Source organism: Arvicola amphibius, chromosome 6, assembly GCF_903992535.2.
Source record: "Arvicola amphibius chromosome 6, mArvAmp1.2, whole genome shotgun sequence".
In the NCBI taxonomy this organism is placed as follows: Eukaryota; Metazoa; Chordata; class Mammalia; order Rodentia; family Cricetidae; genus Arvicola; species Arvicola amphibius.
This window is the reverse complement of record NC_052052.2, coordinates 17,683,533-17,790,970: the sequence shown is the minus strand read 5'-3', so window position 1 is coordinate 17,790,970 and position 107,438 is coordinate 17,683,533. Positions and strand designations below refer to the sequence as shown.

The 107,438-nt window shown below is 47.5% G+C and overlaps 4 protein-coding genes across 4 annotated transcripts; 3 read left to right on the top strand and 1 right to left on the bottom strand.

The window, feature by feature from the left end:
* The first annotated feature begins 9,096 nt into the window (after positions 1–9,096).
* Rhce (Rh blood group CcEe antigens) lies at positions 9,097–41,292 on the top strand. The gene is made up of 7 exons (XM_038333332.1): positions 9,097–9,238; positions 17,077–17,263; positions 22,368–22,518; positions 28,397–28,559; positions 30,530–30,696; positions 31,943–32,080; positions 41,266–41,292. Exons 1-7 carry the CDS (start codon positions 9,097–9,099, stop codon positions 41,290–41,292), a joined length of 975 nt encoding a protein of 324 aa, XP_038189260.1.
* Positions 41,293–43,039: 1,747 nt separating this feature from the next.
* On the bottom strand, positions 43,040–63,479 carry Tmem50a (transmembrane protein 50A). The gene is made up of 7 exons (XM_038333333.2): positions 63,355–63,479; positions 61,616–61,720; positions 58,407–58,519; positions 51,395–51,462; positions 49,487–49,579; positions 46,085–46,145; positions 43,040–43,470 (listed from the first exon to the last, which is right to left on the bottom strand). The coding sequence occupies exons 2-7, from the start codon at positions 61,706–61,708 to the stop codon at positions 43,425–43,427; spliced, it is 474 nt and encodes a 157-aa protein (XP_038189261.1). The 5' UTR covers positions 61,709–61,720; positions 63,355–63,479; the 3' UTR covers positions 43,040–43,424.
* Positions 63,480–71,453: 7,974 nt separating this feature from the next.
* Rsrp1 (arginine and serine rich protein 1) lies at positions 71,454–75,583 on the top strand. The gene is made up of 5 exons (XM_038333377.2): positions 71,454–71,603; positions 71,716–72,313; positions 73,526–73,668; positions 74,976–75,059; positions 75,187–75,583. Exons 2-5 carry the CDS (start codon positions 71,776–71,778, stop codon positions 75,301–75,303), a joined length of 882 nt encoding a protein of 293 aa, XP_038189305.1. The 5' UTR covers positions 71,454–71,603; positions 71,716–71,775; the 3' UTR covers positions 75,304–75,583.
* A 4,184-nt stretch (positions 75,584–79,767) lies between these two features.
* On the top strand, positions 79,768–85,435 carry Syf2 (SYF2 pre-mRNA splicing factor). The gene is made up of 7 exons (XM_038333843.2): positions 79,768–79,896; positions 80,033–80,137; positions 81,172–81,297; positions 82,186–82,303; positions 82,785–82,875; positions 83,000–83,098; positions 84,743–85,435. The coding sequence occupies exons 1-7, from the start codon at positions 79,873–79,875 to the stop codon at positions 84,906–84,908; spliced, it is 729 nt and encodes a 242-aa protein (XP_038189771.1). The 5' UTR covers positions 79,768–79,872; the 3' UTR covers positions 84,909–85,435.
* Positions 85,436–107,438: the final 22,003 nt, after the last annotated feature.

Genomic DNA, 107,438 nt, shown 5'->3' with positions numbered 1-107,438 from the left:
TCAGTCCTCCCTCACCCCTTTTTTTTTTTGTTTTTTGTTTTTCGAGACACAGTTTCTCTGTGTAAACCTGGCTTCCCAGCTTCTTTTGGTGAGGGTTGTTTTGTTGTTGTTTTGGGTTTTGTTTTGTTTTTTCCCCAGGCAGGGTTTTTTTGTGTAGCCCTGGGTATCCTGAACTCTAGACCAGGCTGGCCTTGAGCTCAGAAGTCTTCCTGCCTCAGCTTCAGAGTACTGGAATTAATGGCATGTGCCACCACCACCCTGCTCCCCTCCACCCAGTTATCTTGTATGGCTGATATTATTACTATTAAATACAATAGAGCTGGCTACGAAGTGGTGGTGCATGTCTTCAATCCTAGCACTCAGAAGACAAAGGCAGGCGAATTTCTGAGTTCGAGGCCAGCCTGGCCAACAAATCGAGTTCTAGAACAGCCAAGGCTACACAGAGAAACCCTGTCTTGAAAAAAAAAAAAAAAAAAAAGCAACAAAAAAAGAGCTTACACTAGACATTTAATTTTGTGCCCTATTTTCCATTTTAGTGTTGTTATAACTCTTTATATGAGTATTTCTTGTAAAGATTGCAAAATGTCCTAGCAAATGGCTTGGCCTCCTTACCCCCTCAGTAACAGTGGGGCCTTTAGTCCTCTAGCATTCTTCCTGTTTTGTATTTTCAGTAATTAGATGCCATCTTGTTTTGCCTTAGGACACCTCTCTTGGTCCTGTGGTCACCCTCTTAGTCAATACCACTCCAGAGCTCTAAGTTCATTCTGGTGCCTTCAGAGACCCCTTGTAGCTGGAAGGGAAAACCCAGTGTTGATGGCTTCCACAGTATTAGCATGGAACTCACTCTGTAGACCAGGCTGGCATCGAACTCACAGACATCCACCTGCCTCTGCCTCCTGAGTGCTAGAATCAAAGGTGTGTGTCACCATACCTGGCATATTTAGTCTGTTTTTAACCCAGCTACAACTTGATCTCCTCTCTTTCTGTTGTCCTCACACCGAGCATCTCTGACATATCTGGGATGGAGCTTGTCTAGCCATCCATCCAGGAAGCTCCTTGGGGCTCAGATCCATACCCTGTGGAGACACAGTTTTGAAAAAAATGGCAAGGATTCCTGCTGTTCAAGACCAAGGTTGAAATTCCAGCTTAGCCACTTACTAGCTTGGGCAAGTTACTGACTCCCTCAGAGCCCGTGATGACACTCCAGTCTGCATTAAGGAGGAAGGATAATGAGCCCTCAGAGCCTGGCATCATGCTGTTGGGGAAGCAAGTAACTGCTCTTTTCTTTCTCTTTTTTCCTTTGAGGGCAGCCTGCCTTGCTTTATTTGTTTGTTCTGTTTGGGGCCTGGGGGTTGCAAAACAAGGTCTCACTGTTGTAACCCAGACTGTCCCTGAACTTGGTACCCCTCATAGAAGCCTCCAAAGGGCCAGTATTATAAGCATGAGCAACCCAGCTCTGCTCTCTGCTTTCTTTTCGGAGACAAGGTCTCGCTATATAACCGGGGCTGGCCTCTGAACCGGTAAGCTCCTGTCTCAGCCTCGAAAGTGCTGGCACTACAGGTGCACACTACCATGCCTAGCCCCAGTAACAGTCTGTACACCTGCTTTACATCTCTCACCTCTAGTCCAGCTTATTGACAAAGTGACACTGGTTGGCCAGGATAAGATACTCCAAGCTTGCCCATCAGTGAGAAAAGAAAGAAACAATGTCTGGAGTAGCCAAGCCTTCAGCTGCAGACTGGCTCACAAAGGAAATCCAGGCACCTGGAGGCTTGAATACACCGGTGAGAACAGACACCTCTGTAGGTCGTGCCTCTAGACAATATGGTCACTTCAAACCCAAACGTCCTTCCTCCCTATAACTAAGAAGTCCTGAGTTTGGGAGCCCAGAAGCTGCACTCCTTTCTGCTCAGCTTGTCTTTGCTAGGATCTCACTGTGGTACACTGCAGATTGGACAGGTGAGCAATTCAGGGGACCTACAACATGGGACTGGGGACACGTGCCTGTTGTCTGTAGCTCCCAGTCCGGTCTGTCACCAGGTTCCCAGCAAGGGCTTTCTGTAAGGTGTCAGAACTGGACAGGGAAATGGGTCCTGTTGCTAGGTGAAGTAGGGGGGCACGGCAAGAGTTACTGTGGAGTTCTCAAATCAAGCAAAAGGAGAGAAACACTCAGGTTGATGGCTGAGAGGCAGCAGTCAGGTGGTCTGGAGGTGTGGACAACCAGCCTGACCTGCATGAGGTTTTTTTTTTTTTTTGTGTGTGTGTGTGTGTGTGTGTGTGTGTGTGTGTGTGTGCTTTTTTTGTTGTTGTTTTGTTTGTTTGTTTTTAGACAGGATTTCTCTGTAGCTTTGAAGCCTGTTCTGGAACTAGCTCTTGTAGACCAGGATGGCCTCGAACCCACAGAAATCAGCCTGTCTCTGCCTCCTGAGTGCTGGGATTAAAGGTGTGCACCACCATTGCCCCGCCTGAATGAGGATTCTAAAGAGATGTTTCCTGCCTTTAGCCATCAGATGACTGGAACAGTGGATCCCAAGAAACTGGAATCTTTTGCTGGGCAATGATGGCAGCACATGCCTTTAAACTCAGAAGACAGAGGCAGGTGGATCTCTGTGACTTCAAAGCCACCCTGGTCTAGAGAACTAGTTCCAGGACAGCCAGGACTACACAGAGAAAAATCTGTCTCAAAAAACAAAAGAGCAGCCGGGCGGTGGTGGCGCACGCCTTTAATCCCAGCACTCGGGAGGCAGAGGCAGGCAGATCTCTGTGTTCGAGGCCAGCCTGGTCTACAAGAGCTAGTTCCAGGACAGGCTCTAGAAACTACAGGGAAACCCTGTCTCGAAAAACCAAAAAAAAAAAAAAAAAAAAAAAAAAAAAAAAAAAAAAAACAAAAAAACAAAAGAGCAATGCCGGGCAATGGTGGCGCACGCCTTTAATCCCAGCACTTGGGAGGCAGAGGCAGGTGGATCTCTGTGAGTTCGAGACCAGCCTGGTCTACAGAGCTAGATCCAGGACAGGCTCCAAAGCCACAGAGAAACCCTAGAAACCCTGTCTCGAAAAAACCAAAAAAAAAAAAAAAAAAAAAAAAAAGAGCAAACAAAAAGAAAGAACTAGAATCCCTCAGGAATATCAGGCTGAGAGAAAAAAAAAAGCCTGAGGCCTGGGGCAGTCAGAGCAGAAACATTTTTTTTTCTTTTTATGTATGTATGTATGTATGTATGTATATAATTTATTTTTAGTACACTGATGTTTTTTGCCTACATGTGTGTCTGTATGAGGGTATCAGGTCCTCTGGAACTGGAGTTATAGACAGTTGTGAACTCCCATGTGGGTCCTGGGAACTGTCCCAGGTCCTCTGGAAGAGCAGCCAATGCTCTTAACTCCTGAGCCATCTCTCCAGCCCCAGAGCGGGAATTTAAAGGAAGTTTTACAACTTCTCAGACCACTTAGCCTGAGAGCTTGCGGCTTGAGGCAGAGACAGTCCTGGGTCAGTGGCAGGTGCGGCCACACCTTGACCCGGACCACTTATGTCTTGCACAGCTCTGGCTCTCTCTGTGGATCTTGCCTTCTTGTTGGGACTGAATTTGAACTTGTGGAGGGGACCACCGGATAGCTTTGTCCCTTTCCTCAGTGTGGCCAGGATAAATAAAGCTTTTTTTCTGATTTTCTCTATTAATATGTGTGCCTAATTGGCTTTTCGAGGACAGGTAGCCCAGCTAGCTTGTTGAGGTTACAAGAACTCGGGCTCTGCACTCCAGTGACACTCCTGACTCAGAGAATGAGTCAGTGTCCTGGAGTCACCTGTCGCTCTGCTAGAATCCACCCTGGAGGCTGCTCAGGTTAACTCCATTTTTTTTTTTTTTTTTGCATTTATTTGTTTGGTTGGTTGGTTGGTTGGTTGGTTTAGTTTTCCAAGACAGGGTTTCTCTGTTGTAGCCCTCGCTGTCCTGGTACTAGCTCTACAGACCAGGCTGACTTTGTACTCATAGATACCTGCCTGCCTCTGCTGGGATTAAAGGCAGGAGCCACCGCCACAGGCCTTGTTAGCTCCATTTTACAGAAGAAAGCATGAGGCTCCTGACCATCTCAGCTCATTGAATAGAGCGGTTAGCTCAGCCCCCCGCCTACAGGGCACAGGCTCCTACCCCTGAGCCTGCCAGGGCTGCTGGCAGCGAGAGTTGGTGCTGCCTGTCTGGAATGAAAAGATAAGAATGGTGTTTTATTATTACAAATTATGTATTGGGGAGGGAGTGGTACACACTCGTGTAGAAGTCAGAGGGCAACTTGGAAGTGGTTCTCTCCTACCATATGAGTTACAGTGACCAAACTCAGGTTGTCAGTCTTGGTGGCAAGGGCCTTTACCCACAGAGCCCTCTTGTCAACCCAAGAGGGTTTTCTTGTCATAAGCCCAGGAATTGGCCAGAAGAGGACTGCCTCTTCTGAGTTTTTCCCTTCGGCCTCTCAGACCAGCAGGCACTGAATCTCTTGGGCTCCAGCCAAGTGTCCCCCTTTTCCCCCAAGCCTTGAGATAGCCCCTGGAGAGCCAGAGGACACAGAAGTAAGCCGACCTCTGGCAGCCTCTTTCCAGAAAACCCACCCCCGCTCCCTTGCTTCACCATGCATCGGGAAGCAGAGGGGATCGGCAGTGGCCCTCTCCTGGGTAATTGACAAAAGGGAAATAGATGAGTTGCTCTCAATCAGAAGGTACAGCGGGTAGAGCGCTTGCCTGGCACAAACCAAGCCCTAGTTCCATCACTACCACCTCATAAACCAGGCGTTCTGGTGTATGCCTATTATTGCAGCTGTAGGTAATGGAAGTAGGATCGGAAGTTCAAGGGCATCCTTAGATACCAGCCTGGGCTACAAGACACTGCCGCCTCGGTGGTTAATCTTGAAGGTCAACTTGATGGGATTTAGAATCAGCATTTGCGGGTAAGGAAGTTTCTAGATTGGGTTAACTGAGATGAAAAGAGCTATCCTGAATGTGGGTGGCACCATCCCATGGGTTGGGTCCTGGGCAGAATAATAGGAGAAAGTGAGCCAGCCAGTGTTCATCTCTCTCTGCCTCTGGACAGTGGATTCAGTATGATCAGCTGCCTCAAACTCCTGATGCCACTTCCTCCTTCCTTCCTCCTTTTTTCCTCCCTCCCTCCTTCTTCCTTTTTCTCTCCCTCCCCCTCTTCCTTCCTCCTTCCCTCCATCTCTCTCTCCTTCCTTCCTTTGGCTGCTTTCGTTAGGTATTTTGTTGCTGCCAGAGCAATCAGAAAAGTAACTAATACACATGTCTAAAACTTAAAACAGGTGCACCAAGCAGTGCCTTTAATCCCAGCAATCAGGAGGCAGAGGCAGGAGGATCTCTGAGTTTGAGGTCAGCCTGGTCTACATAGTGAGTTCCAGGAGAGCCAAGGTTGTTACACAGAGAAACCCTGTTTCCAAAAACCAAGCCAAAACAACAAAATCAAACAAAGAAGAAGAATAAAAAGAAGAGGGTCAAGGCCAGGTGGGAAGTTAGGCCTTTCCCGTGCTTAGGGCTCATCATGATGATGACGATATGGGGATTTGCATCTGGGCTTCAGCTGAGCTCAAAGCAGAACTGGAATGATCCTGTTTCACTAGAAGGAAGAGGCCTCCCCCACCTCCTGCACATCTCCCCCTGCAGCTTCCATTCGGTCAACCTCACTGGTAGCACTGGTCCAGCTGCCTTGAGCCTTGTGTCCAGAGTCCCAGAAGCCCAGATGCTGGGACGGCTGACTTAAATGCCTACTTGTATCCCCAGAGAGCCTATGAAGGAAGTCAGCTCTCCAAGGTGTTCAAAACCAGATAGTGTGGCAAGAATGGTGGGTGGCTCAGGCCTGGAATCCCAGCACTTGGGAGGTGGAGGCAGGAAGAACAGTTCAAGATCATCCTTGATGACAGAGAATTTGAGATCAGTCGGGGTTAGGATGAGATCCTGTCTGTGTGACTGGGAAAGGAACTGAGACTGGCAACAGCCCAGATGTCCCGCAGGGCATAGTGGCTGAATGGACCACCACACATTCCTACCTGGAAGTCTGTGCAGCATGGGGTGTGCTTATACACAGCACTTAGGTTTGCTTATATTTTTTCAATTTTTAAAATCACACGTATTTAATTAAAATTGGGTATTTGTGAACTACACACCCTCCTTCTATAATCGACACCGGGCATGCTTGAGTGCCTTCAGATTCCTAAGAATCCTGGCAGCAGGCAGAGCGGGCCTCCTTATTTGGCTCCTAAAGAAATGGAGACAGTAGTTTGGTAACTTGAGAGGCAGAAATGCAAAGTTCAGGGCACATGTCTGCTGTCAGGTGCCTGGAATTGCCCAGCCCTGCTATTTATTAGCTGTGTGACTTTGGTAGTGACGTCACCTCTCTGAGCAGCAAGCAGTTCCTCATCAGTAAAGCAGAGGCGATGACGTCTGTACTCAGGCGCTTACAGAAAGACTCGGTGCAAATGTGTAAAATGCTCCATCCACAGCAGCACTGCAGAAGTGGCAACTTTAGTCATCCAACACACGTTTTGTCGAGCCTCTACTGGGGACTGAAGACACAGCATGACTGTCCAAGTCCCTGCTCTTGCTGGGCATGGTGGCACATGCTTTAATCCCAGAAGCAGAAGCAGGAGGATATCTGTGAATTCAAGACTAGCCTTGTTTACATAGCCAGTTCCAGGACAGCCTCGGCTACATGTGAACCAAAATAAACCCTTCCTTCATTAGGTTGCTTTTGGGGGCAGGGGGATTAGGTACTTAGTCACAACCACGAGCGAGACAAGTAGCCAAGATAAAAAGCCTCCCAAGTCCCGTGGGGTTCCACTGTGAATTAGGGGTGCTGAGGCAGGTGGACTTCCTTAGAGGCACTGGTACTCTAGTGCAGCCAGAGTCCTATGCTACTCTGCAAGGAGGTGACCAGGAGTAGGGACAGCTCTGGGCTTGAATTGGCTGGAAGAGGACCCTTCCGGATTTTCTGTAGAGCCAACTTCAAGCCTCCTTTCTCTTTCTCCACCTAGCATTAGAATGCTTAGAAAAATTGCTGGGCCATGGTGGTATACATCTTTAATCCCAGCACATGGGAGGCAGAGACAGGCCAGCGTGGTCCACAGAGCAAGTTCCAGGATAACCAGGGCTACACAGAGAAACACTGTTTTGAAAAAAACAAAAACAAAACAAAAAATGCTTAGGAAAGCAAGCATTCCAATGCAGACAGGTTAACTGTGACTTAGCATTTGGAGCTTCGTGGCTCCCATCTGCTTCCCCCAGCGTGCCTAAGCATCCTGCTTTGCTTTCCTCTGCTCATTTAGTGTGTGCCTCATAAGAAGCTCCTAGCTGCCCACTCTGATGTACGGGTAAGGCTTATTCCTCTGTTCATTTGTGTGTGGTATATGTATAAAACATGTGCAGGTACACATACCCGTGTGTACATGTGTGCAGGTCAGAGAAGGATGTCGACTGTCTAGCTCTGTCTCCAGCTCTGTCACTCTTTGCATTGTTCCCTGGAGACAGGGTCACTCAATGAACCTGGGGCTGACTAAGCTCGCCACCAGCAAACCCCAGGGATTCTCCTGGCTCCATTCCCTTTCGCACTGCTAACACCATGCCTGGCTTTCTGTGTGGATGGGGAGGATTTAAATGCTGGTTTCCATGTCTGCAGAGCAAGTGCCTTTACCCACAGAGCCATCTCCCCAACCCACAAAGGGATAAATTTTAAAGATAAGTTTTTCAAATCTAAAGTCACTTCTGAACCTCAGTTTCCCATTTTTGAAAAATCAGAGCATTGATCCATTCCCTTCTGTGATAGCGTTGTCAACTTGACAAAACCTAGAATTGTTTGAGCTCGAATTGTCGGGCCTCCGGGCAGGCCCGGGAGGAGGGGGAGATTGTCTTGATTATGTAACTTGATGCAAGAAGACACAACTGTGGGTGGGCTGGGCTGTGAAGTGAAGAAAGTGAGCTGAACACTAGCCAGCATTCATTGCTCTCTTTTAACTGCAGACATGATGTGACCAGCTGCTTCAAGCTCCCATTGCCTTGGCTTCCCCATCATGGACCGCACCTTGAACTTGGAGCCAAAATTTCCTCTGTCCTCTAAGGTGCTTTTGGCAGAGAACTTTACCATAGCAACAGTAAGCCAAGACGTCTTCTCTTGTCAAAACAGATGCCGCCGGGACCCAAACCCTGGGCCTGCTTCTTGCTCCACCACAGAACTCCGGCATCAGCTCCAGGCAGGCCCTGCCTTTCTTACAGGGTAGACCAAAGGAACAAACACAAAGAACGGGTGAATGTCAAGCAAATTGGTGGCACATCCCTTTAATCCCAGCACTTGGAGGCAGAGGTGGGCGGGCGGATCTCTGTGAGTTCAAGGCCAGCCTGGTATACAGAGTTAGTTCTAAAACAGCCAAGGCTACATACACAAAGAAACCTTGTCCCAAAACAAAACAAACAAAAAAGAATGCTCTCCTTCAAATTACACGCAAAACCAGGCGTGCCTATAATCCTAGCACTCGGGAGGCATAAGCAGGAGGATTTGCTGCAAGTCTGAGATCAGTCTAGTCTACATAGTGCGTTCCTAGCCAGGGTTCTAGAGTGATATTCTGTCTCAGAAAAGATCGATAACATAAAATAAATACGGGGCTGGAGAGATGGCTTAGTGGTTACGAGCACTGACTTCTCTTCCAGAGGTCCAGTTCTCTTCTCAGATCTCTTAGAGTTCAACCTCTTCGAGAGCTTCAAGTGAACCTGGGTTCAGTTCTCAGCTCACAACTATCTGTAACACCAGTTGCAGGTCTGACACCACCACATGCAGGCAAAACATCAATGCATGCAAAATGAAAATAAAGAAGTAATTAAGACAAGATAAACAAGCAAATAAATAAATAAAGCTGAACACAGTAGGAGGTCCCAGCAGGAATCCAGCCAGGACTGTCTGAAGGACCAATTTTGAAGTTCCTCTGCTCTTCTTAGGCCAGCCCAGCCAGTTTTTGCATCCTGAGATAAGACCTTTGGCGGGTGTTTCCCCTATCACTCCTTCAAGTGTGTGTGGGGACCTAGTGCTGTCAGAACCTGGGCATAGCAACAGGCACAAGATGGGCTCTAAGTACCCACGGTCCCTCCGATGCTGCCTGCCCCTGTGGGCCTTTGTGCTGCAGGCGGCTTTCATTATTCTCTTCCTTTTCATCTCCTATGACACCCCCCGAGTGGATCAGAAGTTAATGGAGACCTATCAAGGTGAGGGGCCTGGGGAAGTGGCCAGATGGGCCGGGGGTAGGGCAGGTCTGGCTTCTCCCACGGCACAGGTGCTCCTTTTCACACCTTTCCCAAAGGGGGTTCCAGCTGCACAGAGGTCAGCCAGTGTGGGCTGGGCTTCGTCTCTTTCATGAGCCCCAACTGGATTTGTGAGCACAGAGCAGGGGAGCTCTTTGTCCCTTGTCCTGAATTCTCTATGCAAATGGTCTTTATAATGTTCTACTTTTCTGGGGAGATGGCTCTGTGGGTAAGGGCACTTCTCTCTCTTTTGTGGCAATGACTATCGTGTTGTGTTGTGGGGTGTCTCCCTTACTCGTTTCTTTAAAAGATGTATTTGTATTATTTTTAATTAGGTATATGTGTCTGTGTGGGGGAATGTGCAGATGAATACAGATGTTCATGGGAGCCAGAGACACCGAATGCCCTGGGAACTGGAGTTACAGTAGTTGTGAGCCAGCCAATGTGGGAGTCCTAGGAATTAAACACTGATCCTCTACAAGAAACAGCCCCAGCATTGCCCGTCCAGTGCCCCCCTTGCTGGCTCTTTTCTCGTCTCCATGTCCCCTTTCCTGCCTCCTCTCCAGGGCTGGAAAGCCTGCTTTGGGTGGGAATCCCGAGCCAGGAAGAATGGCTGGAGGAGGAGGATGGTTACTTTCTGTGTTGCTGTGAAAAGAGCAACCATGAACAAGGCACATGTCACAGAGGTGTGTGCCTTGCCTCTGTACAAAACGTCCTGGCATGTCTGAGACCTCTCCAGGGCTGCTCATGGTAAACAGATGGACCTCGTGAAGGGTGTCTCAGACACAGAGCTGCAGCCCAAGTCTGGCAGAGTGCAGGGGGAGGGAGGCTTGGCTTGGATCTCCATGAGTGATGTGAAACTGACCCACTAGCTGAAGCAGAGGAGCGCTTCCAAAGGCTCCCGGTACAGGTCTAATGCCTTCTCATTCATTTCTTTTAAATCCAATCCAGTGTTAGCCGGGCCATGCTGGCTCATGCTTCTAATCCCAGCACTAGGGAGGCAGAGGCAGCTGGATCTCTGTGAGTTCGAGGCCAGCCTGGTCTACAGAATGAGTTCAGGATAGCCAGGGCTCTGTTACTCAGAGAAACCCTGTCTCAAACAAAAACAAAAAAATCCAACCCAATGTTTGTTTTATCTCTGTTCATTCCTGTTTCTCCACTAACTTGTGTGTCACAGACAGTGTAGGGTCTGGACACGTGGAGCACGCAGCTGGTTTTCATTGAGCACTTACCAGACCCTATTCAAACAGCTTCCCATTGGCCCTCACAACAACCCAGGGAGGCAGGCTGCTATGTCCTTCATTTCTCACTGAGGAAATAGGTACTCAGAAGCTAAGTCATTGGCCCAGGGTCACCTAGCAGGCATTGGCACAGCAGGTTGACAGGCATGCTGGTTTTACTTGTGTGTGCCTGACCATTGTATCTCATGACCCCTGTCACGGTAGGACTGAGCCACTTGTCCCCTAATCAGTAGGCGTGGGAGCCACTAAGGCAGACTGATGCCTGCAAGCTGACCTCTGACTTCTATATGTCCCAGATTAAAAAATAAATGAACAAGTGTAATGCTTAAAAGTGCCATAATGAAACAGAAATTTTAAAAAATAAATAAATAGGGCTGGGGAAGATGACAAAGTGGTTAAAGGCCAGAGGCCCCAAGTTCAGTTCCCGCAGTGCATATTTGTAACTCCAGTTCTAGGGCATCCAGTGCCCTCTTTCGGCTTCCTTGTTAACCCACACACAACACACACAACATAGGCACACACGCAGCACCACACAGCGCACACCCACACATAGCACACCCACACAGCACACACACACACACACACACACACACACACACACACTAAATCTTCAAATGAGTAAATAAAAAGAATTGAAAGCAGCACTTGGGAGTCAGAGGCAGTCAGCCTCTGTGAGTTCGAGACCAGCCTGGTCTATAGCGTGAGTTCCAGGACAGCCAGGGCTACCCAGAGAAACCCTGTCTTGAAACACAAAGAAAAAATAACATCTATAGATAGATAAATACTATCAGCTTTTATTACTAACAAGCTTCAATTTCTTATGTTTTAGATAAGAAAAAATAAATAAACTTGGAAGTGTTAATGTTTTCTTCCAGGAAGCTCTAGGGACTCTCTTGGGCACCTTCCACCTTCCAAAGCTCCGTGCTCTGATGGCCATGTCTGGATGACCAGTAATGGAGCCAAATAGGCAAGAGATGAGACAGTAGAAGCAAGAAGTTCAATTGAAGACACATTTAGATGAAAATCACCTTCACTTGGGCGGGGGGGGGCAGGAATACTTCAGACATGCAATTGGACAATAGCTGTGTCCGTTTCTACTGCTTTTCTGTTATTCTGAGGAAACACCACAATGAAGGCAACTTCTAAAAGAGAGCCTTTCATTGGGCTTACTGTTCCAGAGGGTTAGAGTCCATATTGGTGGAATGAAGGTATGGCGGGAGGAACAGCTGAGAGCTCACCTGTCAAAGCAGTAGGCTGAGGGTGTCCTTGGGAGGGCAGGAAGTATTTGAAGCCTCAACCTGACCTTTCTCCAACAAGGCCACAGCCGCTAATTATTCTCGAACAACAGAGTCACCAAGGAAGGAACAATTATTCAAAAATACAAGCATGTGGAGGCTATTCTCATTCAAAACGCCACACTGTGCCAGTTCTTTTTTTTTTTTTTTTTTTTTTTGGTTTTTTCGAGACAGGGTTTCTCTGTGGCTTTGGAGCCTGTCCTGGAACTAGCTCTTGTAGACCAGGCTGTTCTCGAACTCACAGAGATCCGCCTGCCTCTGCCTCCCGAGTGCTGGGATTAAAGGCGTGCGCCACCACCGCCCGGCTGTGCCAGTTCTTAAGAAACACAGATGCCAAGCCAGGCAGTGGTGGCGCCTTTAATCCCAGCACTGGGGAGGCAGAGGCAGGCGGATCTAGGTGAGCTCATGGCCAGCCTGTTCTACAGAGCAAGTTCCAGTTCAGGCTCCAAAGCTTCAGAGAAACCCTGTCTCAAAAAAAAAACAAAAAGAAACACAAATATAGTATAGAGACCATATGCGGTATAAATGCACAATGATACATTATTCATTCTGGGCAAGAGGTCGAGATGTCTATGAAATGCTTAAGCGAAGCAGAATCTGTCAGTCATCCATAGCTGTGTACCAACCATCCCTAACTCCAGTGCCTTCAAATAGCAACCACGTCGTTTACCCACCACCGTGACTCTGTTGCTTCGCCATGGGTATGCGTCAGCTGGCAGTTTCACTTAGGGTCCCTCATTCAAAACCTAGAAATCTTACTGGGGCAAGATGGTTCCACCTGCTCTCATTTCCCCATGGAGGCAATTAGTGTCAGTTGGGAGCAGCAGGCCAGTCCAGACTTCACATGCCTACAGAAGAGTTCCAGCAACAAGTGAGAACGGAGCGGAGGTGTCTGTAAAATGTCTACTGATACCCCATTGTCTAAAGTGAATTACAAGGTCAACTCGTGTGGGAGCAGCCTTCATCCAGAGGCTCCACTGGGGGTCATTACCACAGACAGCCCATCCTAGGGCTGCCAACTGGAGAACTATCTCTTGGGCCTTTTGCTTTACAAACCACTCATCGCCCCCCTGTGTAGCACGATTAGTAAAAACCCAGGGTCAGAAATTGGGGTTCAGCCTGAAGGTCAGAAAAGCAAAATAGCCAGCCACTGGCTCTTACCTCTCTACCCCAGTCCAAAATGGTGATCCTGCCTCCAGGAATCTCAGAATGAGACTGTGTGAGAGCTGTTTCTTCCCCTTTTATATTCCTCTCTAGTAGTGGGATTAAAAGTGTGCACCACTACTGCCTGGTTTCTGTGGCAAACTAGTATGGCTACTGGGATTAGGAGATGTGTGTCACCACTGCCTGGTCTGTAAGGCTGACCAGTGGGGCTGTTTTACTCTCTGATCTTCAGGCAAGCTTTATTTATTAAAATACAAATGAAAGATCACTACACCCCTGCTTTCCTCAGGGGCAGGGAAAGGGGCTGTGGGAAAACAAGAGGGATTTCCCAGGGCCAAGTCCGCTACAGCTTCTCAGGGAAGCTCCGTTTCCCTTCTGAGCCTGCTGGGGCAATGGTGGAATGGGAGGGAGCAGAGGCTGGGGAAGGAGATGGCACAGAGTGCTAAGGTCCCCAAGGCTGTAGAGGTCCTCCCCTGAGTCTTGTTCCCTACCAGGAGGGACAAGAGTGAGTGCATGGGCAGGACTGGAAGGGGAAAGAGAAGGTCTGGGTGAACAAATTCAAGGGCCAACCTGCAGTTATCCAAATGCATGCATAGGCACAAAGACTACATGTCAGGTACGGCAAGCATGGGTGCTCCGGTCACAGCACCAAACCTTGTAGGAGCCAGTGAACAGGTGCTTCTGCTCATTTTACAGATTAGGAAACTGAGACACACAGAACCAGGCCTTAGCCATGACGTGCAAACTCAGAGGTCACACCACACATGTAGGATGAGGCAAGAGGGTGTGGAGTTCGAATCTCTCTGTCTCCATTTACCAGCTGTGTGACCTAAGCTAGGCACAGCAGCCTTCTGGGCCTCTCTTCTTCCATCTGTAAAACAGGAAAGACAGTGGTGATCACAGACGTAAGAGGAGAACGGATCTGGTCATGAGGATGCTAGGGACTGCCTCCCTTGCCTCACTGCTGGCCTCCCAGGTCCCAGAAGGCCAGACTCCAGCAGTGAAATTCCTCTTGCCACCCAGTGCTCTCAACTCCTTATCACACCAAACACCTTGCTGGCCACTAGTTTATCAGCCCTGGGGCAGAACTACACTGAGAACTGACGCCCATGGGGGAGCCCTCTGAGTGCGCCTAGGCCCTGGGGTGGGGGTGGAAAGGGGCAGGAGTGAGCCCTGGGAAGAGTAAGTCTGAGCCTGGATCCTCAGGATGCTGGAGAGGAAATGGGAAACAGGGCAGGCTGGGGTGGAGGGTGGGAAGCCAGATGCTGTAGCTAACAGCTGGAGTGTACAGGTTCCCGGAACAGTGTAACTGGAAATGGCCACACTACATTTCCTCCAGCGTAAGGCACCAGTTCCTTCCTCAGGGACCCTGTGAGGCCTCAGGGAGGAAGGTCAGGGCCCCTATACCTGGAATTGGTGGCAGCTGGGTCAGGAAATGCCTCGCCCCACCCCATCCTCTCATTTTCTAACCTTCAGGCCGGACTCTACCCTCTTCCTCTCTTACCCTCCCCTAACGCCTTCTTTAGAATGCCCCAAGGCTCTAAGAGCACCTAGACTATCCAAACCCAATCTTACGGTTTCCTGAGCGGGGAAACTAAGGCTCAGAAAGAGCAAAAAGTTTGCCTGAGGTGAAAACCAGAGCTAGAGGCAGCCTCCCTGAAAGAAAGGCGCCCTGTACCTGTCAGAGACGAGCTCACTACAGGTAGCACTACAGGTAGTCCTGAGAAAGCTCACTCTGGTGGTCCCTGTACACGTGTGTGCGATAGCCACATTATTACAAGCGGAGGGACAAGTGAGCAGCATCTGATTGCTTTTGGTCCTCAAGCTCTCTCCCTCCTTCCTAGTATGCTAAGGCCTCAGAGTGATTTGGAGTTGGTTTTGGTGATAACTGTGTTGTTTTATTATATATTTTTTTGAAATTTTATGTGTGTGAGTGTTTGCCTTCATATATGTCTGTGTACCACATGCATGCTTAGTGCCTGCAGAGGCCAGAAGAGGACATCCGATCTGCTGAATCTGTCACAGGTGGTTGTGATCCACCATGTGGATGCCGGGAACTAGATCTGGGTTCTCTGCAAGAGCAGAAGATGCTTGCTAAGCCATCTTTCCAGGCCTCCAGCTGTGTCCCAGGCTGGCTTTAAACTTCTGATCCTCCTGCCTCCGGCTCCTCAGCCATCAGTCTGCACCGCCACGGCAGGCAAAATATCTTAAAGTAATAAAAGGGCGTGCGCTGTTTTACGGTAGGGAAAGGAGTGTGCAAGCAACTGTCCACGTGAACTCACACAGACGGAAGGAAGACAGCAAGGCAATGAGTTATGCGTATCTGCTAATAAATCTCACACAGCTGTCAAGGGAGGGGGAACCTTTGCAGGCATCATCCCTGTGGAAAATGGTCCATGTCTGCTGGGAAAACAGCCTCTCCAGGAGCCATCCCATTTTCAACGTAGGAGTCTGATGAGGGGGTGGAATTGTTCCCGGTACACCAGTGAGAACCGGAAGAGAGAGGTGTGGGAGCTGCGGGATGGCTCCACCAATGGTCTGGGGAAAGACCCTACTCTCCGCTCTACTGGAGGCAGGTTACTTAGCTCCTCCTCAAGGAGGGTTCCACATTCATAAACAGCCACTGGAAGGGCAGGAGCAACAGGACAGGAGACAGCTGCATGAAGCAATCCACTTCGGCTGGACTTTCTCATCACTGTGGCTAATACTGGAAGGAACTGTTTAAAGTTGGGAGAGATCACTTTTGAGTTTGTGGGCAGCTAGCTTCCGTTGTTTGCAGTCCATGGTGGGATAGGAACACCATGGGGGAAGGCACAATAGAGCACGGATGCTCACCTCATAGCAGCCAGGAAACCAAGAGGAGCAGCATGGAGGGGCCCGGAGCCAAGGCATTGCTACCTGTGCTGCTGATCTCCTGGGCATCTCTCAGTCCAGTCAAATTGCTGGTCAAGACGTGCCATTGGCTGTTTGCGTGCATTTAGCATGGGTTCCTCTAAAGCTCAGAGAGGCTGAGTTCTAGATCGGACTGCACAGCTAGAGCAGGCCCAGTCTCACCAAACCCTCTGCAGTACACCTGCTAATTAGTTCTGGAAACCAGAATCACATTAAAGTCCCCCCACCCCATTGTTCTGCTGGGGCCTGGGGGAGTATGAGGGGAATTTTTGCATTCTTCTGTCTCAGCTGCTCCTGCTGGGGCCCTGAGGCAGGGAAGGAATTTCCTACTCACCTACCAGGTCCCTGCAAGATTTGGGAAAGAATCTCTCTCTCTCTCTGTCTCTCTGTCTCTCTCTCTCTCTCTCTCTCTCTCTCTCTCCCTTACTTCCTTTTCCTATTTTTTTTAAACTTTCATCATGGGCAGTGGTGGCACATACCTTTAATCCCAGCAATTGGGAGGCAGAGGCCGGCAGATCTCTGTGAGTTCAAGACCAGAAACCCTGTCTTGAGAAAACAAAAACAAAAACAACAACAAAAAAAAAACCTTCATCATTTGCATGTGTGTGCACACGCCCGTGTGAATGCTTTTGTAGATGTGCCCTGTGGAGGTCAGAGGAAAGCCTTCAGGAGTTCATGGACTCCACTGTGGATTCGGGAGATCAGAGTCGGGTCCCTTTTCCACTGATCCGTCTCACCCACCTGCTCCTGAAGATGACTTGGCTTGTGCCACAGGACCTCTGAGGCCACCCCATCTTCTCTTTTTTGTCTCACCAGGACGGCTCAGCTGTTGAGGCTGTGTGTACCACAGTGGCACAGTGGAAGCCCGCCCACAATCCCAGAGCAATTAATTACCTTCACTGAGTGCCGGTGATGGGCCAAGCGGGGACCCTGACGCCACACTGTCTGCATCAGAGTGTTTATTCCTCATAACCGAGGCTCATTTCCTGTGCTCTCCCATCTGCCTGAAGCACTTTACTGACTTTCTCTCCTCTACCCCATCTCAGCCCTGTGTGTGCAGTAGTCATGGCCCCGTTACTCAGATGAGAAAGCTGAGGCCCAAAGGAGCGAAGCAGCTTGACCAAGTTCCTGTAAATGCTCTCAGACATCCCTTCCAGCGGCCATTCTGTCCAATGTCCAATTCTGTCTCACCCACTCCTCCTCTTCACAGTCTTCCAGGATTTGACCCTTATGGCAGCCTTGGGCTTCGGCTTCCTTTCCTCATCTTTCCGGAGACACAGCTGGAGCAGTGTGGCCTTTAACCTCTTCATCTTGGCCCTCGGGGTACAGGGGTCGATCTTGCTGGAGCGCTTCCTGAGCTGGCCTTTCCTACAGGATGTGGCCATCAATCTATTCAGGTAACTGAAAGCAGCTGGGTTGTTTTGGGTGCTTAGAATGCAGCCAGGGAAAGTTCTAGAAGACCAGGGCATCTCTCTCTCTAGCTCTGACATCACAAAATACTTAGGGCAAACTTTTTTCTAGAAGATTTTCATTATTTATACAAAAATCCAATTTAACCGGGCCCTATTGGGCATTTCCAACTCTGTGGTACCCCAGGCCTCCCCGAATTCTCCCTATTTTGTTCTTAATGATTCTGATTGCATAAAGTCATACAAATTGGTAGAAAAAGAAAAAGAGTAGACACAAAACAAAGCAGAAAACAGAACTGTTGTCCAGAAAGACAGCATCTTAAAGAAAAGGAAGGGTGGGCAGGAGGTGCGGCTCCATGGTGAAACAGTTGCATAGCATGTACATCAGTCCTGGGTTCCATGCCCAGCCTGCGAGGAGAAAACAAAAAGAGGAGGAGGAAGAGGCAGAGAGAGAGGGGGGGAGGGGAGATGAAGAAGAGAAGAGAGAGGAGGGAGAAAGGGATGCAAGAAGGAAGGCTCAGTTCTGAGATGCCGGTAGACAGGAAATAACCACACTTTTATTTTCTTTAAACTAGCACGATCCATGTAGGCGTAGCTAAATGAGATGGTACAAACTGGCAAAACTAACCTGTGATACTGGATGTCACTGTAGTGGTTACCTAGGCAACAGGTGCGTATTGATTAGGAAGGAGCGCCACATAACCTGTGGGCTCAGTGACCATTCTCTGTGTTAACCCAGATGATGTTTCTATAGGGGGAAATCAGATTGATAAATGACCGGTGATTAATAATAGAGCTGAGATGATTAACAGATGATTAATAGATACAGATCAGTCAGGGTTCTCTAGAGAAACAGAACCAATAGGATGAATATATGTATATATACATGTATATATTTACACATATATATTTAGATATAAGAATTTATTATTTAAGGTACATTAAAATAATATTAACAGAGCTGGGAGGTGGTATCGCACACCTTTAATCCCAGCACTCGGGAGGGAGGTAGAGGCAGGTAGGTAGATCTCTGGGTTTGATGTCAGCCTGGTCTACAGAGTAAGTTCCAGGACAGCCAGGGCTACACAGAGAAACCCTGTCTTGAAAACAACAACAATAATAGTAATAGTAGTAGTAGAAATAACAGGTATCTCACACCTGAGAGGCAGAGGACACTTGTTGGTGCCCCAGCAAGTTAGTGTGGTCCCACAGTGGCTGTCACACTCCAGCGGTGGACAACCTGGTACTTGCTCAGTCCTGGAGAGCACTGGTCTTTGTCCACAGTGGAAGTCTGGAAATGCAGGTTCTTTCATCAGCAAAAGATCAGCAGCAGCAGGGTGCATCATTCTGCAGCAAGAGGGAAGGCTGGGCAGACAGGAGGCAAACAAACTTCCTCCTGTCCCTTTCTGTCTGGGTTAATACCCGGCAGGCACCTCCCACACTCTTCCCACAGCAACTAGCAATTAAGAAAACGCCCCTCAGGCCAATCTGATGGAGACAGTTCCTCAATTGAGGGTCCCTTCTACAAGATGATTCTAAACACAGATAGGTGGTAGACAGTTCCTGTAGGGCTCTACACTACTTTAAAAAGGCGCTGGATACTTGATAGAAAGAACTAGGAGACATGTTCCTTAAGAATGCTTTCTTGGCTGGATGCGGTGGTACATGACTTTGATCCCAGCTCTCAGGAGGCAGAAGCGGGTGGCTCTCTGAGTTCCAGGCCACCCAAAGCTACATGGCGAGACCATGTCTCAATTCTTCCCTCACCCCAACCCCATAAAAGTAAGTTTTGTTGTCTTGCCCAACCTTGAATTGCTAGGATTCAGAGTCACACCTTGGGAACGTCTCAGGCCCTGTCAAGGCCATCCTGGCTTTCCCTCTGAGGCCCGTGCTAAGGCTTCTGGGATTGTCCATGGACGGTGAGCTTTCTGTGAGCACAAACGCTGTGCTAGACGTGTCATCAATATTCTGTTTAGCCCATCCAGGGTCAAGGTCCAAGCTCATCCACAGGTAAAAGAATGAAGGTTCAGGCCGGGTGGACGCCTTTAATCCCAGCACTCGGGAGGCAGAAGCTGGTGGATCTCTGTGAGTTTGAGGCCAGCCTGGTCTACAAGAGCTAGTTCCAGGACAGGCTCCAAAGCTACAAAGAAACCCTGTCTCCAAAAACAAACAAACAAGAGAGAGAGAGAGAGAGAGAGAGAGAGAGAGAGAGAGAGAGAGAGAGAGAGAGAGAGAGAGAGAGAGAGAGAGGGAGAATGGAGGTTCAGAGAGGGTAAGACACATGGCTGGGGTCATAGGATTCTAACTTCCTTCCAGTCTTCCCAGACACTCAGAGCAGTTGCCATGTAAAATGGTTCGTTCCTTTTTAAATACCGTAGAGGGCTGAGGGAATGCAGCCGAGTTAGCAGAGCTCTTGTTTAACGCACATAAACCCTGGGTTCTACTCCCAACACTGCAAAACAAAACAAAGCCAAAAACTGGTCATTCCGGCACACTCTGTAATCCCAGCGCTTGAGAGGTGGAGGCAGGAAGATCAGGAGTTCAAGGTCACCCTCAGCCAAGTGAGTCTGAGGCCAGCCTGAGCTAGCAGATGTCCAGTCTTTAAAAATACCTTTTAAAATAACTTTTTCAAGGCTTAGAGCACTGCCTGTGCATACCCCCTGCGTTGTGTCAAAGGACACCCTGGGGTTCTCACAGGGCAGCCCCGGGCTGGGGCTTCTGTTTAAAGTTGCATAGGTGTTGCCTTTGGCACACAAATTTGGAACTGGGGGCATTTCAGGCTGCTTCCCCGTAATGGAACCTGTAACAGGGACCTGTTGTCCCTCCCTGCCACCCAGCTGCCATCCTACCAAAAACCATTTGGATCCTCCCGGCTGAGACTCAGCTGGCACTAGCTTTGTAAGACTGAACAGTGGCACCCACCTGCCTGTCAGGCCAGGCTGGGCTAGTGGGCTTTGCCTGCCCTGTCCCCTGCACTAGAGGCATAGACCCTGCTCTCCCCTCACACAGTAAGGACTTGGTAAGTGCTCATTGGGATAAAAATGAAAACAAAAGACCCCTCAGTGAGTGGTTTCCACCCCACTGCACACCTGGTGTCGGGAATCAAACCAGGGCCTTGCAAATGCTAGGCAAGATCTCTGCTCAGCGCTGGCCCCAGCCCCAACAATTGGTGTTTTGTTTTTCCGTGACATGGGCTCATGGAACACTGAGAGGTCTCAAATTCACTATGTATCTGAGGGTGGCCTTGGACTTCTGAACCTCCTGCCTCAACCATCTGAGTCCTGAGATTACAGGTGCGCATGCCTGGTTTATGTGGTGCTGGGATCGGACTCAGGGCTTTGTGCCAACTGAGCAAAACTCCAGGTTCCATGGGTGTGCTTTTTTTTTTTTAAAAAAAAAAAGTATTTATTTACTTGTATTTTATGTACATTTGGTATTTTGTCTGCAACTATCTCAGTTGTGAGGGTATCAGATCCCCTGGAATTGGCATTATGGGCAGTTGTGAGTTGCCATGTGGGTGTTGGGAACTGAACCCTGGTCCTCTGGAAGAGCAGTCAGTGCTCTTAACCACTGAGCCACCTCTTCAGCCCCAACGGCTGTACTTTTAATTGTATACTCTGAGTGGTTCTAGATGATTCGCCCTAGAAGGTCCTGGCAATACCCAGCTTCCTTGTTGCATCTGCCATGTGTTCATGAATTCTGCTTCCTGTGCCCCCAGGTGTTGTTACACGAAGTCACAGAGGCACAGAGTGTGTTCCAGGTCCCACTGTCAGGACGTGGCTGCGTCAAGCCTTTTAACCACCTTATTTCAGGGTCTTGCTGTCACTTGTCCCAAGTCTGAGATCTCATGACTGGCCTAATTTTTGAATTGAGTGGGTCAATGCACTGAACACTTGCCTGTCGAGCATAGCCTGTCTAGACAGTGACACATCAGGTTCCCCAATATACTGTCCTTCCTGGTCCACGTCCCCATGTCCTGCTCTTACTGTCCCTTCACATCCTTGAGCTTCAGGAACAGCAGCAATGCAGACCAGGGAGGCTGCATCCCTTAGATCTAGGGACGCGATGTTAGATCTAGGCCAGCTGGGCTTGAACCGCATCTTTGTTAGCAGGAAGTAGTAGTGGCCACCCTTCTGGTTTCATGTCCTCTTGTACACAATGGGTGGGCGGGGACACACAACATTGTGGTAACCTAGTACCACCCTGATGGAGGACTGACCTTTAACCTCAGGCAATTCACCAGCCTCATCCCAACACAGCTGGGATAATCCCTAGGGAGATGAAGTTTCAGGGGAAGAGGGGAGGCCCAGCTCAGTGCCACTTCCCCCTCCCCCAGGAAGCCCTCCATGATAAGTCCAGTTGGCACAGTTAACCCAGGAAACCCTATATCTCTCCAGGCAGACCAGAAGCACTTTGAAGATTAAAAAGTGGTTTTCTCTGCCCGAATCCCCACATTGAGCCTGCACACTTGTCCAGGGGAGGAAAGATTTGACAGTCTTCATGATGCCTGCCTCTATTCATGAATTCCCTCTTCACGTGCCTACCAGTCTTTGTGTTATATAGATACACGTATACAAAGACTTCCTTCTAACCCCTGCCCCAGCTCGGGCAAACAAACGTGGTCATTCTTATTTTCCAGGTGGATGCTTTATGGGATTAAGTAGCTGCTTGGGTGGTAGAGCTGGGATGGGAAGCCAAGCTTATTCTACTTCCAAACTGCCAAACCCAGGCTCCACACATCCAGGAGAGAAAAAGAGGACCGTGGCGGGCCAGCGGGTGCACAGCGCCCTCTATGGAACATCTGAGAGCGGCGACAGCAGAAAGGAAGTGTGGGGTTGGGAGTAGAACTCAGACAGCAGCGGTGTCCCTGGGGAAGAGGCAGCCACTTTAAATCACGGTGACATTGATAGAAGAGGCTCGGCGCCTCTGAGCATGCCTGTACCACTGGAGTGTGCAAAGACCTCAGGTGCCATCCTGGTGAGGGACAGGACAAGAGAGCCCTGTGCTGTTGCAGAAACCCTCGTGCGCGCGTGCGCGTGTGACCTGCTGAATGAGAGGTACTCTTCCTCACAGGGTCTTTCTCCTCCCTCAGCATCCGGACGGCTACCATGAGCACAATACCTGTGCTCATCTCAGCGGGCGCTGTCCTTGGAAAGGCCAACTTGGTGCAGCTGGCTGTGATGGTGCTGATGGAAGCTGCAGCCTTCAGAGCCGTCAGGCTTGTTGACAAGAAGGTCTTCCACGTGAGTCCCAGGGCTGTGAAGGGACTTGGGAGAGCATAAGGGGTAGGATGCTGCCCCACCTTGATGAAGTTTTGGAGTTTTGAAAATAAAGCTAGACCCCGAGTGGAGCTGAAAGTGCTTAGACGCCACTGAAGGTTAAACACCGCGCGTGGAGGCCTCGAGCGGTGCGAGATTACTATGGGATGCGTACGTAAGATGAATTCCCAGAGCGTATTAGCCACAAAGTGTGTTGTATTTTTCATATATGGTATCTATTAGAGTGGCTTACAGGCTAGTCCAATTATTCCAACAATGACTGTCTCCTGCTAGAAAGCCCAAGGGTCTAGTAGTTTTCCAGCCCCTGAGGCTGATGTTTCACTGGCCTCCAGTATACACTGGGATCCTAAAGAGGTAGGCTCTAATGACGGTGAAGGAATGGACTTGCCAGGGAGACTGAGAGCAAGGGACTGAGAGCTTCCTTCTCCCTTGTCCTTTATAGAGGCTACCATCAGGAGTGGCCTCGATTTAAGACGGATCTTCCCACCTCAAAAGATTGGGACTTAAAGTAGGTCTTCCTACTTCAAATGATTTTTTTTTTCTTTTTGGCTCTTTGAAATCTTTACTCTTGAGGGACCTGCCACCCAGCTCCCAAATAAAACACGCAGACAGAGGCTTATTCTTATTTATGGATGCCTGACCTTAGTTTGACTTGTTTCAAGCCAGCTTTTCTTATCTTATGCCAGCTACCTTTTGCCTCTGGGCTTCTTTTCTTACTTTCACACTTACTCTCTGGCTGGCTGGATGATTGGCCCTTAGTGTCCTCCTCACCTCTCCTTGTTCCCTCTGTGCCTTCCTCTGAGTTCTCCTATTTATCCTGTCTGCCAGCCCCGCCTATCCTTCTCTTGCCTTCCTATTGGCTGTTCAGCTCTTTATTAGACCAATCAGGTGTTTTAGACAGATACAGTAACACAGCTTCACAGAGTTAAACAAATGAAGCATAAACAAAAGCGACACACCTGAAAATAATATTCTACAACACGATTCAGTCAAGAGAAACTGCGCACAGGAGTAGCTAGCCTCTTGGGTTTCAGTTAATTCCATATGTAGTCAAATAAACAACCAAGATTAGCCATTGCATAGTGTCATCATGGCTGTGACCAGCAAGTTCCACGGTAAGTGAACTCAGGAAGTGAAGCAGAGGCCATGGAAGGCTGCTCCTTACTGGCTTGTTCATCTTTCTTTTCTCTATGTAACAGTCCTGGCTGTTCTGGAACTCACTCTGTAAACCAGAGCTCTACCTGCCTCTGCCTCTCATGTGCTGGGATTAAAGGCTGTGTCACCACTGCCTGGCCACTTTGCTTTCTTATATAGCCTAGGGCCACCTGTCCAGATGTGGCACAACCCACTGTGAGCTGACCCTCCCCATCAATTCATGTTACCTGTACCTCCCTATTCACATCTTGACTCCCCCCAACATGGTCCCTTTATACTGCTTTGGCTTCTACAGTTACTCCATGCTGTATACACAGACCTAAAGCTTTGAATCTAGGAATGAAAAATAATACACCATGGTTCTTGCCAATAATTCAAAGACATAAAATATAGCAAAGGGAGATAGGGAATACTACAAAATTCTATTGACTAGCTTTAAATTTTTATTGATTACCCAGAGCAGACTGATATGATATTGTTATTTGTTGCTCAAATCCACAATTCTTTATTCATTGAATCGGCATATTTTTGTCTAGATAGTAACATATTATTAAAAAGATAGAGGAAAGAAGAAGAAAAAATAAAAAAATAAAAAAATAAAAAGATAGAGGAACATAAAAATTATATATCAAATAAAAAAATTCTGAGTGACCCTTCTTTAAAAGAGTTGATGTTGGAAATGTACATTTGTCTGTTTGTCTGCTTTTCAAGACAGGTTTTCTCTATGTAGCCTTGGCTGTCCTAGAACTCGCTCTGTAGACCAGGCTTATTACTAACTAGCTCTTACATTTTATTTTTATTTTTTTTAAATATTTATTTATTATGTATACAGCATTTCTTCCATGTATGTCTGCAGGCCAGAAAAGGGCACCAGACCCCATTACAGATGGTTGTGAGCCACCATATGGTTGCTGGGAATTGAACTCAGGGCCTTTGGAAGAGCAGGCAATGCTCTTAACCTCTGAGCCATCTCTCCAGCCCTAGCTCTTACATTTTAAAACAACTCATATTTCTCATGTACCCTCTGCCATGTGGTGGTAACTTTATTACCACAGCATGTTCATCTCCTTCTCCCTGTTGTTATTCTATTTACTCTAGATTCACACTGGAATGCCAAAATATAGTTTGTTTTTTGTCTCCTCTTTATTCTTTTGACTTCTGGGGGGACCCAGCTCCCAGTTCCCAAATTAATACACGTGGAGTCTTATTATTACTATTAAATGTCTGGCCTTGGCATATTTCTAGCCAGTTTTTCTTAACTTACATTCTCCCATCTTCCTTTGCCTCTGGGCTGTTACCTTTTCTTATTTCTGTGCTGCTTATTTTCCCTCTTACCCCATGGCTGGCTGTGTAGCTGGACGACCCCTGATGTAATCCTTCCTTGTCCTTGTGCTCCTTGATCGTGTCCTCCTTCTTTTTCATCCTCTCTGCCTGCTAGCCCCACCTATCCTTTCTCCTGCCTGCTGACCCGCCATTCAGTGATTTATTAGACCATCAGGTGTTTTAGACAAAGAATCACAGCTTCACAGAGTTAAACAAATGCAGCATAAATAAAAGCAACACATCTTTACATCGTTAAACAAATGTTCCAAGAGCATAAGCAACTGTAACACACCTTAAAATAATATTCTACAACAGCCCCATCTGGGTCTGGTTTGCAAGTCCTCCAAATCCACTCTTCTTCCCCATCCTTAGTTTGGTTTTTCAGCCTAACTTTGTCCTGTCCAGCTATTGGCCAATTGGCTTCTTTATTGGATCAATCACAACGACATATATTCACACAATGTAAAGGAATATTCCACAGCAGGAAGGTGAGGACAAAAGGATCAGCAGTTCAAGGTCATCTGTGACTATATAGTAAGTTTGAGGTTAACCTCAGCTACGAAGACCAAGTCTCAAAAAAACAGCAAGCGGGCTGGAGAGATGGTTCAGAGGTTAAGAGCATTGCCTGCTCTTCCAAAGGTCCTGAGTTCAATTCCCAGCAACCACATGGTAGCTCACAACCATCTGTAATGGGGTCTGGTGCCCTCTTCTGGCCTGCAGGCATACACACAGACAGAATATTGTATACATAATAAATAAATATTTATAAAAAACAGCAAGCAAAATAAACAGCAAACAAATAACAACAACAAAGAACAGGGCTAGGGAGATAGCTCCATGAATAAAGACACTTGTTGTTAAAAACAACAACAACAAACCTGATGGCCTGAGTTTAGTCCCTGGAACCTAAATAAAAAGCCAGATGCTGGGAGGGCTGGCGAGATGGCTCATCCTTTGAGAGCCCTGACTACTCTTCCAGAGGACCCAGGTTCGATTCCCAGCACCCACATGGCAGCTCACAACTGCCTGTAACTCCAGTTCCAGGGGATCTGACACCTTTTTCTGACCTCTTAGGGTGCTCATGTACAAACACAGATAAACACACATATACATAAATTAAGAAAAAGACTACATTTTCTTTTTTTTTTTGTTGTTGTTGTTTTTTGGAAATAGGGTCTCTGTAGATCAGGCTGGCCTCGAACTCACTGAGATCCACCTGCCTCTGCTTCCTGACTGCTGGGATCAAAGTCATGTGCCAACACTGCCTGGCCACCCGATTTATTCTTGAGTGATATCTATAACCTTCTCTTTTTGCTTTTTACTTTTTAATTTTTTTGCTTTTGTTTTTCTTAAACCTATATAAGACTAGGTGTAAGGGTCTAAGAGTCTCGCTCTGAAAGAACAAATGTTCTTAACTGATGGGCACTCTCTCAGCCCCAATGGGTTTCATTCATTCATTTATTTATTTTTGAGGCAGGGTTTCATAGGTAGCTCTGGCTGTGCTAGAACTCACAGAGCTCTGCCTGCTTCTGCCTCCTGAGTGCTGGGATGACAGACAGGTCCCCACACCCAGGGCTCTGTGCAGGCCGCACAAGCTCTTAGCTGAATTAACAATAGATGATCTCCAGTTTTAGGTCTATCCGAGACAGGGTCTTCGTTCTGTAGCCCAGGATGGCCCTGCACTCACAGCATCCTCTTGCCTTAGCCTTCTGTGTGCTGAAGTATGGGCATGTCCTCTATCTGGTCCTCAGGAGGAAGCTGTGTAGGCGTGCATCTTCATGAGTGGGTGAGGGCTCTTTAGCAGCATCTGCCCATTGAGAAGGATTTACCTATCGTGTGCCAGGCACTCTCATGACCATGGGAAAATACAACTGTAGGGAAATTTCTGCTGCGGAAGGAACCATTATCAATTAAAAAAAAATGAAATGGACAAAAGATGTGTCCTGTTCGGCCATGAGAAAAATAAAGCAAAGGAGGGTGGTGCCGAGATGTGAGGGGGTGGGTAAGATACCAGACAGACCGGTAGGAGAGCATCACCAAGCAATTTTGAGGCCAGACCTGGAGGGCGTCTGGCAACAGTGGCCAGCCCTGGCCAGGTGTTTGGTAGATTGCATCTGTCCCAAGGCCCTTGTGTGTCTTGTCCAGACTCCTTACACATCTTGCCCTCGGTGATAATAGAAAGCCTGTTGCTTACCCCCTCAGGCTGACCACTTCCTCCTCCCTGCCCATCCCCCTCTGCCCAGGGAAACAGTATTGCAGACTGTTGAAGGGGCCTGAAGCCCTTTCTCAAGGGCTGGAGGGCTGAGAGTGGAGGGTGGGGAGGGAAGAGGGGTTAGGCTGGAGAAAGAGCGCACCACACAGGGTCTTCCTGCTGGTCGTGGAAAGGATAGTCACTCTGAGTCAGGAGGAAGCCAGCGGAGGATTCTGAGCCTGGAAGTGGAGTGGCAGGGTCTACAGCTGTTAGGAGAATATTCAATAGGGACAAGGGTAGGAACAGGAAATCCAGCTAGGAGGTTATTTTAGAAATCTGGGAGCTGGGCGGTGGTGGCGCACGCCTTTAATACCTTTAATCTGGGAGGCAGAGGCAGGCGGATCTCTGAGTTCAAGGCCAGCCTGGTCTACAAGAGCTAGTTCCAGGACAGGCTCTAGAAACTACAGGGAAACCCTGTCTCGAAAAACCAAAAAAAAAAAAAAAAAATCTGGGGTAACAGCTGGGCTGGTGGTGGCACATGACTTGAATCCCAGCACGCCCGGAGGCAGAGGCAGGTGGATCTCTGTGAGTTCAAGGCCAGACTGGTCTACAAGAGCTAGTTTCAGGTCAGGCTCCAAAGCTACAGAGAGAAACCTTGTTTTGGAAAAAAAAAAAAAAGAAAAAAGAAAAAAAAAAAAAGAAAAAAAGAAAGAGAGAGGGGGAGAGAGAGAGAGAGGGAGGGAGGGAGGGAGGGAGAGAGAGAGAGAGAGAGAGAGAGAGAGAGAAATCTGGGGTATCTGTGAAGGTGACTTTGGTCAAGGCAGCATCAGTGGGGAGTAGGTAAAGAGCTGATCAATTCTGAGAGTTTTTAGAAGACCCTGAAGACAGCCTTTACCCTAAATCCACTAAGAATGAAGCTTAAAGCATATTAAATTTGCTATGCATGGTTAGCATGAACCACGAGTCTACCTGGCTGTAGTGTGGTGTTCCGAGACCACTCGTCACTCGTCACCATGGGAAGGCCAGCTGGGTGGGTTGTATAAGCTCTGAATACCAGGTCAAAGTTCAAGTCATACCTCCCACAGAAAGCACAGGACTTTCTCAGAGGGGCGGCATGGCTGACCTCTTTATGTAGGCCTGGGACACTTACCAGACCACTGTGCTCTGTTGCAGATGGAAGACCACATAATCGCCATGCACGGGCATGTATTTGGGGCCTATTTCGGACTGCTTGTGGCCTGGTGCCTCTCCAGGTCCCTGCCCAGGGGAGTGGGCGAGAAAGCCCAGACAGAGAAGGCTCAGATGGCCACAAGCTCCAGTCTGTTTGCCATGCTGGGTAAGGATGAGAGAGATGGGTAGTCTCCTGTCTGAACAGTTGGGAACAAATCCTGCTGACAAATCTTTCTGACCCTGAGTATCCTGGTCCTGTCCATAAAGGCCCTTTGTTTCTAGTAACATTGTTGAGTTTATATAGCTTTATATATAGTCTGTAGACTATATATATAATAATAATGTTATATATAAACTATATTGCTATATGTGTGAACCATGTTGTTGTATATATAACTATATATCAACTATAAAACATATTTAAACACCATATAGTTTTTATATAATGTTATTGAGTTTATGTAGCTTTGGAGTAAGCCTCTCCTTTTAGGGACTTCTCTTCAATAATATTTTGTGGACCCAGGCAATGGTGGCACAAGCCTTTAATCCTAGCACTCAGAGGCAGAGGCAGTTGAACCTCCTTTTTGAGGCAAGTCTGGTCTACAGAATGAGTTCCAGGACAGCCAGGACTGTTACATAGAGACATCCTGTCTCAAAAAATCAAAATAATAAAATAATTCAGTGGAGACTTGGGTGTGGTGGTATTAACACCCCCCCCCATGGGGAAGTTCAGCCAATCACATTCTGTTTAGGGTGTGTCCCCCTGGGGCCAAGTAAAACAGATAAAAGATCCAGGTGCACTAGCCTCGGTCTCTCTTTGTTCCCTGCCCTCCTGGTTCTCTGGAACCCTGGTTGTGTAAGTTCCCTTTTTTTCCGTTTTATTAAAGCTGAATCTATTATATTAAGCTGGTCTGGTTAATTCTAACTACCGATCGACCATGCCCCTTCACCCCCTCCCCACTATAGTACTTGGGAAGCAGAGACAGGAGGATTGAAAGTTCAGAGAGGCTCTTTACATTAAACTACATTTATTTATTTATTTTGTGTGCATTGGTGCCTTACCATGGAACTGGAATTACAGATAGTTGTGAGCTGCCATGTGGGTGCTGGGAATTGAACCAGGGTCCTCTGGCAGAGCTCTTAACCACTGAGTCACCTCTCTGGCCCCTATATTAGACTTTAAATGAGTTTATCTGATTTTTGTCTCTAACAGCAAGGAAGCATGTGGGAAAGTAAACACTGTGACTAAAAGCAAGAATTAAGATAAAGGAATGGAATGTAGGGAGGAACTGGAGAGGTGAATCAGTGGTTAGAGTACTGGTTGCTCTTGCAGGGAACCTGGGTTCTGCTCCCTGCACATACATGGTGGTTCTCTGGTTCTGATGATCCTATGTTTCTGAAGGCATCAGGCTTGCAAGTGTACACATACATATATGTAGGCAAAACATATATATACATAAAATACACATAAAATAATTTTTAAAAGATAGTACTTTTTTAAAATATAGGGAGTAGGCCAAGCAGTGGTGGTGCATGCCTCTAATCTCAGCACTCAGGAGGTAGAGGTAGGTGGGTCTCTGTGAGTTCGAGGCCAGCCTGGTTGGTCTACAGAGTGAGTTCTAGGATAACCAGGACTACACAGAGAAACCCTGCCTTGAAAAAATTAATTATTTTTTAGATTTGTGTATGACTGTTTTGCCTGTATACATGTTTGTGTACTATGTGTATGCCTTTTGGATCCCCTAGAACTGGGTTTACACATAGTTGTGAGCCACCATGGGTGTTGGGATCCAACCCAGGTCCATTGCAAGAGTAGCCAGTGCTCTAACCACTGGGCCATCTCTCCAGCCTCGGCTTTGCATTTTAAAAGGAAGCATTTGGCCATCGAAGAGCAGAGTGAGGCCTGGCATTTGTAGAGATCTGAACACTCTGGGCCTTATATTCCTCGTCTGGAAAATGTGTTGTCTGCTTCCTACCAAACAGACTTCAGACAGGAGAGGGGAGAGGTGACTGTTAAAACATCACTGGAAGGTGACCAGGCTCGCTTGCTAGCTCCAGGCCTTTCCTCTAATGTCCGGGAAGAGAGTGGTTTCTGAAACCGAGCTCTTCTAGATAATGGCCTTCTCTGCCCTCCAGGCACCCTCCTCTTGTGGATCTTCTGGCCCAGTTTCAACTCTGCTCTGCTGGAATATCCAAATGAGAAGAAGACCGCTGTGCTCAACACCTACTATGCCCTTGCCGTCAGCGCAGTGACAGCCACCTCCATGTCAGCCCTGAGCCACCCCCAGGGGAAGATCAACATGGTGAGGAGGAGGCTCCCTCCTGGGCAACATGTGTCTCTCTGTGCCTAACACACGTGTTGATGGCTCTCCCACAGGGCCAGGCTCTGGATGGGTGGGGGAGCTCCTGTGATAGGCTTGTCTGCCATGTAGAAATACCAGGATACCAGAGACTGGGGGCTGGTGTGTGTGTTTGCGTGTGCGTGTGTGCATGTGTGTTTAAATCATTGTTACTATCACACAGACCTGACTGTAGACCCCATTTCTGCTAGTTGTTGAAGCCAATACACCATGAGCAAGAGCCAGCAGAACAAACTGGGATAAAACTAGTTAACTTTTCCTTCCTTCAAGAAATTTTGCCAGGTGGTGGCGCACACCATTAATCCCAGCATTTGGGAGCTAGAGGCAAGCAGATCTCTGTGTTTGAGGCCAGCCTGGTCTACAGAGCTAGTTCCAGGACAGGCTCCAAACCTACACAGAGAAACCCTATCTATAAAAACCACAAAACAAAACAATAAATAAACAACAAAACGGAAACATGTTTTAAGAATTCAATTTTTGCCGGGCGGTGGTGGCGCACGCCTTTAATCCCAGCACTCGGGAGGCAGAGGCAGGCGGATCTCTGTGAGTTCGAGACCAGCCTGGTCTACAAGAGCTAGTTCCAGGACAGGCTCCAAAGCCACAGAGAAACCCTGTCTCGAAAAACCAAAAAAAAAAAAAAAAAAAAAAAAAAAAAATCTTTGGCCGGGCGGTGGTGGCGCACGCCTTTAATCCCAGCACTTGGGAGGCAGAGGCAGGCGGATCTCTGTGAGTTCGAGGCCAGCCTGGTCTACAAGAGCTAGTTCCAGGACAGGCTCTAAAAAAGCTGCAGAGAAACCCTGTCTCGAAAAAACCAAAAAAAAAAAAAAAAAAAAAAAAAAGAATTCAATTTTTATAATACCACTAGTTAGCTCAAGACTTTGAGTCTTTTTTTTTTTGAGGGGGGGCAGGGGTTGAGACAGCACTGTTAAGTGCTTAACTCTGTTAAGTGCTGAAGGGTGTGTAGTAAGGAGTGGCTAGGATGCCCAGTCAGAAGGGCTACTCCCTGAGCTTGAGGGAGCCTATGGGTGAGCATTACCTGGCCAATGGACAGGAAGGAATGGCTTCATGATCTGTGAGCCAGGGAGGCCATTAGGAGGTGGCCTGCTGAAGGCTAATGTGTTGAAAGACTGTGGGCAAGAGAGCCCTCTCTGAGGCTTACTTTACCTACCTACAAGCTGTTGCTTTGCAGGTTCACATTCACAATGCAGTGCTGGCAGGAGGCGTGGCTGTGGGTGCCCCATGTTTCCTGATCACTTCTCCCTGGATTGCCATGGTGCTGGGCCTCACAGCAGGGTTGATCTCCATTGGGGGAGCCAAGTGCCTGCCGGTAAGGAAGTGGGACTTTATCACTGTGAAGAGACGCCATGACTGCAGGGCCTCTTATAAAGGAAGCATTTAATTAGGGTGGCTCAGTCAGTTTTCAGAGGTTCGGTCCATTCTAACCATGGAGGGGAGCAGGCTGGCACACAGGCAGACATGGTGCTGGAGGGGCAGCTGAGAGTCCTACATGGTGCAGGCAACACTGGGTGGTATCCTGAGTTTGGGAAACCTCAAAGCCCCGCCCCCCCCCACAGTGGCACACTTCCTCCAACAAAGCCACACCTCCCAATAGTGCCACTCCCTTTGGGGGCCATTTTCTTTCAAACCACCATAACTACTAACCTCTACTTTGCCTCAGACCAGTAGTATCTGGGTCATTGGGTGGGTCATATGGGCGCATGAGGCAGGTTGTGACACTTTCCTAAGTCAGGTACAAAGCCCAGATACGTTAATGACTAAGCTAGGTAGGACATTCAGGGAAGACACCTGTGTCAATGCAGGTTCGAAGTCGCCTCTTTTCTCAGATAAAACTTTATCTGACGGGGCTGGAGAGATGGCTCAGAGGTTAAGAGCACTGCCTGCTCTTCCAAAGGTCCTGAGTTCAATTCCCAGCAACCACATGGTGGCTCACAACCATCTGTAATGGGGTCTGGTGCCCTCTTCTGGTGTGCAGGCATACACACAGACAGGATATTGTATACATACATATAAATACATAAATAAATAAATAAATAAATAAATAAATAAAAACTTTATCTGACAAGCAGAGCAGGTCCGGGGGCATTTCTGTCCATCATTTTAATCTTTAAAAAAAATTAAATGGCATTTATTTGTTTGTTTGTTTATTGTGCGTATAGTAGAAGTCAGAGGACAACTCGAGTAAATCTGTTCTCCACTCCTACTATATGGATCCTGGGGATTGACTCAGATCGTCAGGCTTGGCAGCAAGTCCCTTTCCCACTGAGCCCTCTCCCAACCCAGGCAGCAGACTTTTGAAGGCTGAATCTGGATACTCAGCTACAACTCAAGGAAGAATTTGCCAGCAGCTGGATTTGATCCTAGCTAAGCCTCTCTGCTTTTCATCTGCAGAGGGAACACATGTCTCTTATCTCTTTTGGCTTTGAAACCCCGAGATGAAAGCAGTTGTTAGACAGCAAAGAGTGTGTTGGAAGGTGACTTGCTCCCATTGGACTCAAGCCCTATATGAGTGATTCTTTCTATCGCTGTGATAAAACAGCATGACCAAGCAACCTGGGAGAAGGGTTTATTTCATCTTCCAGGTGGTAGGGAGTCCATCATCCAGAGAAGTCAGGGCAGGAATTTGAGGCAGGAGCTGATGCGTAGGCCATGGAGGGGTACTGCTTACTGGCTTGCTCCCCATGGCTTATTTATAGAACTCAGGACCACCCAGGGGTGGCACGAACCTCAGTAAGCTGGACCCTCTCACATCGATCATCAGTCAAGCAAATGGCCTGCAAAGCTTGCCCCAAGCCAGTCTGAGGAGGGGGAGCAATTTCTCACCTGAGGTCCTCTCTTACAAAATGACACCAGCTTGTGTCAGTTGATGTAAAGCTGCCCAGCACAGCCCCTTGATGTCTTGGTGCCTCAGCTCCCTAGACTCTTTTTCTTTTACAGTCAGTTCTCTTTACCTTTGAGCCATCTCTCCAGCCCAAGATTTATTTATTTTATGTGCATTGCATTGCCGTTTTGCCTGCGTGTATATTTGTGTGAGGGTGTCAGATCCTCTGGAACTGGTGTTATAGACAGTTGTGAGCTGCTATATAGGTTCTGGGAATTGAACCCAGGTCCTCTGGAAGAGCAGCCAGTGCTCCCAACCATTGAGCCATCTCTTCAGTCCTTCCTTTGACTCTTTCACCAGGGCAGGGTGGCTCTGCTACTTTGAAGATAACTTATTTGTTTATCAATTCATTCATTCAATCATTCACCAAACATGCTTAAAAGAAAAACATAAAACAACAAAACCCCCCAAAACTTTATTTTTAAATTTTATTTGCATTGGTGTTTTGCCTGCATGTATGTGTGAGGGTGTCAGATCTTAGAAATACAGACAGTTGTGAGCTGCCACCTGGGTGCTGGGAATTGAACCCTAGTCCCCTGAAAGAACAGTCAGTGCTCTTAACTGTTAAGCCATCTCTCCAGTCACCAAATATGCTTTAACCCTTGTTCTACTTCACATGTCAATAAAAAGTAGAAGGGCCCCTAAGCTGGCCTAGGTCTGGTCAGAGTAGAGTCCAATACTTGCAGAGGGAATGACGCCTGAGATCAGCAGAAGACAGTATGTCGGATTAGCTAGGCAAATTCGGAAATGAATCCCAGACAGGGTCGGATTAGCCAGGCAAATACAGAAATGAATCCCAGACACTGTCGGTGCCTTCAAACCCTCAGTGAGAAGAGCATATGACCCAGTCAAGAAACAGAAAGATCATGGCAGAAGGTTTGTGTTCGCCAGGGCTTTGGTGAGATCAGATTGGAGAGGTGGGAAGTGCTGGGCAGAGCTCCTGGGATAACCAGGTGTCTGGATGTTCTCTCCAGAGACGGAAACTGAGGAAGCTCCCTAGGTGTCTCCTCAGGCCTAATGAGGGCAGAAGCGGAGGGACCGTGGGACAGTCTGTGCCACGTGGAGAGATGCCATCTGTCTGATTTCTCGTCTCCTGTTGTGTTGCGGATGGATGGCGTTCATGGGTGACTAGCGACATTCTTGCTCAGCATGCTGCTGGGCTGTGGAAGTTAGAAGCCAGGATGTTGCTCAACACCCTACAGCACAGAGGATGGTCCCCTAGTCCCAACATAGGATTATCAGCCTTAAATGGGAATAGAATCTGTGTCGGGCCCTTTTACTCAGAATGTGATCAGGGAAACGTCAGAAATGGTGTCTACTTTCCTTGGCGCTGTGACCAAATACTGCCAAGAAACTTAGGGGAAGGGTTTATTTGGGCCCCTGGGTTGCCGGGACACTGTCCATCATGGTGGGAAAGCATGGCCACCAGCCCCTCGCTGGCTTCAGGAGCTGGTAGCTGCTGTTTGTTCATGCTTCAGTGGACCACAAAGTTGAAAGTTTGGAAATCAAGGAGGCTTGTAACCCAAAGGTCAAACCCCCAGGAACTTACTTCCTATTATTATTGAAAAAGAGAGAAAGATGCCTTGCAACAGAGCTCACATGGAGGGTTTTTTAAATGGGGGAACGGGAATGGAAAGAGGGGGGAGTAGAGGAGGGTAGACTGGCCTCCGGGCTGGAGCAGCAGAAGAGAGGGGGGAGGAGGGAGGGACAGAGAGGGAGGGAGACAGGAGGTGGGCAAGGCCAAGTTCACTTTTAAAAGTGAACGTAGTGACTGTCCACAGGGGTGCTATTAGTGGCGGCAGCTAAGGACACATCCTGTCAGGACCCCAAGGGCAGGCCAGCACAGATGCCTGAATACAAGCACTTCCACCAGCTATCTCCTCCTAAAAGGTTCTACAATTTCCTAGAACAGGACCATCACGGGAGCGGGTGGGGCGGCAGGTTTTAACCCCAGGAGCTTGTGGGTCCTGTCACATTCCAGCTGTGTCAACATCCCTGGGAAGTTTGTCAGAATTGCAGAATCCCAGTACTCATTCTGCAGCCAGAGTCACTAAATCCTTTACATGTGAGCATGCGTGAGTGCATGTGCCTGCCAGAGGAAGGAAACCAGGCCCTGGCATCTTCTAGGCAAGCATTCTCCGATCAGTCTACATCCGCAGTCTTTCTGAGCATTTTAAAATAAAGGTTTTATTTTTATTCGTATGTGTGTTTTACCTGAATGTACGTTTGTGTACCATGTGCAGCATGCTGAAGCCAGATTCCCTAAATCTGGGATTACAGATGTTGTGAGCCGCCATGTGGGGCCTCAGAACTGAACCCCAAATTCTGAAGGACTGTTAGGAAATATTCCTAAAACAAAAAGAGCCTCTCCGCCGAGGCAAATAATCCCAATCAGACCAAATTAAAAGATATCCAAGTTTAATTGGACGTCTGCGCTTTGGGGTGGCCCAGAGTGGGGGAACAGAAAGCCAACGCGATCACCAAAGTGGAAGAGGGAAAACCACGTGTTTATTCTCTGGGAGGCAGTTTAAATAGCCTGTGGGAGCGGTCTTGACCTTTCCTGGAGAGGGGTCAAGGTTTGGTGGGCTCAGGGGAGGGGGCTTCCAAAGATGGATGCCGGGTGCTGGGATTATATTGACCTCCTCTAAAAGAGTAGCCAGTGCTCCTAACTGCTGAGTCATCTCTTCAGGCCCCTCTTCTTGGCATTTTAAATGTTTCAGGGCGTGGGGGTTTTGGAGGATGTGAATGTACCTTTAGAGCATCTTTAGGTGAGCCTCCACTCTTTGGTGGTCCTGATGTCAAGGACCTGTGTAAGAACTGGGAGGGACTATGGGTCTTATTTTTGTTGTTGTTGCTTGTTTTTCGAGACAGGATTTCTCTGTGTAACAGTCCTAGCTGTCCTAGAAATCGCTCTGTAGACCAGACTGGCCTCGAATTCAGAGATATATGCCTGCCTCTGCCTCCCAAGTGTTGGGATTAAAGGTGTGGGTGCATGCCACCACCGCCCAGCGGGTCTTACGTATAGATGTACTTATAACATCACTTTGTCCCTAGGTGTGTTTGAACCACATGCTACAGATCCAGAAGCACGGTGGGATCCATTATACCTTCGGCTTGCCGGGTCTGCTTGGAGCAATCACCTACATTCTGCTGATACATATGAACAACTACAGTATAGCCCAGTGGGTGCCTTGGCCTCTTCCCTTAACCTTCATCCAACTTGTGAGGAAATGTATCCAGAGCCAATTAATTCAGATATTTTTTTTTAATTATTACATTTAGACAGGGTAAGATAGGCATGGTGATGTAGGTCTTTATTTTATTTATTTATTTATTTTGGTTTTTCAAGACAGGGTTTTTCCATAGCTTTGTAGCCTATCCTGGAACTAGCTCTTGTAGACCAGGCTGGCCTTGAACTCATAGAGATCCGCCTGCCTCTGCCTCCCAAGTGTTGGGATTTAAGGCATGAGCTACCACTGCCCAGCTTGGTGTAGGTTTTTAATCCCAGCACTTGGGAGTCGGAGACAGGCAGATCTCTGTTAGTTACAGGCAGGCTCAGCTGGTAGTGATTTCCATCCTCAAGCACAAAAACTGGGTGTGGTGGCATTCATCAGGAGTCCCAGAATTTGGAAGGTGGAGGCAGGAGGACCAAGAGTTCAAAGTCATCTTCTACCTGGTATAGGTAGTGTGCAGCACATAATGAGATCTGAGGGGGATAAAGCTCGGTTGTTCAACACCTCTGACTGTAGGATCACACCGAAGAGCCAGTGTAGGTCAGGCTTGGGCTGACCCACGGAGTCTGGGGATTTCAATGTGCCTACCCAACTACATCCGCATAGCTCTATAAGAAAGTGTCAGGGACTTGGTGGCATGGTGGCGGGGGAAAGGACACTTGGTTTCTTCACGGCCCTTCTTGGCCGTGTCACCACTGTCATGTTTGTCCTCATACCCGCAGCCTGATTCGTGAGTGGCCTCTCTGCTTTGTCCATTCTAGGGTTACCAACCGGATGATCACAGACTTTGGGGCTCTCAGCTTTGCTCTGGCGGTGGGAATGGTGTCTGGACTCCTAACAGGTCAGTGCAGTACCAGGCTTTCCTCCACTAGAGGGTGACGTGGTACACATGTGCATGCCGGGCCCCTTCCTCAGGAACTCACCCCTTGTAAGGCAGGCTGCTCAAAGGATGAATTTTAAAATTTTATTATGTATACAGCGTTCTGCTGCATGTATGCCTGCAAGCCAGAAGAGGGCACCAGACCTCATTACAGACGGTTGTGAGCCACCATGTGGTTGTTGGGAATTGAACTCAGGACCTCTGGAAGTACAGCCAGTGCTCTTAACTGCTGAGCCATCCCTCCAGACCTTCAAGTACTGCTTTTAAAAATCAAAGAATCAGCTCAGAGTAGTGGGTCATTCCTATAACCTCAGCATTCAGGAGACTGTGGCAGGCAGTCTCCAAATTCAAGGCCAGCCTGGTCTACACAGTGAGTTCAAGGCCAGCCAGAGCTCCACACTGAGGTCCTATCACCACCCTACCCACAACAAAAGACCCAACACAAAATCCAAGAAACATATAATTTCGGAGCTAGGCCTCCAGAGCCACCTGCTGCCAATGAGGCCCAAGAAGGAGGGACCCTCCCTGGAGTTTTCAAGTGGGGAGGTGGCATCCTTGGGCTCAGGGGGAGTCACTGCACCCAGCTTTGCCTGGAAGGCCAAGGGACCCTTTCTGCCCCCAGACCTGCCACTCGTTCCCCAAGGGCATCCTTAAACTACTTTACTCAACAGACGCACATCCGATTTCACCTATGAACCAGTTACTCTGGATAACAGGGAACAGAAGAAATTCTCGAGCTCCCGGAGCAAACACTCTAGTTAGTGAGCACACTGCCCACAATTTGTGGAATTTAGCAAAGGAAGTTCCTTCCCTTGCCTCTCCTCCCATTTTTTTTCTTCACCTTTTTTGAAAAATTTATTTTTATTCTATGTATTAATGTTTTGCATGTATGTATGTCTGTGTGAGGTGCCAGACCTCCTGGAACTGGAGCTACAGTTGTGAGCTGCCATGTGAGCACGGGGAATTGAACCTGGATCCTCTTAAAAGAGCAGCCAATGCTCCTAACGTCTGAGCCATCTCTCCACATGGCTCTTTCTTTTTCTGAGACACTGCTTCTCTCAATAGCCCAGGCAGGTCTTGAACTCTCTTACTCTCCTGCCTTAGTGTCCTAAACGTTGGGAAGACAACTGTCACCATGCCTGGCTTTCTGGGGAACTTTGTGTTGTGTTTTGTTGGAGTCCAAGGAGCACAGAGGGAACGCAGCTCACACCAGTTGGCCTTCCTTTCGCTCCCTCATACCACATCAGGGAACCCAGAGGGCTGGAGAGGCGGCTCAGCAGCCAAGAGCACTGGCTACACCAGGTTTAATTCCCAGCACCGACATGGTGCTCACAGCCTCACAACCATCCCTAACTTCAGGTCCAGGGATCCAACAGCCTCTTCTGACTGCTTTGGACAGCAAGGGCTTCGCTCTCCATGGTGGCTCCTGTGCCACCTCCCTCAGCTGTCCCAGGCCCTTTGAGTCTGTCTTGGGTAAGGTGTCAGAGCCACACCCACTGGGTGTGACCTCTGTCCTGCTGGGAACTCTTGCTCTCATGGTTCCTTAGGAGACACCAATAGGATGAATGGAGCTACCAGGACCCACTGAGCTTCTCTTTGTCTGACGGAGGGGAGATTTAGTGTTTTGTTTTGTTTTTCAAGACAGGGTTTCTCTGTGTAGCCCTGGCTGTCCTGGAACTCACTCTGTAGACCAGGCTAGGCTTGAACTCAGAGATCCACTGGCCTCAGTCTATAGAGTGCTGGCATTAAAGGCGTGTACCACCACCACCCAGCTTGTTTCAGGGATCTTGAGGTAACAATGAGCTCTCTATATTAACACTTGTCATTTGTTTAAGGTTGGCTCCTAAACATCAAAATATGGAGGGCTCCCCACGCCAGCAAGTACTTTGATGATCAGGCCTTCTGGGAGGTAAGATTTTTAGGTTATTAACAGGATAGATTTATTTTATTTATTTATAGTGTGTGTGTTCACATGAGATGTGTGTTCAAGGAGATCAGAGGATAATTCATGGGAGTCCCCTTCAGGTGCCCCAAGATTAAGGATAAGGAAATGGAGGCCCATTGGAGATTAAGTCACTTGTCCAAAATGGCAGAACCCATCAAGGGCATAGAATATGTTGGGCCTCTGCTGGAGAACTGTCTCCAGACACCGAGGCAACCATGTGACCATCTCACTTATTTCCTGTAGGAAAATGGACCAGGAGCTGCCTGTGGCTCCTGAAGTCATATAAGCACCACATAAGTCATATAAACACTAGAAAAAACCAAATGGAATGCGCTATGGCTTCTGTAGTAGTGACTCCCTGCCCCTGGGGTATTACAAAAACAAAAACATGTAAAGAGCTATGTGAAGCTGGCTGTAGTGGCCCAGCCTGTGATCCCAATGGTAAGGAGGTTTAGGAAGGAGGATGGCAGGTTCAGGGACAGGGATAGCTCTGGCTACATAGCCAGACTCTGTCTCAAAATACAAAAAGGGGTTGGAATGGGGAAGAGATTTGCTGCTCTTACAGTGGATCTGACCTCTCCACACACTGCACACATGTAGTGCACAAACAGACAAACACGCACACATGAGTGTACATGAGTGGTTAAGAGCACTGGTGTTCTTCCAGAGGAGCTGGTTTTGATGATCAGAATCTACATGGCGGCTCACAACTGTTGGCAGCCATTTCTAACTCCAGTTCTAGGGATGCGACGGCCACTTATGGCCTCCGCAGGAGCCAGGCAGTGGTGGTGCACCACCTTTAACTGGGAGTCCCAGGATAGTTGGGGCAGTTACACAGAGAAATCCTGTAGACCAGGCTGGCCTCAACTCATAGAGATCCTCCTGCCTCTACCTCCTGAGTGCTGGGATTAAAGGACTGTACCATCACCACCCAAACGATTTTTTTCCCACAAGACGGCGTGGGAGGGACATGGGACACAGACACATGGACACACACACAAACGCAGAACACGGAACCGCTCTGTGACAGAATCACACACAGGATTCGAACTCGGGACCTCACGCACTCACTTGCGTGCGCCTTACACGCTGAGCCACCGCCCGGCTCGCTTCCAAACGATTTTATTTATTTATTTATTTTTTTATTTTTATTTATTTATTTTTTTTTTGGTTTTTCGAGACAGGGTTTCCCTGTAGTTTCTAGAGCCTGTCCTGAACTAGCTCTTGTAGACCAGGCTGGCCTCGAACTCAGGGAGAGATCCGCCTGCCTCTGCCTCCCGAGTGCTGGGATTAAAGGCGTGCGCCACCACCACCCGGCCAAACGATTTTTTTTAAAGAATTAAAAATTAAAAATAATTTAATCACACACACACCAAAAAACAAACAAAAAAACAGAAAGAGAAATATAGATCTAAGATCTCACCTAACTTAAGATTCTGAAAGCGACAGCTGCCTTTAATTCTGGCCTACTCTACATATTGAGTTCCAGGATAGCCAGAGCTAACACAAACTGTCTAAAAACCAACGTAATAAAATGTCTGCTTTGCCTTGACAGTTCCCTCACTTGGCTGTTGGATTTTAAGCAAAAACATCTGAGAATGAGGCTGAGCGTGGAGCTGTCCCTCTCCGTGCGTTCCATTCGTGTTGGTAACATGTGTTACAAGGAAGTCTTCCAAGTGGTGATTTAAGTTTAAACAATATGTCTGGTTTCATGACAGATACCGTCAATACTGTTGGCTGCAGACACCTCATTAAAGTTCTGGTCCATTCTGTCGACAACTGTTTCCTTCTTTTCACACTTAATGAGGCTGCCACCCAGGTGGTTAACTGCTGGCTACAGCAGCACAGAAGTGACGGGCAATACGGAAACTAAGAACCTCACGTCTGGTCACTGCACACAAGCTTTGGACCAAGCAGTTTTACAAGGTCCTCAGAATCCCCCAGCTGGTTATGGGGTGAGGGTGCAAGCTCTCAAGTTCCTAAGTGGACTCAACTCCATCATCTGAGGATTTGTGATGTCATGGAGAATGATACCAAAGCAGTCTTTTGTGTCCTGACAAGCCGACATCATTTGGACCCATGGCCAGTAGGTCCACACATCTAAGACATCTATGACACCGATCATGGCTCTCACTGGGCAACTGCAACAGCCCAATGAAGGCCAAGACTTCACGCTCTGCTCCGAAGAATCTACACCATATTGTGTGAGGTGGGAGCTGGGGGGTGGGGGTGATGTGAGGTCAATAGTTACAGTGAGAGACAGACTATTAGCGTCTCTGACAGCTAGTCCATGTAGTGTAACCAACTCTGGGGTGCGCTGAATTTAGGTTAGCTGTTGAGAGGTAAAATGAAACAGAGAATTCAAGTTATTATCAAAACAAATTGTCAGACAGGTGGTGGTGGCACACACCTTTAATCCCAGTATTTGGGATGCAGAGGAAGGCAGATCTTTGTGAGTTCGAGGCCAGCCTGGTCTACAGAGTTCCAGGACAGCCAAAGCGAGCTAAGGCTCCAGAAAAAATCCTATCTCAAAAAATCAGAAACAAAACAAATTGTCACCTGAGCCAGCGACTGTCAAGTCCTAGAAATTGTCCCCTAAGAGAGTGTCAAGTCTGTCCCCATCAGGACCCTGTTACAGCTGGTCTGTGCTGTTACTCTGCTTCTCCAGTGCTCTCTGGCAGGCCCGCAAGCCCCACTCACGCTGAAACGATTGCCAGTTTCTCCTTTCTTTCCACTTGTATTTATCTCACGCGGAATGTCTGTGCCGCAAGCTTTTGTTTCTTTGGTTTCTTCTGGGCTGTCATTCTCTGTGCGGCCTCCTCTCCTGGCTCCACGAAGTTTTGTCCTTCTCAGCAAGGGGCATCTCCATTGGCCGGGGAGCTGCCGTGCAAGTTAACCACGTAAGTCCAGTGCACCTTGGGTGCTCATTTCTCCCAGAAATCTCGAATGACTGAAGAATCTATGTCCCAACCCTTGAGTTCTTCAGTACTGTTTTTAAGTGAGCACAGTAGAAAGTCTGGGCCACTGACTGGGTCCAGCCCCACACTCCTGGGCACCCCTACCAATTCTTCCATTTTCCGGCCAGGATGGCACATATCACACGTGAAAGGCGCTACCTTTCACATACCCAACCGTCGGCAGCACAGGTGCTCTTAGTGTGAACACAGATCTGACGCTCCTGCACGCTTTGAAGGGTCTTCTGGTTCAAGAGAGTCGTGAACCATTTTCACAGGTCATCTTAATTTACACGATAAGGAAGCTGCAGGATATCCTGGTGGAACTACACAAACCATATCCATGGTACAAAGAGAAAAACTCTGACCACTGAATAGTTTTTAATAACAAGAAAACGTTTATACATTATTCCACATCGGACACAGAAGAGGGCGTGCTCAGTAAACAGACACTTTGGATCCCAGAGCGAATCCTCACCCCAAGGACTCTACCACTTCTCCATAATTGGCTCTTTAGACCATGATAGAAGCTGACAAAGTTACTCACGTCAATAGTTTCCTTTCCCATTGCAAAAGCGGACCGGGTCCCGGCACACCAGACTGCTGCATAGTACATACGAGCTCTCATGATTCTAGCATTATACAATTTTAAGCTGAGATTGTACTCAGAAATAAGTTTAGAAAACAGCGTTACAAAAGACTGAGCGGTGAGGAGAAAACAATCCCAGGCAGGGTGGCCGTGCTGCAGAGGCAGGTGTCTTCACTGCCACAAGTCCTCCGTGCGCCCGAACTTAAAAACCAGCCCTCTGTGGACAGAGCAAGAAGGACAACATGACTGTCTGGGTTGGGAAACTTCTAGAAAGATAGGAAGCATATGACAGACGAATCATCCAAAATGCACACACACCGTCTTAGAGACATGATTTCTTTATAATGCTACACTGCTACTTGCTGTTATTGTCCCCAGACCTGAGCTCTTACTGCTGAGGCTTCTGAAAAGCCAGCCAGTGTTTGGTAGTGATCATTAACTACTTGATCCAACAAGACTTTTTGGGGTGTGAGCGAGGGATGGAACCCAAGGCCTGGGGTGAGTGTGCTAGCGCTGATTTCCAGCCCTACCCATACACCTTCATGGGCTGTCTTGGTGTGCTAGGCCCATACAGATAAGACATACATACAGCCCTTGTCCTCAGCCTCTCAGATCTGATAACACATGGCATGTACTTGAGTGGGTGGCAGGCACAATACCAAACCCCAAGGAAGCCTGAAACATGTAACTCATTCTCCTTGAACAAATTCAATTTTTTGTTTTTGTGAGATGAGGGTCTCGCGGTGTAGTCTTGGCTGGCAAGGAACCTATATATAAACCAGGCTATCCTTGAACTTATGGAAAACCTCCTGCCTCTGCCTTTCAATGCTAAGATTGTAAGCACAAATCACCATGCCTTGCTCTCAGTTTCTGAATTTGTTTGAAAATGGTTCAGACAAAAGCAGGGCAATGGCTCCATGGGTAAAATGTGTGTGAGAGCCTGGCGACCCAAGAGTCCGGAACCTAAGGTCAAGTGTGTGCGAGAGCCTGGCGACCCGAGTGCCCGGAACCTAAGGTCAAGTGTGTGCGAGAGCCTGGCGACCCGAGAGTCCGGAACCTAAGGTCAAGTGTGTGCGAGAGCCTGGCGACCCGAGTGCCCGGAACCTAAGGTCAAGTGTGTGCGAGAGCCTGGCTACCCGAGAGCCCAGAACCTAAGGTCAAGTGTGTGCGAGAGCCTGGCGACCCGAGTGCCCGGAACCTAAGGTCAAGTGTGTGCGAGAGCCTGGCGACCCGAGTGCCCGGAACCTAAGGTCAAGTGTGTGCGAGAGCCTGGCGACCCGAGTGCCTGGAACCTAAGGTCAAGTGTGTGCGAGAGCCTGGCGACCCGAGTGCCCGGAACTTAAGGTCAAATGTGTGCGAGAGCCTGGCGACCCGAGAGCCCGGAACCTAAGGTCAAGTGTGTGTGAGAGCCTGGCGACCTGAGAGCCCGGAACCTACGGAAAGCTGAAAAGAGCGGCGAAACAATCGTGAAGGTGTCCTCTGACTTCCATGTGTGTGATAGCATGTGCACACATGCACACACAATAAGAAGTAACTAAATTAAAAAAAGAGGATCCAAAGGATGGCCACATTTGAAACGGGCTCTGACCGATAAACAGGAGTTCAAATGAGCGGCAGTATGTTGCTACTCTTATGTTAACTTGACACCGCTAAATAAAGTCATCAGAGAGGAGGGAATCTGAGTTTTAAAAAACGCCTTCATGCTGGGCAGTGGTGACACATGCCTTTAATTTCAGCACTCGGGAGGCAGAGGCAGGTGGATCTCTTTGAGTTCGAGGCCAGTTTAGTCTACAGACCAACTTTTAGGACAGGCTCCAAAGCTTTACAGAGAAACCTGTCTTGGAAAACAAAATAATACAAAAATGCCTCCATAAGACTGGGTTGTTAACTGGGCTATGGTGGCACAGGCCTTTAATCCCAGCACTGGGAGGCAGAGGCAGGTGGGTCTCTGTGAGTTCAAGGCCAGCCTGTTCTACAAGGACTAGTTCCAGGACACCTAGTGCTGTTACACAGAGAAACCATGTCTTAAAACAAAACAAAACAAAACAAAAAACCTGGGTTGTTAGGCAAACCTGTAGGGCATTTTCTTAATTAGAGATGGATGGGAGAAGATCTAGTCCATTGTGAGTGGTGCCATCCCTGGGCTGGAGGGAAAAACCCTACTTGTCCTGGAACTCGCTCTGTAGACAGGCTGGCCTCGAACTCACAAAGATCCAACTGCCTCTGCCTCCCGAGTGCTGGGATTAAAGGCGGGCGTGTACTACCGTGGCCTGGCAGTTCTGAGCTCTATAAGAAAGCAGGCTGAGCAAGCCATGAGGAACAAGTCAGCAAGCATCACTCATCCGTGGCCTCTGCATCAGCCCCTGCCCCCAGCCCAGCTTCCTGCCCTGTTTGAGTTCCTGTCCTGACTCCCTTCAAGGACAGTGATGTGGAAGTGTGAGTCAAATAAACCTTTTCTCCCCAGGTTGTTTTTGGTTCTGGTGTTTTCATCACAGCAATGGCAAACCTAACTAGGACGCGGTGGCAGAAATAAGAGCTAGTGGGATAATGAACAAGATACTTTTTGGTGAAGAAATGGCACCTCAGAATTCGAATGCCAAGAAGCCAAGGGGTGAAGGCCGAGGGATGGAGGTCCACGGTAGTGTTAATGCCTGGCATGCATGAAGCAGGGAAAAATCCTGCCTAGTGGTACACACTTGTAGTTCCAGCTACTTATGAAGCTGTGTTCAGTCTAGGTTACAGAGAGGAATTTCTTCCTTTAAAGCGCGCGCGCGCGCGCGCGCACACACACACACACACACACACACAAAAGACTGAAAACCAGGACTTACCCAAAAAAAATGAAGGCATTCTGGAAAAATACAGCAATTCCAGGATATACTACGGACTTTTCTGTAAAAACAATTGTAATATTTAGAGGTTTACAATCTCTGAACAGAGCCAAGTAGTGGTGGTGCATGCCTTTAATCCTAGCATTCGGGAGGTAGAGGCAGGCAGATCTTTGTGAATTCGAGACCAGCCTGGTCTACAGAGTGAGTTCCAGGACAGCCAGGATGCTACACAGTGAAACCCTGTCTTGAAAAACTAAAAACAATCTCTGAACAATTAGTCCAGTTAGACTAGCAAACACCAGCTTTCTCGCCTACCATAACTGATGGCTCCCGCAGCGGTGATGGTAAACTAAATGACACAATACGTAACAGGCAGCATTGGCTCAGTAAATGACAGCTCCCTCTGTTCAGGTAATACTACATCCTGAGGGCACATTATACACAAGGACACCATGAGGATCCTGTAGAACAGAACTGACAATTGTCTGGCCCTCAGGGAGCTGCACCACCTTCCCTTGGAACAACCAGAAGACAGAAGCAACCCAGGAGAGGGAGTGGGACGTGTGGAGACTTTACACCTGGAGGCCAGGAAGATCCCAGGAAGAGCAGACACCAGAGTGAACACAGGGGAGGAGTAGAACAGCAGAGGACAAAGGCCCTGAGGCTGCTGGGTAGGAGAAGTGAGGACAAGGTGAGAGGCCAGGCAATCATGCGGGGGGGGGGGGGGGGGGGGGGGGGGGGGATGTGACTTGGGCCACTGGATCCTAACAGGATCCCTCTGCAGGGAAAGGGAGAGGCAGGAAACCAGATAGGAAGTCCTTTCAGGAAAGCAGGAAGAGACTGTGGTGACAGTCATGGAGATGCCAAGAGGTGGCTGTGAGGTGGGTAGGGTCAGGATACTGCATCCCAGACTGGATGCTCGGCGTGAGAGAAAGGCACCCTTTATGACAGGCCCTGGCTGGGGGCAGCAGTGACAGACCTATACCACTGAAAAGACAGCGTAACCTCAGCTAAGGGGAGACACTGCAAGGCCCTGTGGGGACCCAGAGCCAGGTCTCAGCAACCTTACCCCCAGGCTGTCCGAGCCCAGAGGCACAGACCACTGTCAGCTCTTTCCATCCCAAAACAGCCTCAAGTTTTGTCTAGTTCTCTGCTACTCCCTGTTAACAAACATTATAGCCGGGCAGTGTGCCCTTAATCCCAGCACTCGGGAGGCAGAGGCTGTGGGATCTCTGTGAGTTCGAGGCCAGCCTGGTCTACAAGAGTGTGGAGGCCCAAAGAGGACAAAGGTCAGAGAGTTTGGGACTTGTTTTTAGTTCATTCAAAGTTATTGTGCTTCTAACTCAAAGGTCCCACCTAGTTGTAAATCAGAGTTCTGCTTTCTCAAGGCTATTGTCAACAGCTGTGGCTAGTTGCCAGCTCCCCACCCCCGAAATAGGGAAGTAAAGTAATTGGTTCCCTAAAACAAAAGTCTAAGGATCCAACTAAGTTCCAGTTCCCTTTCTGGAAATAATAACTTGGGATTCCACCCAGGGAGTGGTTTGCCTACAGTGTTTGGTCTAGGGCGTGAGCAACGAAGATAGCCCGTGGCTTTCAATTTGTATGTTAATGCAGTCTTTTGTTTTACTCCTATGTTTTGGGGTCAGGGATTTTAACCAGTTGGAAATTACAAACGAGCAAATTTTCAGTACTCACTGGAATTCCCTCCTGATACTATCCTATATGTTTCTGCATTTTATTATTTTCATTCAGGTCTTTGTGTTCTTTACTATATTTCTAAGTTCCCACGCCTCCACTCTAGAAGAAAGGTATTTTTGTTGAGGCTGGCCCCTGACACAAGAGCTAATTCCAGAAAAAGGCTCCAAAGCTAAAGCGAAACCCTGTCTCGAAAAAACAAAAAAAAACAAAGAAACAACAAAACAAAAAAACATTACCACCTCCAGGTATAGTGGCAAATGTCTTGGGAGGCAGGGGCAGGCAAATCTCTGTGAGGCCAGCCTGGGTCTCCTAACAACAACACTAATAAAACCAACCAGCCAGATCAGGCGAGGCCTGTGCAAGCTCGGCCAGGCAGTCTGTTTCCACTCAGCTAGGTCTGGTCTATTTATCTGGATTACTAAAGATGTTTCCTATTTTCTAGGTCCCTCAAGTGGAATGTCAGCCAGGAACCCAAGGCCTTTTCCATGCCTTAACGGCGCATGCGACTGTTAATCACTTTTCCTATGTAACATCGCATCACCAAGGAGGCATAACCAAATAAATGTCGATTAAATGTGGCAAACACATGTAACCTCAGCCTTGAGGAGGTGGAGAAGGAATCGCTAATTTCAGGCCACCCTGGAACTTACCCTGGGTGTGATGGTGAACATCTATAATTCCAGAATTTGGGAGTCTGAGTGAGGCAGGAGGATAGATGGAAATCTAAGGCCAGGGCTACACATCAAGAGTCTATTTAACTAAAATAAACAAAAACAAACAAAACCAAGAAACCTGAAGGCCATAAATTTGCTCAACGGGAGAGTGCTTGCCTCCAAAGGCTGGGAGCTCCATGAGCACTTTAATGGGATGTTAGAGCTCTGCAGAGATGAAGTGATACTTGTCACTGACAGCTTGATGTAGGGTGACCATGCACACCCAATGACACATCACGAGTGCGCTGACCCAATCAATGAACAAATTCAATCATGGATTCAAATTCTGGGACCAGTGGGAGTGGTAGGCCTGGATAGGCCGGCCTATGGAGGAGGTGGAGTGTGCAGGGGTGGGGCTGGGCAGGTTTGCCCTCCCTGGAGGAGGTGGGGCGTGCGGGGGTAGGGCTGGGCGGGCAGGCCCTCCCTGGAGGAGGTGGGGCGTGCAGGGGTGGGGCTGGGCAGGCAGGCCCTCCCTGGAGGAGGTGGGGCGTGCAGGGGTGGGGCTGGGCGGGCAGGCCCTCCCTGGAAGAGCGGGTCAACAAGCTTTAGAAGACCTGTCTTGGCCCTGGCTATTCCTGCTGGCCCTCTGTGTTTCCTGGCTGCCGTTCCGTGAGCATCTCTGATACACTAAACCATTCGCTCCTACTGCATCAACACCAGGGCCGTAGAACCAGATGCTCCTGAACCGAGCCAAGACAGACCCTCTTTTTTAAAGCTGCTCCTCTCGGGTCACAGGACTTAAGATTCTACTCTAGAGTGGAGAGCAGGGCGTGGAGTTGTATCCCAGTCCTTCCAAGTACCATGTTGGAAGAAAAAAAAAAACATGCAAAGCTATCTATCTATTGATGGGAAGAGAGACATCTCCAGGAAAAATAAATTACAATAGTTGGTTCATCTACATAAAAAACATTGTTTAAAAAAGTTTATCCTAAACTAGACAGTTTGACGATTAATGGAGCCAGCATGAGATTAAAACATAGCATTTTCTTACCCTTGGCAACATAACCTCCAAAGAGAATCCACATGGACGCAATCAGGGAACCGAAGGCCAGCATGAAACCTATGAAGAGCCAGATGCGAGCACCTGCGAAGACAACACGTTAGCATGGCTGCTCTGAGGACAACCAAAGGCCACGATGAATGTGTTTGCATGCCTGCGATTCCAGCAATTAGAGGCAAGAGGGTCTGAAGCTCAAGGCTAGCCTGTGCTACGTAAGACCCTGTGTGTGCATGCCTGCAATCCCAACAGTTAGAGGCAAGAGGGTCTGAAGATCAGGGCTAGATGAGACCGTGCCATAAAAGCAACAAAAGGGCTGAGAAGGGGACCGCAGGTAAAGGAACTTGCTGCTAAGCTGATGCCACAGTTGGCTCCCAGGGATCCAAATGGTAACATGAGATAACTGACTCCAATAAGCTGTCCTCTGACCTCCATACACACACCATGGCATGTGCACCCCACCCTCATTCCTCTCCCATGTATGGGTAGCTGAGATAGAAGGAATGCCAGCCTGAGCTACACAGTGAGGTACAGGCCAGCAAGTACTACAGAGACTCTGTCTCACAAACCAAACAAACAAGAAAACACATACAGCACACATAATCCACACACATGATGTAAATACATACACACAAGAGAAACACACAAATACACACCTGGCGGTGGTGGCACACGCCTTTAGCCCCAGCACTCAGGAGGCAGAGGCAGTGGATCCCTGTGAGTTCAAGGTAAGCCTGGTCTAGAGAGCAAGTTCCAGGATAGGCTCCAAAGCTACACAGAGAAACCCTGTTGTAAAAAACCAAACAAAAAATAGAGAACCTGAGTTCAATTCCCAGCACCCACATGGCAGCTCACAACTGTCTGTAACTCCAGTTCTAGGGGATCGACACCCCTTTTTTTTTTTTTTTGTTTTTTTTTAACATGTTTTTTTTAAAAATATTTATTCATTATGTATACAATATTCTCTCTGTGTGTATGACTGCAGGCCAGAAGAGGGCACCAGACCCCATTACAGATGGTTGTAAGCCACCATGTGGTTGCTGGGAATTGAACTCAGGACCTTTGGAAGAGCAGGTAATGCTCTTAACCTCTGAGCCATCTCTCCAGCCCCGATCAACACCCTTATACAGACATACATGCAGGTAAAACACCAATGCACATAAAAAATAAATAAATTATTAACTTTTTTTAAAAAAAGGTGGCATACACCTGTGACCCACACACTTGGCGGGCTGAGGCAGGAGGATCAGAACTTCAAGGTCATCCTTGGCTACAATGGGGAGTTTGAAGCTAGCCTAGGCTACCTGAGGGGCCAGTGAGATGGTTCAGTGGGTAATGTGCTTGTTATGCAGGTCTGAAGACCCGAATGGCATTCCCTGAACCTTCTTATATAGCTAATGCAGGGCTCAGAGAAGGCTCAGCAGGTAGGAACACTGCTGCTCTTCTGGAGGACCTAGGCTTGGTTCCCAGCATGCACATGGAGATCTAAGGCTCTCTCCTGGCCTCTGCAGTTGTCAGGCACACATGCGGTGCACAGACAAACATGTAGGCAAAGCCTCTGCACACACTTAAAAAAAAATGGTCTAAGGTTATAAACTATTTCAAAAGGCTAATGCAAGCCAGGTAGAGTGATGCACACCTCTAGATCCAGGTCAGCCACGACTACAGAATGAGACCCTGTCTAGAAAGACAAACAAAATGTGCTAATATAACCACATACAGGTAGTTTAATGTGCTGCAGATTCTATGTGGCAAACAGCGCCAGCCCCTTGTTCTCTGCTGCGGCCTGGGGACACCTCCCCATCCTAGGCCAGGACCCAAGCAGCCCGACAAGCACCCTTTCGTGTAGCTGTCTCGCTTTGAGGAAGAAAGATTTGCAGTAAGATGCCGGTACCCACTTACCTGTCTGGCCCAGGCAGCCTTCGCTGTAGCTGTCACCTCTCACTTGTCCATTCGATACTGCGTTAATCCTGTGGGAGGAGAAGCCATCTATAACATCACATTATTAATTGCAATAAGCTAGGGCTGCCGAAGCTCAAGGTGAGGCCTCCTAAGTCTTGAGTCACGAGTCCATGTCACTTAAGTCACCTAAGGGAGTCCCTTCAAGTGAGACACGTCCTGCAGCCATAGTTATGGTCTAGACTGGAGGAATGGTGTTGCTTGAAAGCTTCCGGTCTCACCCTAAACTTATTGAAGCAGAATCTATGGCGTGGAGTCACAAAACCTAGGTTCTAACAAATCTTTCGGGTGATCGAATGCTCGTGAAGAACCGATGGCTTAGCAGTTAAGAGTACTCACTGCACAAGCAGAGGACCTGAGTTCAGATCCTCGCTCACCAACCATCTATAATTGGAGCTCTTGGGGGATCCAAAGCCTCTGACCCCCAAGGGCATGTAACCACATACATAATTTATTTTGTTTTGTTTTGTTTGTTTTTCAAGACAGGGTTTCTCTGTGTAACAGCCCTGGTTGTCCTGGAACTCACTTTGTTAAACCAGGCTGGCCTCAAACTCACAGAGCTCTGTCTACCTCTGCCTCCCAGGTGCTGGAATTAAAAGTTTGCACCACTACTGCCTGGCATTCATATACAAGATTTTTAAAAATTAACCTTAAAAATAATTAAGTAGGGCTGGAGAGATGACTCATATGTTAAGGGCACTGGCTGCTTTTCCAGAGGTCCTAAGTTCAATTCCCAGCAACGACATGGTGGGCTCTGAACCATCTATAATGAGATTTGGTGCCCTCTTCTGGAGTGCAGACATATATGCAGGCAGAACACTGTATACCTAATAAATAAATCTTTAAAAAAATTGAGTACAGCTGGGCACACACCTTTAATCCCAGCACTCGAGAGGCAGAGGCAGGTGGATCTCTCTAAATTCAAGGCCAACCTGGTCTATAAGAGCTAGTTCTAGGACAGACTCCAAATCTAGAAAAACCCTGTCTCGAAAAACAAACAAACAAACAAACAAACAAAAATTGAGTACAACATTCCCAAAAAATTGGCTGGGCGGTAGTGGTGCAATGCACACTTTTAATCCCAGCACCAAGAAGGCAGAGGCAGGTAGATCTCTGAGACTGAGGACAGCTAGGGCTACACAGAGAAACCCTGTCTTAAAAAACCAAGCAAGGGCTGGAGAGATGGCTCAGAGGTTAAAAGCACTGCCTGATTTTCCAAAGGTCCTGAGTTCAATTCCCAGCAACCACATGGTGGCTCACAACCATCTATAATGAGATCTTGTGCCCTCTTCTGGCCTGCAGGTATACGTGCAGACAGAACACTGTATACAAAATAAACAAATAATTTTTTTTAACAAACTAAACAACAACAAAAGAATCTCACAAAGTTGTCTCAGTGCATGGAAAACAGAGGCAGGAGAACTACCTTGAGTTCAAGCCCATCCTGGTGGAGTGGACCCTGCTCAAACACACCAAGACTAGGAATCAAGTGTGCTCCCTGCAGTGAGTCTGTACTCTGGGTGCTCGACCTCCAACACAAACAGTCTCCCTACCCTACCGAGACTTCCACATTTCTGTTCCCACTGCACAGACCTTCACCTTGTCTGGACAAGTGCTGTGATAGACCGCCCTCCTGTGGGGACCCATGTCCCACCCGCCTCAGCCCTGCTTGTGCGCCTGGGGATACCTGCCATCTTTGACTCCACTCCCTGGTCTATCTTCTGGGTTTTTTTTTTTTTTTTTTTTTTTTTTTTTTAAGACAGGGTTTCTCTATTTAACAGTCCTGGCTGTCCTGGAACTGTGTAGATCAGTTGGCCCTAAACTGAGAGATCCACCTGCCTCTGTCTCCTGAGTACTGGGAGGCACCACTACAGCCCAGCATATCTCTTTTTCTTTTTCAGAAAGATCTGAACACTACTTGTAAAATATGTGTGAATGAGAGACAATCAAAGAGAAAGTCTAGAAGGATATGCATCAAAATATTAGTTTGAGTGATGTGGGATGTCCTTCTGCACACTGCGAATATGTGATGTTTTTATTGGCTGATGAATAAAGTTGCTTGGGCCTATGGCAGGACAGAATATAGCTAGGTAGGAAATCTAAGCAGAGATACAGATGAAGAAAGGTGGGGCTGGGGGAGAATCCAGTGAGCACCGGAGCAGCAAGATGGACTAGAAACAGGTCACACCACAAAGTCACATGGTGATATACTGATGATTAGAAATGGGTTCATTTATATGTAAGAGCTAGCCAACAATAGCCCGAGCCATTGACCAAGCAATTATAAGCCTCTGAAAGATTATTCTATAAGCAGCTGCAGGGACTGGCGGGCTGGAGAGAAACCTGTCCAGCGCGACTGGGCAGGACACAGAAAACTTCCAGCTACAGGGCTGGAGAGATGGCTCAGAGGTTAAGAGCACTGCCTGCTCTTCCAGAGGTCCTGAGTTCAATTCCCAGTAACCCACATGGTGGCTCACAACCACCTATAATGAGATCTGGTGCCCTCTTCTGGCCTGCAGCATACATGCAGACAGAATACTGTAAACATGATTAATAAATAAATCTTGAAAAAAAAAGAAGGCAGAGGCAGGCCAATCTCTGAGTCCCAGGCCAGCCTGGTCTACAGAGTGAGTTCCAAGACAACCAGGGCTACACAGGGAAACCCTGTCTCCAAAAAAAAAAAAAAAAAAAAAAAAAAAAAATCCCAAAAAAGGAAAAAAAAAGTTTGGTGGGATACAGGTCTCTTCTCTTCAATTTTTGCTTATTAGTATGCCCTACATTTTAAAGATGGGGGCTGGAAAGATGTGTCATTAGGGTAAGAACACTTGTGCAAGTTCAAGAAACAGGGTTTGAACCCCTAGCGCTCACGTAAGTAAAAGCTAAGCACAGTTGCCAATGCCTTCAACCCCAGCACTGGGAGGCAGATAGGTTGATGCTGGAGTCTCCTGCCCAGTCAGCCTAGGCAAAAAGGAGATCTTTCATTCAGTGAGGGACCCCATCCACCTGAATAAGGTCGGGAGTAGAGGAAGACACTCAATGTCTGGCTGTGCGGTCCTCATGCATCTATCCTCATGAGCACAGACCACACCCACACCTGCCACAAACACACAGAACATTTCCAGGGACAGGAAAAGAGTAAGCTCTTAGTAGCCATCTTTAACTCCTAACCTCCTGAACTGTAATTAAGAGTTTTAACTTGGGGCTGGAGGGTTATTTAGTGGCCGAGCGCCTGCTGCTCTTGCATAGACCTGGGTTAGGTTCCAGGACACACATGGTAGCTCACAGCTTTCTAATTCCACTTCGAGGGGTACGCTGGTACTATAGCCCTCTTCTGGCATCTGCAGGCACTGCACACAGAGTGACATGCAGGCAAAACACGCATACACATAAAAATAAACAAAACTTAAAAACTCATGTTTATAAAACATTTTTTAAGCTTAAAAAGCTGCTAGGTTTCACTGTGACGCTGTCTGACACTATGCTGGAAAGGCAGTTAGCTGAAGCCAGACAGACGGTAAATGCTAATAAATCCAAGGCAGATCTGCTGTCACCAGGTGCTGGAAATGTGCCAGAACCTGGTCAGAGGCTGCCCTGCACAGTCACACGTGCACACTTGTGCATGGCACCTCAGCCCCCACAGGGATGCTACTACTTCACAAGAAGCAAAGTAGAAATGTAAAGATCTGCAACAGAATGGAAGACTAGAGTGCTGTGTACCCGCTGACTGCCAAAGACAAGTGTCCTGGGCTGTGCCATCAGGTGAGCATTGAGAGGTCCCACTGTGTCTCCTCTCTGTACACAGTGATCCTGTGCCTCCCTCAGTCAGGTCTGCTCTCTGTGCACGGTGATCCCACTGTGCATCCCTTAAGGCCTCACAGGCCCCTTAATTTGCTAGGAAAAGACTTTCACACATGTAAGTGGGGGAGGGAGTAAAACATGGGAACTCAGGCCGCTGGACTGGGGAAAGGCCAGAAGAAGGTGTCCACCACCATGTCCAAGAACTCATTTTGAATGGATTTTGGAGGAGAAAAAAGAAAAAACAAAGTAATTTTTCTGGTATTTTAAACTAAAACTAAATAGAATTTTCCTATTTCTCTCAGTGATTATAAAATATAGTATAGTCAAGCCAGGCGGTGGTGGTGCATGCATGTCTTTAATCCCAGTGCTCAGGGAGGCAGAGGCAGGTGGATCTCTGTGAGTTCGAGGCCAGCCTGGTCTACGGAATGAGTTCCAGGACAGCCAGAGCTAAACAGAGAAATCTGGTCTCAAAAACTCCCCTATGGGCTGGAGAGATGGCTCAGCGGTTAAGAGCACTGCCTGCTCTTCCAAAGGTCCTGAGTTCAATTCCCAGCAACCACATGGTGGCTCACAACCATCTGTAATGAGTGCCCTCTTCTGGCCTGCAGGCATACATGCAGACAAAATACTGAGAATACTGTACACATAATAAATAAATAAATCTAAAAAAAAAAAACTCCCCCACTCAGTCTGCGTGGAGAAGCCTCGGTGCAGGGCTGGGAATGGAAGGTTTAGTGAGCAGGGGGTGGGAACAGGGTCATCAGAAGGTCTACGGACATAAGAATCCTCTCCTCATTTAGCCTGCTTTCCCGGCACCTGCAAACTTCCCCTGAATTTGTCTGAATTTCCTTAAAGATCATAGAATGTTTTAGGTCTATGAACGATGAAGCCCCCGTCACACCGTCATAAACAAGGGCCCATAATCACACATGGGGAAAGGATAAGGGCATGGCTATGCCAGAGTGCCTGCTTGGCATGTTCAAGACCCTGGGTTGTCCCAAGCACCACAAGGATGTGCGCACACACACACACAGGCATGCGCACACACACAAGCATGCACACACACACACACACACACACGCACATAGAAAGACAACAACAGCAGGGTGTGGCGGTGTCCCAGTAAAACTTGACCTGCAAACTAGATATGCTCATAATTTGCCAATCCCTCCGGCCTATAGCAGGCCAGGCCACTACTTGTCCTCATAAGCAGGGAATGTTATGGTGAGAATTCCAGCTGCTGAGAGCTCCGATGCCCAGAGGAAAACCCCCTTTCCCGGGTGTTCAGCAGAACAGCAGGCCCTCACCCGCTCATCCCGGGCTGAAGTCCTGATGCAGGACTGGAGCGTTCTCAACCTCCCAGACTCCTCACCTAAGAATGGATGCCAAGGGTTGGCAGATATCTGAGCAAAGGACTGCAGCATGTCAAGGAAAAGCCTGTGTGGGGTGCACATATGTAACCCCATCAACTGGGAGGGTGATGTGTGGGAATTGCCAATCTAGTTACATAGTGGGACCCTGTCTCAAAAATAATTAACGGGTCTCGAGAGAAAGCATTTTAATATAGGAAACATAGAGGTACAGGAACAAGGAAAAGTCCTTGGAATTCATTCAACAGGATGGGAGGGACCCTGAGGTGATCTGGAATGGGGCACAAAGAGATGAGAATCCATGACAACCTGTCAAATACAGAGGGTCAGTCAGAGAGACAGGAAGAGAAACAGAGTTAATATCGTACAGCTAGAAGGCCAAAAGCAAAAGGGAAGTTTCAGACTCTCAGCCACAGCTCCAGTGAACTCTCAGCCACAGCTCCAGTGAGCCTTTCTTTCCTCTCCAACTCCGACCCCTGTCCAGCTCCCTTCCCCACTCCAAGTCCCGACCCTTCTCCAGCCTCCAGACCCTGGTTGGTTTTGTTTTTCCTATCTGCACTTGCAGTCATTTAAGACACTATCACTTGCCAGGGTGGTGGTAGCACACATTTAATCCCAGCACTCGGGAGGCAGAGGCAGGTGATCTCTGTGAGTGCGAGACCAGCCTGGTCTATGAGAGCTAAGAGCTAGTCCCAGGACAGGCTCCAAAGCTACAGAGAAACCTTGTCATGAAAAACCTGTCCACCTCACTCACCTATGGACTGCTCCTGTTTTAGACTCAAGCATTTCTCTCATCCTGAGAGCAGAGGTTGCACTGTGAAACTCAGTCAATACCTGTGGGAGGCTGAAAAACCCCCGAGGCCAAGGGGAAATTTTAAACTATGTTACAACAGTAGTAGACGCAGGAGACTACCGGAGTGGAGAGATGAAAGGGACTGTCACTTCTTCTTACAAGAGTGACTTGCTAGCATTGAACTCACAGCAATCCTCCTGTCTCAACCTACACAAGCTCTAGGATTTTTGTCTTCTTTGTTTTAGATTTGTTTTATGGATGTGTTTTACCTTCATATATATATGAATGAGTGCTTGGTACCAGCACCTGCAGAGGCCGTAAAAGGGCACTGGATTCCCTGGAACTGGAGTTACAGGAGGCTATGAGCTACCATGAGGGTGTTGGGAATCAAACCCAAGTCTTCTGCCAGAGAAATACATGATCTGAAATACCGAGCCACTCCTCAATACCCTTTGTCTTGTTGAGATCAGAGCCTTGGTTGGTATGAGACTTTATAGAAATCTTCAGCAATACTCCTGTCTCTCTGTTTCCTGAATGCTGGGACTGTAAGTTACAAGAGTGTGCCACCGTGCCTGGCTATCTTTCTTACTTACTAGGATTTTATTTCTTTTAAAGATTTATTTACTTAATTATGTATACAGTGTTCTGCCTCCATGTACACCTGCAGGCCAGAAGAGAACTCCAGATCCCATTACAGATGGTTGTGAGCCACCATGTAGTGGCTGGGAATTGAACTCAGGACCTGTAGAAGAGGAGCCAGTGCTCTTAACCGCTGAGTCATCTCTCCAGCCCTTAGAATTTTTTTTTAAAGATTTATTTATTTTACGCATGAGTGCTATCTGCATGTACACCTATACCAGAAGGCATCACATCCCACTAGAGATGGTTGTGAGCCATTTGGTTGCTAGGGATCTCTCCAGCCCCGCCTACTGGAATGTTAAATTGTGTCTAGGATCATTTCGGTTTGTGATGCTCTAGGTAACCCCGCACTTACATGAGGAAGGCTATGGTTGCTATGACGCCACAAGCATGGTATGAGTGGTTGAAATCATCCATCTTGGGATACATAACAGCAGCGTCTATGATGATCCACCATCCTGTGAAGAACTAGACAGACAGGGTAAGGCGACGTCAGCGAGTCACGACAGGCGCAGCACAGGGGCTGCTACAGGGCACTGGAACCAAGAAACCCCTGCAAATGAATTTCCATAGTTCCTCAACCATTCCAGCAGCTTCACACTTGCGATCTGTAGGCTGTTTGCCGGCCAATTAAATATCAGGTACCCTAACCCTGCTTTCACTAGCACGTCTTTATAAACCTGCACCTGATTTGGTGACCTAGAAGGGAGTGACCATGTATCACAGAGAAGGGGGAAAGGAGAAGTCAGGGGAGACTGTCCACGCCTGTAAACTGTAGTGCTGAGGGCTTCAGGACAATCGCACTGAGTCTGCACTGGATCCCGACGGACAGAAGACATGCCCTGCTGCAGTTCTACGATGTGGGGTGTGGTAGCGCACAACCGCCCCAGGGAGGCTGAGGCAGGAGGACTGAGAGCAAAGGCAGCCTGGGCTACACAGCGAGACACCCTCCCTGCCCAAACAAGGAGGTCTGTGGAAAGAACAGTGATCACTGAAAGACTCTTGGCTACATCCTGGTGTCCTGAAACAACAGGCCTGCAATTCTCTTATTCCTTCTGATGACTACAATGTGGTTTCTGATGTGATTTTTAAATTCAATTTGAAAACGAGATTATATATTACCTCAAGTAAATTTTTTCTGGTCATTATTAAAAAATATATAAAATAAAAATAATAAAACTCTACAGTAAAAAAACAAAACAAAATACACACACACACTGGGCCTTGGTGGATCTCTGAGTTTTAAGGCTAGCCTGGTCTATAGAGCAAGTTCCAGGACAGCCAAGGCTACACAAAAACCTTATCTCATAAAAACAAAAAAACCTAGGCTGGAGAGATGGCTCAGCGGTAAGAGCACTAGCTACTCTTCCAGAGGTACTGAGTTCAATTCCCAGCAACCACGTGGTGACTCACAACCATCTGTAATGAAATCTGGTACCCTTTTCTGGCGTCCAAGAATACACGCAGGCAGAAGACTAAATATAATAAATAAATAAATATTTATTTGCCTGGCAGTGGTGATGCACAGTGGCACACCCTTTAACCCCAGCACTCTGGAGGCAGAAACAGATGGATCTCTGAGTTTGAGGACAGGATGGTCTGCAGAATGAGTTCTAGGACAGGCTCCAAAGCTACAGAAAAACCATCTTGAAAACCACCAAATAAACAAACAAACAAACAAACTCACAACAACAAAAACACAACTGAATAAGACTCTACAGAATGGCATTAAGTGTACTGTGGATGTAGCCTGCTAGTTGAACATTGTCTGGTGTGCATGAGGCCCTGGCTTCCATCCTCAGTACCAGAGGTATAAGATGCTAGTAACCAAATTATTGCTATTAACCAATAACTTAGAAAGGTTTGAAAAAGGAGCCTCTTTTCCCACTCTCCCTGCCAACCCAGAGGAATCTTGGGTACCGCCACCCTCTGCTGATTTTTTTTTTTTTTTTTGGTTTTTCGAGACAGGGTTTCTCTGCAGCTTTTTTTTAGAGCCTGTCCTGGACCTAGCTCTTGTAGACCAGGCTGGCCTCGAACTCACAGAGATCCGCCTGCCTCTGCCTCCCGAGTACTGGGATTAAAGGCATGCGCCACCACTGCCCGGCTCCCTCTGCTGATTTTTAAACCATCAAATTGCCTTTTGCAGATTACAGATCCATATGTGCATTCAATATTTTAAAATAATTGTTACGTATCCGATGTTTTTGCCTGCATATATGTCTATCTATGTACCACAAATGTGCCTAGTGTCCATGGAGTTCACGAGAGGTCATCAAGAGTCCATGAAGCTGCATTACAGACGGTTGTAAGCCACCATGAAGGTGCTGTGAACTGAATTTGGGTCCTCTGCAAGGGGAATGAGTCCTCTTAACCCTCAAGCCATCTCTCCAAGCCTTTCATTCAAGGTAGTTTATTCATAGACTAAAATTTAAAACCTTCCAAAATATGAAAGTTTCTAAAATGGTATTAAATGTTATGACTTTGGAAAACCATATGATGATTTCTTTTTAAAAATATGACAGCCAGGTGGTGGTAGTGCACATTTTTAATCCCAGTACTTGGAGAGCAGAGGCAGGCGGATCTCAGTGAGTTTAAGGCCAGCCTGGTCTACAGAGCGAGTTCCAAAAATCAGAGACCAGTTAAAGAGCAGACATTTAAAGTTGGGTTTCTAGTCACTGACTTACAATGCCTACCTTCCAGGCTGGGGCTATAGTCAGAGGCACAGGACTTGCCTTCTCTGTGAGGTTCTGGGTTCAGCGTCTAGGAAAAGTACTTCTCCTCAGAACAGGCATCGGGTAAGATCTTCAGCCATAGTATCAGACTGGATGAGGAATTTGCTATGTAAATAATAATTTTATTTTGCAAATTACCTCTGAGCACTATGTTTTAGGGGTTGAAGTGAAACAGACCTGTAACCCAGCACTTGGGAACTAGGAAGAGGAGGGGCCCAAAGTTATTCTTGGCTAGACTAGAAAGTCTGACACCAACATGAGCTACTTGAGACCTGGTCCAAGAAAAAAAAAAACCACAATCTCGAGCTTCCTACTACTTTTCCCTACTAGATTAAGGGGAATGCAAACTCGGGATAACTGTGAAATGGGGTTATCGCTTCTGACTGGTTCAGACCTGATTGTTTCTCTAGCCCTTTTTCTTTTTTCTTTCTTTCCTTTTTTTGAGACAGTGTCTCACAATTGCTCTGACTGTCCTGGAACTCACTCTGTAGACCAGACTGGCCTCAAACTCACAGAGAACCATCTGCTTCTGTGTCCAGAGTGCTGGGATTACAGGCATGTGCCACACCTGGCCCTCTTCAACCCTTTCTTAAACTTATTGTACTCACTGAGAGGAGGCATAACCCATACAATAAATAAATGCATAAAGTATGTTTTATTCAGCCAACTATTAACAAAGCTACTAATACTAACAAAACTCACAAATAAAACATCACTAAGGAAATTTGGTGATCAATTTTTTTAAGTTTACATTTTAAAGCCCTCGCACACAATCCGACAGGTCTATACAGACAGACCAACATAAGGAGGGCCAAGTCTCAAGGATACTTACGAGAATGCCAGCAGCGACTGAGGCAATGGTGTTCCGCTTCTCCCCCCAGTCCATGCATTCCGAACACCTGGTGCCTTCTAGAAACCCAGACATCTTTTCAGGTCACTAAAACAAAACCAACACAACAAAATAAAGTACTTCCATTTACTTGCTTCAAACCTGGCGGTGGTCCTGAAAATAACAACTCATTTACAATCTAATACACATTACAAACTATTTTTTACTCTGGCTCTATAGATTTCTTCAGAATATCTGATATAGCTTTTGGGGAGAGTGCGGTACTTTGGATCAAACCTGGGGCTTCATACACGTTGGGGAGGCACTCTACAAATAAATTAAGTCCCCAGCCTGTCCCTGCTCCTAGGTTTGGTGTGTGTGTGTGTGTGTGTGTGAGGATCTTTCTAAGGCTGCTCTCAAACTCTAGGTAATCCTCCTGCCTCAGCCTCCCATTGTGCTTGCAATCCTAGCATTTGGTAGGAGGATTGCATTCAGGCAAAGGCCAGCCAGTGAGTTTCAGGCCAGTCTGTCTCAAAAAAAAAAATTAACAAAACCAAAAACCAAGAACACAAAATAGAATGGTTTTAAAGTATTTACATAATATGAATGAAAGTGATTACCAAAAAATGTACTGAGCTCCTTAGGTTTGTCACACTCTGTTATTCCAAGTCCATTAATTCCATTATTAAATTAAGAGTCCTTTAGATAAGTGAGCACAATGATACTTAGTCCTCCCGGACTGTTTCTATAGCTTTAGTTCCATACTAAGGTTAGTATTTGGTTTTGCTGAACAAGAACTCGATAAACTTGGTCCTAAGTTAACAATGTACTTGGATGAAAACTACTTCCCCTAGGAAATTTCACATTTTACCATGTATGTGGGTTTTTCATGCCCAGATTAAGACAGGAAACTATCAATTGCAGGTTTTTATTTCTACCTCACTTTTACAATATTTCTTCCCCAGGTCTGCCCTCGGATGTTATTTCTGTGTAAGGGGCACTCAATTTATTTAATGTCTCTAACTCTGATTCTGATGATGTTTCTACATCCCCCGCAAAAAAAAAAGTTCAGATCTGAAATTAATTTAGACTAAAAATAATGTACTGTCAAATTACCACAGCCAAGTGAAACTGTCTTAACAAATTACATAAAAACCTCCTTCATGCTAAACTGAGTAGACCCGGCCCGAATCATCACGTGATTCTATTTCACAGGATAATGAGAAAACCTGAATTATACACAACTCGCTCACAGTGAATGAACACCCCAAATCCCACATAACTAACTCCCTTAGGAGTGCGATTTCAATTTTAGCTTCCTCTAAACAAGCTAAAGGGAAAAACAGATATACCTTTGTGATGAGTTCGAGTCTGAAAATAAACTCTTTTTATCTAATGCTTGGAAAGAAAAGCAATCCACTATGTCTAATTGTCAGTTCACCCCCAACGGCTCCACCCGAGTCCATTTTTCGCTGCACAATTACTTGACATCCCAAAGGCAGACCCGCCCTGCAGACTCTAGGGGAACAGGGCGCGGCTACGCGTGGGCCGGCCGCGCTGCTCTGTTGTGGGGTCTGCATGTTCAGCTCTGCAGTTCTGGGGCGAGACCCAGCGACAGGAAGCGGCCCGGCGTGTCGCGAGCTCAACCGCGGCGACGACGTCCAAGAGCTGGGGCGCGGCCCGCACCACCGCGAGTTCGAGCCCGACCCGACCTGCTGCTCCGTCCTCCCGTCCATACTCACATCCAAGTCTGGAGCCGGGAGTCGCCGCGCGTTCGGTGGCCTCTCTTTACTGCAGTTCTGCAAGAAAACAAAACAGCCACAGGCAACCAGACTCCCGGATGTCAATGTGCAGACCCCGCCCTCGAACCAGTACGCATGCGGATCGGGGGCGGAGAGCTGGTCCCAGGGCGGGGTCTGTGGGTCACGCCCACCGCGCCGATAAAGTCTGCGCATGCCTGGCCTCCCTCTTCCAGTCCCTCTGGTCACCGTGGGAAATACTAGCGTTGAGCTTGCCTTCTGGGGCCGAGGAAGGGAAGCGGCAATCTACCCTCACTATTTGTTTTACTTTTTTATTACACTTTTATTTATTTTTGTTGTTATTGTGTGGAGGTCAGACAGAAAAACCTGCGGGAGTCGGTTCTCTCCATCCACCTTGTGGGTCCCTGGACTCCAACTTAGGTCATCTGACTTAACAGCAAGTACTTTTACCTGCTGATCCACTTTTTCAGCCCAATGGTGGCTTTAATGAGGCTGGGGTTGGCTTTGATCACAGGTCTATGCATGTGGGTGGCAGGTAGAGTCAGGTGCCTGAGGCACAGAAGGGAGCGGGTGGCTCATTGCCTGACAGAGCTAGGCAGTAGGGACTCTCCAGTCCATTTTTCCCTTTGATGCATTAAATCTATGTAGCTTTAGTTGGGGATGTGACATTAGCTGATTGGTCTATTAAACTATACAGTGTCCTGCTGCCCCCCCCCCCCCAAAGTGCTGGGGCTGGAACCCAGGGCCCTACTCAGCTCTGGTCCTAGCCCCATAACATATTCAGTTTTTAAAATTTCTATATGATGAGTATTTTACCTGCATGAAAGTTTGTGCACCGCTTGTGCGTCTCGTGCTGGCTGATTGGACCTGGAGTTACAGCCATTGTGAACAACCATGTTGGTATTGAATCAAGTTGTCCAAGAGAACAGCCAGTGCTCTCAATCACTAAGACATCTCTCTAGCCCCTCCATGACTTATTTTTAAATGGACATGTTTCTTAACCTTTAAGATAAAGGTTTATTGTGGCTGATTAATGTCTCAAGACTACTCTCTCTGTGTGTATGTGTGTGTGCGCGCATGTGCGTCCTTGCACGTGTGTACATGCGTATGTGTCTATTTCTCTAATTCTATCTATGTCCCTGCTGAGCATGTTACTGCTCTGGGTCTCCACATGCTAAGCTACTCTACCAGAGAGCCATATCCCCAGCTCAAAGAGATCTCTTCGCCTCTGCCTTCTCTGTTTAGCTCTGGCTGTCCTGGAACTCCCTCTTTAGACGAGGCTGTCCTTGAACTCAGAGATCTGCCTGCCACTGCTTTTTGAGTGCTGGGATTAAAGATGTGTGCCACCACCACCTGGTGAAAGACAGATTTTAATGAAACTTTTAAAAGAATTTTTTTTTTACCAACTCTTAATAAAAATTATGAAACCACGGAGCAGAAGGAAGAGCATTAATCCCTTTCCTCTTCGTGTTGTCTCTACTCCTTTTGGCCTTTCTTTACTGGCTGTATTAGTTACTTTGCGGTTGCTATGATAAAATACCATGATCAAAGCAATTTATAGAAGAGAAAGGTTAATTTGGCTTATAGAGAGATGAGTCCATCATGGAAGGTGGGTGACAGTAAGTGGCAGGCGTAGCGACTTGAGCAGGAAGTTGAGAGCTTCCATCTTCAAATTTTCAATCACAAGCCTGAGGCAGAGCTAGCCAACTTGGAATGGGGCAAGGCTCTGTAATCTCACACTCCACCTATAGGGCCCGCGAGTCAGAGCAGAACCATGGCAGGTTTTTGATGGCCCCTGCCAGCCACCAGGCCTTAGTTTTAGTTTACTGGAACTGGCTGAAGCCGAGCAAGCAGTTTTTGGGAATCTGCAACCCAGGGGCAACCAGAGGGCACCCCACAACCTGTGTAAGCTTAAGATAACTGAAGATCGCTTTTTCCACCCTGTAGCTGAAAAGCTCCTGGCCACTGAGCCACCAGTCAATGCTATAGCAACCGTAAACTGTTTGCTTAGAGCCACCAATCAGTCTCCAGACTAATCTCCCCTCCCTGGAATTCCCCTAACCAGGTTTAAAAAGAGCCTATGAGCTGCTCTCAGGGTCGCCGTGTGCCGTGTGCCACCCCAACATGCTGGGGTTAAAGTGTTCTTGCTTATTGCAGACATGACTGCTGGTCTTTTCTTGGGGGCTTCTCTTGGACCCTAACACACCCCCAGTCATATGCTTTCTCCAGCAAGGCTGCCCCACCTAAACACCCAAATAGTGCCACTCACTGGGAACCAAATATTCAAGTGCCCAAGACTGTGGGGGACATTGCTCATTCCATTGTGAGATCACCACCACTGAAAGATTTCAGTCCGTGTGCACGGTGGGACGTGAAGCTCTGAAGGAAGGTGTGGTGGACCGCGCCCAGAAGGAGAGCCGTACTTAGGTCAAGCATCCTACAGGCCTGACTTCTAGGACTGGAGAGCTGGAATGTGGCAGGGGCGTGGCCAAAGAATTCTGGACTATATCTTTAGCCCCCTAAAGAGCCATTTACTGCCATCCCTGTGTTTGACTAGCATTCTTGTGACTAGCAGTTAGAATCCTCTTCGGAGTATTCAAAGACGAGTTTCAGCTCCACCTGGTCACCCCTGCTCTTGAGGTAGCCTATTAGAATTGTCAACCATCTATGTAGTTCTGCCATCCATTTCTCTGTCTGGTTGTCTATCTGAACCCTGGCCTGCCCTTCACCTCCACAGCCTCTGGGGTCTCAACATCCTGCACCTTGCCTGGGGCTCTCCACCTGGCCCTGAGCTCTGCTCAGCTTGGACCCTCAGTGCCAGCAGACCTCCTCTGGGTTTCATTATCTTATCCCCACAGAGATGTTCTCTCTGCCTCCCTATCAGCCTTGTGCTCATCTCTTATTTGACGGCTTTCAAATGCCTTGGACTCAGGACCTCTTTAACCCTCAGTGGGCATTCTGGAGCCTAAATATACACACATATAGATTTACTGTGTGCCGTGTCTCTGAGAGTTAACCTTAGTAGTAAAGACTGGCGTAAAGGAGCCTGTGTTCAGGCCTGGGAAGGTAGCTCAGTTGCTCCTTGGCTTATTGCTGCCAATGAAACTGACACAGCATGTGAACATTATTATTCCACAAGTTCTGACAGTCTGAAAAGGTGTAATGGGGGGGGGCTGGAGAGTTGGCTCAGAGGTTAGGAGGTCCTGAGTTCAAGTCTATATGCTGGTTCAAAACTATCTGTAATGAGATCTGGTACTCTCTTCTAGTGTGCAAACAGAACATTATATATAATATTTTCTTTAAAAAAGAAAAGGTGGAACTGGGTGGCGGTGGCGCACGCCTTTAATCCCAGCACTCGGGAGGCAGAGGCAGGCGGATCTCTGTGAGTTCGAGACCAGCCTGGTCTACAAGAGCTAGTTCCAGGACAGGCTCCAAAGCTGCAGAGAAACCCTGTCTCAAAAAACCAAAAAAAAAAAAAAAAAAAAAAAAAAAAAGAAAAGAAAAGAAAAAGAAAAAGTGGGGCTAGAGAGATGGCTCAGAGGTTATGAGCATTGCCTGTTCTTCCAGAGGTCCTGAGTTCAATTCCCAGCCACCACATGGTAGCTCACAACCATCTGTAATGAGATTTGGTGCCCTCTACTGGTGTATAGGCACAATGAAAAGGTATAACGTCCATTTGAGCTTCTGACACATCAAACTTACATCACAATGGCAAGTGTGTTGCTGTGACTTTGAGACCAGCCTCAACTACATAACTTTCAGAACAGCCCACGCTTCAGCATGAGATTCTCTCCCCCGCCCCCTTTTCTCTCTTTCTAATTAAAAATGTGTGTCTGAGCTAGGTGTGGCGATGCTTTAGTGCTAGCACTCAGGAGGCAGAGGAAGTTGGATTTACTTGAGTTCGAAGCCAGTGGGTTTACAAAGTAAGACAGCCAGGGCCGCACAGAAAAACTCAGTCTTGAAAAACCAAAAAACCAAATAAAAATAAACTAAAAATGTTTGTCTGGTGTCCTCAGAGGTCAGAAGTATCCTCAGATCCCCAGACACTGCAGTTACAGATTGCTCTGAGCCGCTGTGTGGATGCTGGGAACTGAACCTGGGTCCCTTGGAGAAGCAGCAGGTGTTGGGAACTGCTGAGCCGTCTTTGCAGCATCACCCCGCTACTGCATTTGGACTTGGTAAAGTCGCGGTAGTGCACTGCTCCTCTTGGGTGCCTCTTAGCTTTGTCCTGAGCACCTAGCAACTCTAACACTTAAATTTATGTTAAAATCCCTTTAATAGGTGAAGCCTCCCATTCAAATTGGCTCTTTCCTGTAGTAAAGTCAAGGATCCACCTTCATCTTTGTGGAGGTCTCTGAATAGATTTAATCAGTCTGCTCCATCTCTGGCTCTGGATGCCCTGGGGATGACAAGAGTTACATTGGCAGCTTTAACTCTGGTCAATTATCCTGAGCACAAAGACACCAGCATTCTATATGTGGGGGATGGGAGGATCCTGTTTCCCACTACTTCAAGGTTCTGTTGACACCCAGAATTCTTATAGTAATTCTTTCATTTCGTTTGAGACACAATCTAATGACACCCAGCTGGCCTTGAGTTCACTATGACCTTGAACTTCCGATTCTGATTCTCCTATTTCCACCTCCCAAGTGCTGGGATTACCGGAGTGTGCCACCAAGTCTGGGAGTTCTGGTTACCATTTTTTTTTTCAGGTGCACACTTGACATTCTGAATTCTCTGCAAAGTCTCCTACAGCCTCTTTCCAACTCACAAGCAGGAGCCTAGGACTGTAGTAGGAATTCTAATTGTTCTTAATAATAAAAACCTGGAGTCAGATATTAGGCGGTGAAAGCTGAGAGATCAGAGAAACAGTGCAGCCAACCACTACAGTTCTTACCGGTGCTCAGACCAAACAGGTGATCCTGTCCTCAGAATGCAACTGTCTCCACCAAACCTCACACTGCACCAAGCTTCTGTTTCCTCCTGCCTTATAGTCCTTTCTCCATCCAGCCTTCCTAGTGCTGTCTCCACCTTCCTAGTGCTGGGATTAAAGCTGTGAGATCCCAAATGCTGAGATCACCTTTGTGTGAGCTCTGTGTCTCTTTAAAACAGATTCAATCTCGTGTAGCCTGGGGTGGCCTTGAATTAACAGTGATCCATCTGTCTGCCTTTGTCTCCCAGAGTCCTGGGATGGGATTAAAGGTGTATGCCACCACTGCCTGGCCTCTAGTGGCTTGGCTCTGCACTCCTATCTTGAGGCAAGCCTCGTTTGTTGAAACACAAGATCACCCTACGGTTTTGGACCGAATTATAAGCAGTTTCTCTCCATTCCCCACCACACTTCCCCATTTGTAGATTGTGAAATAGGTTTCTGTCTGCCCACACAGCTTCCTGAGAAGAGTCAGCAAAAGCCCCTGGTGAGCAGGTGTCTAAGGAGCACCCAGAGAATCCCACTGCCTCTGCCTCGGCTGGGATTATAGGTGAGGGCCGTCACTACAAGATGAGAAAGAAACATTTCCTAGAAATTGGGTACTGGGATTACAGGAATGCATAACTATTCCACAACCTTAGTAAGGGTTTTAATTTATGGGTTATGGGTGTCTTGTGTTGTGGGGTATCCACCAGAGGAGACTACTCAGACATGGGTTTAAGTCACTAGAAAGTCTTTACAACTGCACTGGGGGCTCGTGGTCCCATTGTAGCCCTGAGCCTTTCCCAGGGTGAGCTTTTAAACACAAAAGCCATGTCCTGGGTTGACACACTTCAGTCAGCAAGAACAGTTAGCCAGAAGCAGAACTGCAGAAGCAAAAAAAAAAAAAAAAAAAAAAAGCAAGATTAGTACATTTAGAGACTTCCCCAGAATTCTGATGGATCAGATCTTTGTTTTTGTTTTGGCAGGTGGTGCTCTCTACATGCTGAATTTTACAGCCGGAATGGTGCTTCCATTTTGGAGTTAGTTGTGCTAAGGTCTGGGGCCCTGTTACATTTTGCCTATATCCATGTCTGTATCGTGTGTGTGTGTGTGTGTGTCTGTGTCGTGTGTGTGTGTGTGTGTTGCGGTAGGGCTCATCCCTGGAGCTGGAATCACAGCTTGATGTGAGTCACCATGTTTTACTATTGTGATGGTTTGTATGGGAGGGCTTTTGCAGGTCAGGGGACAACTTTTAGGTGTCAGTTCTTTCACCTTGGGTGGGATTAAGCTCAAGTTGTATTTTCTTTTTTCTTTTTGGTTTTTCGAGACAGGGTTTCTCTGTAGCTTTGGAGCCTATCCTGGAGCTAGCTCTTGTAGACCAGTCTGGCCTCGAGCTCACAGAGATCCGCCTGCCTCTGCCTCCCATACCACCTTTGCCTGGCTCAAGCCGCCAGCTTTACACCATGAGCACTCTTACTGCTGAGCCATCTTGCTGGTCCCAATAAGGTTTTTATTTCTTCATTTTCTCTGTACATCTGGGAAGTGGGAAGCAGACACGAAAAGAGAGGAGTCTTTGTTTCTTTCATTTCCCTCTAAAAGCCACAGCTTTTGTAAAAATCCTGCTTAATTTCCAAAAGTATCAATTCTCTATATTGAAGAAGTTATTTCATTCAATATTCCTTTTTTTTTTTTTTTTGGTTTTTCGAGACAGGGTTTCTCTGTAGCTTTGGAGCCTATCCTGGAGCTAGCTCTTGTAGACCAGGCTGGTCTCGAACTCACAGAGATCCACCTGCCTCTGCCTCCCGAGTGCTGGGATTAAAGGCGTGCGCCACCGCCGCCCGGCCATTCAATATTCCTTTATCCACAATTTTTCAAGGTCACTGCTATGCTTTATGACAATGAATGTTTGGAATTGACCTGGAAATGTTTAAATGGCCTGTGTTAATCACACTTTTTTTAGTACAGACCTATTAGGCTACAGCAACGACATGCTTGGTGGCCCACAGTTGCCTGGAACTCCGGCTCCAAGTGATCTGACTTCTCTTCTGACCTCTGTGGTTTCCTGCACGCAACGTGTAGCACAAGTACTCAGGCGCACACAAATTACACACACACGATTTATCAACTATTCTTCTTAAAGGACAACCACATTTTTAAAAAGATTTATGCATATGTATGCCCTCACGCACGCCAGAGGAGGGCGCTAGATTCCAGTACAGATGGTTGTGAGCCACCATGTAGTTGCTGAGGATTGAACTCAGGACCTCCGGAAGAGCAGCCAGTGCCCGTGCTCTTAACCACTGAGCCATCTCTCCAGCCCCGTGTCTTGGAATTTCTATCTTGACTTTAATTACCTTTGCTAGCTCAAATACGGAAGTTAAAGCATCCTTTCTATATTAAAACTTCATTTTTGGAAGTTTTTTGGCGCAGGCCTTTAATCCCAGCACTCGGGAGGCAGAGGCAGAGGCAGAGGCAGAGGCAGAGGCAGGCGGATTATTGTGAGTTCGAGGCCAGCCTGGTCTACAGAGTGAGTTCCAGGACAGCGAAGGCTGTGACAGAGAAACCCTGTCTTGAAAAACCAACTGGGGCCTTGTGAATGTCCTCTCCCAAGCTCCTAAGCAAAACGTCAGGCACGACCGTGTCGCTATGAGAGGGTCGCCAGGTTCTTCCGTGTCCTAGATCGAGCTGTTGAACCTCTAAATTGCGACCCCGCCTTTCCCCGAATTTCCCTGTACTTTGGGGAGGATGGAGCAAAAAAGGAAAACAAAGCTGGGTGCGGTGGCAAAGGCGGGTAAATCTAGTACTGGAAAGGCAGGGACAGGAGGATGGCAGTCCGAGGCCTGGCTGCGCTACATAGCTAGCTCCTGTCTCGGAAAAACAAAATTCAGAACCAAACTATCCACCCCACAAACAAACAAAGATCCTGAAAAACAACAAATCCACAAAAATACCCGGATGTCGAAGGCCCGGATGGAGTAGGGTGGAGGTGGGGGGGGGTGGCGTGACGGCCTTAACGCGCTTGCGCGTCTCGAAGGCGTAGCCCGAAGCCACCAGCCGAGCGCGCCTGTCGAGTGGCGATTGGACGAGAGGAGAGCCCGCCCCACCGCGCGGATGTTTGTGCGCATGCTCCGCGCTGGCTTCTAGTATTTTCGACGCTGACGTCGGCACTGGGTTCAGTTCGCGTCCCGATTTCGGAGGTGGAGGTTACTCCGTCTTTAGTCTGTAGAGACGGGAACCCTGCCGCCTTCGGCCCCTGGTCCGAGAGGAAGGTCCCCGCTAAGCTTTTCTCTCGTCTTTGCGAGCGCGTCCCCGGTTTGAGGTGGGTAGCGTGGCCCGGTCGCCGGTGGTCGGCGGGTGACGGGGAGGACAGTCTCGCGCACGCGCACCCCGCGCTCCCGCTTCCGGGAGGTATTGACCCTTGCCCTTTGCAGTCGTTCCTAGACGCCCTTGCGTTTGCGGAAGGAGCCCGATTCCGAGGAAGGAAGTCCGCCATGTCCAAGTACGTGAACGACATGTGGCCCGGGTCCCCGCAGGAGAAAGCCTTGTCCTCCCCCTCGGACTCAGGCCGCTCCAGCCACCTGTCGTCGCGCTCTCGCAGCCGCTCGTCGTCCCGCAGCTCCGGACCCGGCTCCCGCAGCTCCACCCGCTCGTCTTCGCGCAGCCATAGCCAGCCGCGGCGGAGCAGGCGGTCGCGGTCCCGGTCCCGCAGGCGCCACCAGCGCAAGTACAGGCGCTACTCGCGATCGTACTCACGCAGCCGCTCCCGGTCCCGCGGCCGCCACTACTACCGAGACAGCGGTTACGGGCGGCCGCGGAGGCACTACCAATCGCCGTCGCCCTACCGGTCTCGGAGCAGGTCGCACTCCCGCGGGAGGTCCTATCACAGGAGGTACTACGCGATCACGCGCGGGCGGCGCTACTACGGCTTCGGCCGCACGGTGTACCCCGAGGATCGCCCCAGGTGGAGGGAAAGATCCCGAACCCGGTCACGCAGTAGGAGCAGAACCCCCTTCCGCCTGAGTGAGAAAGGTGGGTCTCAGTGTCACTTTTGACGTTTGTGCCCTTGGGTCTTGGGAATTGAAGTCGGGACGCGATCACTCAGCCACCTTCCCCAGCCCTCCCTCCCTGTAGTTTATTTCCACAGTGTGGTGTGAGTCAGCCAGGGAGTCAGGTGGTTGAGCAGTTTAGCTGGGTTTCGTAAGATTATACCCGGAATCTCTTAACATGCTAGGCAGACTGCCCCGCTCCCGGATGCTCTTCCCGCGTGTTACTTTGGTGCCAGAAGGTTGAGATTTCTCGGGAGGGAAAGAATTTATAACTGGTGAATAGTCAACATAATTTCGCACACTTTGAACCTTAAGAGTAAAGTCCAAGCCCTGTGTAGTGGTACAGTAATTGCCTGAATTAAAGTTCACTTAACGTCCCTGCTGCCCCGAAGAGAGGAGTCTCACTTTCTTCCTAGGTGGCTGTTTTATTATGGCCTTTAAAATATTAACTTGACTTAGTTTAAGTTGGGGAAAACTCAAAACTTTTTTCAGACTATAGTCTGAAAAAAGTATTGAGTTTTGTCCACTTTTTTTGTCAGCTGGCTTCTTAATTTAATACAAAATAATAGTTTGAACATGAGTGTTAACACTATTAAGATTAGTTTACTAGTAGAGGTAATAGGACTAAAGTTACCAAAGCCCCAGTTCACAAAAATGCTTGAAGAAGAGACAAAATGGTGCTGTTAGAACAATTAGCTGTAGGCAGTTGAAAGGCAGATCTGTGAGTTTGAGGCCAGCCTGGTCTACAAAGTTCAGAACATCTAGGACTGTTAAAACAGAAACTATCTCGAAAAACCAGTAAGAGGAAAAAAAAAAACCCAACCTAGTTTTTGAGGTTATTTGGGAAGCTAGTTAGGTTTTTTTTTTAAGATTTATTTATTGTGTATACAACATTCTTTCCATGGATGCTTGCATGCCAGAAGAGGGCACCAGATCTCATTACAGATGGCTGTGAGCCACTATGTGGTTGCTGGGAATTGAACTCAGGACCTCTGGATGAGCAGTCAGTGCTCTTAACCTCTGAGCCATCTCTCCAGCCCCCAGGAAGCTAGTTTTTTTTTTCCCCCTCAACAGAAAATTGTGATTTTGTTGTCTGGAAATGTTTTCTTAGAAAACATTGTTTCAGAAAAATGCTTAATTTGTTATTTTGAGCCTTAAGGAACCTTCACAGATAACGATGTCTTAATGCCCTTAGATCGGATGGAGCTGCTAGAAATTGCAAAAGCCAATGCAGCCAAAGCTCTTGGGACAGCAAGCTTTGACTTGCCAGCGAGTCTCCGGACAGTGGCCAAGGGAGCAAGCGGAGCAGCTGTGTCAAGCAGTGGTACGAAGACAGAGGTAGGTGTCTTCAGAAGGCTGCTGCCGATGGACCCCGTTACCTACCCTTGGCTAGTTTACTGTGGACAGCCCTCCTGGGTTGTCTTCTATCATTTGCCCAGAACAAAACCAACCTTAATCCATCACGTGCTAGAAAATCTCACGGGGATCTGAGAGATGAACTTGCTTTTGTTCTGACACTTGTTTTTTCCATAATAGTAAAACCTCTGACTATGTCATTGGTACTGCTTTGTCTTTTTCTTTGTCTAGTCTTTAGAGACTGGAGTGTTCTAGCTTTCATTTACAGCATTATGTCTCCAAAAGTCTGTGCTTAGTATACAGTATAGTTTATCTGCTTTATTTCTGTCTTATAGAAATCATGAATGTGGTCTCCAGAAAGTGATGAAGAAAATCTGTTGGTAATTGATCATGGGTTAAAATGCCAAGAGTAATGTTCAGAGATGAAAGCTTAGCTTTTGTTGAAGGTAGTCCATGTGCATGTTAGAGATTTGGGCTAGGGCACTTGTGTAAGGCAGTTCAGCCTGTCGTTCAGCGGGATGCTCTGTGTACTGGTGGGGCATCTCTGCTCTAGATGTCCCCTTCATAATGTATGCAATATATTGCAGATGTTTTGAGAGATTACAGAAGAAGAGGCCTGCTTCACTTGCAGATAAGTTTCTCCAGAATTATACAGTGCACTGGCACATTGCACTGTCGTTATAAGTTAATTAGTGTGAAATCTAAATCTTAAAATTGAAAATTTGGGGATGTAGTTCAGTTGGTCTAGGGTGCACACAGCACCTGGGGTTAGTTCCCAGCACAATGTAAACTGGCTGTAGTGCCCCATACCTGTGGTCCCAGCACTTGGGAGACAGAGTTGTTCAAGGTCATCCTTGGCTACATAATGAATTAAGAGGCCAGCCAGAGGTCTCAAAAAATTGTTTTATAAAAATTTAAGGTGAAAGTTAATAGTACAGTGAAGATGGTTTGTCTTATTGCTGCGACTGTGGGATCTATTATTTGCTTAGGCGAGTACCCAAGAGGTTCTCCTTGAGATAATTGAGGCACTCTCTGCAGATGCCGCCATTCTTTGACAAAGCATTTCCTATTGCGCTTACTCAAGATGAGTGGTATCCACAGGAGCGTGGCTCCTTCTAAGGCAATCTTGTTAAGTGGAAACAACAGGTTTTTTCTTGTCTAGCTTGTTAACGGTGGCAATAGATGGAATTTGGTTTGTGTCTTTACAGCTGCATTTGTGTGCAATTGGGCTGCTTTTCATACGATGCTCAGAATCTAAGGCTATGTTTAAAAATTCTTTGCCCCTCTAGCATTCAGAAAAGCAAGCTGAAGATGGAACTAGAAATCTCAGTGAGAAATCTTCCGCACACAGAAACATAGCCTTCAGCTCTAATGTGAGTGTACCCCACCAAACATTCATGAAAATTGCATCTACGGTGCTATTTTACTGTGTAGGCGTTTTAATTATTTTTTTCTCTGTTGATCTCGGTGAGAAGTTGACTTTAATTTATTGTCTTACAGAATTCCATAGCAAAGCCACTCCAGAAAACAGCTAAAACTGCTGCTGAAGAGACATCATCAGGATCACCAAAAATAGATAAGAAAAAAAGTCCTTATGGACTGTGGATACCTGTTTAAAGGACAACTAAGGGTTGGGGTTACCTAAAACTGCACTTTACTGAGAGAGTTCCTGTCCTCCAGCATTAGCCTGAAAATCCTGGCAGTAAATGTGATTAAAATCCTTTACAGAAAGACAGTTGGGGTTTCTCTTGAAGATGGACCAGAGAATTACATACAGGAGTCTTATGTATATACTTGTAAGTATTGTATAGTATTACATATATATATGGGTAAATTTTGTAAGACAGTTGAAAACTGTATTTTGTATATTTGTTAATAAACTTTTTATTTGTCTTGATTTAATGAATATTAAATGGCTCTACTGATGTAGAAACCTTCCTAATCCAAAACCGAGTCTGAACAGACAATACAAGATTATGTTCCATGTGATGACTTTGTGTGGTGGGTAGGGGAGGCTGGTCTTTATTTAGTTTAACTGTGCATCCCTGATTATCAAGATTTCTCTTTGTAGATCAGATGGCCCGAATCAAACTAAACCCACTTGTCTCTGCCTCTTGAGTGCTAGGTGTTCCTAAATTTAGTTTGAGGGTAGTAGGAATCTAAGTCTGAGGGTTAAATGGCAAAACATTCCTGTGCCTGAGAGATGTTCAGTGGTTAAATACTGGTCCAGTGGAACCCAGGTTTGATTCTGGGTTACATCCATGTGTAATTCCAGTTCCTGGGAATCTAATATCCTCTTGTTGCATGTGGTACAGTGACTTAATGCATGCAAACCACTCATACACACAACTTTTTTTTGAAATAGGGATTCTCTCTAACAGTCCCGGCTATCCTGGAACTTAATTTGTAGATCAGGCTGGCCTAGAATTCATAGTGGTCCACCTCCACCTGTCTGTCTTTTAAGTGCTGGTATTAAAGGTGTGTGCCACCCATCACCTGGCTATACATACTATTCTAAAAAGAAGTCTAAACTGGGAATGTTCAGCACTCATGAAGCAGGAAAAAGTACAAGTACAGGTAGATCTGCACAGTTCAAGGCCAGCCTGGACTTCCATAGTGAGCTCCAGGGCAGTGAGACCCAATTAAAAACCAAACCAGGAGGTGGTGGTTGAAAGATGAATGCGGGAATGACCCTGGCAGGTCCCACTGTGGGCGGGTGGGGTAGAAACAATAGAGAGCTGGGGAAGTAATGGAGTTACTTAGGTAGAGGGAAGGAGGGAAAGAGAAAAAAGAGACTGGGAGTAGGTGGGGTTTGTCTCTTAAAGGAACAGGGTACTTCCTGAGTTCATCCTGCTAGGTGAGAGGGAAGGCCAACATAATCCTAAAAGTGCTGCCTTTAGTCCCAGCACTCTGGAGGTAGAAGCAGGTAGTCTGCAGAGCAAGTTTCAGGACAGGAATACACAGAAGCCACTGCTGTTTTAAAACAAAAATTAAAAAACCCAGCAGTTAGCAATATCAAGCATAAGATCATGTTTCACAGGTTCAACTTGGCTGTGTGTTGAAAGTTAACCAGGTTAAATTTGCCAATAAAGCTGAACTCGGGATGGGTGGAACTCATAACTTAGGGTTTGAACTAGTAACCAGATAGACAGTGAAGTTGAGAACCAAACTTGCCTGTGGGATTTCATTGCTAGCACTGGGAGGGACACCTAAGAAAGCTAGAAGCGTTGAACTCAACTGATGGAGCTTCTCCATCACAGGCATGATTAAGTCATGGCCCTTGGGTCGTTAACTCATCCCCATCTCTGCCTTCTTTTAGAGGTAGAAAGTTAGAATCTAGTAAGATAGGGTTGATTCATCAGGCGAGAAGACTTCACCCTCCACCCGGAGTTGTGTGTGGAGTTAACTAATACATTCCTACTCCTTGGGCAGAAAAGGTTTCTGTATATTCCCAGGAAGTTGGGGGGTGGGTGGGTGGACAAATGTGTCTCAATCCTCAAATACAGATTAATAAAGCTATGCTGTTTTCAGCCAATAGCTGTGTTAACTGTGGCTGGCAGCTGTCTTCAAAGTACCAATAGTGGGCTAGGATGTAGCTGAGTTGGAAGACTGCTTCTCTAGCATATTCTGCCTCTAGCACACTGCCCTACCCTGAGTTTCTTTGAACCCAGTATCATATAGATAGGTAATGATGGTGTATGCCTATAATCTCAGCACTTCTGGAGTCAAGATTGTGAGTTGAAGGACGACCCAGTTAGCCTGAGTGTATCTTTGTGTCTCTCCCACTACCACCACCAAGGAGTTTTAGACAACTTTTTTTGGGGGGATTGTTTTTGAGAGAGGGTCTACATATCCCTGGGGTATCATGAATCTTAATAGACCAAGCTGGCCTTGAACTCAGAAATCCATTTGCTTTTGCCTCCTTTAAAGGGCTGTGATTAAAGGTGTACACCCCCATGTTTAAGACTTCCTTTGAGAGCTGGGCAGTGGTGGCACACGCCTTTAATCCCAGCACTCGAGAGGCAGGTGATCTCTGTGAGTTCAAGGCCAGCCTGGTCTACAAGAGCTAGTTCCAGGACTGGCCCCAAAGCAACACAGAAACACTAAGTAGACCTTGCTGGCCTGCAACACAGTGCTGTGTAGATCATGCAGGCCTTGAACTCACATCCTTTTCTGCTGGGATTAAAGACCTTGCTATCACACCCTGCTGGACCTCAAGCTGATCCTGAGTGCTGGGGTAACAGGCACTACCGCACCTGCTCTATGCCCTGCTGGACATTTACCTGAACTGCACCTCCAGTTCCTCATTCTTTTCTTGCTTTAAAAACAAAAAGCCAGGCAATGGTGGCACATGGCACACTCCTTTCCCAGCACTGGGGAGGCAGAGGAAAGCAAATCTCTGATTTTGAGGCCAGGCTTGTCTACAGATTGAGTTCCTGGACAACCAGAGCTACACAGAGAAATCCTGTCTACACACACACAAAACCAAATCAACCAACCAACCAACCAACAAAAATACCTATAAAAAGAAAAAAAAAAGTCTCCCTGGATTCTAGTGGAATACATTTCAGACACTTGTTTGAGATACTCCACAATGTTTTCTGATAGTTTTCCAACCAGAAAATGTGATATTTTGTTTTTGCTTCAACAATAAAAGTTTGCCTGACAATGAGAGCAGAGACAGCTACTAGTTAGCCATGGAGTCCAGGCGGTGGGGGCACACAACTTTAATCCCAACACTTGGAGAGACAGAAGCTTGCCAATCTCTTGAGTTCAAGGCCACCCTGGGCTAAGTGAGATTGAATCGCGTTGAGAAACTGAGCCAAACAGTGGCTCACACCTTTAATCCCAGTACTAGGGAGGTGGTAAGGGGGAAGTGATACGGCTGGGCGGAGAGGGATATAAGGCCGGAGGCGACAGAGTTTAGTCTGAGGTTTTGTAGAGATGGCATTAGTCTAAGGTTTTCGTTGCGGTAGGCACTAGTGTCTGGCTGCTCTGCCTCTCTGGTCTTTCAGCTTTCATCCCCTAATATCTGACTCCAGGTTTTTATTAAGATTTAGTAGAAATCGCACTACAACAGGCTATCCCTTATTGTTCAGATTTAAATTTGTGCATTTTTAAAAAATTGATTTCCCTTTTTCTTTTATTCGTTTTTTTTTTTTTTTTTTTTTTTTGAGATCAGGCTGGCCTCGAACTCACAGATCTGTCAGGCTGTCTCCCACGTCCCAGACTGCTTTTATTTTTGAGGCAGTCTCAACGTGTTACCTAGAACTCGCTGGGCCTAGAATAGGCTAGAAAAGACTGCAGTAACTCACAGGATTAAAGGTGTGTGCAGGATATTTGCTTGTATCTAATTTTTTAAAAATTCTTGTGCGATTTTAACTACCTTTGTTACTTTTGAAAAGCAAGCAAAACTTCATTGAGCTTAAGAAGCATCTCCCTACAGGAGAGGGGGACTCAAAAGAGTTTACCGTCAATTTCCAGTTTTGTTTTCTTGTTACTGCTTAAGCTTTTAACTTAGATAGCCCCTTTTTGTTTGCTTGAAATAAACGGTCATGTCTTGTAGCACCGACTAAGTCGCTGTGAGGCCCAGGCAAGTCTCATACTTGGTACCCTCCTGCTGGGATGCCAGGAGTGTGCCACCACAGCTATTTGTACTTAAATGTCTTCACACTTGGGCGACGGCTTTTTCATCTTTAGTTGTCATATTAGAAAGGAACACGTTTCATGTGCCCCTGTTGTATTCCTGCATTATCTTAGTGGCTTTGGTAGTTGCTGTGGTACTGGGATGTGGGAGTCGGCAGTATGGAGTCGGCCGTGTTCTGCAGTAACATCAGAAAGTTATCCGCTTCCATTGGAAGCGACTCAATACCGATTGCACTCAACCTATGTGAGGCAGGGTGCTTCCGAGCAGGTGACATGGATAAGTGAGTCCCTGGCTTCTTCCGGTCATTCCCGCCTCGGTGACCCGTTCCTGAGCTTGCCTCCCCGCCTCGATAATCCGTGACGTCGTTTCCGCAGGCTGCGCCTGCGCACAACCACGCTTAGCGTCAGCAGCCCGCACTAAAAGGGGCGGGACAGTCTCCTAAGTATCTGACGCCATACGGAAGGGGCGGGGCCTACAGCCCGGGGTACAGGCCGACGGAAGTGCCCGTTGTTGTTGCCGGAAGTAGAAAGAAGGCTGTAATGGCGGCTGCGACTGAAGTTGAAGTGAGTACCACCGGCCTCGCGCAAGGTTCTGTCAGGGGTGAGGCCGGGCTGGGCATGAGGCGAGTCCGGGCGAGGCTACTGGGGAGGCCGGGGTGTCAGGCCCAGGATGTGGGCCTGAAGCCGGTTGTGATCGCAGGTGCCCGCTGACGTCGCGGACGACCGGCCCACGGCGGCCGAGGAGCTGGCGGCGCAGAAGCGCGAGCAGAGACTGCGCAAGTTCCGCGAGCTGCATCTGAAGCGGGTGAGTGGCGGGGACGCGGGCTGGAGGAGGAAGGCGCAGCCGCTTGCTAGGCCCCAGGGTGGGGCGTCCCAGGACCGGAAGATGTCGGTGGAGGATGTGGATTCACGTGGGTGTCGCTTTGACACACGTCAAAGCCACACCCGCTTCCCTCCTCCCCAGGGCACACCCACACGTCCTCAAGGTTATCAGGGGTAGGTTAGCTCTGTTCCTAAACCCTACGCTGATCCACGATTCTAACAAAAGTATTCATTTTCATCTATGGACATATTTAGCTAGAAATACGAAGAAACTTCTTATCTAAGAGTTTCCTCGCCTTAAAAGCAACTAACATGCCGGGCGGGGTGGCGCACAGCCTTTAATCCCCGGGCAACTCGGGAGGCAGAGGCAGGCGGATCTCTGGTGAGTTTGAGGCCCTGCTGTGCTCTACAGAGTAAGTTCCAGACAGCTAAGGCTGTCACACGGAGAATCCTGTCTCGAAACATAAAAAACGGACGACAAAAGTATCCACATACACTTGTCCCCTTTTCCAAGTTCACAAACCCCAAAAAAAAATGTAACTTGCTCAGCTGGTGCCCAGGCCATTTGCTGCTAGCCACGAGGACCTAAGTTTGATCCCCAGAACCCACGTGGTGGAAAAAGAGAACTGATACCTGGGAGTTAACCTCTGACCTCTGCACGAAGTGAATTCATAAGAAAGGTTTTAAATAAAGTATGATGTCATTGCTTGCCACTGTCCTGTGATGTGGTGCAGTGGGGGCACTTTGCCAACCTTTGTTCTGATAATAAAGGATGCACCCGACTGAACAGGCAAAGCTGACAGTAGCCACTAGGACTGCAGGGTACCAAAGCTTTGCAGCCCAGCATCTCATCCTGTGGTATGCCTTGTTAAGTCTATTCCTGTGCTTAAAGTCACTGGGTAGCTCTCATGGCTTGCAGCCTTAACTGAGGTCACTTAGTCATTCCAGAGAAGCCAGGGTCTATTTGGGCCCCTCTCCTGCTTTATCTGACTGCCTCCTTTTGTCTTACGATTTTAGAATGAAGCTCGCAAGTTAAATCACCAGGAAGTTGTGGAAGAAGACAAAAGACTTAAGTTGCCTGCAAACTGGGAAGCGAAGAAAGCGCGTTTGGAGTGGGAGCTGCAGGAGGAAGAAAAGAAAAAGGTTAGGAAGCCCTGGTTGCTCCCTTCCATTGAGACAGGAGATCCCGGTAGCTGGGTTGGTGGGGGAGTTACCTCAGGGAACCTTATTCAGGGTTTCCCTGTGTAGCGTTGGTTGTCCTGGAACTTGCCCTGTAGACCAGGCTGACCTTAAACTCACAGAGATCTGCCTGCCTCTCTTTCCCGAATTCTGGGGTTAAAGACATGGGCCACTGCTGCCTGGCTGAACCTTACTTTTCTTGTCTGTAGGACAGGGACTATAATAATGGTTACTTGAATCAATTGTGAACTCTGTAATATAACATGTGCAAAGCATTTAGAACAGGTCTGACACCTGCTCCATTCTGTTGCTGTTGATTTTAGTTTTTTTAGCTTTTTATTTATTTTTTTTTTTTTTTTTATTTTTTTTTTTTTTTGGTTTTTCGAGACAGGGTTTCTCTGCAGCTTTTTTAGAGCCTGTCCTGGAACTAGCTCTTGTAGACCAGGCTGGCCTCGAACTCACAGAGATCCGCCTGCCTCTGCCTCCCGAGTGCTGGGATTAAAGGCGTGCGCCACCACCGCCCGGCTTAGCTTTTTATTTGTGTGTGTGGGCACAGGAGGGCAGAGGACAAATTATAGGAGTCAGATCTCTCCTTCTCTGTGAGGCCTGGTCTAGAACTCAGGTGGTCATGATTGACAGCAAATACCTTTACCCATTAGGCTACTATGAAGGCCTGATGCTTGATTCTTGATTAGAACTTTATCTAAAATAGGCCGAATAGTTGGGCATGATGGATCATGCCTATAGTTCCAGCACTTGGGAACCGAGGCAGGAGGATTGCTGTGAATTTGAGGTCAGCCTGGGTTCAAAAAACGAAACAAAAACCAGAACGGAAGGTGCCTGTCTTCTCAGGAGTGTGCAGCAAGAGGGGAGGACTACGAGAAGGTGAAGCTGCTGGAGATCAGTGCAGAGGACGCGGAGAGATGGGAGAGGAGGAAGAAGAGGAAGAACCCTGACTTGGGCTTTTCAGGTACAGCTGGCCTGTGCTGGCCTCTGCTTTACTCAGTGGGCCTCCTGGACCAAGGCTTCTGCTCTAGTGAGAGCACATGCCCATTGTGCTTCATTCATGGAATATTCTAGGTGCCAGGGAGAACGCAAGTGTGTCAAGGTAGAACCCAGGCCAACCTGTCTGTCTGCTGGCTGCTTTGGTCCTTGGTGTAAAGTTAGCCTTTGTTGTCGCCATTTCCTTCCTTAGTCTCACTGTGTAGCCCAGGCAGTCACAGACTCAGGATCCTCCTGCCTCAACCTCCTGAGTGGTGCCTTTACAGGAGCGTGCTTTCACCCCTGACAGAATTAGCCAGTTTTGTTGTCAGCCCGTTCAGGATAGAGGCTGTGCTTAGGCCAATGTCCTGTGCATGTAGGACAACAATAATTTTGTTTTATAATAGTTTTGTAATAATTTATAAGTAATGTCCAGGTAAGGACACAGATCTGATTCTTATTTTGTTTAGATTATGCTGCTGCCCAGTTACGCCAGTATCACCGGCTGACCAAGCAGATCAAGCCTGACATGGAAAGCTATGAGCGGCAGAGAGAAAAACAGTGAGTCCTTGGGTGGAAGGCAATGCCGTTCTGGGGTGGTGGGTGCAAATGGACTTCCAGACACTGTAAATACTGACTAGTTAAACTAGCTGTTTACTTACTTGAGCCATTTCTTGCTGTTCAGTGGAGAAGATTTTTTCCCAACATCCAACAGTCTTCTCCATGGGACGCATGTGCCTTCCTCAGAGGAAATCGACAGAATGGTTTTAGATCTGGAAAAGCAGTAAGTACTCAGTAGGGCAGCCTGGCCTGGACCGTTCTATACTTCACGAGAGAGCGGGTGGGGTGTGGATCTGAGGCTGATGTGCTCAGGTGACTTGACAGTCACAGTGCTGGAACCAGCTCATTTCTGACCCCAAATCTGTTGGCTTTGAAGCTGGACAGCGAGTACAGGTTGAGCCCATAGGATTTGGAGATGGGAATACTGATGTAGTCAAACTGTCATGCTGTCCATTAGCTTTCTGTCACTGTGGCAAGATGCCTAAGATAACTTACTTTGGCTCCTGATTTTAGAGCTCTTAGTCCATTGTCTTGGGCCTGTAGCAGCACAGTGGATCATGACAGAAGTACATGCTAGGAAGCCTAGTTAGCTCCTGAGGACCAGGAAGCAGGCAGATTGGAGGGGAGAAGGAGCGTCCTGATGTCCTTTCAAGGGCACAGCCCTCGGACCACCTTCATCTTATAAGCTCCACTGAGAGGTTCCAGCACCTTCTAGTATCCCTATCAGCTGGACCAGGCCTTCAATACCATGGCCTTGGGTAGGTTTCCAATCTAAACTAATAGTCAGCGTTTTGGTGCCTGTTTAAGACTGGTCTCATGTTTGTAGGCCAGCCTGGAACTCAAGTAGTGCTGAGATTACTCTGTGTATGTGTGTGTCCGTCTCTACCTGGCCATATTTATTTTTTATAATTAATTGTCTTTTGAGATAGAATTTTACTTTGTAGAGTGGGCTGGCCTCAGACTCCCAGAGATCCTTCTGCCCCTGCTTCCTGAGTGCCTGACTGCACTTATTTCTGATACAGGGGACTGCATTTATGTTTTAGGACCATGCAGGTGTTGCAGGGTGCAGTGGTGTATAGCACGCACACCGCACAGTGCTCGTCATCACTGATAGAATTATTGGGGTGTTTTACCCAAAGTCACACTTCACTGTCCCTACTTTTAGCATCTTTAGAAGCATTCTTTTAGTTGTGGATTTTTTTTTTTTTTTTTTGGTTTTTCGAGACAGGGTTTCTCTGTGGCTTTGGAGCCTGTCCTGGAACTAGCTCTTGTAGACCAGGCTGGTCTCGAACTCACAGAGATCCGCCTGCCTCTGCCTCCCGAGTGCTGGGATTAAAGGCGTGCGCCACCACCGTCCGGCTAGTTGTGGATTTTTGAGACAGCCTCTCATCATGTAGCCTCGGCTGGTCTCCAGCAAGTGGCTGAAGATGTTCAGAAGTGCTGTGACCAGAGGTTGTAGTTGCTGGATCTCATTGCTTACACTGAGGTTCTACTAATTAGCTCACCATCTGAAGTTGATGAAAACTGCCTGCCTTTCCCGCCCCTCAAGGTGTTTTTTGTTTGTTTGCTTTTTGTTTTGTTTTTCCGAGACAGGGTTTCTCTGTGTAACAGCCCTAGCTGTCCTAGAACTAGCTCTGTAGACCAGGCTGGCCTTTTTTACTTTTTTTTCTGCCAAGGTGTTTTATTATGAATGTTGATTCTCTCTGGATTTTTTTGTCCATGTTTTAAGATCAAAGAAGGCAGTTAGGCCATCCATAGTGGTTAGTCCTAGGGTTTGGGAGGCAGAGGCAGGCAGATCTTTGAGTTTGAGCATGAGGAGGTCTGGGGAACATAATTCTGAGCCTCCTAACCCCCGTCCTTCCTCCAGAATTGAAAAGAGAGACAAATACAGCCGAAGACGTCCTTACAATGACGATGCTGACATTGACTACATCAATGAGAGGAATGCCAAGTTCAACAAGAAAGCAGAGAGGTTCTACGGGAAGTACACAGCTGAGATCAAGCAGAACCTGGAGAGAGGAACAGCCGTGTGAGCCCTGGAGAAACTGCACAGAAGCTGGAAAAGGGACCGGAGGCTTTGACTGCCAAATTCGAACTTCCACGTGTGTCCAGTAAATGCGAGCTTGCCCTGTGCCTCCCCACCTGGCATCTGAAATAAATGTCTTTGTCTTTTCACTCCATCTGCATATGTTCACATTTTTGTGCTTGGATGTAAGATGTAATTCTTGTAGTGACATTGTTTTGTAAAAATCTAATTTGTATAAATCCTAATTATTATTTTTTTCTATGTATTGTAAATGTGTATAACTGTGTAACCTTTGAAATCATTTGGGGTTTAGGCTGTTTGTGTGCATAGCTGCAGTTGCTGCTGCTTTGGGTTTTACTAGGAAGTGGAGAGAAGCTACAGCTGGGCTCTGGGACTGGCCAGGCGAGGACTGGGAAACAGAGGCCTCAAGACAGATGCTCCTGGGGTTCTGGCACTGTCTGCTGGGGTCAGAAGTCATGACTGTTAGCCGTGCACATTCCCTTTTTAAAGAACAATAAAATGCTTTGGAATAGAGTCATGAACGATGTCTAATTTAAACAAGTGCATGTGTGCATGCGAGCATTTCCACAGCACGGGAGCATTTCCACATTTCAACAGGAGGGCAGCTCAGTTTCATGTCTCTGAAAAACAAAGACTTAAAGACTTCTTGGCAACTGTCTAGAGCAAAGGTTCCTCTCTGTTGGCAGCAGGTGGGCGGGCACATAGGCATTTGTCTGCATAGCTCTGGCTAACCAGGAACTCACTCTGTAGATCAGGCTGGCCTGAGAGATCTGCCTGCTGCCGCCTCTTGACTGCTGGGTTTAAAGGTGTGTGTTGCCACTGCCAGGTACTTTTCCCATTTTTTTAAGACCATGCAGAGGTAGACTGTATGGCTCAATGATAAAAACACTAGCATGGCGATCCAGATGACCTGAGTTCTGTCACTGGAACCCTGTGGAAACAGAACTGACTTCAGAAAGTTGTCCTCCATCCTCCACACACATGTGCCTGAGGGGTGGGGAGGAGGGAGGGTCATGGTTTTGACAAGGCTAGCTCTGTGCTTTGCCCTGCCACTTCTTTCCAAACAGCTAGTGTCAGAATTGATTTTCTGAGGAGTGAAGTAGTCCAAGCCCAGAGACCTGAAGTCCTACTTGAGGTTCTACTTGGCTTTTTGCTTGAAAGAACCAGTCGGTCCTCAGTTACAAACAAACAGCATGCTGGGACATAACCTGTAATCCCAGCACTGCAGGGCTGAGGCAATATCAAATGTTTTAGTTGTAGTAGAATAGGACATCTGAGAAGGGATTATAGACAAGGCATTTCCTCTGGGAATGACAAAAATAGAAGGTCTGTTTTCTGGATTATGTAGAAGCTGCGGCAAGAGACAAGCAACGGCAACCCATTACCATTGGGAAACTCCTTGGAGGGGGGGGGGTGCTCTGGCAGGCACCCAGGTCGAACGTGACCCAGTCATTCCCAGTCACCGTAGGAGGACATGCCTCCCCAGGGAAATTACAAAGTCCAGAGCCCTGTTGTAAAAAATTCATACTGCTCTGGATGGTAGAATGCATAACATTGTAATTGAAGGGTTTACTGGACATGGGTGCAGAATTTTGGCAACTGAATTGGCTTCTTCAGGAGGCAGATGTTCAATTCCTAGAAATTAGAACTCTATCTCAAGTAAAACAAAATACCAGATGGGTTGACTGCATAGGGCCAGAAAGAGAGAAATGTTGAGGCCATCTGTGGCTAATTATAGCAGTGAATCTATGGGGTCATGATCTGTTGCAGCAATGGAATATCAGATTAATATTCCTGCAGTCTCAGAAAGGGAACATAAGCCAACTCATGTTTCTGGGAAGGATATTATAAGGTACTATAAAAAACTGTCACCAACCATTCAGGCTGCACAAAAGCAAAAAACAACTAGCAAACCTTCAGAGGCACCAACAGCCCTACCTTTAAAATGATTAACTAAGAAAACTATATGCTTAAAAATGGCCTTTAACAGTAGAGAAACTGCGGGCTTTAGAACAGTTGATACAGGAACAACTAGATGCTCAGCATATTGAAACATCAACCAGCCCTTGGAATTCTGTATTTGTTGTTAAAAAGAAATCTGAAAAGTGGAGATCTAAGAGCTGTTAATAAGATGATTAAGCCAATGGGCCCTCTACAGTCTGGAATTTCTCTGCCTTCCCAATTGAACCACTACCCCAGCCCTCACTTATCATTCATGTAGTGATATTTTGTTTGTGTTTTTAACAAATAAAGCTTGCCTGAAGATCAGAGTGCAGAGGTAAGCCACTAGAGGCCAGGCAGTGGTGGCACAAACCTTTAATCCCAGGACTCAGGAGACAGAAGCAGATGGTTTTTAGTTTTTTGGGTTTATTTATTTTATTTTTATTATTTTATTTTTTTTTCTTTGAGACAGAGGCGGATAGATCTCTGTGAGTTCAAGGCCACCCTGGGCTATGCTAGTTTGATCGCATCTCAAAGAGAAACAGAGCCAGAAATTTGGCCCACACCTTTAATCCTAGTACATGGGAGTCACGTGCCTTTAATCCCAGCACTAAGGGGTGGAGACGTGTGGTATGGCTGGGTGAAGAGAGGAGAAGATAAGGCAGGAGGGAGGAGCTATCTCGGTTGCAGTCCTGGAGATGTAGTCTGAGGATGCAGTCTGAAGAGCCAGTCTAAGGATAGGATGGTCTGTTTGTCTGAGCATTGGTAGAGTAAAAGGTCTCTCTAGTGGCTGGCTGCTCTGCTTACTCTGATGCTTTCTGCTTTCATCCCCTATCTGACTCTGGTTACATTATTAAGACTAATTAGAATTCGTGCTACCATTCATTTTGTTTTTGTTTTTTGAGATAGTGTTTCTCTGTGTAGCCATGGCTGTACTGAAACTCAGTCTGTAGACCAGGCTGGCCTCAAATTCACAGAGATCCACCTGCCTCTGTTTCCTGGGATTAAAGGCATGTGCCACCACTACCCACAACACACTTGTTTTTACTTATAAAAGTTCTCAAATGGCCTGGCCTGGTAGTGTGTGTGTGTGTGTGTGTGTGTGTGTGTGTGTGAGAGAGAGAGAGAGAGAGAGAGAGAGAGAGAGACAGAGACAGAGACAGAGAGAGAGAGAGAGAGAGAGAGAGAGAGATAGAGGAGAGAGAGAGAAGAGAGAGGAGAGAGAGAGAGAGAGAGAGAGAGAGAGAGAGAGAGAGAGAGAGAGAGAGAGAGAGAGAGAGAGAGAGAGAACCCTGTGGTAGCTCTGGCTCTGGCAGGAAGTGTCAGAAAAGGAATGTAGCAGTGGCCATGGCAGCAGGGAAGCATCAACAGCAGCAACTTCCAGAAGTCAAATTAAGAAGTCCCTCTGGGAAAGAACACCTGTGTTCCAGGTAGGATCCAGTGCCATCCTCTGTACGAGATACCCCACCTCATCAAGGACACCAGATGTGACAGACCTGCCTGCACAACATGAGGAGTGATCACCAGAGTTGTGGCCCCACCTGCACCTGGACGGAACGATCAGCTAGGATCCTGCCCTGCCTGCTCCTGTAGGAGCGTCAACGGAGCCACAGCCCCCAACTATTACCAACTGGAGGGAGAGGGACCCCCTGAAGCACAGGCTCCACCTGTACCATTGGAGGAAGAGATGGGCAGACAACAGTGCAAGAATGCACTCAACAACATAAAGAGCAAAGCTTTGGTTCCTGTGAGTTCGAGGCCAGCGTGGTCTACAAGAGCTAGTTCCAGGACAGTCACCAAAGCTTACAGAGAAAACAAACAAACAAACAAACAAAAAACAACAATAAAAACCACAGCTGGTGAAAGCTATTCCCAGCTATCCTAATATCTAACAAAATAGACTTAAAAAAAAAAACATAAATTAATCAATAGAGACTAAGAAGGACATTTCATATTTGTTACAGGAAAAAATCCATCAGGAGAAAGTCTCAATTCCTGAACATCTATGCCCCAAATACAAGGGCACCCTCACATGTAAAAGAAACATGTTAAACCCCACACATTCATAGTGGGAGATTTCAACACTCTACTCTCTACTGGACAGGTCCTGTCAGACAGAAACTTACAGAGAAATAAGGAACTTACAGATGTTATTGTTGTTGGTTATAATAAAGACGTCCTACACTAGCTCTGAATGGAGTAAAGGCTTCTTTATTTAGGGGTGAACTCACAGATCAGCATCCTCTGCATGAGCAGGGGAACAGGAACTGGATCCAGCAGCCAGCAGCTGCACATGTTTTCACATCTGTATATACATGTACATGTGGCCACGCCCAGAGTGGGCCAGTACCTTAAAGGCTATTGGCTGAAGGAGTTCCCCCCTTTTGCTCTAAATAAGAGTTTAAAGCCAAATACAAAACTATATACAATAAGAAACAAATATCAAGTATAAAATTAGAATTATAGGGCTGGAAGATATGGCTCAGTGGTTAAGAGCATTGCCTGCTCTTCCAAAGGTCCTGAGTTCAATTCCCGCAACCCAATGGTGGCTCACAACATCCTGTAATGAGGCCTGGTGCCCTCTCTCTGGCCTGCAGACATACACACAGGCAAAATATTGTATACATAATAATAAATACATAAATAAATAAATTTTTTAAAAAATTAGAATTATAACCAGCATAAAAATATCAAGCAAGAAACCTTTGTTAAATGTTTTAATAGTTATTTTATCTTAAGGAGTCTATCTTTATTAGAAATATGGCTTGACTAAGTCATGAGAGGAAAGTAACTATGACTATTCTAGTCCTTTAACTCTATCAAAGACCTGAGAAGGAAATAATATTACTTTGTTGGGCCCTAAAGCCCCACCAAGGAGGAGGTTGCCCCAGAGACACTCTCAACGTGTTGATGCAATAGCAAGAGGAATTTTTATTCTGCTACTGCAGCAGAGTTCCCTCGAGAGAAGGACACATGCTTTGTCTATTACAGCTTTTTTTATGAGGAAAAAAAACCACAGAATCAAGGAGGGGTAGTACAGAATCAAAAGGGAGAGTTCAAAATCATTTGTCAACTATTTTGACTAGTTTATTTAATGGTCAGCTAACTCTAATTGATCAATGCTATGGCGATTGCTGGGTTGGTTGAACAAGGAAGAACACTTGCAGGTTATCTGCAGGTCGTCTCACCCCAGGTTCCAGAGTCTGGGTCTATTGAAGAAAGAACTACAAAGGGGATGGAAAGGACTCAAAGCTCCAGTGCACCCGTAGTTGGTTACCAGGGTCCCTGGTTCCCAGGAACGGGGGTTCAAGTAATGTTAAGGTGCCCCAAAATCTTTCAACTTGAGTAAACAGGAAGTGCAATCAAGCAACTTTTAATAAAGGTGCAAGAAATAACAGAGACAACCAGCTACTTGGGCAGTCATCCGAAGTCTCATTTGCAATGTTTGGGTTAAGGCCTAGAGTAGCTGACAGACCATTTTAGAGGCCGGAAAAATTTCAAAACCGTCTTGCCCTGTCTTGGCAAAGTTTGGTGTCTTTTTGCTTGTATCCTACTGTCCCAGTCTGGGCACCATGCATTTTGTCAGTGGTCGAGGAATGGGCAGTTCTTTGCCCAAAGGCCAGTTTTGTTAAGAAGAAAACAAGCTCCAAGTGACTCCACTTGGAGTCTTTGGTGCCCAGCATTTTTCTCGGGAATAGATTGGTGCTGTCTGGAGCAATCGTGTCTCATGTCAATAGAAACCTTAAGTTTTTTTAAATGCCATATTCTACTTTTCTTTGAAATGGTTGAAGATTACCTATCTATGTGGAATACAGTCTTTATGTATCTAAAGAACTTGATTAGTTTAAGTATGACAAACATTGATGACTATTGACCTATAGTTCTTAATACCTATATAGCTTAAAGACTAAGGTTTCATATTAAAATATTAAACAATCTTTTAACAGGTTGACTCAAATGGACTTAACAGACATCTATAGAACATTCCACCTAAACACACAAAAAAATATACCTTCTTCTCTGCACTGCATGGAACCTTCTCAAAAACTGTCCACATAATTAGTAACAAAGAAAACCTCAACAGATACAAAAAAATTGGAATAACTCCATGTATCTTATTGGATCAGCATGATTTAAAGTTAAAATTCAAAAGCAACGCTAATTTTAAAAAGTCCACAAACTCATGGAAATTGAACAGTGCTCAACTAAATCACCACTGGGTCAAGGAAGAAATAAAGAAATCAAAGACTTCCTAAAATTCAGTGAAAATGAATGGACCAATGGAATCAAACTGAAGATCCTGATATTAACCCACACACCTATGAACATCTGATTTTTGACAAAGGAACTAAAAATATAAAATGGAAAAAAGAAAGCATCTTCAACAAATGGTGCTGGCATAACTGGATATCAACATGAAGAAGGATGCAAATAGATCCATATCTATCTCCATGCACAAAGTTTAAGTCCAAATGAATCAAAGCCCTCAACCTTAATCCATCCACAATGAACCTCATAGAAGAGAAAGTGGGAAATACCCTCGAATGCATTGGCACAGGAGACCACTTCCTAAATATAAACCCAGTAGCATAGACACTGAGAACAACAATTAAGAAATGGGACCACCTGAAACTGAGAAACTTCTGTAAAGCAAAGGACATGGTCAACAAGACAAAACGGTAGCTTACAGAATGGGAAAGATCTTCACCAACTCCACATCTGACAGAGGGCTGATCTCCAAAATATACAAAGAACTCAAGTAACTAGACATCAAACTACCAAATAATCCAATTAAAAAATGGGGTATAGATCTAAACAAGAAATTCTCAACAAAAGAATCTCAAATGACTGAAAGACACTTAAAGAAATGCTCAACAAGCTGGGCGGTGGTGGCGCACGCCTTTAATCCCAGCACTCGGGAGGCAGAGGCAGGCGGATCTCTGAGTTCGAGGACAGCCTGGCTACAAGAGCTAGTTCCAGGACAGGCTCTAGAAACTACAGGGAAACCCTGTCTTGAAAAACCAAAAAAAAAAAAAAAAAAAAAAAGGAATGCTCAACATCCTTAGTCATCAGGGAAATGCAAATTGAAACAACTCTGAGATACCGTCTTACACCTATCAGAATGGCTAAGATCAAAAACACTGATGACAGCTTATGCTGGAGAGGATGTGGGGTAAGGGAATTCTTCTCCATTGCTGGTGGGAGTGCAAACTCGTACAGTCATTGTGGAAATCAGTATGGCGGTTTCTCAGAAAATTAGGAATCAATCTACCTCAAGACCCAGCAATACCACTTTTGGGCATATACCCAAAAGAGGCAATACATCATAAGAGCTCAACTAACATGCATTGAGTCCCGTGTTTGATCTCTAGCACCAAATAAAGCCCCATGGTGACACAAATCCATAATCCCAGCACTGGGGAGGAGGCCTGAGGACCAATAATTTAAGATCATCTCCAGCTGCATGCTGAGTTGGCGGCCAGCCTGGGCTCAAAAACAAAACAAAAACAAAAACAAAACTAACTACCCCCACAAAAAACCCAAAACCTTAAAGGGGACTGGTGGAAATGGCTCAACAGTTAAAGCCAATACTTCAAGTCAAGTTTAGTTCCCATGTGGGTTAGCTCACAGTCACCTGTAACCCAGCTCCATGGGGTCTGATGCCCTCTTCTGGACTCTGTGGGTTCCTGCACTCAAATATCCACAGAGCCGCATACATGTACACATATATGCATAATGAAAAGTCTAAATAAATAAATATAATGCCAAAAAGAAAAGATTGTTGGGAGGATGTGGGAGAATAGGAATCCCGAACACTGTAGTGGGAATGTCCTTCAAATAGTTATGTGTAGAATTATCATACAATGTAACAATATCCTTCCTAGTTAGAACATACCCAAATACAGTCAATCTTACTGTTGCACAAAAACTTGTTAATGAATGCTCACACAGCATTATTTACAATACCAAAAATCATAAACAATCAAGACATCTATCAATGGATGGATAGATAAATGCAGTATATTTAGATTGGGGAATATTATTCAGTCATGAAAAGGAACAAAGTATTGATATTCACTACAGCATGTAAAAATCTTGAAAACAGAGATCTGCCTTTCCCTGCCCCTGAGTGCTGGGAATAAAGGTGTGTGACACCATGCCCATCCCATTTAACTAATTGTTGAAACAGAGTCTTATTCTACAGACCCAGCTGACCCGGAGCTCACTGTGTGTGTCAGGCTGGCCTTGAGCTCACAGAATCCTCTTGTCTCATTCAGGGCTTGGCTAATGTAAAGAAAAAGAGCAAGAGTAGGCAGGTTTAGCATTTGTAAGGGATTTTGCCACTGAAAGTCAACAGGCCAGTGACTGTGTGGTGAAGGTGCTTGCCACAGGCCTGATTCCTGGGACCTTTAAAGTTGAGAGGCTGAGGTTGTAGGATTGCCTTAAGTTTCAGGCAAACATGAGCTACATGGTGAGTGGCCTTTGTGATAGTAAACAAGTTAACAGTTGTTAGGATTGGTGCTGAAGAGCCGACAAGGGGTCTGCTTATAGAGGTTGGTCAGTGACTGGGTCATCAGGGACGTGGGCCACTCCCTCGTTCTGGTTGGGCATCTCCTAGCCTCACTGTATTGGCCTTCTTCTTCTTGTTGTTTTTCTTCTTGTTCTTGTTCTTCTTGTTCTTGTTCTTGTTCTTCTCTTCCTCCTCCTCCTCCTCCTCCTCCTCCTCGTCCTCCTCCTCTTCCTCCTCCTCCTCCTCCTCTTTTTTCTCCTTCTTCTCCTTCTCCTTCTCCTTCTCCTTCTCCTTCTCCTTCTCCTTCTCCTTCTCCTTCTCCTTCTTCTTCTTCTTCTTCTTCTTCTTCTTCTTCTTCTTCTTCTTCTTTTGTATAGCCCGTGCTGGCCAGCATACTGTCCTCATGAGTTAGCAGTTGGGGTGTTTCCTGAAGGTGTTCTGAACTGCTTTCTGGTGTCTTTCTGTCCTTCAGGGAGCAGCAGCTGTTTGGGGAGTCATAGGTGGATGAAGTCTGCTGGTAAAAGTTGGGCTCAGTGGGGTGTGGGTCTGGGTTTGCAATCTGGGCTCATAGCATGAGGTTACAGGCCCATCTCCACCCCACCCCCCTTTTTTTGGTTTTGCTTTTTAAAGACAGGGGTTCTTTGTGTAACAGCCCTGGCTATCATGGAACTCACTCTCTAGACCAGGGTGGCCTTGAACTCAGAGATCCACCTGCCTCTGCCTCCTGAGTGCTGGTGGCTTGTGCCACCACTGCCTGGGTCCAACCTCCTTCTTGAGGCACCAAGCATCCATTGATCCCAAACAGGTCCTGTGACTGAGGTCAAAGTTGAGGCTCACAGACACAATCCCACTTCAGGTGAAGGTAGCGTGCATGGGTCACCTTTGCCAGACCATCATGGGTCTGGGATGCTCACAAACCCCTCAACTGGAGACCAAGCATAGCCTAGGAACTTATGTGAGGTTGAGAACCAGGGTTATGAGCTGGGTGGTGGTGGCGCACGCCTTTAATCCCAGCATTCGGGAGGCAGAGGCAGGCGGATCTGTGAGTTCGAGACCAGCCTGGTCTACAAGAGCTAGCTCCAGGACAGGCTCTAAAGCTGCAGAGAAACCCTGTCTCGAAAAAACCAAAAAAAAAAAAAAAAAAGAGAGAGAGAGAGAGAGAGAACCAGGGTTATGGAGAAAGGTTTTCAGGGGTCATTTGTCTGATTCTTTCTTCATCTGTTAGATCCAGTCCCCATGATGCTGACTCAGAATTGCTGTGAATACAGCCTAGCTTGCAGGAGGGCAGCGTCATCCTCAGTTTGAGACCTCTAGGAAGAGGGTTCAGTGCTCCTGTCGTCCCCCTAAACTGGGACTCAGGAGCTTGCAGGCAGGGAGACAGAAGGGAGAGGCAGGGCGACCAGGCCTTTGGGGACGCTCACATCTGTTGGACAGTCTAGTGTCGGCTCCGAGCATTTTCCCAGCCCCTCCCACACAGCTCACCAGAGAAAGCACTGCAGCTGGGTTTCCAGCATCTCCGTATCACAGCTCATGCCCAGTAGCTCTGGACTGCCGGGGCTGGCTGTTAACAGGGGTTCTCCTCCACCGAAACCCAAAGCTGGGCCACGCCTCCTCCCCTTCCTGGTATAGACAGGATCATCGTCTCAGTACAAAATGTCACCTTGATACCTGCTCTGGGATCAAGCCTGATGGGAGGAGACAGGACCATGAAGGTCCCACGTGCCGGGGCTCCACATCTCAGGCCTTCCAAGAGTGTTCATTCCAGAGAATTCTCCATCAAAGCACAACCCTAGGCAGACACGTGTTCACACTGCCATGCCTGCACCACGTGTGCAGAATGGGGGCTCTGTGGAGATCTGAGCCGTGCTAATTAGCTGTCAGCTGCCTCACATCTGGAGACCAAATATAAACTGCTGGCATCAAAAAACCGTTCCGGTTGGTCCCTGTCATCTCTGTTCTCTTGGTACCACGCCATCCTTTGTAGAGTGGCCCTAATGCTTCTCCATGCTGACAAAACTCCAGCAGCCGCCAAGCTGGGAGTCCAAGGCATCTGCAGTGGGTGGCTGTGTGTTCCTTTATTTGGTGCCTGGCAGAGTTAGGGACCTGGATCTCGGTGGGGCTGGGCAAGAGGAAGTGACTAATTGCTATACTTTGGCAGAATATAGTTTTCCTTCCCTTTTAAAAGAATTTTTAACTTTTATATTTTGGTGTGAGCATGCACATGCATGTGTTCTCCTGTGTAAGTGCACACGTGGTGTGAGTGCACACTGCGTAGAGGCCCCAGGTTGATGTTAGGAGTCTTCTTCATTTATTTTTTCTTAGTTTTTCTTTTGTGTATCCCTGACTGTCCTGGAATTTGCTCTGTAGACCAGGCTGGGCACGAACTCACAGAGGTCCACCTGCCTCTGCCTCCTGAGTGCTGGGACCAAAGTTGTGTGTCACCACTGCCTGGCCTCATCTTATTCTTCAAGGCAGAACCCCCCCACCCCACCCCTTTGGTTTTTTGACACAAGGTTTCTTTATGTAACAGTCCTGGCCATCTTGGAACTCACTTTGTAGACCAGACTGGCCTTGAACTCGCAGAGCTCCACCTGTCTCTGCCTCCCAAGTGCTGGGATTAAAGGCATAAGGCACCACCGCCTGACTGGGGTCAGAGTCTCTAAATCAAATTCAGAGCTCACTGTTAGGGCTAATCTCACTACCAGTTTACTCCAGAGACATCCTGTCAAAGGCTGGAATTTCAGGCAGCCTGCTGTGGCCAGCCCAGCACTAACCCTAACCCTAATCCACTTGTGTGCTGGGGGTTCAAATTGCTGTTCTCAGCTTTTGTGGCAATGACCCCTATTACTCACCTGTCTCCCCAGCTCCTCCATCTTATTATTTGAGACAGGGTCTCTCATTTGGTTTGGAGTTCACCAATTACAATAGGTTAGCCTGCCAGTGAGCCCCAGAGATTCCTCTGCTTCTGCCTCTCCAGCCCTGCTGGGGTTTTAAGCACATGCCTGCTGCTGCCTCCAGCTTTTTTTGTTGTTGTTGTTTTGTTTTTTTTTTTCGAGACAGGGTTTCTCTGCAGCTTTTTTAGAGCCTGTCCTGGAACTAGCTCTTGTAGACCAGGCTGGCCTCAAACTCAAGAGATCCACCTGCCTCTGCCTCCCGAGTGCTGGGATTAAAGGCGTGCACCACCACTGCCCAGCTTCCCCAACCTTTTTGAGGGTCTTGCTATGTAGCCTGTGGTCTTCCTGCCCTAGCCTTCTGAAGTATCAAAGATATAAGCCACCATGCCTAGCTCAGAACTGTGTTAAGAGGGACAAGTGGCCGGGCGATGGTGGTGCATGCCTTTAATCCCAGCACTCGGGAGGCAGAGGCAGGCGGATCTCAGTGAGTTTGAGACCAGCCTGGTCTACAAGAGCTAGTTCCAGGACAGGCTCCAAAGCCACAGAGATACCCTGTCTCGAAAAACCAAAAAAAAAAAAAAAAAAAAAAAAAAAGTGGAACCATTCTGAAATTTTGCACACATGGTGGAAACCAGGTTCAAATTCAGGTCAATGCAGGTGTGACTTGAAAGATGAAAATTATAGACAATCTGCTCTCAATTTCCTTCATTCACAGACAGGCTCTCGTGTATGCCAGGCTGGTCTTGGACTCACTCTGTAGCTGAAGATGACCTTGAATTCCTGGACCCCCCACTCCACCTCCAGGGTGCTGAGATAACAGTGTTCCCACTGTACCCCAATTCCTGGACCCCTGCTCCACCTCCATGGTGCTGAGATAACACTGTGCCCACTGTACCCCAATTCCTGAACCCCTGCTCCACCTCCAGGGTGCTGAGATAATACTGTGCTCACTGTACCCCAATTCTTGGACCCCCATTCCACCTCCAGAGTGCTGAGATAACACCGTGCCTACTGTACCCAGTTTATGCAACGTGTGGATTTCACCTGGGGCTTCCTTCATCCTAAGCCCCCTAATAATTAAGCTGCTTCCTAGGCCAAGACTTTTATTAGAAGGGCCTTTTGCTCTGCTGCCTTGAGAGGCAGACATTTCCCGTCGAGGGCTAACAGGGTCACCGCTGCCATTCTGTGTGTGCCAAGGTCTGGAAGGACCTCACTTTAAACCGCCTTCTGCCAGATCTCGGGGCTGCACCAGGTCGGGGGTGGGTTGCTGGCAAGGAGTAGAAGAGCAGGGTGTGGATTTGCTTTGTAGAAGAGGTCTGAGCATCTGGTGATGGGAGACTAGCCAGAGAGCAATGCCAGCAGCAGTTTGCTTCTATTTAGATATTTAAGATGTTTTTTCCCCCTGGTGGAAAATAGTCTGTTTCTGGTTTAAGTTGATTTAAAATCACTGCCATATTATTGTAAATAACGTGACACCTCATTTCTTTCAAGGGGCTTGGAGTACTGTAGTGAAATCCCAAGTATACAGGCGACGGATTGGCCTTAAGAATGGATTCTTCTCCCAGACAAAAAGATGTGTGTTCTTGTGGATACGCTTCAGAAGCAAGAGAGTGTAGACAGAGGTGCTGCTCACATCTTTCCACTAGGTGGCAGCAGACATTCAGGTTTTCAGTTTGCGTGCAGCCCTGCAGTTTTTAGCGTGATCCTCTGGCCGTATTTGCATCTTTGGGGGCATCTTTATTAGAAGCAGGAGTTCTCTGCTTCCACCAGAACTCCCCGGTCATATGCTCTGCGAGTGGGGACCAGAAATCTGCCACTTTTCTGCCCCCACAGATCTCATCAGAGCTCAGAGCCATCCTGTGATCTGGACATGGCCACACAGGAGACAAGGTGTGGTGGGCGTAGGATCATGTGTTGTGACTAAGGGACACTAAAAGGAGCCCATGTCTCAAGTATCTCTTATTCTAGATCTTTCCTTGTGTCTAAAATGACCCCAGTGAATCATGACTTGGGGTTCAAGCAGAGAACGCCCTAGATATCAAAGAGTGTCTCCTAATTCAATAGAATCATGGAAGCAAAAGAGTCTTGGGCCAAATCTGGCACATGATTTGTTTTTGTAAATAAAATTTTATTGGGATGGTACCACACCTATTTGCATGTTATCTCCAGCTTCTTTCATGACACAGTGGTGGTTTTTATCACAGTGGTTGGTGGACGGTGGCCTGCAATGGTGGTTCAGTTACTGTCTGGTTCTTTTATTTTTAATTAATTAATTAATTAATTAATTAATTAATTAATTAGTCAATTAATTAATTAATTTAATGCATGAGTGCTCTATCTGCATGTATGCCTTTATGCCAGAAGAAGGCATCAGATCCCATGAGAGACGGTTGTGAGCTACCATGGGGTTGTTTGCTGGGAATTGAACTCAGGACCTTGGGAAGAGCAGCCAGTGCTCTTAACCTCTGAGCCATCTCTCCAGCCCCCTACTGTCTGCTTCTTTATAAAAGAAGAATGTACATAGATAGAGCATGATCTGGGCCCCACGGGCTGTGAATAGAGAAGGAGCCAGGCCCTGGGAGGCTGTGGATAGAGCAGGAGCCTGGGTCCAGCTTCTGTTCCCTAGCATGGAGGTGGGGTGGATTGGGATGGAGCTACAGAGATGAAGATGTTCTCATCTGCCAGTCATAACTACCTTCTTATTCATGACCAACTAACATGATGCTTATTCGGAATCTAATTCATATTTACTTAAAAATTCCAGACCTGAGGATACTAGTTTGTCCATAAGGAAAAAAAAAATCAAGCTAGACATGATGTTACATGCTTGTAATTCTAGCTCTTTGAAAGAGGCTGAGGCAGAAGGCCAGCCTGGGCTACACAGTGAAACCATATCTAAAACAATAAATTCATCTGCTTGCTGTCAAAGGACTTGAGGTGAAGCTGCAGGTTTAAAGTGCAGAGGAAAAGGGATTTGGCCATCGAATGGGGTAGGCCACACTTGGCAAAGTTCTTTGTGCTTGTTTCTAGTGTGTGCATAATGCTTGTGTGTGCAGCTATGTTCATGTGCACACACATGTTTTCTTGTGTCTGACAGGTCCTCTTATTGGTCTACCACTTGACACATGGATGAGGCTGGTCACCACCCCTAGCAACCAGGCCTAGCATTTACAGAGAAATGCCTGCTTCTCCCTCTCTAGTGCTGGCTTCTCCACCTCCACCTCCTTCTCCTTTTAGTATTTTTGAGATAGGCTCTCTATTTTATAACTCTGACTGTCCTGTAACCACATGTAGACCAGGCTGGCCTCGAACTCACAGAGATCCACCTGCCTCTGAACACTGGATTAAAGGTGCACGCCACCAAGGCCTGAAAAATACTAGGCAAGCATTCTACCGTTGAGCTACACCCACAGCCCCTTACAAACCATCTTTTGGGGGTGCCGAGGAGATGACTCAGCGGCTAAGGAAAGCTCTCGCTGTGTACATATCAGGACTGGGGTTCAGATCCCCACAAAAGTCAGGCAGGTGTGGCAGCTGCTTTAATTCCAGCACCTGGAGGAGAGGTGCGACCCCTGGCGAGCCCGGGGTTTATCGAGAGACCATGTCCCTGCCTCAGTACATAAAAGGGTGAGATTGACGGAGACATCCAGCGTCAGTCTTTAGCCTCCACAGGCACATGACACATACGCTCACATGCATGAGGATGCATAGAACACATGCACTTAAAAAAGGTTACCTACCGGGTGGTGGTGGCGCACGCCTTTAATCCCAGCACTTGGGAGGCAGAGGCAGGCGGATCTCTGTGAGTTCGAGGCCAGCCTGGTCTACAAGAGCTAGTTCCAGGACAGGCTCCAAAGCCACAGAGAAACCCTGTCTCAAAAAACCAAAAAAAAAAAAAAAAAAAAAAGGTTACCTATGCTGACCTTGGATATGCTATATACAGCCCATCAGGCCTTGAACGTTCTCTTGACGCTTGTTTATTTTGTATGTGTGTGGGCACACATGTGTCATGGCGTACATGCAGAGGTCAGAGGCCGAACTGTGGTAAACGGTTCTTTCCTTTCATCTTTTGGGGTTTGGGGATGGAACACAGGTTGCTCTCTTGATCTGAGCCTGCCTAGCCAGTGCCTGGTCTACCCACAAGCTCCCTCCATCTTGAACGTCTAATTGTGCTATTTTGACTTTCTTTTTATAGGTTGCAGTCTTATTTAAGTTCTGATATTATTATTATTCCTAGTAGTACCCTAATCAATTAATCATATGGAATTGGTTCCCCATTTAGCCCATTAAGTTACATTGAGGTCTTTAATGAGAGGAGCCAGAAGCTTCCATGAGACATGGCAGTGGCTGGGTTGTGGGTCGGACCAAACATCTCTGAGACATGGGGCAGAAGGGCCAAAGGCAAGAGGTCTGAATTTAGAACTCAGGTGCCTGCCACTTCTGATGGGGTTTTGTGAAGGAAATTAGATGAAAATGAGACCCAGGTTCTGGTCTCAGCTTTCAGCCTTGGCTATCCCGGCTTAGGTGTGGGCTCTTGTGGCTACCCTGAGAATGCTTGGGCTGGGAGAGTCTTCTGTGACTAGAGTCACTAAGAACAGTCACACAACTCTCTTACTCCCCGGTGTTTTAGGATTGTTGCTTTGGGGAATGTTGATGTGTGTATCCACAGAAGACTTCTTAGGAAAGAGCCTGTGGGCACCCTGGAGAGATCTCACCCCCCCATCCCCAGCCTCAGTAAAAGTTCCAGCGTCCCTTTGTGTGGGAGATGCTCAGGGTGGCTCAGGGCCTTTCACAGGCCAGAGTGTGGGTAATTAGGCCCCTTCAGGAGTACAGAAAGTTCTTGGGTCATACAGGGAAGAGTTATGCCCTGTGCTCTGAGGATGGATGCTTTGGGCAGTCACTTGCTGACCTCCTGCGAACCTGTCCCCAGTAAGGAACCTCCTGTTCTCTGGACTGGGGAGTGGCCACAGTGCCTGCTGGCTGGGCAGATCCATGGCACACTAGGTGACAGGAAGGACAGCAGGGTTGCAGACACAATTTGTTAGCAGAGAGTCACGGATAAGGTCGGAGGATTAGTAACGTAGGAGATGGAGAGGGTACCAAGGAGCTACGGACCCATCCATGAGGTCATGGGATGCATGTGAACCCTTAAGGAATGATGCTATTCTATGCCTACAGACAAGCGGTTTATGCTTTATGCATAAAGGAGGTTTACGCTTCAGACTCTGTGTCCCACCACTTGACACAGTGTGACTGGGATTTAGAGCTGAGACTCAAATGTTTGTTCCCTGTGCACACATCTCCTTATTGTCCCTGAGCTGAGGCTCTTACAGAGGCCTGGGTGCCACCATCTGCTCCTCCTGAACTCCTGCCTGCCAGAGCTTGGGTACCATATGTTGTTTGCTTATTCAAGAAACTTCCCTCCGAATGCCCTGTCCTGGAAGGTTGGCCTTCCACAGTCTGTTTTGTCCTGTGTGTATGCTGCCCCTTGGTGCCGCCCTGGAGCACTAGGGAACGCACTGAGAGCTAGCAAGGTCCTTGGAGGCTCAGGTTCATGCTGCCTGTCAGAGCTGGTTTCAAGCGTCTGCCAGGTGGCCGAGGCCAGGAGCACGCTCCAGGGCTGCAGCAAGTAAGCTGGGCCAGGCAGGTTCAGCTCACAGCTGGAAGCCAATTGCTTCTGAATGAAGCACAGGAGTTACTGGTAATGACTACTGCCCTGACCGTGTAGGCTTCACTCCCAATCTGGGGAAAGTCCTGAGATGTATCTGGATTTGGCCAAAGCAGACCACCCTTCATTTAAAAAATTTACTTGGTTTTGGTTGGGCAGTGGTGGCTCACGCCTTTAATCCCAGCACTTGGGAGGCAGAGGCAGGCGGATCTCTATGAGTTCAACACCAGCCTGGTCTACAAGAGCTAGTTCCAGGACAGGCTCCAAAGCTACAGAGAAACCCTGTCTTGGAAAAAAAAAAGAAAGAAAGAAATTTACTTGTTTTTATTGTATGTGACGAGTATGTGCTTGTCCATGAATGTGTGCATGTGTATCATGTATGTATATGGTGCCCATGGAAGCCAGCTTGGGTTCCCTGGAACCAGAGTTGTGGGTAGCTGTGAACCACATGTGAATACTGGTAACTCTCCAGTGTCCTCTGCAAGAACAAGTGTTCTTAGCCCCAGAGTCGTTTCCTTAGCGCCCCCTTGCCTTCATTTGGAGGCCAGGGGGACCTTGAGGGTTATGTCCTCTGCTGTCTCTGCTGTCTCCGGGTCTTGTGTCAAGCAGGAGCCAGAACTGGTGATGGGAACAGGTGGGAGACTCGGTTTGAGGAGCGTTAGAATCCTAAACCCATGGTGCACCTGGCTATGTCCTTCCTACAGGGAGAAAGCCCTGGGGACAAGTCCTCTGTCACTTCACAATGACACAGGATGTGTGTGTGTGCATGAGTGTGAGTGTGTGTGTGTGTATGTGTGTGTGTGTGTAGGTAGGTCAGAGGTTGATGCCAGGAGTCTTCTTCTACCATACTTGCCTTATTTTCTTTTAAATTTCTTTTTATTGTTTATGTGTATGCCTGTGTGAATTTATGTGCATCATGGGTGCTGAACAAAACCAGAGGTCATCAGATCCCATAGAACTGGGGTTACGAGCAGCCGCAAGATACCTGATGTGGGTGCTGGGACCCACCCTAGGATCTTCCTGATGTGGGTGCTGGGACCCACCCTAGGATCTTCCGCAAGAGTGTTAAGTGCTCTTGACTGATGACCTGTCTTTCCGGCTCTCCATCTTAGTTTTTGGAGACAGGGTCTCTCTCTGAACCTGGAGGTCACTGATTCAGCTAGACTGGCTGGCCAGCAAGACCCCAAAATCCTCCTGTCTCTGCCTCCCCAACAGTGGGATAAGAGGGACACACGGCTGCCCGCAGCTGGTTGCGTAGCTCTCTTGCTGTTGTGCTATTTTATCTACCGAGTCATTTCTCCCACTCCCTCTTCTCTTTCTTTTCTTTTCTTTTTTTAAATTTATTGTTTTTTATTGTATGTGTATGAGTGTTTATATGCATTGTATGTATGCGGTGCTCATAGAAGCCAGAGCTGGTACGAGAATCTCTGGGTCTGGAGTTGTGAGCTGCCATGTGGGTGCTGGGAATTGAACCCAGGTCCTTTGGAAGAGCAGCCACTGCTCTTAACTGCTGAGCTAGCACTCCAGCACCCTAAGATTTTTTTACTTTATATTATATGTATGGGTGTTTTGCCCACATGTATGTCTGTGTACCAGGCTCATGGCTGGGGCCCATGGAGGCTGGAAAAGGGTGTTGTATCTCCTGGAACTGGAATCACAGATGTGGGTACTGCGAATCGAACCTGGATACTCTGGAAGAGCAGTCAGTGTTCTTAACCGCTGAGCCATCTCTCCAACTTAAAAAAAAATTCTTTTAAGCTGGATATAGTGGCACCCAACTTTAATTCCAGGGCTCGGAGGCAGAGGCAGGTGGATTGCTGTCAGTTCAAGGTCAATCAAATCTACGCACTGAGACCTTGTATCAAAAAATTCCATTTAATTATTAATTAATTTGTGTGTATGTTGGGGGTGGGCACCCAAGTGAATGAAAGTCTGGGGTCAACTTGCAGGAGTCGGTTCAACCTCTGGGGGTCCCAGGGATTGAGTTCAGGTCGGCAGGCTTGGGGGCAAGCATCCTTACCCACACTCATCTCACTCTTCTCTGGGACTCTCCTCATGTTCCAGACTCCAAAGCCACTGATCCCCAAAGCCTGTGATGCTGTGGCCGGACAGCCGAGGCTTTCATTGGCCCTGGGTACGCCTTCTCAGCTTTCCCAGTTTTCCTGCCTCTCTGCCACTTGATGTTAGGAGGGTCCTTGTTCTGCAGTCGCGGGAGCTTCAACCCCTGTAAGGAGACCCAGTGGCCTGGGTCTTTCAACCCTAGGATGATGCAGAAACAGCTGTCAGTGGCTTTGGATCCTGTTCTCAGGCCTGCCCGCTCCCCTGCCCCCAACCCTGCTCAGCGTTTTGAGCAGCTGAATCCATGCCGACGGCATGCCTTTGGCTGCTCTAGTTACCACGTGGCTTGCCATTGAACTTGGGATCAATACTTCCTGCTTTTCTCCTTCCCAGGAACTCAGCTCCAGTCGGCCTCACGATTTTAGCCTCATGTTGGAAGGATTTGCAACAGTTGCCTTCTGAATCAATTCCGCTGGGGCTCTGGTGACAAACCGCTCCGGCTGTGTCGGGTGGTTTACAGTGTGCACCAGGGCCTTTGATGGAATTACAGCTTCTGCTCTGTGCTGACTGCCTCTCTGCCTCTCTCCACATGGAGAGAGCTGGAGCCAGAAAGGAATGCGTGTCTGGGCAGCTGTGGCCCTGCGTGTGCGCACGCAGCCGTGTCTTGGCCATGGCAGGCGGCACAGCCTTGCTTGACAGAGCTGAACCCAGGAATGGCGATTAAACAGAGCCCTCCTGGTTTCCTGGGTTCCACATGTATTACCTAAGTAAGGGCATCCACAGCCTGCCAAGGAATGCTAGACTCCTTCCTGAGTCAGTGAACCTTTCAAAGGCAGCCCCGATTGCCTGTCTCCGCCTCCCTGTTTCCGGGGTCCTGATCACAGGTCCACAGGTTTTGGGTTATTTGCTGCTAATCGTCTGTTAGGACCCTGAGAGTCTGGCTACGGTCCCTACTCTTTACTTTGTTGGTCATATGATGAGCTTGAGGTTGGGGAGCAGGGACGAGGAATTAGGGTCTGGTGGCTCGGACCACACTGTGGTTGGCAGGGCTGGTGGAGACATGAACCAAGCACCCTAACCTCAAGCCCATTAATCCTTATATCTATCATGTTCTCTTCTGCTACCAACCCCGTCCCCTGACTTCCCACCTCTTCTGCTTTGCCTGATCTAGGATGAACTCGTATGCTTTGAGATATAGCATCCCACTGGGTCAGAGTAAAAACATTGAGACATATGGTAGCTGTCACTCTTCAGTCGCCCAAGTTAGACTTACTATTTTTGTTTTTTTAAGAATTACTTATTCGTGTATTTTAAGGATATGAGTGCTCTGTCTTCATGCACACCAGAAGAAGGAATCTGACCCCATTACAGATGGTTGTGAGTGTTGAGCCACCTCTCCAGTCTATACGTGGGTTTGTGTGAGTACAGTACCCATGAAGGCCAGAAGAGGGCATCAGATCCCCCTGGAGCTGAAGTTGAACGTGGGTGCTGGAAACTGAACTTGGGCCCTCGGCAGTCTGTGCTCTTAACTGTTGTTACCAGATTTTGCCTACTAAGGTGGGGCAAATGGGATCAAGAGAAATTGGGAGGCTTGGGGTGTGGCTCACTTGGTAGAGAGCTTGGGGTGAGGCTCACTTGGTAGAGAGCTTGCCTGGTCTTCATGAAGCCCTGGGTTTGATCCCCAGCATAGGATAAACTGGACGTGGTGGTGCAAGCCTGCAATCCCAGAACTGGAAAGGGAGAGGTGGGGGTGGAAGGGTCAGAGTTCAAGGTCATCCTCAGTGCTTCCATCTGTGGGTTGGAGACTGGCCTCAGCTCTGTGAGATCCTGCTTCGGTGAACACAGGAGAGGGACCTGGGGGAGGCGGCTCAGCTGGTAAAGTGATGACCTGAGTTCAGACCCTTGGCATTGTGGAAAAGGGGGCACATGGGCTATATAACTGCAAGCCCCGTGCTGGGAGAGGGGAGACGGGTGACTCCCTGGAGCACACTGGCCAGTCATCTGGCTGGATCACCAGCCCCAGGTTCAATGAGAGACCCCGTCTGGCAAAATAAGGTGGGCACAGCCATGTAAATCCTGAGCTCACATCAGCCAGACCTGCACTGGGTCTGCCTAAGAACGGGCCCGTCCACAGTCAAGCATAGACGGAGGAGGGACTTGGGGTCCCTACCCTTCACTGCTGAACTATCGGCTACAGGGAGTGTGGGAATCGCTGTTTCCAGCTGGGGGCCGCCTGGTGACTCTGTCAGGTTCTCATTAAATGAACTGGTCCACAAAAACCAAAGATTCTGGGGAAGGGATTGGCAGAGATGAGGATGAGGAGGAGACGGGAGAAGGGGTGGGACTGAGAGTAACTAGAATATGTTCGCTACGTCTTTGAAATTGTCAAGTAATATAATTAATTAAAAAAAAAGATGGCAGCCAGGCCTGTTAGCTTACGCCTTTAATCCCGGCACTCAGGAGGCAGAGGCAGGGGAATCTCTGTGAGTTTAAAGTTACTGGACGTTGACCTCTGGCCTTGATAAGCATGCTCATGTACACACACACAGGCATAGGCACACACACACACACACACACACACACACACAGACACACACACATACACAAACCAAAGAGAAAAGGCCAAGGACCCAACAGAAGAGGCCCTTCCTCTCTCTCCTCCCAGTCCACCAGGAGGTAAGGCTTCACCATTAGAGCCATCAACCAGAGCACAGATGACTCACCAGGGACCCTGACCCATTACAGTGCTGTCACCAGCGTGGTTTATGGCTTCTGAGCACCAGCTCCCCTGTGGGTCACATGGCCCCTCTTACCTCTGTTCAGAGAGACTCTGGAGTGCCTGTGTTGGTCTAGTGATGTCTGGGAGGACCTGGGTGGGGCTCCACAACTGACCAAAGGTCTAGGGGAGCCTCGGGCATCCCAAGGAGCTCAGTTCTAAATCCAGTCAAAGATACCCTGGCAGGGGGATACCTGTCAGCTGGTAGGACGGTTTGGTCACTGAACTTATCTAAGTATTGGGTGACAATCTTCCTATCCCATCAAGGCCTGATGTTGATCTCTGCCTGGCAGATGTGGTGGGTCCTCAACTTCTTACAGGCTCTGTCCCTCTGCTTCACCACCCCTCTGGTGACATCCCTTCACTGCTGAGGTGGCTCTGCCCACTCAGAACCACCACTGGCTCTATTAGCAGAGATGGATGCTCAGGACTCCTGAAGCAGAATACCTTCTGCCCATACCCCACCTGTCCAAGCTCCTGGTCCCTAGCTCTGGTCCATTCAATCTTCATCCGACAAGTCTCCATCCATCTCCTGGAGCCAGATGGTGACCTTTAGATCTTTGCTCTATCACAGGCTGTGATTTTGGGCGTATTGGTTACCATCCCTGAGCCTTTGAAAGACAGGTTCTTACAGAGTCCTGCATCATGGAATGGTGGAAAGGGTTTTG

Coding starts and splice junctions, on each gene's coding strand:
- Rsrp1 (XM_038333377.2), top strand. CDS start 71,776: ATGTCCAAGTACGTGAACGACATGTGGCCCGGGTCCCCGCAGGAGAAA. Junction 72,314..73,525: donor CTTCCGCCTGAGTGAGAAAG/GTGGGTCTCAGT, acceptor TAATGCCCTTAG/ATCGGATGGAGCTGCTAGAA. Junction 75,060..75,186: donor ACATAGCCTTCAGCTCTAAT/GTGAGTGTACCC, acceptor ATTGTCTTACAG/AATTCCATAGCAAAGCCACT.
- Syf2 (XM_038333843.2), top strand. CDS start 79,873: ATGGCGGCTGCGACTGAAGTTGAA. Junction 82,304..82,784: donor CCCTGACTTGGGCTTTTCAG/GTACAGCTGGCC, acceptor TATTTTGTTTAG/ATTATGCTGCTGCCCAGTTA. Junction 83,099..84,742: donor GTTTTAGATCTGGAAAAGCA/GTAAGTACTCAG, acceptor TCCTTCCTCCAG/AATTGAAAAGAGAGACAAAT.
- Rhce (XM_038333332.1), top strand. CDS start 9,097: ATGGGCTCTAAGTACCCACGGTCCCTCCGATGCTGCCTGCCCCTGTGG. Junction 17,264..22,367: donor GTGGCCATCAATCTATTCAG/GTAACTGAAAGC, acceptor CTCCTCCCTCAG/CATCCGGACGGCTACCATGA. Junction 32,081..41,265: donor GGGGAGCCAAGTGCCTGCCG/GTAAGGAAGTGG, acceptor TTGCCTTGACAG/TTCCCTCACTTGGCTGTTGG.
- Tmem50a (XM_038333333.2), bottom strand. CDS start 61,708: ATGTCTGGGTTTCTAGAAGGCACCAGGTGTTCGGAATGCATGGACTGG. Junction 49,580..51,394: donor AGGCTGCCTGGGCCAGACAG/GTAAGTGGGTAC, acceptor TTGTCTTCGCAG/GTGCTCGCATCTGGCTCTTC. Junction 46,146..49,486: donor TGGAGGTTATGTTGCCAAGG/GTAAGAAAATGC, acceptor TTGTTTTTACAG/AAAAGTCCGTAGTATATCCT.